At 43.2% G+C, this 134,998-nt stretch overlaps 3 protein-coding genes, 1 long non-coding RNA gene, 1 other non-coding gene and 1 pseudogene across 9 annotated transcripts; 3 read left to right on the forward strand and 3 right to left on the reverse strand.

The window, feature by feature from the left end:
• The first annotated feature begins 37,320 nt into the window (after nucleotides 1-37,320).
• On the forward strand, nucleotides 37,321-39,296 carry CXCR3 (C-X-C motif chemokine receptor 3). The gene is made up of 2 exons (XM_060137332.1): nucleotides 37,321-37,537; nucleotides 37,840-39,296. Exons 1-2 carry the CDS (start codon nucleotides 37,321-37,323, stop codon nucleotides 38,976-38,978), a joined length of 1,356 nt encoding a protein of 451 aa, XP_059993315.1. The 3' UTR covers nucleotides 38,979-39,296.
• Nucleotides 39,297-41,352: 2,056 nt separating this feature from the next.
• On the reverse strand, nucleotides 41,353-63,240 carry GCNA (germ cell nuclear acidic peptidase). 2 transcript variants are annotated; one of them, XM_060138382.1, is made up of 10 exons: nucleotides 62,805-63,240; nucleotides 60,695-60,741; nucleotides 60,257-60,293; nucleotides 53,827-53,909; nucleotides 50,130-50,498; nucleotides 48,904-48,979; nucleotides 44,935-45,079; nucleotides 43,604-43,742; nucleotides 42,396-42,600; nucleotides 41,353-41,619 (listed from the first exon to the last, which is right to left on the reverse strand). In XM_060138382.1, the coding sequence occupies exons 1-10, from the start codon at nucleotides 62,849-62,851 to the stop codon at nucleotides 41,598-41,600; spliced, it is 1,170 nt and encodes a 389-aa protein (XP_059994365.1). In that variant the 5' UTR covers nucleotides 62,852-63,240; the 3' UTR covers nucleotides 41,353-41,597. The 2 variants fall into 2 exon arrangements, with proteins under 2 accessions (XP_059994365.1, XP_059994364.1); XM_060138381.1 differs by having other exon boundaries at nucleotides 41,353-42,087; nucleotides 62,805-63,238.
• A 3,803-nt stretch (nucleotides 63,241-67,043) lies between these two features.
• Nucleotides 67,044-104,590, reverse strand: OGT (O-linked N-acetylglucosamine (GlcNAc) transferase). Of its 4 annotated transcripts, none has more exons than XM_060136776.1 (22): nucleotides 104,378-104,584; nucleotides 101,369-101,519; nucleotides 100,260-100,503; nucleotides 94,450-94,518; nucleotides 91,101-91,217; nucleotides 88,785-88,864; nucleotides 88,049-88,244; nucleotides 87,649-87,789; nucleotides 86,958-87,058; nucleotides 86,643-86,796; nucleotides 86,443-86,544; nucleotides 86,067-86,246; nucleotides 85,241-85,399; nucleotides 85,003-85,092; nucleotides 79,782-79,907; nucleotides 79,194-79,364; nucleotides 78,964-79,080; nucleotides 78,704-78,874; nucleotides 76,444-76,596; nucleotides 74,312-74,564; nucleotides 73,965-74,088; nucleotides 67,044-69,312 (listed from the first exon to the last, which is right to left on the reverse strand). In XM_060136776.1, exons 1-22 carry the CDS (start codon nucleotides 104,412-104,414, stop codon nucleotides 69,138-69,140), a joined length of 3,111 nt encoding a protein of 1,036 aa, XP_059992759.1. In that variant the 5' UTR covers nucleotides 104,415-104,584; the 3' UTR covers nucleotides 67,044-69,137. The 4 variants fall into 4 exon arrangements, with proteins under 4 accessions (XP_059992759.1, XP_059992758.1, XP_059992760.1 ...); XM_060136775.1 differs by having other exon boundaries at nucleotides 101,369-101,549; XM_060136777.1 differs by lacking the exon at nucleotides 73,965-74,088 and having other exon boundaries at nucleotides 69,177-69,312; nucleotides 101,369-101,549; nucleotides 104,378-104,590.
• Nucleotides 75,165-75,237, forward strand: TRNAW-CCA (transfer RNA tryptophan (anticodon CCA)). Its single transcript has one exon. It is a non-coding gene; the product is annotated as a tRNA-Trp (tRNA).
• Nucleotides 104,591-104,609: 19 nt separating the features above from the next.
• LOC132513140 (suppressor of cytokine signaling 6-like) lies at nucleotides 104,610-109,089 on the forward strand (annotated as a pseudogene).
• A 1,138-nt stretch (nucleotides 109,090-110,227) lies between these two features.
• LOC132513423 (uncharacterized) lies at nucleotides 110,228-113,547 on the reverse strand. The gene is made up of 3 exons (XR_009538475.1): nucleotides 113,416-113,547; nucleotides 112,179-112,384; nucleotides 110,228-110,458 (listed from the first exon to the last, which is right to left on the reverse strand). It is a non-coding gene; the product is annotated as an uncharacterized LOC132513423 (long non-coding RNA).
• Nucleotides 113,548-134,998: the final 21,451 nt, after the last annotated feature.

Here is a 134,998-nt window from a genome sequence, read left to right on the forward strand (position 1 = left end):
TCTGCTACAAAATCTTAACGCAATTATCATACTCAGAAAATTTAACTTTGTGACAATACAATTACCTACTATATGATCCTCACTCAAAATGTCCAATTGTCCCAATATTGTTTTTGTACCTGATTTCTTAAATAAATCTTGTTTCCAAATAAAGTTCATGCAGTGCATTTGGTTGTCAAGTGTCTTTAGTGTCCTTTAAAGTATAACAATTTCCTAGACATTTTTTGGTCTTGCATGACATTGACATTTTTAAAGATCCAATCCAGGTGTTTTTCAGAAAGCTTCTCGAGTTGGGTTCGTCTGATTTCTGCTTCCTGATTCCATCAGGTTAAACATTTTGGCAGTAATATTACATAGGTGATGTCTTGTCCTTCTCAGTGTGTGGCATCAGGATATTCTTTTTTTTCGTCCAGTTTTACTCAGATATATTTGACATACAGCACTGTATAAGTTTAAGGTGTACAGCATAATGACTTGGCTTACATACATCATGAAATGATTATCACAATGTTTAGTGAACATCCATCATCTCATATAGATACAAAATTAACAAAAAAGAAAAAATTTTTCGTATGATGAGAACTCTTAGGATTTACTCTCTTAACCAGTTTCATATATAACATATGACAGTGTTAATTATATTTATCATGTTGTACATTACATCCGTAGTACTTATTTATCTTATAACTGGAAGTTTGTCCCTTTTGCCCACCTTCATCCAATTCCCCTCCGCCACCCCTAGCCTTTGGGAAGGGCAAATCTGATCTCTTTTTCTCCGACTTTGTTTGTTTGTTTTTGAAGTATAGTTGACCTACAACACTATGTTAGTTCCTGTTACACAACATAGTGATTTAGTATTTCTATACATTTCAAAATGGTCAGCATGATAATTGTAGTTACAATATGTCACCATACAAAGATAGTACATAGTTATTGACTACATTCCCTACACTGTGCATATCTCTTTGTATCTATCTGATTATTTTAATAATTTAATAATTTATAAATTATTTTATAATTAAATTATATTTTATAATTTATGATTTATAAATAATTAAAATTATTTTAATATTGCTGACCTCTTAAGTTCAAATGCATTTTAACGACCCCGCATTTTTACTCCCCTCCTCATGTTTACTGTTTTTGACATCATATTTTCCATCTTTTTGTTCAGTGTATCCCTTAACTACTTATTGCAGTTATAGATGATTTTACTACTTTTGTCTTTTAACCTTCTGCTTTGTAAGTGATTGATGTACTACCCTTAATGTATATTTGCCTTTATCAGTGAGATTTCATCATTTTCATGTTTCTAGTTGTGTCTTTTCTGTTTTGCTTAGAGAAGTCAGATTTGATGGTAATGAACTCTTTTAGCTTTTGCTTGTCTGTAAAGCTTTTGATCTCTCCTTCAAATCTGAGGGAAAGCCTTGCCAGTAGAGTATTCTTGGTTGCAGGTTTTCCCCTTTCACCACTGTTTTTTTTTTAACGATTTAATTTTTTAAATTTTTGGCTGCATTGGGTCTCGTTGCTGCGCGTGGGCTTTCTCTAGTTGTGGCGAGCAGGGCTACTCTTCATTGCGGCGCATGGGCTTCTCATTGTGGCAGCTTCTCTTGTTGCAGAGCACAGGCTCTAGGGGCCTGGGCTTCAGTAGTTGTGGCACACAGGCTCAGTAGTTGTGGCACATGGGCTTAGTTGCTCCGCGGCATGTGGGAACTTCCAAGACCAGGGCTCGAACCCATGTCCCCTGCATTGGCAGGTGGATTCTTAACCACTGCACCACCAGGGAAGTCTGTCCTTTCATCACTTTAAATGTATTATGCCACTCCCTTCTGGCCTGCAGAGTTTCTGCTGAGAAGTCCCTTGTTTGTAACTTGTTGCTTTTCCCTTGCTGCTTTTAATACTCTCTGTTTTCTTTAATTTTTGCCATTTTATTTACAATGTGTCTTGGTGTGGTCCTCTTTTTGTTTGGGACTCTCTGTGTTCCTGTACCTGGATGTCCATTTCCTTTCCCAGGTTAGGGGAGTGTTCAGCTATTATTTCTTCAAATATGTCTGCCCTTTTCTCTCTTTCTTCTCCTGCTGGGACCCCTAGAATCCCAATGTTTCTATGCTTGATGTTGTCCCAAATGTCTCTTAAACTGTCCTTATTTCTTTTTATTCTTTTTTCTTTTTTCTGTTCAGCTTCAGTGATTTCTGCTACTGTCTTCCAACTTGTTGATCCACTCCTCTGTATCATCCAACCTACCATTGAAGTGTATTTTTCATTTCACTTATTGTACTCTTCATCTCTATTTGGTTGTTCTTTATATGTTCTACGTTTCTCTTAAAAACTTCTAACTTCTCAATTTGTTCATCCAATCTTCTCCTGAGTTCTTTGATCATCTTTATGATCATTACCTTGAGTTCTCTATTGGGTAGATTGCTTATCTCTTCTTCACTTAGTTCTTCTGGGGTTTTATCTTGTTCCTTCATTTGGAACATGTTCCTCTGTCACCTCATTCTGCCTAATTTGCTTTTTTATTCCTATGCATTTGGTAGGTTAACTATGTTTCCCAACCTTGGAGAAGTGCCTTTTTTGTAGGAGACATCCTATGTGTCTCAGCAGCACACTACCCTTTGGTCACCAGAGCTATGTGCTTTAGGGGTGCCCCCTATGTAGGCCACATGGGTGCTTCTGTTGTGACAGGCTAACTGCTATAAGTGGTCTGGTAGTGGTGGCTGACCCCCAGTCTCACTGGTTGCCAGGCTCTGCCTTGTGCAGAGGCTGCCATCCACTGGTGGGCAAGGTTGGGTCACATGGGGCTCTGAGGCTATTGCTGGCCCACTGGTGTGTGGAGCCATGTTTTGGAGTGGGTGAGTGCCAGGTCCAGGGTGTCTCAAAGCTGGTGTTTTCCTGCTGGTGAGTGGGGCTGGATCTTGGGGCAGCTGGCTGAGGCATCCAACTTTCTTGGAGCTGGTCTGGGCCTGCTGGTGCACAAACCCTGGTCACAGGGTCTCTGACTGCAGTGCCCTGGTCGTCCCGGGGCTGAAACCAAGCAGGACCCTTTGGGGCTCCTAGGCATGGAAACTTTTCCATGTCTGCCGTTCCTTTTTTGTAGGGAACAAACTCCAACCTCCATGACCTTCCCTGAGTCCCAAAGGACAGATTCAAACAGTTGCTAATCAGGGAAGGGAGGGGATACAGAGACAAGGGAGGAGCAGCCAAGAGACAATAGTGCAGCCTTGGGGCAAGTCCTGGTTCTGCCTCAGGGATACACATAATATCTTTTGAGCTCTTTATAGAACTAAAACCCCCAACAAATGGAAGATGTCAGCATTCTTCATACCAGAGAAAACCACCTGAGGCCAGACTAAAGGAACCAGAGAAGCCCATCAAGATATTACCTGAGACCAGATTAAAGGAGTGCAGGCGAGGCACACACCCTAATCTTGTCAGCAACCCCACCCTTGAACTATTACTATAAAACTCCTCACCAAATCCTCCTGGGTTGGGACACACAATTTTGAGAAGGATGAGCCCACTGTGTAACCCTTTGCCTGGCAAAGCAATAAAGCTATTCTTTTCTACTTCACCCAAAACTCTATCTCTGAGATTCGATTCAGCACTGGTGCACAGAGGCCAAGTTTTCAGAATCAGGGCTAGGGTTGGCACACTGTAATTGGGGGCCAGATCCTGGGCCCTCTACTGGACAGGACTGAGTCCTGGGGACCTATGGGCTCAGGAAGTCTTTAGTCACCTGGCCTGCTGGTGGATGGGGCTATGTTCCCGCCCAGCTAGCTGCTTGGCCTGAGGCATCCCAGTAGTTGTGCCTAAAAGTTGATGGGCAGGTCTGGGCACTGGTGCTAATAAGCTAGAAGGAGGATTCCAAAGTGGTGCTTGCCAGCACCCAGTGTCCACGTGGCAGAATGAGCTCCCCAAAATGGCTGCCTCCAGTGTCTATGTCCCAGGGTGAGCTACAGTTGTTCCCTGCCTCTCTGGGAGTCTCTCCAAGATCATCAGGTGGGTCTGACCCAGGCTCCTTTCAAATAACTGCTTCAGCCCCGGCTCCTGGAGTGTGTGAGATTTTGTGTGCATCCTTTAAGAGTGGAATCTCTATTTCCCACAGCCCTCTGGCTCTCCCATAAGTAATCCACGCTGGCCTTCAAAGCCAAATGTTCTCGGGGATCATCTTCCCTGTGCGGGACCCCTGGGCTAGGGAGCCTGATGTGGGGCTCAGACCCCTCACTCCTTGGGAAGAACCTCTGCAAGTGTAATTATCCTCCCATTTGTGTGTTGCCTACCTGGGGGGTATGAGTCTTGACTATACTACATCTCTGCTCCTCCTACCCATCTCGTTGTGGTTCCTTCTTTATATTTTGATTGTGTAAGATATTTTCTCCTAGTCTTCCAGTCTTTCTCATCAATAGTTGCTCTGTAAATAGTGTAATTTTTGTGTGCCCATGGGAAGAGGTGAGCTCAGGGTCTTCCTACTCTGCCATCTTGGCCACTCCTCCCTGACATCAGGATATTCTTTTATATATATATATAATTTTTAAAATTTATTTATTTTTGGCTGCACTGGCCTTTGTTGCTGAGTGTGGACTTTCTCTAGTTGAGGTTAGCAGGGGCTACTCTTTGTTGCAGTGCGCGGGCTTCTCATTGCCATGGCTTCTCTTGTTGTGGAGCACGGGCTCCAGGGGAGTGGGCTTCAGTAGTTGTGGCATGTGGACTCAGTAGTTGTGGCTCGTGGGCTCTAGAGCACAGGTTCAGTAGTTGTGGCGCACAGGCTTAGTTGCTCCACGGCATGTGGGATCTTCCCAGACCAGGGCTCGAACCCATGTCCCCTGCATTGGCAGGCAGATTCTTAACAACTGCATCACCAGGGAAGTCCCCATCTGGATATTCTTGATGTCAGTTTGTCCCACAACTGGTGATGTTCACTTTGACTGCTCAGGGCTCTGCTCCAAATGACTCCATTGTTATATTAACATGTCCCTTTTTTGTAGTAAACAATTTATTTCTGTGTCATTACTTTGATACTATGAATATTCAGTTGCCTCATAATATCCTCTTACTATCTTTTAAATTTACTTCAATGCATTTTTTGGATGTACAAAAAAGTGTGTATTATATATGCAAGTTGTTGAGTCTTAAAATAAGTATACATCTGTAAGACCATCACCACAGTCTATGCCATTAACCTATACATCACCTCCAAAATGTTCCTCCTTCCATGTTATTTATTACTGCATTTTTTTGTGATAAGAACTCTAAGATCTACCATTTTACCAAATATGGAAACAACACAAATTTCCACTTTCATGCACTGGATCAATAAATTGTGGCATATTCATATGAAGAAATATTATTTTATCAGCAAAAATGTACAAATTTCCACTACAAAGAATAGGCATGAATCTTACAAATTTAACACTGAGTGAAAGAAGCAAGAAACAACACAGATATATTTAATACTTCCATTCATATAACTGTAAATAACTGGCAACACTTACCCATACCATTTAAAGACACATATATAGGATATAAAACCTTGAAGGAAAAGGGAAGAAAGGGAGGTCACAAAAGTAGGGTGTGGATATTTTCTTCGGAGAAGGAATGGGACTAAGATAAGACAGGGAAACTTCAGGAGCCTTGGGGGAAGCTGACAGTATCCTCTTCTGTGACTTGGGGGTGTACACTCAATAACCATTTATTAAACTACACATATATATTATGACCTTTTCTCTATCTATGTTAACTTTCACTACAAATGGAGAAAAAATAATGCTAAGGGAAATAACATCCCAGTATAAACATATTGTAATTACATTCTAACCAGAAGTAGAACCAAAATTATTTCCTTTATTTATAACATATCTCATTGAGATTAGTAATCTTATTTCATTTATATTAATAGTCTTATTTTCAAGAACTCACAGATTTTACTAAAAATAATAAGAATGATGCTTACATACTTATAATATCAATCTCAATTTTTAATAAATATTCCATATTTGGGTAGTACATTTTCATTCAGAATTTAATTGTGAATTTGTGCTGAAACCCACAGAGGTGTTGCACTTTGGTTACAATTTCTCAGAGATTTCTCCCCTCCCCATCCACTTCCTCTCAGAGGTGGAGCACCAAGAGCCTGAGAAAAAGAAACGAAGGCAAAAAAACCAGGGCAATGTGTCTGCATTGTAATACCCCTATTTGACCAGCAGAGGGAAGTAGTGTTTAAGGCTGTTTGTAGGGAAGGGCCAGATGCCATGCCTTTGGAGTTCTCCTGTTCTTCGTGATTAGCCAATTAACCCCTGGGACTGAGGTAGTTATTTGTACCCATAAAGGTGGTGGTGATGGTGGTGGCGGTTTTGATGGGCTGCATCTCCTTTGCCTGTTTGACGCTTCTATCTTAACACCAACCTTCACCCCTGCTCCCCCAGCAGCAACTCTTTTCTTCCTCTTTCTCCTCAGACAGAAACTGAGACCACTGATGTGCTAGACTAGGTGTGCTACACACACACACACACACACACACACACACACACACACACACACACACACACACACACACACACACACACACACACTGGCAGAGAAGCAGCAGGCAGTTGTGCGCAAGCCCTTCCCCTGTTCTTTGTGGGAAGCAAAGCTAAAAGAATTTTCCTGAAATGTTAGCTTCCACCCCACAGTGAGTGCCCCTGCTTTTGTTTCTAGTCTTGTGTTCCCCCAAGGGAAGGCTCCACACTGGTTTGTGGCATTGACAGGGTCAATAGGAAGAATGTCATTTTTTTTAATCTCGCTGATTGATGAAATGAAACAAAAATGATTCTCTGGGACCAGCCCTCTGCCTAAAGATAAATAGCATTTCCATTACAAATACTGCCCCATCCTCTAACCTCATTGTTTAAAACTTCAGCTATCATAATTCACCTCCCTTACTTAAAGATGGGCCTGCAGCAGAAATTAAGGAAGCATTTATGTTGAAACTTAAATATTTAAAGGATCTTCTCAGATTCTTTTTTTTTTTTTTTTGGCCCGGCCATGCAGCATGCAGGATCTTAGTTCCCCAACCAGGGATTGAACCCGCACCCTCTGCAGTGGAAGTGCGGAGTCTTAACCACTAGACCACCAGAGAAGTCCCCTTCTCAGATTCTTGTTGGGAATTTTTCATCTCTTTAAGCTACATTTGCTTTATTGCTAATTCTATTATACCATTAGAAGACATTTTGAAAAAACAATTATTTTGACCATAATTCTAGAACCCAAATGCCTCAACTGATCTTTCCCCCCATGGTTCCTGCCCCAGAATCATAGAAGTACAGAATGGTAGAGTTAGAAGATCTCACGGAGAAATCTAATAGGTCTACTCCTGAGCAGTGTACAAATGAGGAATCTGAGAGTAGAGGGACAGTGCCACATGCAGGCCACCAGACAGTTCAACTGTACCTCTTCAGTCCCCGCTTTTTCCTTTATCAGAACAGAAGTGCCTCCGTCTCCTCACACTCAGACCTCTTGTGGACATATGTCGAAGTTGGTGCAGTTTCTTCCCAACCTCCCGACTAGTTCGAAGCACTGAAATCTGTCCCATTTGCTGTCAGTTACAGCTAGAGGCTTGTTAACTCACGTGAGCATTCCAGGTGAAGTGACTATCGCCGTCACTGTGTCCACAGGATCTGTGGTGTGCTGGTGCTGGGGTCACCACGGATTGTTGACCTAACAGGCTTAACAGAAGTCAGAGTAAGGTAGGGCAAGCACTAGATGAGGAATCAGGAGACCTGGCTCCCTCCTAACCTGCTGAAAAGCACTTCCCCTTTCTGAACCCTGTTTCTCCATCTGTGAAAAGAGGAAGGTGGCCTAGAACAGTGGTTCTCAACCTGGGATCCAAGAACTTCCTGAACTTGTGTGCAGAATTATGGGAGACAATGTATACAGTCTTCTTGGGAGGGTGTACAGAGGTTTCATCAGATTCTCAAACAAGTCCTGCTATGGACTGAATTGTGTTGCCCCAAAATTCCTATCTTGAAGCCCTAACCCTCAGTGTGACTTATTTTGGAGATGGAGCCTTGAGGGGGGTAATTAAGGTTAAATGATGTTATAAGATTGGGGCCCTAATCCCACAGGACTGATATCCTTATAAGAGGAAGAGATACCAGAGATCTCTCTCTCTCTTTCTCCCTACACACACAGAGGAAATGTCATGTGAGGAAACAGTGAGGTGGCCATCTGCAATATAAGAAGAGAGCTCTCACCAGGAATTGAATTTCCTGGCACCTTGATCTTGGACTTCCAGTATCCAGAACCATGAGAAACTAAATGTCTGTTGTTTAGGCCACCCAGCCTGTGGTATTTTGTTTTGGCAACTCGAACAGACTAACACAGGTCTCATAACCCAAAAAAGATTCAGAGCCACTGGACCCACTGGTCCCCAGAAACCCATCCTGGACATTCATTTTTTAATACAACATGTTTTTAGATATTTTTCAGACTTCTTGAGTTTCTGCTCAGAACTGTGCATCTTTTTTATTGCAACATACTTCATTTTCAATAGTTGCATAACATAGGTTTAGATCTGTATAAACCCAGAGACCAGAGTTTAAATCCTGATTCCACCACCTACTAGCTGTCTGACCTCGGACAAGTTATTACATGTTTGTGCCTCATATATAAAATAGGGATAAGGTTAGTATCTACCTCACATGGCTGTTGTGAGAATCAAATGAGATAATGTATATAGAGGGCCTGGCACATAGTAAACTTTCAACAGGTATTAGTGGCTCTTGTGGTTGTCATTGTTGAACATTTAAGTTGCTATCAGGGTTTTTTGCCCTTATAAATAACACTGCTGTGAACAAACTTCCTTATACATAGAGAATTTTTTTCTTTAAATGATTTCCTCAGGCTAAATTCCTGAGAGTGTTGTAACAGGGTCAATAGTTAGGGGTTTTTTTCCTTATCATTTAGATTTTTTTAATCTTGTTCTTATTGAAAGATCTCATTTACATTTATTTAGGTGTAAATCTCTTGAAAATACACAGAAAAGCAAAATAAATCAGTTATTTATTTGTAACATTTCTGGAAGTTCTTTATATTTAGTATAGAACTTTTATGAGTCCTTTTTCAACTCAGAGTACTCTGTGTTGCTGGTTTTGCACGCCTATGCAATTCTTTGGTGGGACAGCATTTATAAAGAGCTACTGAGATCCCATCTGCACCCTTTCAATGGAGACTCTTTCTAAGGGGGTTTCATGTATGTACAAGCAATGACAACTACATCATAAAACTGCCAGATGGCCAAAAGACATCACTGACTATCAAAAGTATGCTGATTTCAGAGACATGAAAATGTAAAAAAAAATGCCTGTGTTAGAATCAATGAAATATGCTTACTCACCACTACTGTGAATCCCATCTTCTTCAGATAATTTTCTTAAACTACATTTCCCAACATCCCTTGCAAGCCTGTGATCTGGTTCTCACCAATAAGGTACATCCATGGAAGGCTTTGATTTGGAAATGACATGAGAAAACAGCTGGGCAGAGGTCATCGGTTTCCCTGGCATGGATGGCAACAGAGGCAGTGTTTCTGAGGTTAATCAGACAAATTAAGCAGCAATGTTTCTGAGAGCTTTGCCTAGAGCTTCTTCTATAGCCCTTCTAACAATTCTGCAGGGGATAAATTCCTTTCTGCCCCAACTAGTTAGAGTTGCCCATGAGATCTTTTCTTTCCTTCTTCCTCGTTAACAAACCCTGATTTTGTTGGGGGCAGCAATATGTTCCAGCTAAAAAGCTACATTTCCCAGGCTTCCTCAAAGAGGGATAAGCACATGACTAAATTCTGGCTAATGAGACATAAGTGGAAGTTAGTACATAGAGGTTTTGGGAAAATTCCTCAGGAAGCAGGGTGATCTCAGTATGTCCCACAAAGTAATGTCCCGCAGGTGGGGTGGTGTGTGTCAGCTCCTCAAAGCTAGAGGGTTTTTTTTTTTTTTGGCTATGTTGGGTCTTCGTTGCTGCGTGCGGGCTTTCCCTAGTTGCAGCAAGAGGAGGCTACTCCTCATTACGGTGGCTTCTCCTGTTGTGGAGCATAGGCTCTAGGTTTGTGGGCTTCAGTAGTTGTGGCATGTGGGCTCAGTAGCTGCGGCTCGTGGGCTACAGAGTGCAGGCTCAATAGTTGTGGCACACGGGCCTAGCTGCTCTGCAGCATGTGGGATCTCCCCGGACCAGGGCTCGAACCCATGTCCCCTGCATTGTCAGGCGGATCCCCAACCACTGTGCCACCAGGAAAGTCCCCAAAGCTAGAGTTTTATTTTACCATTGTTGTTAAGTGTAAGCCTAGGGCACATATTCATTTTGCAAAATAAAAATCACGCCCAGAAATGCATTTGGATTATGATAAAGAAACAAAGATATGAAACCTAGACCTCCATTGTATACTGATAATTCCCACAGGATGGAGAATGCTCTTTCAGCTCTGTACACAGCATGTACATAGCGTCATTTTACCTGAACCCCATTCAACATGCACAAGGAGTCACTAGGTAAAAATTGGCCAGATCCTTCTGTAGATAATGTTAGTGCAGGAAATATTTGACAAGCCAGAACGAGAATCTATCACTTTGCCTTCATTTCAGGTAAAATTTTTATTACATGACCAAAGATTTGGATTTTATTTTGTATTTACAAGGTTTGCCACTGAATAATAATTAATGTCCATCTTATGATAAGCTCATACTTATAACTCAACAGATGTTAATTTTCTTCTTGTTTGCCCTACATTCTTTTTCTTACCCTCAGAAGTTGATTTTGTTTTTCATCATGGTCTTATTTCTTAGTGTTTTAAATTGGAATGATCCTAGTTCATGAAGCTTTAAATTATTATTATAAATTCCTTTGCAGATTGAGTGTTCTTTGTTTAACATTTGTTTCGATGTACCACTGCCTATTCCACACTGGATATATCATTCTTTGACATTATACTCTGCTGAACCTAGCAGTGAAACCTGAGTATCATCTTTCCTACCTAAAAGTACCTAAAAGATTATACAAATATATTTTATGGCAAAGAAACATGGGTGGGGGAGTTAAATCAACTGACCAATCTCCTTTTGCCCTTACCTTCTCTTCCTCTCTGCTGCCTTGAAGGCAGATGTGAAAGCTGAAGCTCAGGCAGCCATCTCGTGAAGGCTAAATGACCATTCTAAATTTGAGCAGAAATACAAAAGGAGTCTGAATTTCTGAAAACATCATGAAGTACCATTTCAGCACTTGATTGCCCATCTTCAGACTTCAGCTTAAGTGGAAAAAAATTTTTTTAACTTAATTTGCTTAAGCCACTGTTTTTGGAGTCCCAGTTACTGGAGCTAAATTCAGATTCTAATTGATTTAGAATTTGGTACCTCAAAGTGCAAGCTGCAAGTTACAGAATCTAAAGTTTTAGAACTGGCTGACTAGAAAGGGTTGGGCTTGGAGCCATAATGGTAAAGCTATGGCAGGCTGAAAAGTTGTCACTCTTAGGTATGTGGTGGTGAAACATTTGGTCAAATTATTGTCTGTGGTACTTTAGAAAGTGGGTTCTGTGCCAACCAAAACTGTAGGTTAGGGCAGTTAGGTTATTTTTAAACTTGTATGTGCTTTTTAATCTTTCTTCATAGAAAGGTTTATCATCCAAGAGGATACAAGGAAGAGAGGCAGAGACAGAGACAGAGATGAAGGGAAGATACCCTCACCCACACAGCTGCCCACTATTGCCCTTGCACAGCCATCTCAGGTACTGGGCCCCACTTCAACAAGACTGGAAGACTTTCCCAGATAAGCAAAAGCTGAGGGAGTTCTTTACTGCTAGACCTGCTCCATGAGATGGGCTAAAGGAAGTCCTTCAAATTGAAACAAAGGGATGGTAAACAGCAATGTGAAGCCATGTCAAAATATGATTCTCTGGTAAAGGCAAATACATGCACGAAACACTATGGTAATTTGGGTACATAGAATTAAATGAAAAAACATAAAAATAATTATAAACCTATGTTAATGGGTATACAATATATAAAGACGTATGTTATTAATACCATAAAGGGGGGTGGAGCTGTGAAGGAGTACAGTTTTTATATATAATTGAAGTTGTTTTTATCCATCTAAAATAGAATGTTATAACTTTAAGATGTTTTATGTAATTGCAATGGTAACCACAAGGAAAATATCTATAGAATATACACACGAGGAAATGAAAAAGGGATTAAAACATATCACTACAAAAAATAAAGCCAACAAAACAGGAGGGAAAGCAATAAGAGAGGAAAGGAGAGACCAAAAAAATACTACAAGACATATGGAAAACAATTGACAAAATGGCAATAGTAAGTCCTTCCTATAAATAATTACTTTAAATGTAAATTGATTAAACTTCCCAAGATACATAGATTTGCTGAATGGATTAGGAAAAGAAACAGGATCCATAGACACTGTCTACAGGAAATTCATGTTAGATTTAAGAACACACATAGGCTGAAAATGAAAGAATGGAAACAGATTTTCCATGCAAAAAGAGAACAGGAATGGCTATACTAATATCAGATAAAATGGGCTTGAAATCAAAAACAGTAACGAGAGACCAAGGACATTATATAATGTTAAAAGGGTAAATTCATCAACAAGATCTAACAACTATACAAACGTATGCACCAAACCTTGGAACTCCCAAATATAGGAAGGAAATTTTGACATAACTGAAGGGAGAAATAAATTGCAACACAATATTAGTAGGAGACTGCAATATCTCACTTTCAATAATGGATAAAATAACCAGACAGAAGATCAACAAGGAAATAGAGGACCCAACAATGCTATAGACCAGTTGGACTTAGCAACATATGCAGAGCACTCCACCCAACAACAGTGGAATATATTCCCATGTGTAAATGGAACATTCTCCAGGATAGACTACATGTTAACCCACAAAACAAGTCTTAAGAAATCCAAGAAAAGTGAAATCACACAAAGTATCTTTTCTGATCATAGTGGAATGAAACCATAAAGCAATAGTACCAGGAAGACTGGAAAATCCACAAATATGTGGAAATTTAACAACACACTCTTAAACAACCAATGGGTCAAAAAAGAAGTCACAAGGGAAGTTAGAAAATACCTTGAGACAGAAGAAAATGGAAACAAAACATACCAAAAGTTATGGGGTACAATGAAAGCAATGCTGGGAGTTATAACTGTAAATGCGTACATTAAAAAGGAAGAAAGATCTTAAATCAACTACGTAATTTTACACCTCGAGGAGCTAGAAAAAGAAGAACAAACTAAACCCAAATCTAGCAGAGGAAGGAAATAATAAAGATTAAAGCAGAGATAAAAGAAATATAGAATAGAAAAGACAACAGAAAAAATCAACAAAACTAAGATTTGGTTTTTTAAAGATCAAAAAAACTGACAAATACTTAGCTAGATTAACTAAGAAAAAAAAAGAAGACTAAAATAACTAAAATCAGAAATAAAAGAGGGGGTATTACAACCAATGCCACAGAAAACAAACAGGATTTATAAGAGAATATTATGAATAATTGAGTGGCAAGAAATTGGACAACCTAGGAGAAATGAATAAATTCCTAGAAACACACAATCTACCAAACTGAATCAAGAAGAAATAGAAAGCCTGACAGACCAATAAAAAATAATGAGATTGAATCAGTAATCACAAACCTCCCTGCAAAAAGACCAGGAACAGATAGCTTCACTAGAGAATTCTACCAAACATTTAAAGAATTAATACCAATCTTTCTCAAATGCTTCCAAAAAACTGAAGAGGAGGGGGAACACTTCCAAACTCATTTTATGAGGCCAGCATTACCCTGATATCAAAGGCACCAAAAGAAAAGAAAACTACAGACCAGTTTCCCAGATGAATACAGATGCAAAAATCCTCAACAAAATACTAGCAAAATGAATTCAACAGCACATTAAAAGGACTATGTGTCATCGCCAAATGGGATTTATCCCTTGGATGCAAGGATAGTTTAACATACAAAAATCAATCAATGTAATAAAACACATTAACAGAATTAAGGATAAAAATCACATGATCATCTCAATAGATGCGTAAAAAGCACTTGAAAAATTCAACACTCTTTCATGATAAAAACACTCAAGAAACTAGGAGTAGAAGGAAATTACCTCAACATAATAAAGGCCATATATGAAAAGTCCACAGCTAACATCATACTCAATGGTGAAAAACTGAAAGCTCTTCTTCTAAGATAAGGAACAAAGCAAGGATGCCCACTCTCACCACTTATATTCAACACACTGGAAGTCGTAGCCAGAGCAGTTAGGCAAGAAAAAGAAATAAAAGGCATCCAAGTCAGAAAGAAGTAAAATTATCTCTGTTTGCAGATAGCATGATTTTGTACATGGAAAACCCAAAAGATTACACACACACACACACACACACACACACACACACACAAACCTGTTAGAACTAATAAATTCAACAAAGTTATAGGACACAAAATCAACAAACAAAAATCAGTTATATTTCTATACACTGTCAATGAACAATCTGCAAAGGAAATTAAGAAAACAATTCCGTTGACAATAGCATCAAAAAGAATAAAATACTGAGGAATAAACTTAAGCAAGGAGTTGAAAGACTTGTACACTGAGACTTCCCTGGTGGTGCAGTGGTTAAGAATCCACCTGCCAATGCAGGGGACACAGGTTCGAGCTCTGGTCCTGGAAGATCCCGCATGCCACAGAGCAGCTAAGCCCATGCACCACAACTACTGAGCCTGCGCTCTAGAGCCTGCGAGCCACAACTACTGAGCCTGCACACCACAACTACTTAAACCTATCTCCCTAGAGCCCGTGCTCCACAACAAGAGAAGTCACTGCAATGAGAAGCCCATGCACCACAACAAAGAGTAGGCCCCACTTTCAAAATGATTTGAAAGCAGAGTCTCAAAAAGATATTTGCACACCAATGTTCATGGTTGCACTATTCACAATAGCTATGAGTTGGAAGCAACCCAAGTGTCCATTGATGAATGAATGGATTAAAAAACTGTTGTAAATACATACAGTGGAACATTATTCAGCTTTTAAAAAGAAGAAAATCTTGTTATATGCTACAACATGGATGAACTTTGGGGTCATTGTGCTAAGTGAAATAAGCCAGTAACAAAAAGACAATTACTGCATGATTCCACTTATATGAGGTATCTAAAGTAGTCAAATTCATAGAAACAGAAAGTAGAATGGTGGCTACCAGAGGCTGTGGAAAAGGGGAAAAGGGGGGCTGCTGTTTAAAGGGTATAGTGTTTCAGATTTGCAAGGTGAAAATTTCTGGAGATGTTTCACAACACTGTCAATATATTTAACACGAATGAACTGTACACTTAAGAACTCATGGTAAATCTTACGTTTTATGTTACGTGTTTTTTACCATAATACAAAAATGACCTAAAAAAGAAAATCCCAGACTGCATCATGGAGCCTGGCTTGGATGGACACAGAGACTGGAGACAGGGATTCCAGTGAGGGGGCTGTGACAATTGTCCACAGAAAAGATGTTAAGGGTTTGGACCAGGACAAATTAAATGGAATGGAGAAGAGATGAGGTTTTCAAGAGGTGGTTAGGAAGTAACACTGCCAGTAGTTTAGCAAGGGAGGAAAAAGTGAGAGGTGGCTGAGATTTTGAACTGGGTGACTGAGAGAATCATGACGCCATTAACAAAAATAGGGGATTCAGGAAAAAGGAAGTGATTTGAGGGAGATGAATTTTGTTGCGAACACATTGAATTTGAGGTGTGTGTGGCATAGCAAAGTATAGGTGTTCGGTAGGTAATTGGAAGCACAAGTCTGGAACTCTGGAGAGTTCCCTCCAGAGAGGTGGGAGCTGGAGGTATTGACTGGAGAGTTTTCTGCTCAGAGATGGTGATTGAAGCCAAGGGTTAGCTATAGCCCACAGACCAAATCAAACCCACAACCTGTTTTTGTACAGCTTGTGAACTAAAAACAATTTTTACATTTTAAATGTTTATGTAAGTACCCACATAATCGCTTTGATTTTTCCCTTTGGCCCACTAAGCTGAAAATATTTACTCTCTGATCTTTAAGAAAAAGTTTGCCAGGGCTTCCCTGGTGGCGCAGTGGTTAAGAATCCGCCTGCCAATGCAGGGGACACGGGTTCAAGCCCTGGTCCGGGAAGACCCTACATGCCACGGAGCAACTAACACCTTGCGCCACAACTACTGAGCCCGCATGCCACAACTACTGAAGCCCGCATGCCTAGACCCCATGCTCTGCAACAAGAGAAGCCACCACAATGAGAAGCCCGCACACCACAACGAAGAGTAGCCCCCGCTCGCTGCAACTAGAGAAAGCCTGCGCGCAGCAACAAAGACTCAACACAGCCAAAAATAAATAAATAAATTTTAAAAAAAGAAAAGAAAAAGTTTGCCAATGGCCGGTTGAAACCATAAGAGTTCAGGTGCTCACCAAGCGAGTGGTGTCAAGGGAAGAGCATCATGGGTAAGGAAGAGAATAGACAGAGGGAAAACCATAATAAAGCAGCAATGAAGATCAGTGAAGGAGAGTGCTTCAGAAAAAGACAGCTAGGCCAGAGTGTCATGTGCTGTACGGAGAGTGACAACTGCCATCTGAGTTTGGCAGCTAGGAGACTATTAGTGGTCATTAGGTTGGCAACCAAATAGAGCGGCGGAAACAGAAGTCAGATTGTAAGGGGTTAACAAGTGAGTAGGTGATGGGCAGGTAGGGAGCTTGCATAGACTATCCTTTGAAGACGTTTAATGTTGGGAGGGACTGGCGTAGGGTGGTATCTGGCATGGAGGGCGAGAAGATGGTTTTAGAATGGAGGATATCCAAGTGTATTATATGCTGAAGGGGAGATGTAGAAATGCAGAGGTAAATGAATGATACAGGGGATCATTATTGGAGCAAGGTCTGGAGGAGACGATATGGGGTAGGAGCCAGAGTACCCGTCAGAGGAGACTGTTGGCAAGGAAGGAGACGATTCTTCCCCAGCCATGGCAAGAGATCAGGGAGAAGCAGACAGACTTCCCGGTGATGAGTCTTCTAGTCCCATAGCATAGGATTAGAAGACTCTTTCTCCTGCAAATTTGGACATTTGTAAGCTACAACAGTAAGCAGACAGTTACCCAGGGCCCGGAGGTCAACCAGAGGAAGGAGTGTGGAAATGCAAGGTGGAGGTGAAAGCATGGTGATATGGCTAGCCATGGGGGTCTGGCTTGGCAGAGAGGTGACTGAGACCGGACCAAAGTGGCCTGGGAGAATTAGGCTGGCTTGAGGGGCTAGAAGCCGAAATGAAGACAGACTGACTCTGGTACAAGAAAGAGAACTGAAAGAAACAGAGGTTATACTCAGAAAAGTGGATTTTCAAGTTTAAAATCTTGAAAATGAAACTCTGGTAGAAGGCATCCTAGGTGTGATTAAATGTGTGGGAGGCTGAATAAGAGTAGAGATGGAGATTACTGAAAACGAAAGGAACAGTTACATGGTCTTATTTATTCCTCATCACATACTTAGCAAATAGAAGATGAAGAAACTGAGGCACTGAGAGGTTAAGTAGCCAGCCCCCAAAACATGCAACTAGGAAATGGCAGAGTTGAGATTTGAATACAGATCTGTGACTCTAATATCCAGTTGACCATGTCATGGGAGAGACATGATGCTTTTCTGTCACTGGGGATAGAGTAAAAAAGATGGCATGGAGAGAGGAAGACAATGCCCTACGGGTGAAGGCAGAATTAAGCACGTACTTAGTTTGAGCAGTGGCAATGGAATAAGGAGGGTTTCATATGTATGAACCAGGTTCCTAAATTAGGGACGTAATTTTTTATATCTCTTTTTTTCTGTGCCACTTTGAACTAAAGTGGTCCTTTGGGAGTTATTAGCACATGACTTCATCCCTCAGTACCTTCATGACAGTCTCTGAGGGTAGCTATTATTATTATGTCCATTTTACTGAGAAGAAACAGGCTGGAAAGGTACGATTTGCCCATGATCACATAGAAAGTGACAGATACAGGCATGCAGTCCAGATATTGGGTTCTTTTGTTGAGCCATCAAGGTGAAAGTAGGATTTACTGCCCCCCACCATCTCACTGGTATTGAGGAAATCTCTAGCTCCAGCACCTCCAGCCTGAGGTGGCCTTGGAGAATGAGGAACCCCGCGTGCCTGAAACCATATCCTCAGAGAGAACTACTGAGAATCTTACTAAATGTCAGAAATATCGAGATAACAGGCATCCGTGGAGGGGAAAGAATTGTTTCTAAAATAACAATCCAATATACTAATTTATGTTCCATCCTGATGCACACTGTACCATGGGAGCCCAAGGGAGAAGCAACTACTATTGCATAGGGCATTCAAGGCCAGCTTCTGAAAGGAAGAGCTTCCCGATTGGTAAGGAGGCAATTGAGTTAGGGCAGAGCAGATAGGAACAGCATGCACAGAGACACAGAGAAGGGCCCGTTGACCCATTTGGTGAATGAACTTTGCAGCATGATTGGAAAGTGGGGTCGCTGTTAAGGAGCCAGGTCATGGGGCCTTGCGTGGCAAGCTCGGAGCATCGGCCTGTATACAGAGGGCAATGGAGAAGACCATCGTGCAGTTTTCAACAGAGAAGTAATATGATTAGGTTTGACTTCTGAGCAGTCTTTCCATAGAGAGGCAGGACTGGGCACAGGAAAATCAGATAGGAGGCTGTCACAGTGGGCCAGGTGAGAGATGCCAGCTTGAGCCCTGGGAAGAAGGCTAGAGAAAAGGAAACCTATTTGAGAACACCTTCGTGCATAGATTTCTGAGCACTTGTGCTTCTGGGGTTGCTGATTCATAGAAGATGCACCTGTTTTCTGGATACTGCCCAATTGCTCTCCAAAAAGACTAGAAAATTTTATGTAGGCGATGTTCGTTAGAGTACCCCAAACATTTTCCATTTTCTCAGTCTTCCTATAACGCTATTTCATATAAAATGCTCCATACAGGAGATTGTATTCTCTGATTGTGGATAAAACCTTCATTTTAAGCAAAACCTTCATTTTAAGCATGTGATTTCCCAAGCAATTGCGTGGCTCCCTTCTGCCTTCACTCCCACCACGCCCAAGCTGCTCAGCAGATTGAAAGCTGTGTTTCTTTCTTGTTATCAGTCCCAAGCCATAACTGTAGGTATGCAAGAACTAGTGCCTCTCTTTAGTGTTTTTCTAAATCAACTTAATTTCGATTCTTCACCCCATCTCAGCAGAGGGTTGGGAAATTCTACCTGAGTCATTCTTGCAGTTCCTGCCTCCCTGAGATCAAAACAAGATCTTGGAACTTTCCACAGTGTGAGACATCTGACAGAGCCCCATCTGGTCATCGATTATCTGTAGTATGTAAGCTGCCAACAAGCCACCCATTGTCCCTTTCCATTGCTGCTTCTGTAGGAAGCTGAGGAAATCTGCCAGATGGCTGGGAGCCCTGGTGTTTCTGGATGAACCAGGATTGGTGGGGGCACTCCACTTTGGGAAATTACCAGCTCCTCAGAGCACTACTAAGCAGCAGGGTCTAGGGATTCCCTGGTGGCACAGTGGTTGAGAGTCCGCCTGCCGATGCAGGGGACACGGGTTCGTGCCCCGGTCCGGGAAGATCCCACGTGCTGCAGAGCGGCTGGGGCCGTAAGCCATGGCCGCTGAGCCTGCGCGTCCGGAGCCTGTGCTCCGCAACGGGAGAGGCCACAACAGTGAGAGGCCCGCGTACCGCAAAAAAAAAAAAAAAAAAAAAAAAAAAGAAGCAGGGTCTACCGACCCACAGTCCTCTCTCTCCTCCCTCTACCAGGCTATTACCTCCCCCGAGGCAGTAAAGTGCAGAGTTGGCTTCGTTTGGGTCAGATGTGGGGAGAAAGGGGAAAATACAGGAAGGAAAAATACAGCCTTCAGCCTATAGCACCTAAAGGGATGAGCTGCTGAGCTAATGATCTGCTGAGTAGGTTTATTAAAACTGACATAATATCAGAGTAAAGCAATCTTAGAGCTTATGGTTAAAAAATAATTTGGAAATGGCAACATCCAATCTAACTTTAAAACACTTAAATGGGGCCACAGCCCCGCATCGTGCATTCACGGGGCATCTCCCAGGTGATGTTGACACTTTTGTTCCTAGAATGGAGACTCCTTTCCTCCTAGGCCTGTGCGGTGGGCAGAACGATTCCCCCACCACCAAAGATGTCCACATCCTAATCCCGGAAATTGTGAATATGTTATATTATATGTCAAAGGGTAATAAAGGTTTGGAGATGGAATTACAGTCGCTATTCAGCTGGCTTTGAGATAGGGAGATTCTCTTGGACTACCTGGGTGGGCCAGTATAATCACAAGGGCCTTTGTAAGTGGAAGAGGGAGCCAGAGTGAAAGAACCAGAGAGATGGCAACCTGAGAAGGACTCAGCCTGACATTGCCAGCTTTGAAGATGGAGGAAGGGATCATGAACCAAGGAACGCAGGCAGTGTCTAGAAGGTAGAAAAGTCAAGGAAACTGATTCTTCCCTAGAGCTTCCAGAGGAGTGCAATCCTGCCAATACCTTGATTTTAGTCCAGTGAGACCCATTTCAGACTTCTGACCTCCAGAAATGTAAGTTAAGCCACTAAGTTTGTAATAATTTGTTACAGCAGCAATAGGGAATGAATACAGCCTGACAGAGGAAAACAATGCTTTTGAATGTCCTGGCATTGTTTCCAGTGTAACTGTTTCCATCCCAGGGCTCGAAGGTAGCACTGAGCAAGACTAGAATCATGTTTGCTGCTATACTTGGATGGTAGAGGGTGAGTAGAACAGATGACCCACCTCTGGCCCTGGCCACGTGGGTCCTGAGAGATCAATATCTTCCCCTTGCCCTCCAACCCATCTAAAAGCCAAGTCTTGACTAGAGATGAGTGCTGAAAGCTGCTGGGTCTACAAATGGGTCCTCCTTCAGTCACATGGCCAAACTGCACTTCTCATCCCCATTGAAGTTATACGTGGCCATGTTGCTTGCCTTGGCCAGTGAAGCTTTAGGACACAGTGTGCAATTCATCTTGTTCTCATCCCACGGCTGTGGTGACCATGAGAGCGTGTGCTGAGATGGGGCCACCATCAGCCTTGGTCCTCGAGTGACTACAGTGAGCCAAGCCCTTGCCAACCCATGTTGCATGTCTAACATGAGTGGGAAATAAATAAAGTTCTGTTTGGTTAACCCTCTGAAGTTTGGACATTTTTGCTGTCGCCAACACAGAGCTTAGTCTAGCCTGCACTGACAAACCTGGGTCCTGTCCGTAGCTCTCTCTCCTAGTCAATCTCTTACTCAAGTGGCCACAAGAGAGGTGGAGCCTTAGCCTTCTTCACTTCAGGCATGAACTTGTGCAACATGGACTCTGGCCCCAGCCTCATGCCCTTTGTCTCACTTGACACTAACTGATCTCTGCTTTCCCATGGTCTACTCTGGGATACCGCATCAGTGAGGAAGCTTTTGGCTGCAAACAAAACAAGATAGGGATTTTTTTCATCTCACTTCATAAATCCAGAGTGGTCCCGGGGATTATTCAGGAGCACAAAGACTTCATCAAGGACCCCAGACATTTTCTATCCTTCCGGTTTGCTAAGCATGTTGACATTTGTCCTCAGGTTTGTCACATCATAACCAGAAGATGGCTGCTTCACACAGCCATGTCCAAAGACAAGAAGCTACAGGAGGAACACTCCTCACCAATTTCTCTTTTTATGACAGGAACCCTTTCCCTGAAGCCTTCTAGCTGATTTCCCCTTACGTATCGTGGTTCAGAACTCAGCCATCATACACGACTACTCCTACCTGTAAGGGTGGCTGAGAAACTGAGTCCCTGGCATTTCCAACCTCTTTTGTGGGAGAAAGGCTCTTCCCGTAGGAAAGAAGGGGAGGGGCATGGCTGTCAGGCAGACAACCAACAGAGTCTGCCAGAACAACTGTCTGCCCAAGCTTCAGCCTGCCTCTCACCCGCACCAGCTCTGACACTTGGATTCACTGGGTTGTGGGTTTGCCCCTTCCGCTCCTTCCCAACACTCCTGGTGAGATGACTGCCTGGGTTCTGGCATAGCTGAAACACAAAATGGAGTGTGACTTGTGGCTGAAAGACCACTTGAAGGTTTAATACCCGTCCTTAGGGAATTTTGATTCCTCTAACTTTCGTGCTTATTGGAGGGGCTGGCTTTCCTTAGAAGCAGGCAAGAAAGATAGGGTTACCTTCAGGGGGTTTCCCACATGCTTAGATGCAAAGGAGCTTTCAAAAGTGTCATGTAAAGCTTTGATGAGGTATTTGCTTTCTAAATGTCTGACAGCAGCTGGGGGGATGAAAGAAGTGAAGGCCATACAGCTTGTAAGAAACTTGCTTCTCAGACCTAGCCTGGACAGAAAATTGCAGGCAGGAACTTGCCTGTCTCTTTCTCTCTCCAGCTCCTCCTGGGGACTTAGTGGTGATGCTTATTCAAGAATAAACATGCCCTGTTGGAGGCCAGGGTGTCAGGAAGCCCTAGAAGGCAGGACACAGACTAGGAGAGGAGAGAGCCCAACATCTTCCTTTTGGTAAGAAACAGGCACAAATGTCACCCAAGCAGAGGAATCTAGCCATCTGGCCCCTGGGGCTTGTGCAAGGTAAAGAAAGGGCCTTCTCCGTGAGAGTCATTACTACGGGGGCCCGTTCCAAGCTCCCAGGGAGTGTGAATGGCCAGCTCCCAGGGTAGCAAGGGCTCTTGGAAGGGTGGAGAGCAGGGCAACAGTCTCTTTGGAGCCTGCCTAGCCCAGCCAATGAATAGGATTTGGGCCAAGCCAGCATTTGAATCCTGGCCCTGCCACTTATTTGCTGAACAATCCTTTCTGAACCTCACTTTCCTCTCCTGCAAAATAATAATCCCTGTTCATAGCGGCATTATTCACAATAGCCAAAGGGTGGCAACAACACAAACATCCACTGATGGGTGAATGGATAAATAAAACGTGGTATATCTGTGCAACGGAATAGCATCCAGCCTTAAAAAGGAAGGAAGTCCTACAACAGTTATAACATGAATGAACCTTGAAGACATTATGCCAAGTGAAATAAACCAGTCAAGAAAGGACAATACTGTATAACTCCACTTACATGAGGTACCTAGAGTAGTCAAACGCATAGAAACAGAAAGTAGAGTGGTAGTTGCCAGGAGCTAGGGGAAAAGGGAATGGGAGTTAGTGTTTAATGGGTACAGTTTCAGTTGAGAAAGGTGAAAAGAGTTGTAGAGATGGATGGTGGTGATGGTTGCACAAAACTTCAAATATACTGAATGCCACTGAACTGTAGACAAAAATAATTAAGAGGGTAAACCTTAAGTTATGTGTATTTTGCCAGTTTTTAAAAACTGCATGCCAGCTGCCAAACTAAAAGCACTTATGTTAAAATAATGTGTCTCAATTAAATGAGTCAAAACAAAGAGTCTGAGTCCACACTGACATACCGTTCTTACTCCATCCCATTACTGTGGGGGGAGAAGGCTGAGAGTCAGACATAAAATGCAGTAAACAGTGTATTCTTCCTGATACTTAGAATTATTCAGAATAAGTTAGAACTTTAAAGTTTACAAAAGGCAGCTTCAAAGCCACCATCTCATTTTATCCTTTCAGTAGACTGAAAGAATTTGGAATTTTGAGGCTAAATATGATATTCTATATGTGAAGAATCTATCGCCTATCACAAAAATGTACCTGTGATTCCTTGTTCCCAGCAATGGTTAAAATGGTAAGCTTTATGTGATGTATATTTTAGCACAATTTTTAAAATGAGAAAAAATTAGCAGTAATGCCTGCCTGGCTCACCTCCCCAGAGAGCTAGGGGGGGTTAAGGAGATAGTGGACAGAAAAGCTCTGGATAAGACCCCATGGAGTGCTAATCAACTATACTCCAATGTAAAATTTAAAAAAAAATTTTTTTCAGAAAAGACCCCGTGGAGAAAGGAAGTATTCCTTTTTGGAAGCCGCAACCTCAGAAAGGTTTAGTCCATCATCGTGAGGCCTCATACCAGGTAGCTTGAACCTCAAGAGCCATCAGGGCTGCTGAAAGACTGCCCCCCGCCCACCTTGGCCTCCGCAGTCATGGCAAGATTGCCCCCTCCAGCTGGGCCAGAAGGGAGTAGAGGCTGGGTCCAGACCAAGGGCTTTCCCTTTTTTTCATTAAATAAACACCACCTGGGCTTCCCTGGTGGCGCAGTGGTTGAGAGTCCGCCTGCCGATACAGGGAACACGGGTTCGTGCCCCGGTCCGGGAAGATCCCACATGCCACAGAGCGTCTGGGCCCGTGAGCCATGGCCGCTGAGCCTGCGCGTCCGGAGCCTGTGCTCCGCAACGGGAGAGGCCACAACAGTGAGGGGTCCGCGGACTGCAAAAATAAATAAATAAATAAACACCACCTTCTCTTTCTTCCCGGCAACTCTTGGCAGCTCTCTGCTGGGTCCCTATGTCCGGCCAGCCCCGGCACTGTAGACTCTGGCTAGGCGCTGAGGCTCTCAAACATCGGTGGCTCCAGCGACGATTTCTGCTTTCTATCTGCACCTCACACTTGCTGAGCATCTCCCCACCCTCCCCGCACAGAGGCAGCCAGTGTTCCCAGCCGTTATTATCTCCCTGAAAAGTTCAAGAGGATTAATTATGGATATAAACATTATGAACCTTGTAACTACTCTTAAAGATAATGTTCACCAACAGCTGTATTTTGACATTCTCACCGCCTCGACACTATTGTCCAAGTGGTTTTCCACTCTTGCTATGCATTACAGTTACCTGGAGAGCTCTTGAAAACCACCCATATCCAGACACCCTCCCCAGCCTAATTAAATGAGAAGTACAGCAGCACTCATTACTCTCCATCAGGGGTAATTACCTCTCCATGTCTTTGTATGCAGTGGGTCCTAGTCCTTGACACACAAAAAGAATCAGCAGGAGAGCTTAGTCAATAGCCAGCCCCATTCCTCCCACCCTGAGGAGGGCCTGACAATTATAGCATCCTTTCACATTTTCAAGAAGTTTTTTCTTTCTGTACTCTACTCCCATCTCCATCCCCATCCTTTCTAAAAACCCATTTGTCTCAAGTCACCATTTCTCAAAATAGTAGGGGAGTTGTGGGAAATAGGAAAGATAGTGACTGTGGTTGGCTGATAACGGCCCCCAAAGATCTGTCCATTCCTAGACCCCAGAACCTGTAAATGTTATCTTGTTTGGAAACAAGGTCTTTACATATATAATTAGGTTAAAGATCTTGAGATGAAGAGACAATCCTGGATTATGTGGGTGGACCCTAAATGCCATCGCAATTGCCCTTATAAGAGAGAGATAGAGGGAGATTAGACACACAGAAGAGGGGGAGGCCACATAAAGATGGAGGCACAGATTGGAGTGATGGTCACAAGCCAAGGCATGTGAGCCAGCAGCAAAAAGATGCAAAGAATAGATTCTCCCCTAGAGCCTCTGGAGGGAGTGTGGCCCTGCCAACAGCTCGATTTTGGACTGCTGGCCTTCAGAACTATGATGGAATACATTTCTGGTGTTTTAAGCCACCCAGTTTGTGGCAATTTGTTACGGCAGCCTTACGAACGGAATATGGTAACCAAATGAGTTTGGCTACTCTTGTCTTTACAGCAGGACTTCCCAAAAGCTTTATGCTAATAGGCATTGTTTCCCAAACACAGGCCCTAGAAAAGTACTCCCCAGAACACACCTTGTGCTAGGTCACATGCTTGACAGCAGCAATACCCCAGACTTACAGCGTTACAGGTCGTATGCATGAGAGAGAGTTACAGCCATACGTATGTATCCGTTGGGTATCTACCCTTTCAGAACCCACTAGCCATTCATTTATAACTCAGTAAATATTTATGAGCACCTACTATGAGTCAGAAACCATTCAAGGCACTGAGGATATAGTAATTAAGAAAAGAAAATTATATCTCTAGTGAAAAGTATATTCTAATTGAGTGATCAGTCAGTAAACAAATAAGCAAGTAAATAGCAGGTGGTGATGAATATAAAATGAGCTAAAGGGATAGAGAGGGATGGGGGGTGGCTACTTTAGAGTGGGTGTCAAAGAAGGTCAGGTATTTCACCAGGTGATTTTCCTAAATTCGTTTCATGTAATCCTTTCAACAATCATTTCATCCTTGTCATATGAGGTAGGTATTATCTCCACTTTGCAGATGAGGAAACTAAGGCTCAGGGAAGTGAAGTGATTTGCCCAAATCATACAGCTGTTGAGTGGCCAATACGAGATTGAAACCCAGGCCTGTCGGACACCAAACAAAGCCCATTTGCTACCACCATGCTGCACGGTTCCTGTCTTCAGTAGGACTCCCATTGAGATCCTCCAGAGCCTGTCTTGGCCTGTCTATACTTGTTCAATGATCCCCAGTGGAGTGAGTGGTTCTAAGGGGAAGAAGGCTGGAGGCGAGAGATCAGATGGCAAAGGATACTTCTAGTCAGAGACTTGCCCCGCAGAATAACTTCAACCCATTTCTATCTTTGGAAGGTAGTCAGAGGGTACTGAAACTTCCTGCTTCCTCCCCTGGGTCTTCTCACCTCTCCTTTCTGTCTGCCTCATTGGCTAGGGCCCTCAGGGCAGAACCATGGGGTCCAGATAAAGGGACTCTGTAATGCCTTCATTGCTCTGAGCTGTACCTCTGAGTCCTAGACAGTGGGCAGGACTCAGGTAGAGACCAGCCAAGCAGTGAAAACTTGGGGTATGCTTGCAACAGTGTGAGGCTCAGTTTGGCTACCATACAGGATGCACAAAGCAGAGAGGAGAATCAGGCTGGGCAGGAGGCTGGGGCCAGATCACGGAAGGCCTTGAAGGCCAGGCCAGGAGAATAGCCTCCATCTCTGGGCTGGTGTTTGCCAAAGTGTGCCCTGCAGACAGCTCATGTTTGGAGCTAATAATAGCGGGCACAAGAAGGGGTGTTATGGGAGAATGTGAAGTTTCCTTGTCACTAATTTGGAGTTCAGAGGCTAAACAGACCCCTTTTATGCCAAACTTCCCAGACCTGACATGAGGGCAGAGGACAAACTGAGGGGCCGCAGTGGATGCCATCCTCATGGCAAAGATGGATGGAAACCCATGAGAGGCAGACTGGGCTGGGGGAGGCCAGTCAGTGCTGTGGATTCCAGCTCTGAATCAACTTCTCTCTCCCCTCCCTGCCGCCCCTGCTACCCACACTTCAGTGAACACTCTCCCTCCCTTTAACTTGTCTCCTTACGCCTACCTGCCCCAAACTCTCCCCCCTCTTCCAACTCTTTCCCTCACCGCACCACCCCCTTCCTCCTCAACCATCCTATGCCTCTTCACACGCAAGCACTTCTCTAGCTGTACTGTACACTACAGTAATTTATAAATCCTCTGGGTAGTTATGTGAAAGACTGCTACTCACTAGCAAATAGGCTAAAAATTCATCTGAGTTCCACAGAGGGTTTGTCCTAAGCCGTTCTCCAAAAAATATAGAATTTTTAAAAATATCATTTGCTTTTTTTTTTTTTTTTTCTTAAGACCCAGACAGGCTCGGCTTGGAGCTTTACCACACTGTTGGTTCCCATGGTAACCACCGCGCGTTCCTGACTCCCGTCCTTCACTTCCGTCCTGGCACCACCGGCTGTGAAATATGCCTGAGGAGCACCTCAGGCATTGTCGGGCACCTCAGGCGTTGTCGCAGGGCCGGCCTTGCTTTGGTTTCCACCGCAGCCCCCCCACCCCACCCCGCACTGGCCCAGACGCTCTGGAATCTCCGTTGGGGTTGGGGATTTGCATAAAGAGCAGCGCATCCATCCCGGGCCCAGAGGCAGCTCACCTTCAGGCGCCTCTGCTTCTCTTTAAAATCACATAATGGCCTTTTCAGACTCAAGACAGTAGAGCAGGGTGGTTAAGAGTGTGGATTTCGAAGCCAGACCGCTTGGTTTGAAAGCCAGGCTCCATCACTAATCAGCTGTTTCACCAGGCGAGTTACTTGACCTGAGTCTGTTCCCTCATCTTCAAAACAGGAATAAAAATAGAACCTCTCAAAGACTTGTTAGGAGGATATGTATGTGTAAAGGTGCTTCAAATGGCATGGTAAGTGCTACATAAGCGTTACTGACTAAGTGTTATTGTTGTTATTGTTTTCTGTCAGTCCCATCATCATTTTGGCTGAGTCAGCAATTAAAGTGGTATTCTGTGAGTGAGGAACTTGTGGCTATCACAGGGGAAAGCATGTTTTCAATTTGGTGTGTCCTCAAACTCCTTTTAAGTCTTGAGCCCCAGAAGCAAGGCTCAGCTTCTAGACCCAGTCCCCTCTGTAGCCGCAGGACAGAGCAGACAGCCCACCCAGCCGGGCTCTGCGTCTGGAAGGGACCTCTCACCCCATCACCCATGAAGACCTGGGCACAGGGATAAAACTGTCGTACAGGACCCACAGCCAAAGGCATCAGCACTTTGACCAATTCGGCAATTCAGGACCAAGGCTTAGACTTTCCAGTTTGGGGTGTGCAGTACCTCAATGCAAATGAAGCTGCCCCTGGACATAGAAAACAAACTTATGGTTACCAAAGGGGAAAATGGGGTGGGGCGGGGTGGAGGGAGTTTGGTATTAGCAGATACAAACTACTATATATAAAATAAACAACAAGGTCCTACTGTATAGCGCAGGGAAATATGTTCAACATCTTGTAATAAACCATAATGGAAAAGAATAAGAATAGTTATATATGTATAACTGAATCACATTGCTGTACGCTAGAAACTAACAACATTGTAAATCAACTATACTTTTATTTATTTATAAAAAAGAAAATAAATAAAAACTTTTAAAAATGAAGCTCCCCCCGGGGGTGTGCCCAGTCCTGGGAGGATCTCGGCAGCCACAGGGATGAGGGTAGCTAACGATTCAGATATAGCATTGACCACGTACCATGCCTTGTCTGGAGCATCTCGACATATACAGCATACTGACTCTGTTCATCCGGAGAGGGAAACCAAAGCACAGAGAGGTGAAGTAACCAGTGCAAGGTCACACAGCTAGTAAATGGCAGAGCCAGGAATCCAGTTCAGACAGCCTGAACAGCAGGCTGCTCCAGAGTCCGCGTGCTGACCTGCTCTGCCTGACTGCCCAGCATGGCGCCAGTTCGGCTCTGGCCAGACGAGCCCCAATGCCTGTGCCTGTGCACATGACTTAGTGCCTAGTTGGAGAAATATGGGCCCAACAATAATGGAAGGCAAGGCCAGGGCTATGGCAGCACAGGACATGTAGACACAGCCCCCCAGGCCACCACCATACCCTGCTGGGATTTGGGGAAATTCGTTTAGCTGGCTGAGGAATTTTCCAGAAGGCCAGAGAGTCCAGGCAGGAAGAGTTCAGACCAGAGTCAGACCCATCAGCAAGGGGCCTTGTGCAGGGTCCTGGGAGGCCAGTTTAATGCACAACTGGGTTCTCTTCGAGGTAAGCACGCAGGGAGGGACACCATCACTCAGCAGTTCCTGCTCAGTGGAGCACCTTAGCGGCAGGCAACGTGGTTTCCAGCGTGTGCCTTTTCCTCTTCGTGGGATCCCAGAAGCAGCCAAGAACCCCTGCCCAGACTGCCGGCTCTTCAGGGAGAGCGGCCTCCCAGACAGGGACCTCACCCAACTTGGCAGGTCCACTTCCATTTGGAAACAAGAACTCCAGGCCCTCAGCTGGTGACACACTCTGAAGGACGCAAGCCCCAATCCCTTCTCTTCAGCCAGTCTGAGGCAAGAATGGGGTCACCCTGAGAGCCTCAGGCACGGCTTGTATTCTTTGAGGGGCCCTGAGGGGCTTGGAGAAGGAGTGCTTGGGCTGCCTGTGCCTTCCACCTGGGAAGCAGGCAGCGCTTCCCTTCCTGCTTCAAAAGGCAGAGGGGAAAGTTGGGAGGAACTCCAGGCCAAGAGGCTGGAGGTAGCCAGACTGTGGGAAAAGGGAAGAAGCCAAGAGTCCAGAAGTAAAGTGAGGCTGGAGGGGAGAAGGGGAAGGGACTGAGTCATGGGAGGGAGCTTCCTGGGGACGAGGCCAGAGGACACAGCCAGTGAGCATTTGTTTCCAGACCACCTTGGTCCCATCTTCTTCTCACAAGACCTCTAAGCTGGTCCTGGGAATAGCGTCTGACACCAAACCCATCCTGCGTGAGAGAGATCCTTTCAGTAACTTTTGTTTTGATATAGTTTCAAACTTACAGAAAAGTTGCAAGAATAGTACAAAGACCTCCTTTATACCTTTTCCCGGTATCACCCAACTGGAAGGGATAGCATGCTGCCCCATTGCCTTTATCCTTTGTGCATCCTCTCTCACTCTGCGTATCTCTTTTCCAACTCATATGAAAGAAAGCCGCAGATGTGATAGGCTTTTACCCATAAATTCCTGAATCATAATTTCTACAAACAAAGACATTCATTAGAAAAATAGCATGGATATAAGGTTTTTGAAAGAAAGAAAGAAAGCCGCAGATGTGATAGGCTTTTACCCATAAATTCCTGAATCATAATTTCTACAAACAAAGACATTCATTAGAAAAATAGCATGGATATAAGGTTTTTATCTCATCTCCAGGCCATGTTCAAATTTCAGCGATTGTCCCAGGTTTTTAGCTGAATTTTATTTTCCTTCTGGATGTTTTTTTTTTTAATCACAGCAAATAAGTGAATCCAATCTCCTTGTAAAACATTACAAAGAAGGCCAAAGCCATCCTCTTTGAACACCACGCTCAGTCCCAGTCCCTCTCACCTTAAAAGTCATGATAGCATAATAGGTGAGAGCAGGAGGTCTCTGCCACTTGCTGGCTACGTGGCTTTGAGCAAGTTCCTTAAACTTTCTGTGTTTCTGCCATCTGATAATAGTAACGATGTCATAGTTACTACATAGTTGTGAGTATTAAATGAGTTCATCCCAGTAAAGCTCTTAGAATAGTGCCTGGCGCATAGTTAAGTAATCAATAGATGTCAGCTATTCTTACTGTCCCATTTGACCTCACTCTGTGGGGATGACCCAAGGAAGTGCAAGAAGCAAACGCTGGGCCTGCCAATGACTTCCACGGGGCAGCCCAGCCGAGCAGCGCAGGGGGACATCCTCCCCCTGTTAACTGAGGGAGTGATGGGGACTCAAGAATCCATCAAGGTTACATGCACCCCAATGTTCATAGCAGCACTGTTTCCAATAGCCAAGACATGGAAGCAGCCATCAACAGATGAATGGATAAAGAAGATGTGGTACATATATACAATGGAATACTACTCAGCCATAAAAAGGAATGAAATAATGCCATTTGCAGCAACATGGATGGACCTAGAGATGATCATACTAAGTGAAGTAAGTCAGACAGAGAAAGACAAATACCATATGATATCACTTATGTATGGAATCTAAAATATGATACAAATGAACTTATTTACGAAACAGAAACAGACTCAGACATAGAAAACAAACTTAGGTTGCCAAAGGGGAAAGGGGTGGGGGAGGGATAAATTTAGGAGTTTGGGATTAGCAGATACACACTGCTATATATAAAATAGATAACAAGGTCCTACTGGTATAGCACAAGGAACTATATTCAATATCTTGTAATAAGCCATAATGGAAAAGAATATTTTTAAAAGAATATATATGTGTGTGTGTGTGTGTGTGTGTGTGAATCACTTTGCTGTGCACCAGAAACTAACACAACATTATAAATCAACTATACTTCAATTAAAAAAAAAAGAATTCATCAAGGTCAGGCTTCCATGATAGAACTTTTGTGCATTGCCAGTGTTGCCACCTGCACCTCTGGAGAGTCCGGACAGGCCCGAGAGCAGAGGTGGTGTCCCAGGGACCAGGGGGTGGGGGATGAGAACAGATGCACACCAACCGCAGAGGTGGGGAATTTTCCAAGCCAGGTCTTCAGGAGCCTGTGGTGGGAGGGAGACTTCTGGAAGCACCACAGATCCTCCTGGAGGCATCGCAAAAGGGGTCTGGCACTCGGCGGAGTTTTGCTTGGTCCTCCAGGCTCCTCGTCCTGGTGATTCTGACATTTCTTCTCCCTAGTAAGTGAGCAGGAGCACGGCAGAAGAATGGGGATGTGGTGAGGTCTACCAGAGCTCCCTCTAGGGCACAATCCCCGCCAGGTGAGCACCTGCCCTCACACAAGATGCCTGCTTGGGGCGGCATGGTGAGTAAGGTGTGGCCCCTGAAAGATCAAGTCCTTGGGTGGCAGCATGATTGCGGGGGTTGGGAGAGCACATTAGAAAGCAGCCTGGGTAGGAATGTTGTCACAAACCCTGCTGGCTGACTAGCCTAGGACAGGTCACTTCACCTCTCTGAGCCTCTGCTCCATTCTACAAAATGCGTACAGCAACCTCTGGCTCCCCGGGAGGCTTAAAGGTTTAAAGAAGATTGTGTGTACGAAAGCAAAGGCTTGCCAAGTGGAAGCTATTATTATTTACTGGTTCCCAGGCACTGCTGCGGACAGGATGACAGGAAGGTCATTGTGTTTGGTGGCAGGGCTTGGGTCCTGAACTACTCTCCAGCCCACTCCATCCCCCTGCTTTCATACATACCCTCTTTTCCAACCAGACTGCCTGCTCCTGGGCTGACAAGCTCTTCCTCGCTACCTGGCCTTGGCACCTGCTGGTCCCATGGCCTGACTTGCCTTGTCTCCCTTTGCCACCTGACAGATGGCAGCAACATCCTCCTTCCCTGGTCCCCAAAAGAATGAGCACGCCCATAGCTTGGGGGCTCAGTCCCACGGGCCTGGACTTCTGAGGTCCCAGCCCATGGCCCCAGCACTTGGAAAGGACTTGCCTCCCTGTAGGGCTCAGAGCTGCAGGGAAAAGGACAGAGGAAGGGGCACTTCCCAGTCCCTGGGCATCCCTGTGACTTAAGCTCTCCTTCTCTTGTGAAATCCACAGCCGGCAGAAGGAAGCACAGAGTCCCAGCAGTGTCTGGGGCAGACGCACACCCCCTTCGTGGGGTTAGGACTCTTCATTTTGTGTAAGAAAGGCTCTGTCCCAGTCTGGACCACCACCTGAGACCCACGGAAAGCTTGGGCCTCGCTGAGCCTGCCCCCCTGACAGCTGGGGGCTAGCAGCCTAGTCTAAGGGGCTTTGGGAGCAGGGCTCCCGGGGGCATTCGGAGAAGCTGCGAGAGAGGCTGTGAAACACTGAGAGGATGGAAGAAGAGGAAGTGGCCCCCTTCCCTGCTGGCCTGACAGACAGCTGTGGAGGCCCTCCTTCCTGTGAGGGACCGGGCCCAGGGCTCAGACCTTCGAGCCTCCCATCTCCCCAAACCACAGCCCAGAGGTGTGAAAGACAGAAAAAAAAAACAGGGGGAGGGGTGGCAGAGAAGAGACAGGTGCACATTTCACACCTTGACCACAGGTGGGGCTCGGAGCAGCTTCACTCTGACTAACTTCCTTCTGAAGCTTCCCCACTTGGTGTCTCGGGAGGCCAGAAGCAGAAGGGTACAGCTACCAGAACTTAGGGTGCAGGCTCCTGGCTAGGTGGGTCTTCCCCAGGGCTGGGCCTGCTTGGAAGCTGGTCTGGGGGCTGCTTGGGATAGGAGAGGGCCGAGTTAGTGGGCCAAACAAGGTTCTTGTCTCGGCACCTTCTGAGGCATGTGAGCTGTGAAAGACAGCAGTGGCCAACTGCAGACCTGACCTTCTGTGGCCTTGGGAGGGGCTGGTCTGGAAAGTTACTAGAAGGGGAGGAAACTGCTGCTAGCTGGGTTCTTTACCCTGTGCCATATATATCGTTTACAGTTCACAGAGCAGCCCTGACACAGGTGGACTAGCTTTATCCCTACTTTTCAAATGAGAGAACCAAGGCAGAGAGGTAAAATGATTCGCCTAAGGTGACACAGTGGGGCAGCCAGAGGATTCGGCGAGGACTGGCCAAAACCTCCCAGCTAAGGCATGGCAGCCTTCCCGAAGGATCCGTCCTCCAGCCACGTCCACAGGGCAGCACACTCCGTCCCAGGGCTCCCCTGACATGGAAGAGCTCCCAGGGACTCTGGGTTTGTGGCCAGTATCCCTCACACTCAGCATTCTCAGATATGCTTCTACTAAGGGCTGAGCCCTGTGTGGAGACCTCACAGCCCTGGTCATCTCAGATGACCTGTTTTACAAATTTATTTATTTTTGGCTGCGTTGGGTCTTTGTTGCTGCGCGCGGGCTTTCTCTAGTTGCGGCAAGCGGGGTCTACTCTTCGTTGCGGTGCATGGGCTTCTCATTGCAGTGGCTTCTTTTGTTGCGAAGCATGGACTCTAGGCGCACGGGCTTCAGTAGTTGCGGTGCGTGGGCTCAGTACTCGTGGCGCACGGGCTTAGTTGCTCCGCAGCATGTGGGATCTTCCCAGACCAGGGCTCGAACCACTGGTGGCGCAGTGGTTGAGAATCTGCCTGCCAATGCAGGGGATTCTCAACTACCGTGCCACCAGGGAAGCCCTCAGATCATCTTATAACACCCCTGCTGAGACCAGCTCAAAAACGGTTATGTCATAGGTCCAAGGTCACACATCTCGAACAGGGTGGAGTCAGGGCTGGAGCCAGACAAATTCAGCATTTTTCCCATTCTTCCCACTGCATCATGGCCACACCAGGAGCAGCAGGAACAGTCCACCCCACAGCCCAGGCTGGCCTCTCAGGATATGGCCCAATGCAGAAAGGAAAGCTCTCTGCACCTTTCCAACACTCTTAGATGACCTCCTCTCATTTCTCCTTTCCAGCAACCCAGGAAGGTGGGGATCTTGGTCCCCATGTGGCAAATGAGGAGACTTGGACACAGGAAGGAGACCGGAGGTCCCTAAACTTAGAAATTTCACATGTATCTGGAGGACCCACACTGGGTTGTCAACTCCTGCTAACACAAGATGCTATCGTCACCAACATTTCATAAAGAGAAGATCCTTTTAATACCAAAAAGGGGATAAAGGCCATAACTGCAGAATACAAGAACCTCCTTTAAGTTGAACAAATAGAGCTTTTTGTTTTCCTCCTTTCTCTCACATGTAGAAGCCCAGTGAATGGAAACTCTTCACGGACCAGCATCGGAAGCTGTGCTCCTGGCTCCCACCTGTCTTCCTCCACCTGCAGGCAAGTCACCTGCCAAGTCCTACCTATCCTAACTGCTGTGGCTTCTGGAATCCCCCCAGGCCCCTCCACTTGTGCTGCTCCTGACCTCCTCCAAGCCCTTAGTTCCCTCTGGCCTGGATTCTGCAGGTGACAAACTGCTTAGAGCAAGGACAGTCACATCTTCTGGCCACAGGAGGTGGGGAAGGACCTCGCTGCCTCACAAGTGTGTGTTTTGTCCATTAAGTTTGAGCTGAATTCAAGACCCAAGACTGGAGGCTCAGGTGACGCATTCTGGCTGAAAACTGGACCCCAATGCCATAGCCTCAGTCTCCCTCTCTCTCTCTCTCTCTCTCTCTCTCTCTCTCTCTCTCTCTCTCTCTCTCTCTCTCTCTGCTTTTCACTTATGAGGAGAGAGGGAAACTGCTTGGGAGAGGCAAGGGGCTGCCTTTTCCCTCTGATAATAAGAGCAGGGCAATAGGGAGATCCCCATGTAGTCTTCCCCAACCCTATTCCCCTTCTCCTCACTCCAGAAGCAACTGCTCTCATGGATGTGTGGTGTGTCCAGTCCCTACTTTAAACTTCTAGGACAAATAGCTGTATCCAAAACAACATGGTATTGTTTTGTGTGTGTGGTTTTTCTAATTTACCTAAGTGGTGTCAAACTATACACAGTATTCCCTAACTTGCCTCTTCCACCATTGGTCATTGGCTTTTCTAGATGTGTCCATGTTAAAATATATAGCTTTTAGTTCATTTGTTTTTAACTGTGTGAATATATCATTGTTTATCCATTAGAAAGCAACTGAAGGCAGTGTGAGGAGTGGTAAAAGGAGAGTCAGACAGCTGTGGGTTCAATCGTAGCACCTACCCTTGCTTGTTATGTCTGGCGAAGGCCTTTCCCCTTTCTGGATTAGCCATGGGGATGCCGCCCACCCCCCGCCCCTACAAGGGACTTGTGTGGTTGGAATGAGGCAGTGTCAGAGAAAACGCCTAAAGCAACACCCAGCACACAGCAAGTTCATTACTAGCAGTTCCCTTTCCTTGCCCCTGTTGCTTAGCAGGGAGGGGCAATAGTAAAGGACTAGAATTAGTGTGATGGATTGCTTTCAAATATTTTCATTTTTTAAGAAGGTTCATCTCCTTTATAGAGTTAACACGTTTAGCTATCCAGTCCACAATCGTGTGAGAGCAACTCCAGCCCAGGACGGATGAGCAGCAGTTCTTACCCCTGCCCTTGCCAGCTGCCCTGCTTCTCCTTCAGACCTCTCCCCTCAAAGCACCTGCTCCTGCCCTTCCCTCGGCCCCAGGCTTTCTGGTCCCAGGCTTGTGTTCAACTCCCAGAGCAGCTTTGCCGGGCCAGCGGGATGTTGGGGTAGGAACCCCGTGGCCTTGGGTCTAGGGAGTTCTGGTATAGATCACCCCTTGGAAGAGGTTGCTGCCGAGAACCGCGTGAAACCCTGACTTCCTCTGTGTAGCGCAGGTTCCAGACCACAAGCACCAAAGCAGAGGGGCAGGCAGCACACGGCCAGGCAGCCAGAGTACCAGCCCAGCCATGGTCCCCGAGGTAAGTGCCGCTGTCCAGCCAGGCCAGACCACAGCTCCAAGTGGAGAGCCTAGGACACTAGGGGAACGTCAGGACTGGCCCACAAGCCAGGGCCACCAGAGGGTTGGGTGAATAGGTAGAGAATGCAGGGGTTGTGTAGAAGGAGCACTCTGGACCGGGAATTGGGAAACCACCTTGGCCACTGACTTGTGAATGACCACAGGCGAGACCCCTCCCCTTTCTGGCTTTGGTGCCTCATCTGCGAAACGCATGAGGTTGAGGCTCACCCCTCACGGTCCCCAAGGCTCCCTTCAGCTCTGACTTGGAACTTTGATCTTCCATGCCGGACTGAATTGGCCCCTGGGAGGCCCTCAGCTATGGGGTGGTTTGCAGGGGAAGGGGGTAAGGAATGTTTCTAATAGAGCTTGCTGGGCAAGTCCCCGGCGGGTGGCAGGCTTCAGTGTAGGGGAGGGGAAGGACAGGGGCAGAAAGCATGTGTTTGGGGGCTGCAGTGATTTGTAGAGGGGCCCCATGGGGTGGGGGGCAGGAAGTTGGAGTCCCCAGACAAGGGCTGAGGAGGGAAGAGGAGGGCCAGTGACTAGGAGAGGGGACGGCGAATAGGCGCCAGGGGACGAAGGTGGTGGAACTAGGCGTGGCCAGGACACTGAGGACCATAAGCCATGAAGGAAGGGCAAGGAGAGAGGAGAGGGGGCCGGGAGGGCTCTGGGCACAAGATGGAAGCTCTCCCTCCAGTCCACAGTCCCTGGGCCGATGGGATGACCCAGAAGGGAGAGAGAGAAGCAGCCTTCGAGAAGGGAAGTTACCAGCCCAGCACCCAGGCCGGGCACCTGGAGCTCAGAGGGCGTGGTTTAAGAAGAAAGGCAGGACAGTTACAGGGTGCAGCCCAGGCCTCCGGGCCTGCCTTACAGAGGAGTTGCTTCGAGAAAGCCTCCTCAGACTAAATCTTGAAGGAGTGATGTTTTTTAATTGAAGTATAGTTGATTTACAATGTCTCAGGTGTACAGCAAAGTGATTCAGTTATGCTTACATATATATCTATTCTTTTTCAGATTCTTTTCCATTATAGATAACCTACAAGATATTGAATATAGTTCCCTGTGCCCTACAATAGGCCCTTGCTGTTTATCTATTTTACATGTCGTAGTGTGTATCTGTTAATCTCAAATTCCTAATCGAAGGAGTGACTTTTAAGGCCTTCACAGGCTCTGTGCCCTCCCTCCCTCCACAGATGAGTGAACGCCAAGAGTTCCAAGTCTCGGAGCTTGACTTCCTCCTGGAAAACTCTTCCTATGACTACGGAGAAAACGACAGTGACCCCTGCTGTGCCTCCCCACCCTGCCCGCAGGACTTCAGCCTCAACTTCGACCGGGCCTTCCTGCCCGTCCTCTACAGCCTCCTCTTCATGCTGGGGCTGCTGGGCAATGGCGCCGTGGCGGCCGTGCTGCTGAGCCAGCGGGCGGTCCTGAGCAGCACCGACACCTTCCTGCTGCACTTGGCCGTGGCTGACGCACTGCTGGTGCTGACGCTCCCGCTCTGGGCGGTGGACGCAGCCGTCGAGTGGGTCTTCGGCTCTGGCCTCTGCAAAGTGGCGGGTGCCCTCTTCAACATCAACTTCTACGCAGGGGCCCTCCTGCTGGCCTGCATCAGCTTCGATCGGTACCTGAGCATCGTGCACGCCACCCAGCTCTACCGCCGGGGTCCCCCGACCCGCGTGGCCATCACCTGTGTGGCGGTCTGGGGGCTCTGTCTGCTCTTTGCACTCCCGGACTTCATCTTCCTGTCCGCCCACCACGACAAGCGCCTCAACGCCACCCACTGCCAGTACAGCTTCCCGCAGGTGGGCCGCACGGCCCTGCGCATTCTGCAGCTGGTCGCCGGTTTCCTGCTGCCGCTGCTGGTCATGGCCTATTGCTATGCCCGCATCCTGGCTGTGCTGCTGGTCTCCAGGGGCCAGCGGCGGCTCAGAGCCATGAGGCTGGTGGTGGTGGTGGTGGTGGCCTTTGCCCTCTGCTGGACCCCCTACCACCTGGTGGTGCTGGTGGACACCCTCATGGAGCTGGGGGCCGTGGCCCGCAACTGTGGCCGAGAAAGCAGTGTGGACGTGGCCAAGTCGGTCACATCGGGCATGGGCTACATGCACTGCTGCCTCAACCCTCTGCTCTATGCCTTTGTGGGTGTCAAGTTCCGAGAGCGGATGTGGATGCTACTCATGCGCCTGGGCTGCCCCAACCAGAGGGGCCACCAGCGGCAGCCTCCGGCTTCCCGCCGGGATTCATCCTGGTCTGAGACCACAGAGGCCTCCTACTCAGGCTTGTGAGGCTTGGGATGGGGGATCCCCCTTTCCCACACAGCCCAACTCCCCCATTCCAGGCTCCTCCCTCGCTCACTCCCCAGACACACACTCCTTGGAGTGCCCGATGGCCCTGGTACTGCCGGGTCTCCCAGGGAGCCGCCCTCCTGGCTCTGGGGGCTGCCCCATCACTGCTCCTTAGCTGCACAGCCCCCATCCCGCCGCTTCAGAGGTGGCTGCCTTCAGGCCCTTCTTACCTTGGCCGCTCGGAACCCCACCACCCTCCTAATTCAGTAACTAGGCCTCAGCCTTCCCCGTATGCAGGGAGCATGAGGCAAACAGCATAATGGCAGCGGCCTTGGCCGGGCCTCCTGTTCTGCAGTGACTATGGCTGTGGTTCCCGAGACCTCTGTGTTTGCTCACTTTGATTTTTATGTCTAAAACTCTGCTTCAAACTTTTCAATAAACAAGCTAATCAGGACCAGGGTGTGTTAGTGCATCATTGCAGCCAGCCCTGCCCAGGCTCTGAGGATGCACTTCCTGCTTCTCCTTGTCTGGCCCTGGGTCTGTGCCAAACAATGCTGCCTCTGTCTCTGTCTCCCCTCCTCTCTGCCCTCCTGGGCACACCTGTCCCTCACAGGGAAGCACCCAGGGACATGGGTGCAGGGTAGGCAGTTAGCCAACCCGCTGGCTAGACACTGTCTAGGCATAATTTGGGGAAGGGGCCTTCAGACATAAATAAGACATAGTCCCTGCACTACAGAAGCTTAGGCCAGCAAGGAAAATGTATAGGTGACAATACCAAGCAGTCTATGCCACGAGGCAAATGTGCAGCACATGTTCAGAGCACTGCGGCTGGAGCCATTTGGGAAGCCTTCTTGAAGACAGAGAAATGAGTAAGAACTTAAGGGGCAAGTAGTATTTCCAAGGGCAAAGAGAAGGAAAGATGGTATTTCCAGGCAGATGGGAGGGCAGCAGCAAAGGCGGGAAGGCTGGAAACAGCAATGCTTATTGGAGGAATGATAACTGGTCCCAACTGGCTAGAATTAAGGGTTCAGGTAGAGAAAGGGTGTAAAAGACTGAAAGTTAAGTTTGGGATCAGGTGAGGGTATCATAGGTTACAAGGCTGTAGTGGTTATTCATGTTAGAGGTGACGCAGGCTCTTACTAAGGAGATACAAGTAGGACTGGAAAAAAAGGAGATCGGACGACTTGGCAGTCATTAGCACATAGGCCACCTGGAGGCATGTGTGGGCTGCAGGGAGCATCTTCCCATGGCTATAGCTGGGGTGGAAGTGAGTGGGGGAAGTGACCAGGGCTACTGAGGTAAGGCAGAGGGCTGGACCCTCCCTTTGCAGGGGTGGAACCACTGCATTGTCAGTTCTCCCTAATGAAGTCAGCAATGGGCCATGATCCAGTTTCACAGGCCAGCTGGGCTTTGCTAAGATTGCAGATGTGGCTGGAGGTGGGACTGGAGAAGAGGGACCCAAGGATTTAGCTGCGGGAGCGCCTACCACCCTGTGTACATACCCGATCCCATCTATACTTGTGCTTAGGCTTCAGTTTGTGGCCACTGAAAGAACACTCTCAGCATCTGCAAAATGAAGGAAAGATGGAAGGCAGATGACAGAATAACACATCCTGCCTATAAAAAAGTATCAGTGGTGCTAGACTAGTAAAGATGTTTGAGGCAGGCTGAAAAACAAGTCCCCAAATGTCCACACTCTAATCCCTAGAACTTGTGAATATGTTAATGTTACCTCACATGGCAAAAGGGAATTGAGGTTGCTAATTAGCTGACTTTAAAATAAGATTTTCCTGGATTATCTGGGTGAGCCCAGTGTTATCACAAGGGTCCTTAAAAGTAAAAGAGGGAGGCAGAAGGGGAGATAGTCAGAGAAAAGAAATGTCACTGGCTTTGAAGATGGAGGAAGGGGGCCACAAACCAAGGAATGCAAGCAGCCCCTAGAAGGTGGAAAGAGAAGGAAATTGATTCCCCCGCCCAGGGCCTCCGGAGAGGAATGCGGCCCTGCCCACTCCTTGATTTTAAACTTATGAGGTCTGCGCCAGACTTCTGACCTCCCGAGCTGTAAGATAATACATTTGTGTTGTTTTAAGTCACTAAACTTGTGGTAATCTGCTTTGGCAGACTGTTTTGGCAGAAACAGAAAACAAATCCAACGTTGATTCCAGTCTACATCCCAGACAGCTCCCAAAAGTGGGGAGGTTGTTGAAGTGCTTAATGGGCAGTCACAAAAATCCAAGAGAAACCCTAAACGGAGGCTGTTCTTCCAGACACATCCTGGAGAGCCTGAGAGGTCCGGGGTCTTAGACAAAGACCCAAGGGTTTGTTCTGCTCTGGACATGGGTTGTCAATGAACAGACTTTGCTAACAAGTGAGCTGCAGAAAACATTTGTTTATTTTTATTTTATGAACAGTTACATTGTTCAGGTGGCTTCATACAATGTCAAGAGCAACTAAACTCATGAAACATGTCTGTATTTCACTTCCAGGTAGGTGTAACAGGTTACATCTGACAGCAGCTCTGGTTTTGAAGTACTGTCTTTAAAACTTGTTCTCTTCTCAGCATGCCTCATTCTCTCAACGTGCCACTCTCCAGACATCATTTCTCTTTTGCATTTTGCTCTACATGTTAAAACTACAGCATCTAAATAAGACCCAAGGTAGATCAAAAGTGCTTTTGGGTATCAGCACAAAATGGTTAGCAACAGAACTCCTAGTGAAGAACAAACATCATTAACAAAAGGAAACTTTTAAAGAAGGATTTAAATTCTAATATTCGTAACTTCACAGCATCAAAGATATCTTTCTAAAACTCCTTACCAATAGATGATTCACCTCACACAAATACATTCTCAGATAACCTCAACGAACCTGGCTTTGTTTTTTGGCAGTAAAATCCTTGCTGAGCTTTCTCATCACATCCCCATGACCTATCCCTGCCGTCTCCTTCCTGACTATTCTGTAATTCTCCTGCACATACTTGGCAAATGGTCTCACATGGGGCTCAATGGGGGTTCCATCTTTACGAGTTAATGGCAAAAGGACCAGAGAGCCGCGGCACCTGGCACAGATGAAGCGCTCGGTGTCCAGTGATCTGGTGTAGCGGCCGACCCTAAGGAGGAAAGAGACACCACACAGCAAACAAATCAGTCACTGTACGTCCGCATCTTCTCAGAGCTGCTGCCCCTGAGCCCACAGCCAGACTTCTTCTGTGGGATCTCAGCAAGTGGGGCACCAGGCAGTGGCCATGGTCAGGCTGGCTCAAAGCAGAAGAGAATGGAGAAAGAAGACATGGAAAGGAGTAGAGAAGTTTTACTCCTCAAGTCAGATAGCCATGTACTTCCTGATAAAACCACTGAAGACTACGTGGAGGCCATAGTAAAAACGTAATTGGAAAAAGTCTGAGGAGAAGGGTCTTACCTGAATTTGCACCGAGTACACTCATAATGAATCCTGTAGTTAATCTTGTAGTTATGGCAACGGGTGACCTTGGGCAGCTCCGGGTGCACCATATTCAATTTTCGGGCATAATACTTCCATGCATCACCATGAGAATCACGGACGCCATCGAGCAGCCAGGAGGCTGCGTGGCATATCTCATGGACCAAAGTATCCCGGAGTCGGTCTTAGAAGAGGAATGAAATGAAATCATGAGGCTTAAACCGATTCCCTTCTGGTCTGTTACCCAACCACCCCTAGACTCTCCACCCCATCAGACACATAAGCATATGTGGGCAGGCAGGAGTGTTATCGCCCCAGGATTCTGAAGGTGAAATTTCTACTGAATTCAACCCGATTTTATTAATGGCAGAGAGCCTCAGCGGAGCAAGTGTTTTTGGAAAAGCTCCAATGTGCTCTTTTTGTGGGACACTGCTAGAAATACATCCAGCTGAGACCCGGTCGCCGCCCTCCAGGAGCATAAAGTGGGGTTTGGTCAGGAGAAGCTCCGTGGAGAAGCTGGGATCTGAGCTGGGCTCAGATCAATTGACTAGACTGGCAAAATTATCAAGGTCTTTCTAGGTGTGGTAGAGAAGGTGAGCCAAGGTTGGGGTCAGGAAAGCATGTGGTCCATTTTGAAAGCCAGCGTGAAGAAAGCCTGGCTGGAGCACAGGTGGAGTAGTGAGAGACAAGACTGGCCACATGGAGGGGGGCAAAGTACGATGGCCTCGAAAGCCACACTCGAGGCACTGGCAAGCCCAAGGTTTCCTAGCAAGAAACTGCATGGAGCAGGGAGAAAAGTGAGGTGATGAGGGTCCATAGCTAGGCAGAGGCAAAGATAGAGAAGGAATGATGATAATAGGAGAGTCATTATGAACATCCGGTGATTGGCTAGATATAGGGGACCTTGAACCTCAGTTACTGGGAGGATGGAGATGCTGCCGCTGGCAGTGGGGAGCTGCAGAGAGAAAGTTAGGCCCGGTAGAAATATGGACGAACTGGATTCTTGGTGGTGGTGAGACATCCAATAATAATGTCCTCTAAGCAACACACAGTAGGCCTGTCCACCCAGGAGTGACAGGGAAAGCTGTGACACAGGCGGCCAGAGAACACCAGCACCCAAGAGTAACCTCCCAGGCGCCATATCGGACGTAAGTGCAGCAGGGGAGCTGCCCAGCTCCTGCCATCACCTGCAGAATCGCAGACTTTCTGAGAAATCTCAATCTTAGCATAACGCTGCCTCTTCGGGTATCGAGTCTCGCCAGTGGTGCATAAACCAGCAGTTCTCAGCATCTTTTTATTCCAGCCGATGTCAATTTTCTCCGGCATCTGAGAACAAAAAGCAAACAAGAGCGAATCAGAAAGTGGTTCTAAGCAGACCAGAAAATATCAACTCAAGAGTTTTGCAAATCTAACATTCTGGGGAGAATAAAACCTAAGCTGAAGCCCACGTAAAGATGAGACTGTTGCAAGCACGTGAATGCAGGCTCTGTGCTCCCCTGTATGGAGACAAAAGTCAGGGGCAGCCAAGGAGAGGACACTTCTGCTGGGCTAGGAGATGGAGCCCGCGCATGAGAGCCATGAGGCACAACTAAAACTGCAACTCAGAACACTTAAGGTTCCACTCATCAGAGTTATCTGATGTAACACCACTGTCATCAGAAAGGGCACCAAAGGCTGGGGAACCTTTAGAAAGATCTAAGAACATTCCCTGCAGGAAGTTTTGTCACCAGAGTCAATAAACTCTGGAAAACCTCATGACCGCAGGTCTCTCTGCCTCCAAATTCTCTCCGATCCAGTCCACACCACAGGCTACTGACAGAACAACTTCTTTCAGCAGGCACTCCACGTTACATCCCATCCCTGGGCAGTGGTGCCTACTGATTTCAATTTAAGTTCCTCCAACCCGACTCCCAAGGCCCTCCATTAACCAGCCCTACACTAGTTAACATGTACTGCTCACTATGTCATAGGCCCTGTTCTAGGCACTTCAGGGGCATTCACCTATCCAGGCCTAATGGTAATTCTGTGAAGTAGTAGGTGGTAGGGACTAGGGTACTAGGACTGCCCCTATTTTACAGATGAGCGAACAGGGGCTCAGTAACTTGCCTAAGGTCCCACAGCTCTTTCCTAGTATCCTTCAACACGAACCCTCTCTTCCAGATAGTCAAGCTTCAACACTTGCCCTCTCCTCCTCCACTGTTGTTCTCGCCCCTTACCATCCTTCAAGACCCAGAAGAAGTCTCACTCCCTCCAGGCAATCCTATTTCCCAACCGCTCAGGCTCTCAGTGATTTCTCCCTCTGCTGATCACCTGTGGTAGTAACAGTCTGGACCATATACTGTAACCCACAAAACATTCTGTGTCTTTCACGTATGCATGTCTCAACTCCCCTCCCCATCTAAACTGACACTTCTCAAGGGAAGGAAATATACAATTAGTACATCTGCACACCTTCCAGCTCCCAAGAGAGCTGGGCATACAGCAGGTGCTCAGTAAGTGCTTATTTCATCGAGTCTACCTTTTTATCAAAGACAGAGCTGTTACACAGAGCGTAGATTTTCTGAACCAGTTCATCCTTATTTTGCTTGAAATTCTTTCCAGAATACTGCTTTAAGTTCTCAATGCCACGCAAGAAACACCCAGGTATTTTGCACTCAGAATGCCTGCAAAGGTAAATTCAACTGAGTTTTGTAGAGGGAAAGAAATCAGTAGAAGAAATGCATACATACAGGTCATGTCAAGAGAGACTTAGGGAAGACTTGCTGGTCCCTCTTCCTTCCAGCTCCTGCTACAAGGGCATCTCCTATAAGATTCCATTCATAGCCTTTTTCTCGTCACTCCCCGCACACTGTCAGAGACATGAAGCCCATGGTTCCAACCTCAACAGGGGTGATCCCACATCTGGATCTGCAGTCTCCACCTCTTTCCTAAGATCTGCGTTTACAACTGCCCAGTGCAAATTTCCAACTTACTAACCGGAGTATGTCTCCTGCTAAATGTGTTTAATGGTTCAACTTCTGTTATAACAGGCTAAAAACCTCAGAGACTTTTTAAATTCATTTTTCCCTCACCCCACATTCAACTAGGCACAAAGACAGACCACTGTCTCCTTCACATCATCTCTTCCAGCCAGCCCCTCCTTTCCACCCTGCTGTCACCATTCTAGGTCAAGTTCCTGTCCTCCCCTCTATGCCTTGCTACTACAGCATCCCGCTGTGTTCCTCACCTCCAGGTTCTTTTTCTTCTAATCCAACCACACACACACACACACCTCTGCAGATTAATTTTCCTAGGCCATGTTCCAATGATGTCCCTCCCTGGCTTTTCACTGACTGTCTGGCCTAACATTCAAGGCCCAGGTCAACCTGGTTCCAACCTCTGTTTCCAGCTATCATTTCCACTCTGGCCAAACTGGGCAACCTAAATGTTCCCTGGACATGAACCGATTTGTCCATGGCCTAGAATGGCCATACCTCCACCTCTACTGAGACCCACCCTCTGTGGAGCACTTCATCATTTGCTAAGAACTTCCTTTTGCATCATCGTATTTAATCCTCACGACCACCCTCCAAAGAAGCTACTACTATTCTTACCATCTCCACTTTGCACATGACGAAACTTAAGTTCAGAGGTTAAATGACTTACCCAAATTTCACAGACACTGAATCTTTTGACCCAAATCTCACGGTATTTCCATTAGACCACTATTGCTGCCCCATCTTTCAAGGCCTAATTCAGATGCACAAAGAATACTGCCGAGCCCATAAAAAACTCACACATGTAATATCTATTTATTTAAACGGAAACTTTTTTTTTTAAAGAAGATGTTGGGGGTAGGAGTTTATTAATTAATTTATTTTTGGCTGTGTTGGGTCTTCCTTTCTGTGCGAGGGCTTTCTCTAGTTGTGGCGAGTGGGGGCCACTCTTCGTCGCAGTGCACGGGCCTCTCACTGTCGTGGCCTCTCTTGTTGCGGAGCACAGACGCGCAGGCTCAGTAGTTGTGGCTCACGGGCCTGCTGCTCCACGGCATGTGGGATCCTCCCAGACCAGGGCTTGAACCCGTGTCCCCTGCATTAGCAGGCAGATTCTCAACACTGCACCACCAGGGAAGCGCCTAAACTGAAACGTTTTTATCTTGGCTGGAACAATCCACGAGTCCAAAGAGATGAGCCCACAGAGCTGAAAAGATGATAAACCAGTAGCAAACAGAGGGAAGTGTTTCTGACCTGAAACCCTGAGACTGAGATTTTGCCAAGACGCTCATTAACCCTTAAGTCACAAAATAAAACCCTATGAGAGTTGCCCAGGGTGGAGACAGAGGGAAAGTACCAGAGAAGATATAGGCAGCTAAAGTAACGGACTTCTGCCCCACAGTCTGATAAGGGTGGCTAATATTTCTGCCTCCAATTATTTAGTCCTGAAAGCAAATTTGCATCAGAAAAGGTGGCAGATAAAAACCTAAACCATCTGCAGACCTCAGCAGAGAGCGTGATGCCTGCGTGTGTCTATACTCACATCAAGCAGCTTGTGGCTTAGCAAGCCTTCACTTCAGTGGTAATGCTGCTTTACTGCAAACTGAGTATCTCCACATCAGAGGAACCAACAAGACCCCAGACGCATGCATCAGACACCATGACCAGCAAGCAGCCTGCACAGGAACAATGCTGAGCACAACAGGAAGCCTACAGACTGAAACAGGAAGCAGCAAGGCAACAGAGAAGAGCCCAAACAGGCCAGCCTCCTGATATGAGGCAGAGGACAATGACACAAAGGAGCAGCTTCTTCCTTCATTTGTCACACTCTACCCAAGACACATGTCCCTTAGAGGCAAAGCAGCTTAAATATGGATCTAGGAATCCAGAGAACAAGCTTTGCTGCAAAGGGACCCATCTAAGACATGACACGCCGAACCAAAGAGAAATGCAGAAACAGAGAGCCTCTCTGCTCAAGTCCAAGTTTCTCTGTTGCCCCTACGCCTGACACATCATTCTTCTTCTCCCCTTAAGATGCAATTATTGGAGTTCCCTGGTGGTACAGTGGCTAAGAATCCGCCTGCCAATGCAGGGGACACGGGTTCAAGCCCAGGTCCAGGAAGATCCCACAGGCCACGGAGCAACTAAGCCCGTGCGCCACTACTACTGAGCCTGCACTCTAGAGCCCGCGAGCCACAACTACTGAAGCCCGTGTGCCTAGAGCCCGTGGTTCACAGAAAGAGAAGCCACCGCAGTGAGAAGCCCGCGCACGGCAACGAAGAGTAGCCCCCGCCCGCAGCAACTAGAGGAAGGCTGTGCGCAGCAACGAAGACCCAACGCAGCCAAAAATAAATAAATAAATAAATTTCTTAAAAGGAAAACACCATATGTTTAAAAATAGATGCATTTATTGCCCCAAAATACGGGTAAAAAAAGAAACGTACAGTCCTTCAAATATATCCCTTCTTTTGTAAGATAACTCAGATGTAAGTATAAATTACTCCTGAATGCACAGAAAAACAAAGAGAAGTATGCTCACTATATCATATTTTTAAGAGAAAAAGTGAGAAGTTCCTGGAACCTAAGTGAGAAAATCCATTTTTTTTTGCTTCCTTTGAGCATTAACATGTCTGTGGTCTAAATGACCTGTTGTTTTCAGTATCAATATAATATCTAACATATAGCTAAATAAAGATAAAGAGACTATTTATTTCACCTTAACGTTTAAGCTTTAAAAATTTGCAAGAAGGAGCTTCCCTGGTGGCGCAGTGGTTGAGAGTCCACCTGCCGATGCAGGGGACACGGGTTCGTGCCCCGGTCCAGGAAGATCCCACATGCCGCGGAGCGGCTGGGCTTGTGAGCCATGGCCACTGAGTCTGCGCGTCCAGAGCCTGTGCTCCACAACGGGAGAGGCCACAACAGTGAGAGGCCCGTGTACCGCCAAAAAAAAAAAAAAAAGAATAAGGGTCCATCCAGAACACTAGAAAACCCTGGAAGACGATCTTGACTGCCTCCCCCCAATTCCAATGGATGGGAACACATCTGTTCTGCCTTCTCACCATTCCCACTGCCTTTGCTTTTAGTTCAGTGCAAACTGGTGGCCATGAGACTGTATCTGGCCTGAAAAAAAGGATCTTTAGCTACACATCATTGTTTAATCTGAGTGGAAGGACAAAGGAAACCTCAGGGGCCAGAGCTCCTGTGGCGAGGGGAGGGTAAAAAGGCTCCAGTCTGCCCGGAATCGCTGAAATCTGTGCAGAGTACCCACGCCCCGGCTCTGTTGGGGGAGGGGGAGGGAGGGCACCGAGGCTCCTCCCCCCCCCTTCCTCCTCTCCTCCTCCTGCCGCTTCTGCCCTCCCCATTCAGGGAGGTAAAACTTGTGCCGCCCCCCCTCCCCGCCCCAGCAGACTTCTTCATCCCCTTGAAAACCCCCACACGTGACCAGTGGACAGCTTTGCACGTGACAACTATGCAGTCAACTCCTGTGCCGTTGACCGTGAGCAGTACATACATACCCAGGCTCGCATTTTTCAAATTCTGCTGCTCCGGGTTTCTTCTTTAAAGTCCCATGCTTCTTTGCTCTTTTAACAACTGAAAAGAGAGTAGTTTGTTTGTACCCTGAAAACTGGTACCAACCAGCAACTCACAGAAAGGTAATCTCAGGAGGAGCCCTCACAGCCAAGCCCAGAGCAGCACATATACACTCAACGCTTCTCTCGGAAGCGGGCACCCTCCTCCGTTAGTCTGCATGAAAGATTTCACCTACGCGAGTAAGCAGAGTAAGCGGGATAGGATTCTGTCCTAGGCGCTGAGGACTATTATGAGGCTACATGAATATGCCTTTGGAGGTTAGACTGTGGGGGCGACTGAGGCACGTGCAGTACCAGGAATGGTGTGGCATAACTCACGCACTCACTCTGAGGAAAAGGCCCCCATCCTAGGTGGCACCTTCATCCAATGTGCAAGCCAAATCTTTCCCCTTTTGTCTAGCACCCATACTGCCGGTTGCTCTAGCCAGAAATTCACGTATCAGGAGTTAGTGCCCTTCATTCATTTATCTAAAAAACTTATTAAACGTCTAGTACGTGCCAAGTACCAGGCTAGACTCCAGGAGAGACTAAAGGATGAGTGAGAGCCCTCCCATCAAGAGGCTCACCATCAGGACTTCCCTGGCGGTCCAGTGGTTAAGACTCTGTGCTTCCACTGCAGGGGGCACGGGTTCGATCCCTGGTCAGGGAACTAAGATTCGGCATGCCATGTGACGTGGCCAAGAAAAAGAAAAGGCTCACTATCTACTGGGAGGACAGATTCAGAAACGTACTTAACACAGTTGTGTAAGTGCTTTACTAGTGACAGGGCCTAGGAACTTTGGGAACCTGGGAGGGAGGAGCACCTCGGACTTACGGCTTTCTACAGCAAGTGGCAATTGGGCTGGATCCTAAGAAAAATGGGATATCCTCAGGACAAAAAATTGCAGGGAAAAAGCACTGCCAATGGATGGAACGGCAGATACTAAGACACTGGAGCATGAGGACGATACAGGTGTTCCTCGCCCTTCCCCAGAAAGAGCCTTCTCACTGGGATGGCTGCCTCCCTCGGCCACTAGGAAGCTGCTGAAACATAGCGGAGGATTAGTAGACAGGACAAGCAGACTCGACAAGACAGACGTATACGGGGGAAAGGGCACCCACTTGTGGCGCTAGCCTTAGTGGGACAGGCATACTTGGTTTGATTGGCTTACCAGGTGTCACAGGTATGTGTCTGGTTTTATTTTTCCTTTTCCTTGGTTTTGCCACCAAACGTACAGGCTCTTCATCACTTGACAACTTTCCAACTGAAATCTCTAGCTCAGCCTTAGGATCATCACTTGGTGGCTGGCAGACATTTTCCCCAAGATCCTGCTTACCAACATCATAAGATGGTTTGTGTAGGGAGATAGCAAACTCATTCTTCTTTTTCTCATTTGAGGGAGTTTGGTCCTCATCACACGAATCATCTTCTATTAGCACAGGGCCCTCCAAATCATTATGATCATCATCATCATCAGTGATAAGTATTGGAGACTCCTGGGGTGGCTGCTCATCGGTATCAGACACTTCCAGAATCTCATCTGAAATTCAAGAGACACAATGATGTATAAACATACTCCCTCCACCCCCACACCCTCAACTCAAGTTCAGATTATTGAGCACAAATTAAACAAGTCAGGGGCTTCCCTGGTGGCACAGCAGTTGAGAGTCCGCCTGCCAGTGCAGGGGACACGGGTTCGTGCTCCGGTCCAGGAGGATCCCACATGCCGCAGAGCGGCTGGGCCTGTGAGCCACGGCCACTGGGCCTGCGCTCTAGAGCCCGCGAGCCACAACTACTGAGCCCACGTGCCACAACTACTGAAGCCTGAGCGCCTAGAGCCCGTGCTCCACAAGAGAAGCCACCACACTGAGAAGCCCACACGCCACAATGAAGAGTAGCCCCCACTTGCCGCAACTAGAGAAAGCCCACACACAGCAACGAAGACCAAGTGCAGCCAAAAATAAATAAATAAATTTTTAAAAAAATTAAACAAGTCAGGAACTGTGATATAATGAATCCTAGGTAAGAATCAGTTATTTAGACGATTTTACCTCTATTACTTTTTTATTTTACTGAGAACAGTGACAGATAAAATAGCAATCCAAACCCAGAGGCAATTTTCAAATCACATTTCTCTGTAGGTGCTCAGGGGTTCCCACAGGTCCGAAACTTGTATATTTTCACTGGGCCAGAGCAAAATAAGAGAAATCAGAATAATAAAGTGGGTTTGTTTTTCTTTTTCCCCTATCAAGCTAGCTTTCTATAATTTAAAGGACTGTCCTTTATTTTGAGATTATGTCCTGACTAAACTTTTGGTGCTCTTTACCTTATGAAATTATGGTGATAGATGGTAGTTGGAGTTTATTTCCATCATTAGACAAATTAAAAATTGGCAACTCTATGTTAGTCACCAAAATTTCATTTTTTAACTAGTCCATAAGTCTGAAGCTCTCAAAACCACTGATGTGAGAGTAAGGAGTTAAGTTCTGATGCCAGCACTGAAAGGCCTTGGGAACACTGAGACTGTCCCTGCCCTCACTGAGGATCCATCCCTTTATCTGGATACCAGGGGCAACGTGCCTAAGACTCAAGCTCTCTGCAGTCTGCTCAGGGTTCAACTGCTAGGTTTCTATGATTCTGGATGTAAAAAATATAAACCACAGCATGAGCAAGTTGTGAAAATATCTTTATGGTGCAAAACACTCTGTATCCTAAAATTGCAGATTTGGGATAATATATTTTGAGTCTCATCTATGATTTAAATTAATTATCAAAAAATTTCAGATATGCAATAAGGAAAGAGAAAGCAGTGGGTGTTCCTATGGTAAAAAGTCATCCTTCCTAGAAGAGTTAAAGTTTTCCCACCTGCAGCTGAAATTCTAAGCAGTAGGGACACAAATGAACTCATTTACTAAACAGAAACAGACTCATAGACCTGGAAAACAAACTTCTGTTTACCAAAGGGGAAAGGTGCTGGGGGGAGGGATAAATTAGGAGTTTGGGATTAACGTATACACACTACTATATATAAAATAGCTAAACAACAAGAACCTACTGTATAGCACAGGGAACTATATTCAATACCTTGTAATAAACTATAATGGAAAAGAACAGAAGAAAGGAATATATATATATATATATATATGCATGTGTGTATAATTGAATCGCTTTGCTGTGAAACTAACACACCTGAAACTAACACAATATTGTAAATCAACTCTACTTCAATAAAATATAAATAAATAAAAAGTAGGGACACACTGCTTACAATCTGTAAAAAATGACTCTGTACATTGACAAAGGTTTCAAGTGAGGTTGGAAGTATGTGTTTAAGCTCCTTGGGCCTTTTTTCCTGTAAAACTGCCTAAATTCACTACCATAACAAAAGAAATGGCATGTGGAGAACAGTAAAGAAACATACAAAGACAGTCCTGTTGAAGCATTCTTCATCCCACTACTGGGATGGATGCTACCGGTCAGAGCAGCCTTAGTTGAAAGTTCATCCTCAAAAGACGATGGATCTTCTGATTCAAGGAGTTAGCAACTGGTGGCCTATGGTGATAAACTGGCCTCTGGCTTTGTCACTCAGGCCCCTACTCTAAAGCTACCTCCCTCGGGGCTCCCTCTGCATTACAGTAGCTTGTCATGTTATACCCCCTACTCTGCACCTGGACCTCTGTCCTGCTCAGGCAATCCACTCAGAGCTAGAGAGGAGGGAAAAAGGAAATGAGAGGGGACAGGTGGTGAAACAGTAGGAAATGCGGGTTCCAAGCCACCTCTCCTTTCCCTTCTCTGATATCAGTGGTATATCTGAGGTAGTTATCAAATAAGTAGCCAGTATTTTTAAGGGTGCCAGTACTTTAAGTAGGTGCCTGTGTCTCATGCCCTACACCAGGTACTTAGCAAACAGAGATCAATAAAATACTATCCCGGGCTTCCCTGGTGGCGCAGTAGTTGAGAGTCCGCCTGCCGATGCAGGGGACACGGGTTCCTGCCCTGGTCCGGGAAGATCCCACATGCCGCGGAGCGGCTGGGCCCGTGAGCCATGGCCACTGAGCCTGCGCATCCGGAGCCTGTGCTCCGCAACGGGAGAGGCCGCAATAGTGAGAGGCCCGCGTACCGCAAAAAATAATAATAATAAAGAAAGAAAGAAAGAAAAATAAAGAAAAATAAAATACTATCCCAACGGCTTAAGAAGCTCCTAGTCTTCCTATGTCTCACACCCACTGAGCAGGTTCTGAACTGCGAGTAAAACTCCGTGCCTCCCGAAAGGTGATGAGGGCCTCTGACTCCTAAGAGGCAAGGACCTGCTATGGGAAACAGGCTCTAAGAAAAACAGGACTCTCTAGAAAATATAAAGGGGGTAGCAAAAGGCAAAGACAAACAGCTAGACAGAGAAAACAAGCATTCCTCTGAGAAGTCACTGCCAGCTGGCCCATAAGCCTCACACATGAGCCTCCATCAGGCTGGAAAGAATGCGCCCCTGTCTCTTACTCCTCCTTCCTCCTCTCTGTCATCCCCACATACAGGGAAAGAGGAAAAGAGCGGAAGGCAGAGGAGCAGGGCAACCTTCACGCTAATCAGGCTGAGTTCCTGACTTCCCTCTGCTCCCGCGATGTAACGCTGGGTAGCTAAGAACTCTACTGAGGGCGATGCCTGGGGTCTAAGGCAGCAAGAACAGTTGCTGCTATGTTAGGAAATTGACCAGGCGGTGCGGGGAACCCAGCCATATCCACATCCAGCACATAGGAGGAAAAAACAGTGGCACTCACTACGAAATTATTCAGAATAGAACATTTGCTGACTTTCATCCTGAGATGACTGTGCATGGTGAGGCTGCATCTTCTCTAAGTTAGTAGTATACTTGCCTTTGCAATGTATTTCAGCTATCTTAGCTCTCTTTTGCTCACAGAGGTTTTCATCGTCAGAGTCTGAGTTGATCACCACGTAGCTGAGTGATGAGACAGGGAAAAACAAAAGAGAAGCATGAATGCAACATTCTTCTTTTCATGGCATTTTCTACCTTTGTTCCAATGAGCATAATCACTTTGAAATGACTTGTTGGTTTCCCACAGTAACTCTGTTCCCCTTCTCCGGAACTCCTCAATTGTTATTCCTGATTTTCCATCTTTCCTATCTTCATACCAAATCTTCCCATCCGTCTCAATCCTTTCAAAAGGAGGAATGTGTCAAGTACTGAGAGACTGAAGTGGGCTGTCAGACGGTATGTGTTCAAATAGTTTTGGCGCAGGGGAAAATTGATTAAGGAAAGGTTTATTTAATTGCCATTTCTCTTTATCCACGTTGAGATCCCCCTGCCACAGATACAGAGAGGCAGCCTCGGCAGGGAGATTTCTCCTGGGCGCCACTCTTTGCAGCCTGAAGCCAGCACCGCCCTCTCTAATTGATGGATTGCTTTGGCAGGAGTCCAACTCAGCAGTATCCCTATGCCACCCAGGATGCCGGTGGTGAGCACGCCTCTGGGACCGTCGTTCTCAGCTGGCCCAGGTATTTGGGTCAGAGGTTCCAGAAGGCTGAAATTCTCCACCTTTCTGTATTTCCCAGTGTACAATAAGTGTGATATACCTTTATGATGAGACAGAAAACTACTTAAAACACTGCTAGAGGACTTGTCTGTACCAGTTACAGGCACAAATCTATTCATCCATTTCCACCATATTCACCACTTTTTTTTTTTACATCTTTATTGGAGTATAATTGCTCTACAATGGTGTTAGTTTCTGCTTTATAACAAAGTGAATCAGTTATACATATACATATGTTCCCATATCTCTTCCCTCTTGCATCTCCCTCCCTCCCACCCTCCCTATCCCACCCCTCCAGGCGGTCACAAAGCACCAAGCTGATCTCCCTGTGCTATGCGGCTGCTTCCCACTAGCTACCTATTTTACGTGTCCTAGTGTATATATGTCCATGCCTCTCTCTCGCTTTGTCACAGCTTAAGCTGCCAAGTTGATGGGCCTTTGCTCTCCTGTTGACCATTCATTCCATCCTTAAAATTCTCTCTTTTCTTGATCTCTGGGATACTGTTTGGTTTTGGTTCTCTTCTCACCTTTTTTGCCCACTCCTTCTCACTCAATTCTCTTCCTCACTCGTTCCCAGGCTTTATCCACACCCCTTTCATGCCAATCCAATTAATTCCTAAGGATTGGGTAAACATTATCCATCCGCCAGCCCAACTTTGCTTCTAACTTCTCGCTCCACAGTGCCAGCTTCCTACCTGGATATCCTGTGGGGAGGGCCGATTTTTAGTCAGTCTCCACAGGTACAGCCTCACCAACTGTTTTACTGATGGTGTCTATTCGAACCAGTCAGGCAGCCATCCTGACTAATCCCTGTTTGTATCTATTGACTGTAAATGTTTTGAATATCAGCCCTGCCTATAGGCCCCTCAATTTCAGCATACCCAAAACTGAACTCATCACCTCCTCCCCAAATTCACCCTTCCTACAATATCCCATATACAGAAGCCTCCTGGGTCTGGACCAAGATCTGTGGGCACTCCTGGCAGACCCATTGAAATGGATTTTCTTTACATATTTGTTCAACATCCACCTAGTGGAGGAAGGAAGAAACCAATTTTTCTACTTAAAAATTGGATACTTTTAAATTTATTATTAAACAAGGGCTCTATAATGTATAATATTGTAAACCAGAATATTTCTAAGGATCCATGACATACCATTTAAAATGTAAGGGGTGGATCGTAAAGAAGATGGCAGAAGAGTAAGATGTGGAAATCACCTTCCTCCCCACAGATACACCAGAAATACATCTATACGTGGAACAACTCCTACAGAACACCTACTGAACGCTGGCAGAACACCTCAGACCTCCCAAAAGGCAAGAAAGTCCCCACATACCTGGGTAGGGCAAAAGAAAAAATAATAAACAGAGACAAAAGGATAGGGACGGGACTTGCACCAGTGGGAGGGAGCTGTGAAGGAGGAAAGGTTTCCACACACTAGGAAGCCCCTTCGCGGGCGGAGACTGAGGGTGGCGGAGGGGAAAAGCTTCGGAGCCGCGGAGGAGAGCACAGCAACAGGGGTGCGGAGGGCAAAGAGGAGAGATTCCCGCAGAGGATCGGTGCCGAACGGCACTCACCAGCCCAAGAGGCCTGTCTGCTCACCCGCCGTGGTGGGCGGGGCTGGGAGCTGAGGCTTGGGCTTCGGTCGGAGAGCAGGGAGAGGACTGGGGTTGGCAGCGTGAACACAGCCTGCAGGGGGTTAGTGCACCACGGCTAGCCGGGAGGGAGTCCGGGGAAAAGTCTGGACCTGCCGAAGAGGCAAGAGACTTTTTCTTCCCTCTGTTTCCTGGTGCGCGAGGAGAGGGGATTAAGAGCGCTGCTTAAAGGAGCTCCTGAGACGGGGGCGCGAGCCGCGGCTAAAAGCGCGGACCCCAGAGATGGGCATGAGACACTAAGGCTGCTGCCGCCGCCACCAAGAAGCCTGTGTGCGAGCACCGGTCACTATCCACACCCCCGCTGCGGGGAGCTTGTGCAGCCCGCCACTGTCAGGGTCCCGGCATCCAGGGACAACTTCCCCGGGAGAACGCGCGGCGCGCCTCAGGCTGGTACAACTTCACCCCAGCCTGTGCCACCGCAGGCACGCCCCCCACTCCGTACCCCTCCCTTCCCCCGGCCTGAGTGAGCCAGAATCCCCGAAGCAGCTGCTCCTTTAACCCCGAGCGAAGAACAGACGCCCTCCAGCGACCTACACACAGAGGCGGGACCAAATCCAAAGCTGAGCCCCAGGAGCTGTGAGAACAAAGAAGAGAAAGGGAAATCTCTCCCAGCAGCCTCAGAAGCAGCGGATTAAAGTTCCACAATCAACTTGATGTACCCTGCATCTGTGGAATACATGAATAGACAACGAATCATCCCAAATTGAGGAGGTGGACTTTGAGAACAAGATCTATGATTTTTTTCCCCTTTTCCTCTTTTCGTGAGTGTGTATGTGTATGCTTCTGTGTGAAATTTTGTCTGTATAGCTTTGCTTCCACCATTTGTCCTAGGGTTCTATCCATCCGTTTTTTTTGGTTTGTCTTTAAAAAAATTCTTTTTTCTTAATAATTATTTTTTATTTTAATAACTTTATTTTATTTTACCTTACGTTATTTTATTTTACTTTATCTTCTTTCCTTCTTTCTTTCCTTCCTTCCCTCCCTCCCTGCTTTCTTTCTTGCTTTCTTACTTACTTACTTACTACTTTTTCTCACTTTTATTCTGAGCCGAGTGGATGAAACGCTCTTGGTGCTGCAGCCAGGAGTCAGTGCTGTGCCTCTGAGGTGGGAGAGCCACCTTCAGGACACTGGTCCACAAGAGACCTCCCAGCTCCACATTATATCAAATGGTGGAAATCTCCCAGAGATCTCCATCTCAACACCAGCACCCAGCTTCAATCACTGACCAGCAAGCTACAGTGCTGGACACCCTATGCCAAACAACTAGCAAGACAGGAACACAACCCCACCCATTAGCAGAGAGGCTGCCTAAAATCATAAGTCCACAGGCACCCCAAAACACACCACCAGACGTGGACCTGCCCACCAGAAAGACAAGATCCAGCCTCATCCAACAGACACTAGTCCCCTCCACCAGGAAGCCTACACAACCCACTGAACCAACTTTAGCCACTGGGGACAGACACCAAAAACAACGGGAACTACGAACTTGCAGCCTGCAAAAAGGAGACCCCAAACACAGTAAGATAAGCAAAATGAGAAGACAGAAAACCACACAGCAGATGAAGGAGCAAGATAAAAACCCACCAGACCTAACAAATGAAGAGGAAATAGGCAGTCTACCTGAAAAAGAATTCAGAATAATGATAGTAAAGATGATCCAAAATCTTGGAAATAGAATGTACAAAATGTAAGAAACATTTAACAAGGACCTAGAAGAACTAAAGATGAAACAAGCAACCATGAACAACACAATAAATGAAATGAAAAATACTCTAGATGGGATCAATAGCAGAATAACTGAGGCAGAAGAACGGATAAGTGACCTGGAAGATAAAATAGTGGAAATAACTACTGCAGAGCAAAATAAAGAAAAAAGAATGAAAAGAACTGAGGACAGTCTCAGAGACCTCTGGGACAACATTAAACGCACCAACATTCAAATTATAGGGGTTCCAGAAGAAGAAGAGAAAAAGAAAGGGACTGAGAAAATATTTGAGGAGATTATAGTTGAAAACTTCCCTAATATGGGAAAGGAAATAGTTAATCAAGTCCAGGAAGCACAGAGAGTCCCATACAGGATAAATCCAAGGAGAAATACGCCAAGACACATATTAATCAAACTGTCAAAAATTAAACAGAAAGAAAACATACTAAAAGCAGCAAGGGCTAGTGCGAAGCAGCCGCATGGCACAGGGATATCGGCTCAGTGCTTTGTTACCGCCTGGACTTGAGGATATGGGGAGGGGGAAGGGTGAGCTGTGACAAAGCGAGAGAGTAGCACGGACATATGTACACTACCAAACGTAAAATAGCTAGCTAGTGGGAAGAAGCCGCATAGCACGGGGAGATCAACTCGGTGCTTTGTGACCACCTAGAGGGGTGGGTTAGGGAGGGTGGGAGAGAGGGAGACGCAAGAGGGAAGAGATATGGGAACATATATATAACTGATTCACTTTGTTATAAAGCAGAAACTAACACACCATTGTAAAGCAATTATACTCCAATAAAGATGTAAAAAATAAATAAATAAATAAAAATAAAAATAAAATGTAAGGGGCAGTGATGGAAATTCTGCATCTTTGACTGTGGTAATGGTTACACTACCACATACGTTTGTCAAAACTCATCAAACTGTATACCCAAAAAGGGCTAATTTTTCTGTATGTTAAGTCATTCCTCAATAGACCTAACTTTAAAACTATAAATAATAAAACTGATCGTTTCCAATAGATAGCTTTATACAATGCATTATTCAGTTCCGGTATTTCAGCTGACTGCAACTGCTGACTTTAAATCACTTTCACACATTGGTGTCAAGCTTGGTGGCTTGCATGTTGCAAAAATAATCAACAGAGGTAAATCAGAACTAGCTAGAAAAACATTTTCCCACTTGACAGCACTATTTCGCCTTGGGTGGGTGGGTGGGGGACAGGAATGGTCAATTCATATTTCTACAGGAATCCAAGGAGTTGATGTGGAAACCACAGTTATTACAGTTTTATTCCAGGAATTTTTTTTTCTTAGCACTTCCTATAGTTTGGCACCTGGGCAACACCCCTTCATCTAGCAGAGGGCTCCTAAATAGGAAAAGTAGTAGATAATGCTGACAGTTAGGTTAGAGCCGGATCACAGAGGACTTTACCTACTGGGTTTACCAGTTTGATTTCCCTATGATAAGCAACTTGAATAGAGAATTAGTATGATCAAAGCAGTGACTCAGGAGATTAATCTGGAAGTGTGATACAGACTGGATCAGAGAAGGAAGAAATCAGGGTGAGGAGCCCACTTAAAAAGCTCTTGCACGGGAGCTTCCCTGGTGGCACAGTGGTTAAGAATCCGCCTGCCAATGTACGGGACATGGGTTTGAGCCCTGGTCCAGGAAGATCCCACATGCTGTGGAGCAACTAAGCCCGTGCGCCACAACTACTGAGCCTGTGCTCTAGAGCCTGTGAGTCACAACTGTTGAAGCCCGCACACCTAGAGCCCATGCTCCGCAACAAGAGAAGCCACCGCCACGAGAAGCTCGCGCACAGCAACGAAGACCCAAGGCGGCCAAAAATAAATAAATAAAATAAATAAATTTATTAAAAAAAAAAAAAGCTCCGCACAGATACAAGAGTAAAAACTGATAAAGGCCTTATAGTAGAGACTGGAAGTTAAGGGATGGTTCAGAGAGACTTTTTTTTTTTTTTTTTGGCGGTATGCAGGCCTCTCACTGTTGTGGCCTCTCCCGTTGCGGAGCACAGGCTCCGGACGCGCAGGCTCAGTGGCCATGGCTCATGGGCCCAGCCACTGTGCGGCATGTGGGATCCTCCCGGACCGGGGCACAAACCCGCGTCCCCTGCATCGGCAGGCGGACTCTCAACCACTGCGCCACCATGGAAGCCCCCCAGAGAGACATTCTGAAGAAACTGCCCAATTAAATAATGGGCCATGGATAAGAAATATATTTTGAACCCAGTTGTGAGACCAAACACCCATTATGACCCTGAACATAGGATTCACAGAGAAAATGTGATGTTTATTCTTAAGTCATCTTACCAGGAACATTGTTCCTTAAAAAAGTCAAATTTCACTAATTCTCCTACTCACCTGATGTTCCTTTTCTGCAGGTTCATTCCAGATACAACTGACACAGAGAAAGAAACAGGGCATCAGAAAGCATTTGAAGCATAATCAGATCTGGTTACCCATGTCTTTAACTCCCTAAAACCAAAGTCCATAAATTACAGCTGGTCAAAATTTATGGTGGACTCTTACATCTCCCATGAGAGAGAAGAAATAAATGTAAGGAGACCTTGAATGAAAAAAGTAAAGGAAGCAAATTGGAAAAGAAGCACAAAGAACTTCCTCTGCTCCTCATAGTAGGGAAATAAACTTTGCTTTGCCAATCTAGAACCAACCCTAGAGGAGACAAACCTAGGACAGCTTACATCAAATGTCCCAAATCACATTTTAGTCATCTCTACGGAGACATGGCTAAATTATGCTTTAAATTGTAAATTACTGCTTTGAGGGGACTCTACTTACAGTAATCAAGTTCTTCATCACTGCTTGAGTCCACAGTAAGAATGCAACTGCAAAATAAAATACATTCTGTTTTAAAGAAAGGCTACTAACGTCATAAGCAACCAAATGTCAAAAATCTCAAATGGAAAGAACCATCAATCAGAGTTTCTGAAATGCAAAAAGGTTTTAAGGGCTTATGAAATGAAGATCACAATAGGGTAGGAGAAGAAAAATTAGAAGGCACAAGCTGCTCAGTCCGTACTGCACAAAGACCGGACAAGAATGTTAGTTGAGTATCATTAGCTATCAGTGAGAAGCCTGTTTTTTGCCAAGTGGTATATTTCTATTTAAAGATATGAAAGTGAATTCTGAGAAAGGGACCACAGGGGAAAGGACTTGAGGATGCAGAGTTTACAGTTAAAAATCAAAAGGGCAGGGCTTCCCTGGTGGCGCAGTGGTTGAGAATCCGCCTGCCAATGCAGGGGACATGGGTTCGTGCCCCAGTCTGGGAAGATCCCACATGCTGCGGAGTGGCTGGGCCTGTGAGCCATGGCCGCTGAGCCTGCGCGTCCGGAGCCTGTGCTCCACAACGGGAGAGGCCACAACAGTGAGAGGCCCACGTACTGCAAAAAAAAAAAAAAAAAAAAAAAAAAGAACATGTACGATGCAACCACATTTTTGTACTTACGTATATGTATACAGAAATTAAATAAAATTGTCCTAAAAATGAAAGAAAAAGTCCTAGTAGTGAAATTACTGGGCCAAAGGACATGGGCATTTAAAATTTTGACATTGCCAGATTGCCCTCCAAAAAAGGTTGCACCAATTTATAGTCCCACCATGACTGTATGAAATTTCCCTACAAATTTGCCAACACTGGGTATTATCAAAAAATTTTTTTTAATCTTTGCCAATCTGATATATGAAAAATGGTATCTCACTCATTTAAAATTCTTTCATTTAAGTAAAATAAAATTAAAAGTTGAATAAATTTTAATGTCTGTGGGCCATTTGTATTTTTTTCCCTGAGAACTACCTTCTAAAACTTTTGCTCATTTTCTGTTTGTTCACCTTCTTAAATTGTTGCTTTTATTTATTTATCTTTTGGCTACACCACGTGGTTTGTGGGATCTCAGTTCCCCGATCAGGGATTGAACCCCAGCCATGGCAGTGAAAGCCCGGAATCCTAACCACTAGGCCACCTGGGAACTCCATAATTGTTCCTTTTAAAAGTTCTTTGTAGATTAAGGAAGATAGCCTTTTATCATAAGTAATAAAAATATTTTTCCAGTTTGTTGTCATTTTTATGCTTTTGTTAGATATCAAATTTAGAAAGACCTTCCCCACTCCAAAATTACTGGAAACAAAATCCAGCTATATTTTCTAACATTTTTAATGGTTTCATTTTTTATTTTTAAATATTTTATCCAAGTGTAATTTATTTTGGTATAAGGAGTGATGAGGTAAGAATCCAATTCTTATTGTTTTCCAAATGGTCAACCAATTATCTTCGAATTATTTGTCAATGAATCCATCTTTTCCCCAGTGATTTGAAATGTCATTTTTTTCATCATGAACTAAATTTTCATATGTATTTGGGTCTATTTCCAGACTCTCTAGTCTATGGTCTCTACTTTCTCCCATACCAGACACTTATCTGTATGCTTATCTTACCTGTGAAGGAGGAAAACAGAGCAGTGTTCTGGGAGAATGAAGACTTAGAGGAGATGAGGCAACTATCCTAAAATACCTATCCCAGAGAAGAAAAATACTTCACCTGCATACCTCAAGAGGGCAGCACTGCGAACACTGGGAGTAACAAAAGGACAGATTTGAAGTTCACCAGAATGAAGAACTTTCTAGAAATTACACATATTCAACACTGCATTGTGTTGCTTCATGAAGTTGTACACTCCTGGCCACTAAAAGAGCTGTTATACAGAGGATTCATGCATTGGATAGAGCTGGACTCCCATGATTCTAAGCTCTCTTTTCACAATTCTCATTTTATGACTAACCAAATTATACACTCTGTAGACTCTAAGTGACATAAACATATACTTTTTGAGAAAGTCGTTTTGCCAACAGAGTAAGACTAAACTAAGAGAAAAGAGAATTTTTCAAATCTCACCAATCATCATCCTGGTTCTTCCAACGCCCATCCTCTGCTTTGGACATGTCCGCGTCTGTAGTCAGGACAAGGATATACGTTTGAAAGGAAACCAGAACCAGTTAGATGTTTCTACGTTCTGCATTTACCTTTGAGCAGCTTCTTCACCCCAACTTAAAGCCAAAACTTTGCTCTATGAAATGAGAAGTATTTAAATTTGTTTATTGCTGACCTTTCTCCCACCTTGCCCCACCAAGGTTCTTCGTTGATCCATTAGAAAGCCCAAAGCCCATAGCGGCCCCTGATGTTAAGCCGCCTCAACCACCACCTGTTATAGAGATGTGCAGGGAGGACAATCGTTCATTTATCAGCCCCCAGATCAATTTTCTCCCCACTGTAAGGCTTTTAGCATGTACTACTCTGTCCCCGGCCCAATGCTCTTCTGACCCTAAATGTATTCCCACCACCCCCTACATCACCACCGGCGCTCCCCTCTCCCCACATCTTCATTCCCCCTACTTCCGCCTCATGCCCCAAGGAAGTCTTCCATCAGGCTTTCACACGCTCCCACCCCCCACACCCCGCCACCCCCGTACCCTCCACCACCTCCCTACTCCTGCTCATAGCCAGGCTTACACAGACCAGGCCACACCCTGACACACACCTCAATCCAACTCACACTCTCCCCATCCCCCTACTCGCACGGGGAATCAGGTCACCTTCCCCCCACGCCTCCACCAACTTCCAACTTCCGCCCCAACGGGGCCTCAAACTCTCCTCCTCACTCCGCCTCACCACCCCTCCGCTCCACCTCCTCTCTAAGCCCCCTCCACCTCTCCACCTCTTCCCTGCCCCCAACCCCCCGCCCCCCACCAGCTTTGCACCAATCAAGCCTAGACCCCTCCCCCCTCTTGCTCAGACCTCAGACACCTCCACTCACCCCCCCCACACACACACCCCTCCATCCCCTTGCTCCCGTCTCCTCTCCCCAGGAGGTCTTACACCAACAGGCCTAGGCCCTTCCCCCACTCCGGCCTGGAGCCAGTTTTGCACCATTAGGCCTAGGCCCCTCCCCCATCTCAGCACCCCCAGCCAGCCTTGCACCAATCAAGTCTCGACTCCTCTACTCCTCCCCCCACTCTCGCCTTCTCTCCCCAGGAGGTCTTACACCAACAGGCCTGGACCCCTCCCCCCTCCTGGCAGCTTTGCACCATCGGTCCTAGACCCATCCCCCCATCTCACCTCCCAGCGCCCCCAGCCGGCCTTGCACCAATTGGGCCTTGACTCCTCCGCTCCCCGCTCCCACGCCCGTCTTTTGCCCCTAGCTGATCAGGCATCGACCGCCCCCATGCACACCCCTACCCATCCTCCACCTGCCCCTACTTCCACACATGACTCCAACCTCTATCAGCCTGCTGGCCTTCCACCACTCAGGCCTAGAGTCCCCCCTACAACTGTACGCCACCTCCCAGGCCTCTACTCCCTAATGCACCAACTGGTTACCTCTGCCCCCCATCCCCCGGAGTTAATATCACTAACACACACAAAAAAATTCCTTCTTCCAAAAGCTTAAAGTGAAAACGGGCAAAATATTTTGCCAAAATCTCAGTCTCAAGGCTCACGGACAGTGTCCAGGGCTTATAGTGGTCCTGACTTTAAGTCAGCTCAACTAGGACGAGCGTGAAGATTGTTTCTGCTTCGGTACTCTCCCTTCACCTACCTGCTTCTGCTACCTCTGGCCCAATCGAATCGCCGCCGCTCTCCTCTGGGAGTGGAAGGTGTGCAACGCCCGGAGCAACTGTGAAACACGCTGCTTTTATAGCGCCCAGGCTCAGCGGGAGATAGGAACTGACGTATTCCCGCCCTCCCTGTACCCACCTATCACAGTGCGGTAAACCAGGCAATTTTCGCGGTTATGAACTCAAACTTGGCGCCCATTTATAGTGCTTCCGGAATCAAGCTTATCACTTCCACGAGGTATCCCTAATTTTACCGGAATGTACCATTTCACGCACAGGGTACAAGCCCATTTTTGTAGTTTGGCAATCCCTAAATTAATTTTTGGGGCGACAGGGAAAAACCGAGTCGAATCCTCCCGAACAAAGTTTCATCCTTGTGAGAACTTGGATAAGCGAGCCCCATTCCTTGCTTGAACTGCCCAACTAAGTCCATTAGCCCCCCTCCAAACAAAGCGGAGGCGCGGGGAGGCGCGGGGAGGCGCGGGGAGGCGCGGGGAGGCGCGGGGAGGCGCGGGGAGGCGCGGGGAGGCGCGGGGAGGCGCGGGGAGGCGCGGGGAGGCGCGGGGAGGCGCGGGGAGGCGCGGGGAGGCGCGGGGAGGCGCGGGGAGGGAGGGGTGGGGGGGTCAGACCCCCTTAATAAGAGTGAGGCAGCAACTCAGAAGTGCCAGGCAACACTGAACTATGATGTTTGCTTCCAGACCCCTCCGAACTCCGGAGATAAAGAGAAATTAGTTACTTGAAGCTTTCTGGCACTCACTCCCGACACACCAAGAATAACAAACGGGGGCAGCAAAGGCTTTCTAGATTGTGCCCGTTTCTCTGGCAAAAACCCATACATCTCATAATTTAAGCATTTGGCCAACAGAATACATATAAAACGTCCCTGCATTTAAAAACATTAATGACACTGAGCTTATTTCATGCTAGGTTCTGTTCCAAGTGTTTTTATATGAATTTAATCCTTACGACACTTTTAAAAAGTAGGCAGTGTTAGCACTCTCATTTTACAGAGATCACATGGCTAAAAAATGACAGGGAGCTAGAATGCAAATTCCAGCAGCACTAGTTAGTCTTAAGCACCAAACTGCCTACATATAAAAAGGTACTTTCTGGGGCTTCCCTGGTGGCGTAGTGGTTGAGAGTCCGCCTGCCGACGCAGGGAGCATGGGCTCGTGCCCCGGTCCGGGAGGATCCCACATGCCGCAGAGCGGCTGGGCCCGTGAGCCATGGCCGCTGAGCCTGCGCGTCCGGAGCCTGTGCTCTGCAACGGGAGAGGCCACAGCAGTGAGAGGCCCGAGTACCGGAAAAAAAAAAGGTACTTTCTGAGTTGATGGGGAATGGGATAAGGGCTTATCATTATAACCTTATCACTTACAACAAACTTGCAAGTTTACCTCTACAAGCCTATTCCATAAAAATGGGGCTTACATAACTGTGTGCCTCAGAGGTTTGGGCAAAGAATCTGAACATTAGCCGTAGTTAATATTGTTAAGAGGCATGTGCTTCAAGTAAAGAGTGGGTTTAGGACTGGAATCAAATGGTAAGTTACACAAGTTTATTCAAGGTGCACAAGCAACTCCGTTAGACCAAAGGCAGGAGGAGCTGAAGTAGACTGGAAATAACTGATGCACATTCCTAATAGACAGAAGAGGGTGGGGGTAAGAACTTATTTATGGGGACTTCCCTGGTGGTCCAGTGGTTAAGAATCCACCTTCCAATGCAGAGGACGCATGTTCGATCCCTGATAGGGGAACTAAGATCCCACATGCTGTGGGGCAACTAAACCTGCACGCCGCAACTACTGAGCCCACGCACTCTAAAGCCCGTGCACAACTAGAGAAGCCCATGCGCCACAACAAAAAGACCCTGCGCGCCACAAGGAGAAGACCCCACATGCCGCAACTAAGATTCGGTGCAGTCAAATAAACAAACAGATATTAGAAAAAAAAAAAGAACTTATGACTAATCTATTGGACATCTTTCTTGCCCCATCTTCCAAGAAACAAACACTAACCCACATTAGGGCTTTGAGGGTCTCAATCCACAGAACTTGGGAGGTAAATTACCTAACATTTTATTGAAAAAAAATTGGTTATATCTCTGAGAAAACAGGCAGCTAAACAGCCTGTTCTGGTCCCTGATGCATGGATATCCTCCTCCCTCATACTGGTGGTTGAGTTCAATCACCATACAGAGTGGGAAGGAATAGTCCACATAAAGAATGAGACTACAAGGGTAGATGAAGAAGCCAAAATGGTTATAAGCTGAACAGGAACAAACACAAATGCGTGTGCTGGGAGTCTCAGGCTTTGTTAAGTCTTAATGGATCATACACCAACCTGACCCATGCTCCACCACACTTGGCTGAGAAAACAAAATAATTCTTACTATCATAGCTGCACTGTAGGGAAATCTGGTCCTTCTGTTGTTTGGAGCTGTTCAAATATAGATTTCATAACTGGAGGACCCTATTGTTCCATCCAATGCTCAATTTAACAGAACACAAAATACATCAGCCATATTAAGGGCAAATCATTCATTTATTGTTTAAAGATTGCAAGACAACATCTGAATTTCTGTAGCACAATTTAAATGTTTTACTTTTTTGATAAAGCAGAGTATAATAGAAAAAACAATTAGTTTCCAGTAATATCTATATCTCTATTCAGAATTAAGTCTTCCACAGACATGTTACCTGGAAACAAAAGCCTGTTACAATAAGCAAAGCTTCAACCAGAGCGGCTACTTTTCGGGCCAGGGAAAGGTTCACCCCTATAGGAGGATGATGTGCTATGTAAAATGGCTGCAAGGTCACAGCCTTGAGGGCGTTGGAAGTCTATTATCCTATTCCACATTAAGTAGTTTGGTGAACTTCAAACGTCCGTTCATCTGCAACCAAGCTGGCAACCTTTAACTGATATTTCAAGCAGGTAAAAAATAAATTAAAAGAAATCCCTACACTGATGTTCCTTGATTTACACTGTTAAATGTTTCATTAACATGTAATTCTGGCTAAGAATTACATTTGAGACTCCTTGCTCAGATTTTGGTTAACAGTACAAATCTTTCAGAAATTCAAGTTCTTATTAATCAATTTGTCAGCTAGGATACATTCAGGCATCAGCTGCAACTACAGAATAGGTGCACTGCCTCAGCACTTTGGAAAGACATAATCTAGAACACTACTAGCAGACAAAATATGTTACTAGACAGCATATGTGCAGTACAGCAAGACAAAAACATATATTCATATGTTGGCTTAAGCCTCAAGCCCTCGATCCTTTGTTGAAATACAATAATTTTATTCCTATGGTTTTCAATACCAAAAACTCAACCTCCAGGAGGGCTAAAGTCTAATTTGTACTCCAAACCAAGTAGCAGTGCAGTTCGCTACTACTGAGGCTGAATCCATAAAGACTTCAAGACCACGTCCAGAAGACAAGTTATTATATATAATACCCTGGAAGGTCTGAAACATAATTATCATATACATAGCTGGTCCTTCAGAGCTTTTTACCTATAAAATGTTTTTTGATGAAAGTTATTTAATGTACTGGAGATAACTGTGACTTACTGATCAAATATTTGAATACTTATACTTACCTGGGATTTCATTTCTGCTGAAAGAAAAAGGAAGAACAGGACTCACTTAAAAAAAAACAAACTTTAGAAATGAAAGTAAAAATCGTATCACACACTATCACTTTTGGAAGCAGCATAGAGGGGCAGTCAACGGTAAAACACTGGTGAAATAGGTCAAAACTCTAGGCCAAAAATCCATTATTATTATCATCAGTGACAGTACCACAACTGTGCCCTTCAGAATTAATAATCACTCCTAAGAATCTTCATTTGGCACCAGATGATGTGTTTAAGAGAAACACTCTGGGAGGTTTTGAATCAGACTTGGGTTTTTGTTAGCCAAGTTACAGGAGAATTTTTAAAGTGAGGGGAAGGGAAGAAGGAAACGGACCAGAAAAAGAATTTAAGCCATCATCTATAAACCAACAAAGCACTGATAGTTCCAAACATTATGTCAGACACTAAAATGACTGATATAGGCTCAAGTGGTTTATAAAACCTATAAAAAGACTACACCAGCAAAGTCCCCATTTATCTGTAGAGTTCAGAAACTAAAACAAGGAATATTTTAGCTTAAAACCTTATCTCAAGAGAATTATATATACTTCACATGAATAAAAATACCTGAAACCAAACATTTTTAAAAGCTCCAATACCCAAAATATAAAGAAAAAAATTCAGAAGACTCAATCAATCCATGACAATCACAAAACGGCTGGGCAATCTCTATCTCCCTTCCACACTAACCATCCATCCCATGGAAGACCAAGGGAGATCAGACCTTCCAGACTTATGCAACACCTGGCTGCTGCAAAATTCTATGGAGACTCCTTGTGGAACAGCAGTTTCCCATCTCTTGTGTCTCTCCCTATCAGGATCATGCAGGAAGCAAGTCTGGCTGTGCTATTTCTTATCATTGTCTGTCACCCATCTGCAACATGATATTGTACAGATAAGTAAAAAGTAGTTCCCTTTCCCCCAGAAGGTTGAGGCTCAGGTACAGGGGTAATTCTCCTGTGCACACAGTCATTATTTAGGCCGACTCAGTGACTTCAACAGGCTTAATCATGTGATCAGGTTTGTTGCCAGCTGCATAATGCTCCCACATCTGTAGATAGAGCCGCTCTAGTTCCATTGTGTATTGTTTGGTGTTGAACAGAGGGCTAGATATTCTCTGCTTCCAGACTTTGCCACGAATTTTCTTCAGGCTGAATAATAAAAAGAGATCCAAGTTTACAAATCAGAGCAGAAACTCAGAACTAGCCCCCATAAACACCTAGACACCTTTATGGTAAATTACATAACCAAACTTTCTCTTCTGATTGGCCCTCCCTTACCTCAATGCTAAAAAAGTGAAAGGTCACAGCTAACATAATGTTAAACACTTATAATGGAGTTCACCTCCACGTCCCCTGAAAACACTGTTCTTTCCTAAATAAGCATATCCAAGAGACACCATGCTTTCTCCACTTCATCTTATTTCTACCTTTAAAATAAAAATAACACTTGGCAATGACACGTCTATTCCTACGTACTACTGGTTAGAACGTAAACTGTTTACCCTTTTAATACGCAACTTAGCAACGTGTCTATTAGAACCATAAATGTTCATAACCCTATGACCTATCAATAACTTTTAAATCTATTCAACAGAAATAATCTCAGACATACCTGACCATGCAAAGATGTTCACTGAAGCATCATTTACAATAGCTAAGGCACAAACATAAGATGGAAGTATTCATTTTATGAATGTTTTAATGAAATAGGAAAACACTCAAGGGGAAAAAATACAGTACGTCTACTGCTTTAATTTTCCCCTTGTACATGAACTGAGTCGTTTATTTAGATATAAAAAAAAAGTGTTCCTAATATCACCAAGACTATGGTTCTGTTCAGAAACAGGAAAAAAAAAGCAATCAATTCTTCTGGGGAAAGAAGATAGAATTCTCTCTCTCCTCCTGTTGTGAATATATCATTTGTCATGAGACTATTCTTATACAGAGAGAGTTATTACTTTAGAACCAGAAGCTGGAATACTCTTGTGCATTTTAAAAACCAATTAATAGAAAGGTTGTTTTAATGTTTTTTTGTGCCAGAACTAGTAAAACAGCTATGCATATCTGTTGGCCTCAACCCAACCATGATCATATTAATGTTACCTTCCAAATAAAAATACCTTTGTGTTATTTTTAAAGTTCTGTATGTCAGCTTCCCTGGTGGTGCAGTGGTTAAGAATCTGCCTGCCAATGCAGGGGACACAGGTTCGAACCCTGGTCTGGGAAGATCCCACATGCCGCGGAGCAACTAAGCCTGTGCGCCACAACTACTGAGCCTGTGCTCCAAAGCCTACGAGCCACAACTACTGAGCCCGTGTGTCACAACTACTGAAGCCCGTTCATGTAGAGTCCGTGCTCCGCAACAAGAGAAGCCACCACAGTGAGGAGCCCGCGCACCACAACGAAGAGCAGCCCCCGCTCGCCGCAACTAGAGAAAGCCCGCGCGCAGCAATGAAGACCCAAAGCGGCCAAAAATAACTAAAATAAAATAAATTTAAAACTAAATAAATAAAGTTCTGTACGTCAATAGAATGGTTAAACTGTGGTACATCCATACACTGAAATACTACTCAGCAATAAAAGGGAATGAACTACTGATATGAGCCAACAACACGGATGAATCTCAAAACATTATCCTGATTGAAAGAAGCCTTCAGAGTACATGCTGTATGATTCTATTTGTATAAGGTTCTAGAAAGGCAAGACTAAATAAATTATGGTGGAAAAAAAATTCAGAACAGTGGTTGTCTCTGAGGGTTGGTGAGGAGGACCAACTGAGAAGGGGTGTGAAGGAACTTTCTGGAGTGATGGTAATGTTCTACATGCTGTTGGAGGCCTGGGTTATAAAGGTATTTCTCAAAACTCACTTAAGATTTGTATATTCCAATTTGGGATTAGCAGGTACAAACTACCGTAGATAAAGTAAACAACAAGGTCCTACTGTACAGCACAGAGAACTATATTCAATATCCTATAATAAACCATAATGGAAAAGAATATGAAAAAGAATATACATGTGTATATAATATATATATATAACTGAATCAACTTTGCTGTACCCCAGAAACAACACTGTAAACCAACTATACTTCAACTAAAAAAGTAAAATTAAATTAATTTAAAAAAAGATTTGTGTATACACTGTATGTAAATTCTGCCTCAAAAGACAAAAGAAACAAGTATTAAACTCTAGTTAATGATGGCCATTCTGAAGTATTTAGGGAGAATACTGATATCTGCAGTTTACTTCAAATAAGATGGATTTCTAAATGGATATAGGAATAAACAGATGGAATGTGATAAAAGTACAGTAAAATTATCAGTGGCAGAAGCTAGGTGGTAGGTATATAAGTGTTTATTATAAAATTGAACTTTTTCATAATAAAATGTTGGGAAAAAGTAGTGTATGAAGTCAACTAAGTTCCAAAAAGAAAATACACTAAATTATTTACTGTAGTTATCTCTGGGATGATGGACATGTAAATTAATTTTTTAATGCCTGGGCTCAAAGTTTTCACTAGTTTTTCTTAGCTGTATATGATGTTCAGGGGAGAAAATTTTGAAAATGATAAATAAATGCTTAACATACATCTGTTGAATGCTTACTATGTACCAAGAACTGTTGTTAAGTGCTTTACGTGGAACACTTTTTCTCTTTTTTTAAACATCTTTATTGGAGTATAATTGCTTTACAATGTTGTGTTAGTTTCTGCTGTATAACAAAGTGAATCAGCTATGTGTATACATATATCCCCATATCCCCTCCCTCTTGCGTTTCCCTCCCACCCTCCCTATCCCACCCCTCTAGGTGGTCACAAAGCATCGAGCTGATCTCCCCCTGTGCTATGCGGCTGCTTCCCACTAGCTATCTATCTTACATTTGGTAGTGCATCCATGTCAATGCTACTCTCTCACTTCGTCCCAGCTTACCCTTCCTTCCCCCTCCCCGTGTCCTCTAGTTCACTCTCTACGTCTGCATCTTTATTCCTGTCCTGTTCCCTAGGTTCTTCAGAACCTTTTTTTTTTTTTTTAGATTCCATATGTGTGTTAGCATACGGTATTTGTTTTTCTCTTTCTGACTTCACTCTTTATGACAGTCTCTAGGTCCATCCACCTCACTACAAATAACTCAATTTTGTTTCTTTTCATAGCTGAGTAATATTCCATTGTATATATGTGCCACATCTTCTTTACCCATTCATCTGTCAATGGACACTTAGGTTGCTTCCATGTCCTGGCTATTGTACAGAGCTGCAGTGAACAGTGTGGTACATGTCTCTTTTTGAATTATGGTTTTCTCAGGGTATATGCCCAGGAGTGGAATTGCTGGGTCATATGGTAGTTCTATTTTTAGTTTTTTAAGGAACCACCATACTGTTCTCCATAGTGGCTGTATCAATTTACATTCCCACCAACAGTGCAAGAGGGTTCCCTTTTGTCCACACCCTCTCCAGCATTTACTGTTTGTAGATTTTTTGATGATGGCCAATTCTGACCGGTAACACTTTTTTTTAATCCTCACATCTCTGCAAGGTAGGTACTATCATTCATCCCCATTTTGCAGATGGAAAAACCAAGGCACATAGAGACTAACTTGTCCAAAGTCACAAAGCTTGTGAGAGAGCCTGGATTCAAACCCAGGAAGTCTGACTCAAAGAGGGTGCTTCTTTAAACTTCTACATAATATGCTACTTGTCAGAAAACACAAAGAAAAAAAAAATCACATGTAATACCCAAAGAAAAATCTCATTTAAGAGATAAACACTATTTTATTGTATGGATAAAGCATCATTTATTTAAGCATCATCTCTCTAATTCCCACCCATTTGGGGGCATTTAAGTCATGCCCAAATATTATCACAAGGATATTCTTAGGGTCAAAGGTCTAGCTTTTTTTTTTTTTAAGGGCTCTGAAAAGACTACCAATTTACTCACCAATGTATGAAAAGGTCAGCACCTCAGTGCTCCCTCATCATTGGTATCATATTAAAAATCTTTTATTTTATAGGTAAATAATGGGTGTACCTCAATGTTATTTTATTTCTACTAGGGAATTCTCTGGTGGTCCAGTGGTTAGGACTCCACGCTTTCACTGCCAAGGGCGTGGGTTCAATCCCTGATCAGGGAACTAAAATCCCACAAGGCAGGTGGCAAGGCCAATAAATTAAAAAATAAATATTTATTTCTACTACAGAGGTTGAAACTTTCTTGTTAACCATTTGTATTTCTACTTTAGTCAGTTGTCATTTCTTTGCTTACTTTCCTATTAAGGGATTTAAAATGTAAATATTCTTCAGTCTTTATATAGCCAGGCTATTAATATTTGACATTAAGGAACAGATTTTTTTCCCTCGTTTGCCTTTTAATTTTCTTTTTTTTATTGAAATATAGCTAGTTTACATCTTTTAATTCTCTTGACTTACTTTTATTCAGCATTTACTCTACATAGTGAAACCTAATGATCACTTTATTTATCGAAGTTTAAAAAGTTCTTCTCAGGACTCCCCTGGCGGTCCAGTGGTTAAGACTCCATGCTTCCACTGCAGGGAGCACAGGTTCGATCCCTGGCCGGGGAAGTAAGATCCCGCACGCCGCATGGTGCGGCCACAAAAATAAATAACAAGTTAAATTAAATTAAAATAATAAAAAGTCCTTCTCCCATCCAGAGAGCATACAACTAATTCATTTATTTTATATTACCCTTATTTTATGATTTCACTTCATAACACCTATATTCTCTCTAAATTTTTCTTGTTTCCTTCACCTCACCATATAATTTGTTCATGGAAAAGTTTACTTACTATTCTAGATCAGTTCCCAGTTTCACAGCTATGTCTTCATATTCTTGTCTATTTTTAGCAATAAGCTCAAGACAGCCTAAACAAGTGAGCTGGGAAGCTGCAACTCGGGAAGCAAGAGTCTCTCCTGCAATAAGAAAGATAACAACTGCACATCTGAGAATGCAAATAGCACACAGTTATTAATGTTATTTATGTTAAATATCCACACGATGCAGATGAAGAGTGTTCAGACTTGAACAAGTCTCATTTTCTATCATCTTGCCCTAAATGTTGCTTCTAGTACATATGATTTCACCTGGAAGTGTCTCTCCCAAGGAGATTTTAAAAAGAACAAGGAAGCAACTCACCTGGCATAGTCACCATGGGTGTCCCTGCCCAAAGGACATCCATCCCTGTGGTGTGTCCATTACAGAGTGGAGTGTCCAAGCAGACATCAGCCAGCTGGCCTCTCCGAACATGTTCCTCTTTAGGAGCAACAGGTGAAAAAATGATACGGTTCTGGGGAAGGCCCATATTTTGTGCGTACTGTTGAATGTTAGGTTCTCCTACTGCTGGAAAACGCAACAGCCACAGTACACTATTGGGAACACGCTTCAGAATCTAAAATAGGGAAAACAAGAGCAAGTATTAATAGCAGCTCTGCCCTTCTCAAGAAAGGCTCCCATAAATTTCTAGTAATTCTACCATACTCTATTCTTTTCACCCAGATAGCAGCCTACCGTGAACTTAAGTCTTTCTTTCACATAGATGAATTAGATCAACTGAGCTATAGGTTCCTGTTCTGCTTAGCTGTCCCCAAAGACAGTTCAAAGAAAGAGGAGACTGATGCAAGAAGACAAAACAAGTTACTAATTGGCAAAATCTGAGGCAGCTATGTCCTGTGGGAATTGATACTAGGAGTGATTTTTGTCCATGAGATAGGAATTTTCCATTTCAAATTTTAAATCCCCCACCATGGTACAACAAATAAAGTTAGTTCACACCTGCCAAACTTTATTTGCCTAATCTAGATCAGGGGTCAGCAGACATTTTCTGTAAAGGACCAGAGAGCAAATACTGTTGCTTTTGATGGCCAACATGGACTGTGTCATAACTATTCAATTCTGCCCTTGTCACTGGAAAGCCATAGACAATATGTAAGTAAGTAGGCATGGCTGTGTGTCAATAAAATTTTATTTACAAAAACAAGCAGCTGGGACTTCCCTGGTGGTCCAGTGGTTAGGACTCCATGCTTCCACTGCAGGGGGCTCAGGTTCGATCCCTGGTCAGGGAACTAAGATTCCGCATGCCACACTGCCAAAATAAAAAAACAAACAAAAAAACAAGCAGTGGACTGGATTTGGCTCATCGGCCATAGTTTGCCAACCCGATTTAGACCTACATCTACTCAATGTATCATACAAGTTCACCATCCCATCTCTGAAAGCCATGAGAACAGATGGATTTCAGAATTTAGAATATTTCAGATTTTTAAGAAGTAGTACAGTATATATAAATTACATAACACTCTCAGCGGCAACTCCCTGCAAACCAACATATTAGTATCTCTGCATCAAGATGTAGGAATATTCATACTAAATGGAATAAATAAAGAATCATAAATAGCCTAACATCAGTTCAGGCAGTGTGGCTGCCAACCAAATAAATTTACCACAAACTTATGAAGATGCTTTTGGTTTTCAGGTTTTTTGAAATGGGGAAGTGAAGATTCAGGGATAGTAAACCTGTACTCATCTGCTTCCTCTTCTCCACCCTCCCTCGTCCTTTAAAAAAAGAAAACAGACCAAAAAACCCAGATATTAATCAGAAAAAAAGTCAACCAAGCACTATCTCCATTTTAGGCTCTATGGAAAAAGAGGCAGATATGGATAGCAAAGTTTAGAAGCTTCAGAGGTCCTGCTTATGCAAACTGGTATGATGAAATGACTGAGAAGTAACGGCATAAGCCAATTCCTTCCTGGTTCTAACTCTACAATATTGCAAGAATGATGTAAAATGTGGATGAGTATACGCAACAGCTTTGCTATCAGCTTAGACCATGGGTTGGCAAACTATAGCCTATGAGCCAAATCTGGCATATTGCCTGTTTTTGTAAATAAAAACTTATTGGAACATACCTATACTCATTCATTTATATAATGAGTATGGTGTTTCCTTGCTACAACGGCAGAATTGAGTAGGTGTGACAGAGAGTATAGACTGCAAAACCAAAAATATTTACCACCTGGCCTTTTAAGAAAAAGTTTGCTGATCCCTGCGTTTGAACACATAAATTTTAAAAGTTCATTATATGATATTTAGACACTTGAAGGACAAATCAAAAATTGCTGAAATCTACAGCTCTTTTGAAGATTATCACAATAATCTAGCACAACAGCTCCTGAATGGGAGGATGGGGTGGCAGCCTCAGCAAGACGACCTATATACAGAATCTTTACGAGAATCTCTGGACATTAATAATGAATCTACACACACTCACATTTGCCCACATCTGCAAAGTAGATGGGTCAATTTTATATAACTGATTAAAGTTACAGTACACAATGGCATCTTCTGGTAACCCGTACTGAGAACGTGTGGTTACAATAATGGTACGGGGAACCTCCTCTCCAGTGGCAGCCTTATTGTTGATCTAGAACAAGAAAAAATATATGATTATATTTAAAGTAAACATGGTCCGATATTTTTCTTTTCTTTTCAATATTTGTTTATTTATTTATTTGGCTGCTTCAGGTCTTAGTTGTGGCACGCAGGATCTTCGTTGCACCATTGCAGCATGTGGGGTCTTTAGTTGCGGCATGCGGGATCTAGTTCCCTGACCAGGGATCGAACCCAGGTCCCCTGCATTGGGAGCACGGAGTCTTAACCACTGGACCACCAGGGAAGTCCCCAATCTGATTATTTTTCAATCAATAAACAATCCTTACGATGCAAACTGGTATAACCATTAAAAGTAATGTCGTTGAACTATAATGAGAATATATTCATGACACATTAAGTTAAAGGAAAAAAGTTAGAGCATTATCTTAATTTGGGGGGGACTGCACTATGAAACATCTCACTCTAGCCAAAAAGTTCTCTTCAAAACCCTATTAGTCCAACAGCAAGCTTTTGCTCACTCTTTTCTCCATGTACGAAATATCCTTTTCTAAATCACACCCACCTTTCAAGACTAAACTTAAATTACTGAAAAATCTCTACTAAAACTGCCTCTCCTCATTGTTCAGCTCTATTTCTGAGCATCTACATACACAATTACAGTCTTATCTTGCAATTCCCACACATCTGGGTAGTGCCTTACCTTGTTATGTAACTATTCCAGGTGTGATAGACATCTCATACATTACGGGCATTGTGTTGTTCTACACTCAAAATTCTTTGTACCTGTGCACTTCAAGAAGTATACTTTTTTTTCCTTGAGTCAAGCATGTCTGCCCTATTGTTTCAAAGGACAGTTCAGGCCTAATACACATTACGGGTGATTAATTCCTTTACCTTAATTCATTTCAAGCATTCTTTGTATAAACTGCTATACCACTAAAACTGTTAACTCCTAAAGAGGTCAGAGATCCTTGCCTTATGATCTCTTGACAGAGTTACATATTCACTTATTCAAGTATGCAATATATAATATTGGGTTGGCCAAAAAGTTCATTCGGATTTTTCATACAAGCTTACAAAAAAAACCTGAACGAACTTTTTGGCCAACCCAATATTTACTCAGCACGTATTTCATTATTGTGGCTAAGACACGGACCCTAAAATAATTCAATTCAGTGGAGAATACATACAAACCCAGGGAATTATAATGTGTTGTGCTGGATGTAAAGATATATCCCAAATACTACAAGAACAGAGAATACAGGTACCAATGGAGCAGGGAAGGAGAGGTCAGGGATATGGACAGAAACAGATTCCTGGCGGAGTTGTCTGAACTGAAAGTCTTTTTTTTTTTTTTTGCCTATTTTTCTTTTTTTTTTTTTTTAACATCTTTATTGGAGTATAATTGCTTTACAATGGTATGTTAGTTTCAGCTTCACAACAAAATGAATCAGTTATATATATACATATATTCCCATATCTCTTCCCGCTTGCGTCTCCCTCCCTCCCACCCTGCCTATCCCACCCCTCCAGGCGGTCACAAAGCACCGAGCTAATCTCTCTGTGCTATGCGGCTGCTTCCCACTAGCTAACTACCTTACTTTTGGTAGTGTATATATGTCCATGCCTCTTTATCGCTTTGTCACCGTTTACCCTTCCCCCTCCCCATAGCCTCAAGTCCATTCTCTAGTAAGTCTGTGTCTTTATTCCTGTTTCACCCCTAGGTTTTTCATGACATTTTTTTTTTTAAATTCCATATATATGTGTTAGCATACGGTATTTGTCTCTCTCTTTGAACTGAAAGTCTTAAAGATGAGTAAGATTTAACTGGGGAAAGGATGAGTTACAGAAGCAAGACACTGTATGATGCCTACAGACAGTTCACCGTTGGTAAGAGTAAAGCCACAGGCAGAGAATAACAAGGTATTAACACAGAAGACTCTCATTAAGTAACCTGCTGGCTGAATCCAAGAGACTTTTAAAATCAAACAAACCTATATAAGATGCCAGTTTCCACTGAATTCATTTCCTCATCTATAAAACGGAAGTAATGATGCTTACCTCCTAGAGTTATGAGATGTAAAGAAGATAAATGTATACTTGGTGGTAGATAGTATGTTCTATTATTCTCTTCTCACCTGGGTAGTTGCCAGTCCATTGCTAATACTGAATCCATTAATTGTTATCTGAATTTGTCCTCTGTTAATCATTTCAATAACTGCTTCTGCAATAGTATTCATAGGAATGACAGGCATATTAAGAGCTGTATTACTGCTGTCTGCGTTGTCTCCTCCATCAGGACATTTCATCTTAAAATAATTACACAAAATACATCATTAGGGAAAGATCCCAAATGCAGATAACTTAATTTCAATGACAGTATTGACCAGGTTCTGACCTTGACAATTTTCACATCTGGTAGACTATCAAGAAATGCTTTGAGGTCGATGCCATTCAGCACAATCCGATTGTCATAAATGTGCCCATTGGACTTAAAATCGATGACTGCTTTTTTCTAATTGAAAAAAAAGTTTCAGACATATCTTTTAGGATGCACAGGAACAGCAGCAAGGAAATAAATGACTACAGTTCTTTGCAATTCCCCTATAGCACTGTTTTTCTACCTACCTTCAGGTGAGGGAACATATTAGCATGATCACCAATAAAGAAAGTATGGGGCATATAAGCCAGTTTCTCAGAATACTGCTCAGCAACTTCAGCAGGTGAAGTTTCCTGATCAGTGATGATATAATCCATGAAAAGCGCGCCACTAGTCCCAGGGTACCCCAGCCACATTGCCTAAAAGAAAAAAAAAAAAATCAGACCAAAAACTGACTAAGAACCTTCAGCAAAATAGCTTAAAATTAAATAAGTAAACAAACAACCAAGGAGGGTGGACTTCCTTTGCCAAGAGCAATCAAGTAATATTTTAGACTAAACTTCTAAGTGTTAAACCGTTTTTCCAATTTACAAGACAGAACAACGGTTTACATCCAACTACAAATTGCATGTCTCCATATACATGTTCCTGTGGGCACTGTGTTCTCACTCAAAATTCTTTGTCCCTGTTCATTTTCAAGAACTACACTTTTTTTTCATAAGTCAAGCATGTCTGTCCTATTGTTTCAAAGGACAGTTAACCAAAGAGGGGAAAAAACCTATCACTGTCTTCTTAGCCCAATAAACACTGTGAGTAATTATCATTATTTCCTTTACCTGAATAGGAGCTGGCCTGAGAGCAAAGAGTTCATTTCGAGCACCCTTGGTATAACCATTCATATTTACAAGGATGTGTATACCATCTTGATGAATGCGATCAGCTGCTTTTCCATTGCATGGAATCTATGGAATAAAAAAATAAGAACTTATACTATGTATAATCTAAAACTGATTCAATTAGTCTTAATGGCATTGAACAGAATTCAAATTCCCAGATGCAAAAGTGGTAACAACACAAATTACATTAATGCAGGGTAAAAACATGGTTAAGTACCATTAAAATGGGCCCACAGCATTACACAAACAGGATACAGAGGAAGGAGAGTTTACCTCTAGACTGAACGTATGAACAACTAGGCTTGGGACTTGCCTGGTGGGTCAGTGGTTAAGAAACCGCCTGCCAATGCAGGGGACACGGGTTCGAGCCCTGGTCCGGGAAGATCCCACACACTGCGGGGCAACTAAGCCCGTGTGCCACAACTACTGGAGCCTACATGCCTACAGCCTGCGCTTTGCAACAAGAGAAGCCACTGCAATGAGAAGCCCGTGCACTGCAACAAAGAGTAGCCCTCGCTCGCCAAAACTAGAGAAAGCCCGCACACACCAACAAAGACCCAACGCAACCAAAAAAAAAAAACAAAAAAACTAGGCTTCATAGAGGAGTTGATATTTGAAATGGGCCTTCAAAGATGGATAGGAGGACTTCCCTGGTGGCGCAAGTCATTAAGAATCCACCTGCCAATGCAAGGGACACGGGTTCGAGCCCTGGTCCGGGAAGATCCCACACACTATGGGGCAACTAAGCCCATGTGCCACAACTACTGAAGCCCGCGTGCCTAGAGCCCATGCTCGACAACAAGAGAAGCCACCGCAATGAGAAGCCCACGCACCCCAACAAAGAGTAGCCCCCGCTCGCCACAACTAGAGAAAGCACACACACACCAACAAAGACCCAATGCAGCCAAAAATAAATAAATAAATAAAAATTTTAAAAAGATGGACAGGAGTTTGAGGAAGCTGGACAGAATACAATCTCAACAGAGAACTGTATGAATAAAGAACCAGAGTAAAGTGCATGGTAGGTTTAAAAAATGGGTAGATCACTTCTATTTGATATAGGGTATAACTGAGGGCTAATGATGGGTGAAAAGCTCTGGCAAACAAGGTTGTTTGTTTAGAAAGGTTGCGAAGGCCACACTGAAGAGCTTGGACTTCATATAGGCACACCAATGTTCACTGCAGCACTATTTACAATTGTCAAGATATGGAAGTAACCTAAGTGTCCATCAATGGATGAATGGAAAAAGAAGATGTGGTATATATACACAGTGGAATATTCCTCAGCCATTTAAAAGTTGCCAGAGGGAAGGGAGGGAGGGGGCAAAATAGGTGAACAGGATTAAGTAGTACAAACCTCCAGATATAAAACAAGCAAGCCACAGGGATACAACATACAACATGAGAAATATGGTCAATAATACTGCAATAACTTTGTATGGGGACAGGTGGTTACTAGACTTATCATGGTGATTTCATAATGTATGCAAATAACTATGTAGTACACCTGAAACTAACATAACACTATACGTCAACTACATTTCAATTTATATATATATATATATAAAATTAATAAATATATATTTTTAAAGAGTTTAGACTTCAGTCAATAAGCAGTGAATCCTAAAAGGTGTCAGAGGTGGAGGGCCATATTCTTCTTGGTCAGAGTCCAACCCTACATCAAAAATGGTCAGGTATATTTCCAAAGCAACAGCCATAACACAAAAGACGTTGGTAGAAATTATTTATGAAATGACAAGAGGCTCACAATCCTTCTGCTAGGACTTCAATGATTCATATATATGAATTACTGGGTATACCATACATACCTCTGTTAGTCACCAAAGTGGCCAACAGCGTCTATAAGAAAAAACTCTAGTCCATACCTGCAGCAAATTCATTCCCTCACAGGTTTCAATATTAATTTATCATAAAACTTTTGCTCCTAGAGGAAACAGCAATGGAGCAAGTATAAGAAATAAAGAAAACCAAAGGCAAAGGCCCTTTTTTTTTCCCTCTCTCCCGTCGCGGAGCACAGGCTCCGGACGCGCAGGCCCAGTGGCCATGGCTCATGGGCCCAGCCGCTACGCAGCATGTGGGATCTTCCCGGACCGGGGCGCGAACCCATGTCCCCTGCATCGGCAGGCGGACTCTCAACCACTGCGCCATCAGGGAAGCCCGGCAAAGGCCCTTTAAATGACTTTTTTGTTCTTCTTCCAAGCCACCATTTTGTTCAATTTATTCAGGTAATATTAGGTATCTACTGTCACAAGTGCTAGCTCAATCCGCAGAGAAGTTTTACGACCACACACAAATACACCATATTTCTATTTCATTTGCAAACTCAGCAAAAATCCATGCTGATTATAAATGCAATGTAATAAATGTAAACAATCAAGGAAATAAGATCGAAGCAATTGCCCACAGGTATGTAGTAGCTGATGTTAAATATCTGTCATGGAAAATACTGAGGATATGGGCTTCTCTGGTGGCACAGTGGTTAAGAATCTGCCTGTCAATGCAGGGGACACAGGTTTGAGCCCTGGTCCGGGAAGATCCCACATGCCATGGAGCAACTAAGCCCGTGTGCCACAACTACTGAGCCTGCGCTCTAGAGCTCACGAGCCGCAACTACTGCGCCCACGTGCCACAACTACTGAAGCCCACGCGCCTAGAGCCTGTGCTCCACAACAAGAGAAGCCACCGCAATGAGAAGCCTGTGCACCGCAATGAACAGCAGACCCCACTCACCACAACTAGAGAAAGCCCATGGGCAGCAATGAAGACCCAAAGCGGCCAAAAATAAATAAATTAATTAAATTTAAAAAAGAAAATTGAGGATACAAGCTACACACCAACAGTTTTATTCACTATTTGCTCAAAATAAAAAGTTGGAAGTACAAGCCTCTAAGATAGCCTCATCCACCAGAGGGCAGACAGCAGAAGCAAGAATCCTGCAGCCTGTGGAACAAAAACCACATTCACAGAAAGATACACAAGATGAAAAGGCAGAGGGCTATGTACCAGATGAAGGAACAAGATAAAATGCCAGAAAAACAACTAAATGAAGTGGAAATAGGCAACCTTCCAGAAAAAGAATTCAGAATAATGACAGTGAAGATGATCCAGGACCTCGGAAAAAGAATGGAGGCAAAGATCGAGAAGATGCAAGAAATGTTTAACAAAGGCCTAGAAGAATTAAAGAACAAACAAACAGAGATGAACGATACAATAATTGAAATGAAAACTACACTAGAAGGAATCAATAGCAGAATAACTGAGGCAGAAGAACGGATAAGTGACCTGGAAGACAGATTGGTGGAATTCACTGCTGTGGAACAGACTAAAGAAAAAAGAATGAAAACAAATGACAGCCTAAGAGACGTCTGGGACAACATTAAACGCAACAACATTCGTATTATAGGGGTCCCAGAAGGAGAAGAGAGAGAGAAAGGACCAGAGAAAATATTTGAAGAGATTATAGTCAAACACTTCCCTAACATGGGAAAGGAAATAACCACCCAAGTCCAGGAAGCACAGAGAGTCCCATACAGGATAAACCCAAGGAGAAACATGCTGAGACACACAGTAATCAAACTGGCAAAAATTAAAGACAAAGAAAAATTATTGAAAGCAATAAGGGAAAAACGACAAATAACATACAAGGGAACTCCCATAAGGTTAACAGCTGCTTTCTCAGCAGAAACTCTACAAGCCAGAAGGGAATGGCATGACATACTTAAAGTGATGAAAGGGAAGAACTGACAACCAAGATTACTCTACCTGGCAAGAATCTCATTCAGATTTGATGGAGAAATCAAAGGCTTTACAGACAAGCAAAAGCTAAGAGAATTCAGCACCACCAAACCAGCTCTACAACAACTGCTAAAGGACCTTCTCCGAGTGGGAAACACAAAAGAAAAGGACCTACAGAAACAAACCCAAAATAATTAAGAAGATGGTCACAGGAACATACATATCGATAATTACCTTAAACGTGAATGGATTAAATGCTCCAACCAAAAGACACAGGCTCGCTGAGTGGATACAAAAACAAGACCCATATATATGCTGTCTAGAAGAGACCCACTTCAGACCTAGGGACACATAGAGACTGCAAGTGAGGGGATGGAAAAAGATATTCCATGCAAATGGAAATCAAAAGAAAGCTGGAGTAGCAATACTCATATCAGATAAAATAGACTTTAAAATGAAGAATGTTACAAGAGACAAGGAAGGACACTACAAAATGATCAAGGGACCAATCTAAGAAGAAGATATAACGATTATAAATATATATGCACCCAACATAGGAGCACCTCAATACATAAGGCAACTGCTAACAGCTATAAAAGAGGAAATCGACAGTAACACAATAAGAGTGGGGGACTTTAACACCTCACTTACACCAATGGACAGATCATCCAAACAGAAAATTAATAAGGAAACACAAGCTTTAAATGACACAATAGACCAGATAGATTTAATTGATATTTATAGGACATTCCATCCCAGAACAGCAGATAACACTTTCTTCTCAAGTGCACATGGAACATTCTCCAGGATAGATCACATCTTGGGTCACAAATCAAGCCTCAGTAAATTTAAGAAAATTGAAATCACATCAAGCATCTTTTCCGACCGCAACGCTATGAGATTAGAAATCAATTACAGGGGAAAAAATGTAAAAAACACAAACACATGGAGGCTAAACAATACGTTACTAAATAACCAAGAGATCACTGAACAAATCAAAGAGGAAATCAAAAAATACCTAGAGACAAATGATAATGAAAACACGATGATCCAAAACCTATGGGATGCAGCAAAAGCAGTTCTAAGAGGTAAGTTTATAGCTACAATCCTACCTCAAGAAACAAGAAAAACCTCAAATAAATAATCAAACCTTACACCTAAAGGAACTAGAGAAAGAAGAACAAACAAAACCCGAAGTTAGCAGAAGGAAAGAAATCATAAAGAGCAGAGCAGAAATAAATGAAACAGAAACAAAGAAAACAATAGCAAAGATCAATAAAACTAAAAGCTGGTTCCTGGAGAAGATAAACAAAATTGATAAACATTAGCCAGACTCATCAAGAAAAAGAGGGAAAGGACTCAAAAAAAAAAAAAAGAAAGTTGTAAGTATAAGAGTTTCACATACCTGAGAAAGATCAATGAAATGATTGGCTTCTGCCATCACCTTCACTCTGAAGTTTGTGCCATCATCTGGGCTCAGGGCATAACAGAATACCTGAAAGGCAGCACATAGTATATTTAATAACCTTGGCTCAAATCTTTCCAAAAGACACTGGGCTTAACACCTAAAGGTGACTATAAAGCTACCACTGTGGGTTTGTTTGGTTTTATAAATAGCGACTCTAGAGCAACACTAGTCTTACCTCAAATTTATCAGGATTGTGCATGCCTGGAATAGACTGCATAAGATGAGAAGTAGGATGATTCCCAAAGTCAGAACTCACGTATCCTACACGCAGTCGACCATCACTGAGCTTCAAGTCTTTCGGATGTTCATATGGTGGTTTATGAAGGACATTTATCTACCAATGGAATTCAGTGCTTGTTAGTAAAGTTGAGTCTATATGTAAATTTTCATCTAGGAAAACTGACTAAAAGCATACCTGTTAGGAATGGTATGCCCAGAATACTTCTTTAATTCATATAACCAGTCTAATACAACCTTAGCAATTTGTATAATATGCTTCATACTTTGACCTGTTCCTGAGGCCTAAGTAGCCCAAGCAAGTTAAAGTTGTAGGAAGGAAGCAGAGTGGGAAGAGCATGACAAACCCTGCATTTTAGAAAATTCTGTAGGGAAGCATTTTTTAAAAACACAATTACACCTAGCACTCTGCTCTATTCTGCTGAGAAAATTCCCACCTTTGATCAAGTACTGCTCTAATTCTCAAAGGTGAGTAGAAAATACCAAACACTTTATAAAAACTATGGTTTCAAAATTAAAGGAAAACACCATCAGCCTACTGTTAAGTATTTCAGTTAAGGATTCCACCTTATAGAATGGAAGGGGTTATGATCAAGACAGGACACAATGGGAGGGGGGCTTCTGGACTGGCTCACGAAGCTTCATTTCTCAACTTGGGTGGTAAACACCTTATGATAACTCATTAAGCCATAAATTTGATTCATGTAGTTTTCTGTATCTGTGTTTTACTTTACGACGAAAAGATTAAAATGAAAGACTCGCACCTTATCCAAGCAGAGGTTCCCATGCCTCTCAGCAATAGCCTTCCTGAAGCCATGAGAAAGAGGATATAGCATACTATGATGAGGATGCACAGAAGGCAACCTATTCTTCTCTAACTGGTCAGCCACAATGCTGACCAATTTCTTCATTCGCTCATCATAGTCTGTCCAATCACAGACAATCTAGAGGAGGCAAAAAGAAGTTATTATCCAGAAAACCTTACTCCAAGACTTAACATCCTATGTGTCTTTGGCCTAAAGTAATGTCAGATAACCCATTAAAAAACAGTGTTTCCAGCCAAGCTTAGATTAATATGGCACATACAATTAAAAAGTGATTACAACCCTGAAAGCCAATTACTAGCCCATTATTCTTTACCTGCAGGCAATGAGCCAAATTACAATAGGCGTCAGGAAAATCAGGTTTAAGCTTCAGAGCAGTGCGATAAGAAGCAATTGCTTCTGGAATATTCCCTGAATCCTGGAAATAAAGTGGGATGGTTAAATTTTTTCCTAAAATTAAAAACATTAGGTGCTAAGATGCATATATTGTAATAAAATATATATAAAAAATAGTACCTTGTGAATGGAAGCCAGATTGCTGTGGGCATCCGCAAATGCAGGGTTAATCTGAATAGCACGAGTATAACACTGCAAGGCTCCCTGAACATCCTGCATCTCCTTTAGAGTGTTTCCCATATTAGAGTAGGCATCAGCAAAGGTAGGACTGATTCTAAAGGAGAGGACAAAGATTTTATTTCTCTAGTACAAAAACCTTTAACCCCCTGTAATATTAATTTAGTCTGCTATTATTAGAAGTCCCACATACCAAATGTGCCAAATGCCAAACATTTTAAAACTTAGAAGAAAAAAATAAGGCTGTGAGTCTCTTACCGAATAGCCTCCTTATAATGCATCAGAGCTTCCTGCAGTTTTCCCTGCTGCTGCAATACACTTGCTAAATTTGAATGGGCAGCAGCAAACTCTGGGAAGACCTATAAAGATTCAAGATGATAACTGAGGTTTAAAAAAAAATAACTGCTAAAACAGCAGTAATAACTTACCACAACAAGAACTTCGCTCAAGCACCTTTATATCCCTACACTTCTCTCCACCTTCTCCAAGTCTACTCATTCTTCAAAGCCAAGTAGTTCAAATTCTACCTCTTCCTTTCTTTTATACCTCTCCGTGTTTCAAAACATAATGAGGTAGACCTCTCCTCATCTTAGTTTATGCTGGTAACTCTAGCATCTCTCTTCAAAACTCCTACCAACCTACCAACCAACATTACAGCCATCAGGTACTGAAATTATATATTTACTGGTAACTCTTCTTGAACTCTAGCTTACTGTTTAAATTTTTTTGTGCCAATCTTATCTACCCATAAAATAACAAACTCAATGTTAAGGATTTTCTTGAATGTCACACAGGACCTCACTCATACCTTAGGTACTCAATTACTGGTTCAACGAATGATTTGCCCACTATCTACTTTTACAAAAGAGGTGGATGACATGGCAAACTTAACTGCCTTCCCTCTACTATCACACAGACAAAATACCCAGCCACACCACCCTCAACATACTTCTAATGCTTTACGATACAAGCGAACTGCCTCTTCAATGTTTCCCTGTTCTCGTTTGATATTGGCTAGGTTATTCAGAGAGTCTGCATGGGTGGGACACAGCCGGAGAGCTGTATTGTAACAATCTTCTGCTTCGGCAACCTAAAAAACAAAACAAACTATTCAAAAACCTATACAGAGGAATCACAGAGTCGCCACTGATATTATTCTAACAATTGCTTAGTTAAGCCTAATGGCTGGTAATATTCCAGAAAACAGGTATTTTTGCTATTCTTCCTCTCATCTATAATTCCAAAATTAAACAATTTACCACCTCAATATTTAATGACAATATGTACAAAAATGACTTTTTTTTAATGCCATCAGGTAACAAAGAAAGAGACTGAATAAAAATCCTTACACTGCCCTTCTCTTTGAGAGCGTTGGCTAGGTTGCAGTAAGCATCAGGGAAATGTGGTTGCAATTCAATAGCTCGCCTGTAGGTGTCTATTGCCAGATCTATCAGGCCTTGCTCATAGTATACACAAGCCAGGTTGCCATGTACCACTGCATGATTTGGGCTCAAGCTTAGGGCACGAAGGTAAGCTGCCACAGCTCTATAAACAGAAACACACACACACACAATGCAACTAACTTTTAATGGATGCTCTGTTACAATTATTTCATTCTATCAAAGTATATCAATTATAACTAGTTACAATTAATTCATGCCATACTATACTTAACCTCAAAAATCAAAGTTGCACCTTTATAAAATGTATTTTTACACTGAAAAATTTTCTATACCCCCATAAGAAACAGACTTTCCTTTGACAACAGCAACAAAAAGTTAAAAGTCAGGATTTACTTAGCTTTCTGAATCAGACAGAAGGAATAATTTAGTCTAAAAGATAACCATTTCAATAGTTTTACAATAAAGGAAATTTCAACTAAACTCCTAGTGAGAAGGATAATGGCTTCATGAAAAGCCAACAATGAAGTCAGGCAACAATAAAACTATAATAAAAGGTAATACAGCAGACCTGAGCCGGGAAAGTAACAAAAGGAAAGTGTATTTCAATGACCCACTGTGATAATTTCAGTCCAAACTCTCAAGTGTTGATACAACAAAAACTCCAAATAGAACATTCCCTCACCTGTCAAAAATCCGTGCCTCTTTCAAGACATTTCCTAAATTGATATAAGCATCCAGAAAATTGGGGTCAAGGGTGACAGCCTAAAAATTGCAAGACAGTTACTTAGAGCAAGTTAGGATTTCAGATTAACTTCCCAATTACAAGTTTTTAGTCTGAGATAATTTTAGACCTCCAATTACATTTTCTAGTATAATTAAATCTTATTTCTTTCATTTTTAAAACCCAATTATTTTAGTACCCACTCATTATTCACAAATCTCAATGTTACCAAAATAACTTCCCATGTAATGTAAGAGCAAAATGTGTCCTGAAGGGAAAAATTTTAAATTGGGTCTGCTCCAATTTTATTGAGCTGAACACTTCTCATGGTTGGCCCCATTTTATTCTCAATTAATCAGCCTAGCTCTTCTAAAAAAATAATGGCAGGAAGAAGCAGCAAGCTCTAACTGAATAAGGAAATACATACCTCAGTAACTACAACTGTATACTCAGACCTTAGTAAGATATGTAATTAGAGCTGTATACTCAGTAAGATACATTACTTCAAGGGGATACTAAACATTAAATGGTTCATTCAGATAGTTCTGAAGCTGTCTTAAAATATGACCAGATATATCTACAGCAGTAATTCTCAACACTGGCAGTATATTAGAATTCACCTCCTAAATGGAGCCTGGGTTCCATCACAGGCCAGTTAAATCAGACCCTCTGAAAACGGGGCCAGGATATCCATATCTTTTACAAGCTCCTCATGTGCAACCAAGGAGAACCACAGAGCAAGAGAGTAGGTACTCCTATAGTGTAATGAATGGAAACCTGAACTGAAATACTGAAAGGTAAAGGTAATGAGTAACTGTGAATATATTTAAGACTCATTAAGAACATTCCTCTTCACTTAGATGGCAACTCTGTTGCACTTAACTTACTTAGATTGTCTATAGTAATAGATGTCCACCCCCAAATTTTTTTATTATGGAAAATTTCAAATATATACCAAAGCAGAGGAGTATAACCTCCAAGTCTCCATTACCCAGTTTCAACAATTAAAAAATCATATTCAATTTTATTTAATCTATATTCCAACCTAACTCGCCCTCTTCCCAGATCATTCTGAAGCTAATCCCAGACATATCAGTTCATTTGAAAATTTTTAGGGACAATACAGGAATACTTTTTCCTCCTAACTTAACTACAATACCAATATCACACCTAAAAAAGTGACAGCAATTCCTTAGTATCATATATCCATTCAGTGGTCCAATTTCTGATTAACTTTGATTGAGGATCCAAATAAGACCCATACAATTAACATGTCTTTGTGAGTTTCTTTAAATCTTTTAAATTAAAAGTTTAATTTAAATCTTCATTTTTATTCCTGTAATTTGTTGAAGAAATCAGATCACTGTCCTATACAGCTTCCCATAGTTTGAATTTGCTGACTGCACCCCTATGGTGTCCTTTAATGTGCTTATTATGTTTCCCTGTCCCATGTATTTCCTGTAAATTGGTAGAACTACAAGCATAATCAGATTTGGGTTCTTTGCTCTTTTTGCAAGGCTACTTCACTGGTGGAAGTACTTACTTCTATCACAAGGTACAAAATGTCTGGTTGTGTCTCTTTTTTTTTGCCACTGATAAATGCCTATTTATTATTGGTTATACTCTGATTCTATCATTCCTACTTCATTTATTAGCTGGAACACTTGTATAAAGAGAAACTTCCCCCATCAACTACTGGGTTACCCTGATGTCCAGTTCATACAGGAGAGAGAGGACAACTGTTTAACCAGTTCTCAAAATGAGTTGCTCCTTATCTTCCAAAGATGACCCATGAATTTCTTCTTAGTATAATTATACTCATGAACTTAAATGTATTTGATAAGTTTCAATATATTTCAGTTATTATTCCCATTGATGCTCAACTCCCATCTTTAGCCAGTAGGAGCCTCTTCCAGTTGCCTCCTGAGTCCTTTTGACATAAATATATCAAAACTTCCTTGCTTTCTGGCACAACAAGGCACTCCAGATTATTTTTGTACATTTCCTGCCCCAGATCTGGAATCAGTCTTTTCACCAAGAAACTCTGCTTCTTTACAGTAAAGCTGCCCGTTTAAAAAAAGAATTTTTAATTACTAAAGTACATTTTCAATGCTAAACTGGAAACTGCCATATACCATCCAGCAAATGCTGCAATACTGTCAGAGAAACAAAGATATTATGTGACTGATTAAGTAAAGGCCTATTATTTAGTTCTAGTAGAAACACCCTGCATACATAAGCACTTCAAAAATACCAATTATTAATTTAACGACTAACCTTTTCAAAGTGATGAATTGCAAGCCAAATCTCCCCTTGTGCATTGAAAACACAGCCAAGATTACTCCAAGCTACTGCAAAGTTCGGTTGCGTCTCAATTGCTTTCAAATAACATGCCTTAGGAGGGGTTAATGAAAGAAGATGGGAGGGGAAGGAGGTAAAGGGAAAGGGGAAAATTTATAAAGGGGAAAAAAAAAGATTGGGGGAGGGGGGAAGAAGGTGATATCATTATTCCTTCTCTGACCAGCCAAAAGTGACCCTGCAGCATAGGCTCGCTTGCGCCAAAACTAATGCGCTGCCACAGCTGGCTGCTCCTGCGCCTGCGCCACCAGAACCCAGGTGCAAACCACCATGTTCAGTTCTGCCAACCAATGACCAACCCTTACACTGGGACTTAACCGGGAAGTCAGTTGCCTTAAGACTCTATGCTGGACTTCTCTTATCTGAACACCTAAGGGCTCTTGCTCTTGTTTTCAAGTGTTATCTGGAAGGTGCCACTTAAGGCTAAGTTCCTCCCCCACCCGAGTTTCCCAAAGTCACGATCAAATAAATTAGGAAAACAGAAAACAGGTTTCTTGACTACAGGACTTCCCTAAGCCTTTAATAGTATATACACGGTTCCCTGAACTTAGTTGACCATGGACCTCTTCTTTCATTGGACATTTTATGAGAATACCTATAAAACACATTTGGGAAATGCTGCTCTAAATAAACAATAATGTTCCTCACTAACATCAAAACTATGCTACCGAGGAGGAAAATGTTTTTCTGACAAGCCAGATATCATAAGGCCAGGCTATAAGTCACATCCTCACAATGCCCGTCTCCCAAGGAGGACTGAAGCTGAAACCTCATATGACAGGACTGCACCTAGGTTGAGGTCCCTGTAATGCGAGCGCAAACATCGCTTGCGCAACCTAACAGCATCGCACTGCGCAATCGCTGCGAACTGCTGCGCTACATAGAACACCCCTAGACGCAGCAAACGGCCAACCAGATCCATTAATCTACTAGACAGGCCCATAGAGAATATTTGTTTAATGAGATTAGTTGGACTCGAGGTATGTTAAAACCCAATTTTATCCAAAAAGGCTACAAAATAGGACTGAGGGAGCCAGTCAATCAGATTACTCATCTAGTCAACCGTTCACAGGGGCTCATTCGCACGCATTGCGCATTAACGCTGCGCAGCCTTTGCGCTACTGCAGGGTCACAGCGCATCATCAGAAGAGCAGAATGCTGCAATCCAAACAAAGAAGAAAAAAGGAAAAAATGAACAACAAGAAGAGTTAGAAGCTTTTACTAGTAAATTATCTCTAATAATTTTTAATATCAATTAACTTTTACTTATCTTTGACAGAATTGTGGCTATAGTATAAAACATTCTCTTACATAACTTGCTTGTAAATAAAATTATTTTAAGCTGTTTCTGAAGCCACAAGACAGAAGATTCAGGCATGGAGGCAAATTGTTTTGCTGTGGCAGTTACAAACCCGTTACCATATTTCTCATCATGTGACTTTTCGGTGCGTTCCTTGCTGGAAGAGGAGGAGGTGTGTGTCTGCCCTAGATCCAGGCCTCGAGCTCCCTTCAGCGAGGCACCTTACGCATGGAATAGGAGGTTTCACCCACCTGAAACCTTCTAAATACAATATCAATGGTGAAAAACCAAAAACAAGAGAGAAAATAAAAACAAGATCATTAGTAAAAGTTCAACAAAGCAATTGAAATTCTTTGGATGTCTATTACATATGGGAATGAGGACAGTCTCAAGTCTGTAATATGGGAAACATGCAGAAGGGAGAGGGTTAATCAGGGCTATTGCATACAGCAGGGATTTTTGCTGGAAGAAAGGCTCTTCATTTTCTACAAAGACAACTTAATTTTGCTTCCATCTACTAGGAATATGCTGGCTTGAATTTTCAAATGCACTGATTACAAAAGAAATACATTGCATTTCACTCAAGAGTATTTTCTTGTTCACTAAGTTCTCACAAAAACAGAATAACATTTTTCAAACTAGGTGTCTCCAGAGCTCTGAAATAAAGAAGTCAGCAACCTAAGGCAGGCGCAATGTCTCAGCCTAAACCGATCTCTAAAGCTGCAGTGAAGTGCAATTCATGTTAGCTGTCCGCTTGGTGGGGTGACAATTAATAGAAGCTTATCAAATATTTGTTCTATAAATTACCAATTAGATTTATCAGCTAAGAATGAAATCAATTACAATCCATTAGCTGGAAACCTACATAAGGTTAATCCAAAGTGTCAGTAGAATTTATGAGCTATGCACTTAAAACTAGTGCCTTTTAACATCAGATGGTGCTGAAAAGCCTTCTCCCTCCCTGGATGAAGCAGTCAAACAGACAGCTACGCTGCGCATACACTCCACGTATTAGCATGCGCGTGGGGCTCAGAGCAACAGGTGGGAGTTTCAGAAGCATTCTGGTTTCTCCCCACTCCTCACCCCTGCAGCGCGGTTGCGTAAGGTGGCTTGTAACAAGACAATTTCATTTATAAATTTAATTTAAAATTATACCAAAAGCTTTAATAACCCAACCTGGTGTTCAAATTCTTTATTTGGAAACACAGAATGCTAAAAGCCACCTTTCCACTTGGGCAAGTTTTCTTTCGATCAGTCCATTTCCCAAACAAACCAGCTTTGTCCTTCTGACTTTTTTTTTTTAAAGGAGGTGGGATGGGGAGGAATAAAAGAAGGAAGTAAGAAGAAAAGAAGGTAGACAACTAGGATTGGAAAAGAGGAAAAGGAACTTGGGGAAGGGAGTGAGGACAAGAAGGGGCAGGATGTTCCAATTATTAATTTGCAATCATTTAACAGCCTTTCTTCCACTGTAAAAAGGGTGAGGAAGATGAAGGGAGGAAGGTTAAATAAGAATTTTAAATGCCAGTATTACAGGGTAACATTTGGATGAAATTCTTCTCCACTTACAAGCCACAAAGGACTTAGAAGAGCAGCATTTTCAATGGCACCTGCATCATATAGGAGTCTTGAGCCAAATCACAGGCGCTCTGCTTGTCACCAGCAGGCAAGCCTCAGATTTGAAGGAATGTTATTTATTCCCACATAAGATCATGACGGAGCCCACTGTTATAAAGATGATCTAGCTCAGCAGAAAGGCTCCAAAATGTTCAGGTTCTTGCTTTACCCCCAGATTTAGAACAGATATGCCAAATCCTGGCCCTGCTCTAGTCTGAGGCGATTCATGCCGTCAGTTTTCCTCAGTTTCATAGGACTGTTTTGTGAAGATAGCTCAATGAAGAGTTGAAGACTTGGCAAAAAGTACAAGTATCCATAACACTGATGTTTAAATGTGTTCTATCAAACACCTACCTTGGCTTCTTCCAAGCGACCCAGGGCTTTGAGCAGGTTCCCCAGGTCACTGCGAACACAGTACAAATCCTAGAAACCCAGAGATACTCTGTCATTAATTATACTCTGCTTTGTCAACCAAAGATATCTTGAAATTACTTTTACGCATCTAGCTCCATCATTTTATTGTCAACTAGAGAGACTGCTTGACAATTTAAGAACAGGAACACAATCCCCTCCATCCTCAATTCCAAATTCCAAAAAATTTTAAAAACTCATTTGATGATTAAATCTGACTTGAACTGGCATGAAGTTATTTACAGAATTTATTGATCCCACTTAATGTGAATATGCATACCTTCTGCTGCAGAAATATAAATGTGTTTTACTAGAAGGTGCGGCTCCAGACACACCTGGGAGTCATATATGGTATTATCATCTTTCTAAAATCCTAAAAACTCTGAATTTTATGATGCATTTGATCCCACCAGTTTCAGATAAAAGACTATGGGCCTTGCTATAGCTTCTCCTCTCCCCAAATGTTAGTCACGTTAAAAAAAAAAAAAAGCATCAAATGTTTGTTCAACTATTTTGTTCAAGGTTATGAACCACTACTATATCGAGGGTCAAAAATTTTCCATAGTGGAAAAAAGGATTTAGCTGTGATTAGTTATTGGCAAACCTACCCTTAGGCTGTCAGACGTATAGTAGAAAACTTGACTTCATTTCACTATTAGACAAAAGGATTACCATCCAACCAAAGCTTTAATCCTGGCACCTGGCACTAGATTACTCATTAGTATTAACTGCCATTAGAGTTGAGTGGGCGAATAATGAAAAGCAGTCGACTCGGCTTTTTATTAGCAGCACAATTGTGTTGCTAGTCATCTGACTCACCAGTCCGTTCATCAGTATGAAAGACACATCAGAACAGTGAGCTTAAATTTTTATTTGTCCTTGGTTTGCCTTGTCAGTCAACAAGCAAAGACAATGGCAATAAGGAGTAAGCTTATCATTCCAAACTGTTCCACGTGTGGAAGAGCCTTACACTAAGTCCTAGAAAGTGAAATTTTGTCAACTGTGCCAAAGTATCATCATATATACTATTCTATGTGCAACTGTATTATGGTTTCCACAATCAGGTGATTACTGATAAACAGCTTTTGTGATTGTATATTATCATCCATCCAAGTGAACAAAAAGTCAGCCAGCAAAGAATAGGCTGCCACAGAACACCCTTACGGTTGGCCATACTGAGTCAGTTCCATGAGCTACCTGATCTGTCTGTCCATGGAGCAATGACTAGTGTTTTGGGAGAAAGTGGTGGTCTCCTGTGACCTCAAGCACAAAAGGCTAATACTAATCCTCATAGGTATCATTAATCTTATTACAGACTTAGCATCCTCTAATGAGTCTAAGTATTTTTCAACCCTATTTATACTCTCAGAAGTAATGAATTCTATAATCTTGCTATCTACTTTGTATGATTTTTTTCCCCTAAACTTTAAGGGCTACCGTTATGTTTTGGCAGACCATGACTGAACAATCCAATCTGTTCAAACAAACTCCTTCTACTATATCTCATTATCGTGGTTATACATCTTTGGACTTTTACCAGTTCCTATGCCTTTTCTGAGGCATAATAATCAGAAGTCTTGCAATAATTCTCCAACAATGACCCTAATGGGTTATACATCTTAGCCAACTGTTGCATAATTTTACCCTCTAGTTTCTATAAACTCTTGGATGCATGCCATCCAAGTACTGACAGTGTATATATCTATATTTAGTTATATCATCTAGACCCATTACAGCATACTAAATCAAGTTAACACAATGCCCACAGTTAAAAATAGATTATCTTCAAGATCACTATAAAATAATCAATAAGGCAGTTTTAGAAAAAGGTAAAACATATCATATTAAATATAATAGTGAAATCCAATTCTCCCACTGGAAATCCAAACCTTCATGCATGAATAACTAATTTCCAGAAAATTCAAGGATACCACTATTCTCCCCAAAGTTCAAAACCTGAGACATCAGTTCTGCTTCAGTAGTCACATCTAAACAATATCTGCTAAGAGAATCACAATTCTCAAACCCGGCCCATGTACCCATTCCTAGGTTAATATCTTCTATGCAAACCTTTATTCAATTCAACAATATGCCTGGAACTGTAGGGAAATAAATTAATAGAATCCTCATCTTCAAAGGGCTTACAACCTATGTGGAAAGACAAAACACATACATACTAAATAGCCACATAGTGGTAAAGAAATGAACTCAAGGAAGAAATTTTAAGCCGGGCCTTAAAGGATGAGTATGGTTTTAACAGACAAAGGAGGCGGACATTGCAGACAAGGGAAAATAGTATGAATAAAGGTAAGGAGATGCAAATGAGTAAGAATCTGCTGTATAACAACCCTTCCTGAAATAGCATTTATTCCCGCCTTTCCTCCTAGAGTCCCCCCACCCCCACCCACAACATCTACATACACACACGAAATAAAATCAGGTTGATTAAAGCCTACAGTAGTTCTCAATTGCCTCTCAAATTAAATTCAAACTCCTCAGCCTCTATTCTTTCTCAATCTTCCAATTGACTCTCCTCTACTACGCTCACTTCTTGTTACTACTTGACTCACCACTTCAGCCAAGGAAGTCTACTTGCTATTTACCTTCCTACAGAATGCTTAGGTTATAAGCATCCACTCGAGAAAATCTTCTGATTAATACTCCCTAAGAATAATCATCTGAGGAGCTTACACCTTTTTTCCTTTATGGGTCAGGTCCTGTCTCATATTATAATCCACAGCTGCCCCCACAACACATCTCCCCAATTCCTAACAAAGCACTGTACACACAATAAGCACTCAAGTATTTAAATGTGACATTTGCACAGCAAACTTACAAAAAGCAGAGCAGAGAGGGACAGAAATACAGTTGACCCTCTGCATCTGCAGATGCAGAAACTGTGGACTCTGAGGGCCAACTGTACTACACCACTGTTTATAAGGGGCTTGAGCACCCACAGATTTTGGTATCCGTGGGGGGGTCCTAGAACCAATTCCCCACAGATACCTAGGGATGACTGTATAAGGTTTTCTACAGTTTAGCTGTATGACTGAGACTCATTAACAGTAACAAATAACATGACAGTAACACGTGATGGTCAGGATGCCAGTAGCTCTCAGTGCTATGCATCCACAATCAAAACAGAAGCAATGGTTCAAAAACCTATAGACTCAGAAACAGAGTTCCTTAGAGCAACTCAGTATTATAGCCATCTTACAAAGAACATTTTATACATAATTCATAAAAGGGATTGCCAAGCATGGGCAACTCTAGTGAGTTATCATGTGAAAGATTACCAGCTGCAACAGCACCTTCAAATACAATGGACTAATATTTTAGTGAAATTATTAAATCACCCAATATTACAGAAGCCAATTCAGAATTAAAAATATGAAACAGCTCTACTTTTTAAAAGTAATTTCTATAATCAAGTGACAGAATAACTTCTAAACTGACATACCATTAACTTAAAAAGACAAACACTATTGAAAACAGGTTGCCAAGACTACCACCTTAACATTTTACTTTTTCACTACTGCAAAACCAAACTAACCTGAGTTTCTTTAACTATTTTTCATAGAATGCCAACTACATCTGTGATTCAGGCCAGCAATGCACTGCCAACAAGAGCACAATCTAGGAACAGACTCAAGATTCTGTCAGTACTGAATTGACACAGGCATTTGACAGTAAGCTTAAATCTAGTTAAGACTAGATACCCTGAAATGAATTAAAACATGATCACTATGGTATATTTAGGTGAAATCAAGGCAGTAGGCACAGTCCCTTTTTCATTCTTACTGATAAAGACAGAGAAATACAGCAGCACCTTCCACTAGAAGAAACAGAACCAGATGGGAATGCACAGATGTTCAATGCCCTCAAGGGGTAGTCCCATGATTTATTTTAGTATTATCTTACTTCTTTGGTAGGGCACAATGATAAGCTTCCTCTTAACAGGTTAGATATTGAAAAGCATGGTTCTGTCTCCCACTTTAGCTTTCCCTTCTCATCATACTCCTACAGTTTGGTATACTGTCAGCAGCAATGACTGCTCTGCGATACATGTAGGCAACTGGAAACCTGAGCAAAGGGGATCAGAGTTCCAAGATGTTTGGGCCCACGGCTGTGTAAGAGGGCACAAGTGAATGTATACGTAATCAACAAGTGAAGGATGGAACCAACCTTAATTAATAAAGGGAAAGAATTTACTGTGACAATTAGGTACACAAGTGAGCCCTGAGCCTTGGCAAGAACAAGGTCCAAGCCCCAGTGGCAGCACATACAGGGTTCCCTAAAACTTTCTGTAACTAGCTAGATGGTACTGCAATAAAAATTACAAAAAGTCACTCAAATTTACATATATATGCATTGAGTATCTCCAAAAGGATACATAAGAAATTAGTTTCATCAGCTACCTCCAAGAAGGGTAGCTGGGAGACTTTTCACTGTATCCATACAAAAAGCAATAAATAAAATTTAACAATCAAAATTAATGGAAAAAATAACTGTTAATAGATATGATAAAAAGTGATTTCAGATCTTTGCATAAACTACTATATTAAGCTTCAGTTTCCCATCTGTAAAATAACGATAAGGGACAGCAGAATGGTTTTCAAACTGTGCTCAAGGGCTGCGTTGAGGGGTGGATGCCCTCTGGGTACCCAGATAAAAAGGGCTTCCTTTATTTCTTCTCTCTACAATGTTTGCTTTCAAGATATTCAGACTCAGGTTTTAACATCCACTTCACCATTACTAGCTGTTTGATCCCAAGAAAGTTAACATAACCCCCCTGAATCTGTTTTTAAGTGGTAAAATTGGAACAGATACCATCTACTTTGAAGGATCACTGTGAGCATTAAGAAAGACCAACGTCTGATTGGCACAATGTCTGAGCACATAGTAGACTTTCAATAAATGGTAGCTATAATAGTTAATTATTAACCACTTCAAGGGTTGGTGCAAAGCTAAATGTTGACGACGTAGCTCAAAAACATATTCTTAAATTTTTTCTGGATTCCTATAATCTCCCTTTTATCACTTTCCTGTTATGTCTATCTTATTTCCCTAACTACATCAAAAGTTCTAAGGGCAAGTCTTACTTTTTCTGTGTACCTTTCAGAAACCCTAACACATGGTGAACTTAATGTCTGCCAACTGGGCCTCACTTGTTCCCAGGAAAACATCTGCAATTTAGACAAAAAAATTTTTAGAACTAATCAAAAGCCTGGTGTGCATACTATCACCTCTATTCTACCACTTCTAATTATGTAGAAAGAAAAGAGAACAGAATATTGAGGAAAAAAATTTGCAGCCTAGTTTTCATGTCACGGATCCATATATTGACATCTTAACTATTCTATATTACAGATTAACGCCCTTCTTCCACTATTCCTTGAAAATCAATTAACCGTTGCAAACATGTTATAGCAGAAATTATCCAAATTTAATCAAAAGAGCCCAAAGAAACAATGTCATGTGTTCTGTACTTTTACAGGCATTATAAAGATAGATGTAGAGTTTCTTGCAATAAGGATAATTTTTATACTCTCAAATAACTTGCTAGATAAAATAAATTTTTTTAAAATATAACACAGACCTGAGTCAAAGCAATTTCACCATTTTAAGTAGACAAAACATTGCCAAACTCTTGACTTTTTTCCATGCAAAAACCTATTTGTGTCTAAAGTATCAAACTGTTTCTTTCTAGGCTTTTGTGAAGGGAAAATAATAACAATTAAAATTATACTCACAGGATTGTACTGAAGAGCAGAGACGTAAGCTTGTACTGCCCCTTCCATGTCTCCTGCTGCTACCAAAGCGGCTGCCAGGTTAATATAACCATCGATGAAATCTGGTTTCAGACGCAATGCATGCCGATAATGCTCAATTGCTTCCTGCAACTGCCCTCTTTCCTTGTACACATTCCCCAAATTCGAATAGGCTTCTGCCAGAAGAGGGTTCTGTTTAATTGCCAGAGTACTAAAGTGGGCAGATCTGGAAAAGGGGGAAAGTATTCATGCATGGGTATGCATGTTACAGAAAGAAGGTATGGCCCATATGCAACTCAGTTTCTGAAGATCCTGTGTATTGCTCATTATATAATAATACATTATCTTTTAACTAGCGCATAGTAGGAAAAATTTTGGAAATCAAAGTTTTTCAGAAGTGGAGGCATTCCAGATTTCAAATTGGAACACTCTTTTTTCTTATGAGATAAAATTCTTAACTAGAGTCTCATTACCAAACTGCCTCATTGTAAACCATGATCGTTAAGATCAAGAATAAAAATGCTATGTGCGTGAGTCTCATTTTCCATTTCTTGAAAAGATTCAATTACGCACACCTTTAAATGTCTAAATAAGCCAAAATGACAATTTATTAAAAGGATAAGAACACAGATTCTTCCCTTTTGATTAATTCAATTGATTAGCTAAAAGTAGCACATCATAATGACTTGATGGCATCTGCAACTTGAACCACATATGCACCTCCTACCACAGCATATACACCATCACCTCTGAGCATTTCTGTCCCTCAAGCTGACAAATCTTACAAAGGTGAGAGTGGATGCTCAGATGTATACTAAGAATAATTACCTGAACAGAGTTTTAAAAAAGCAGCAGACGTAGGTGGAAAGAACTAGAAAAGGTCCCTAATCATACTGATAATATAACCACAAAAGGAGGGAAGAAAAACTGGCAGCTGGGCATGTCACAAGTGGGCAAGAGAGCAGATGTGCGTTGGTGGCTCCAGGTGAAACCCAGTACTGGAAAAATTTCAAGTTCAAATATTTAAGTATCATTTTTCAAGCTTAGCACCCAGAGGCAGCAATCACCAGCATCACCCCCACATCTCCTACCTGTCCAGCCTTCGACACTGGAAGTGTATAGATGAAAGTAATAAAAGTACACCAGTATTGTCTGGCTCTTGTCTCCAGAGCTGCATGCAGTGTCTCTCAGCTGCCTCAAAATCTCCTGCCTGATATTCTCGATGTGCCAACTCAGCTAACCCTTGGAAGGAAAGCATACGTTTCGTTGGTTCTGGAGAATCATCAAAACATTTGAGGGAAGGGGGGGGGGGAAACAAAAAGTTAGAAATGCAAACAAAAAAATGTAAAAATATGGTATATTAAACTTAAAGATGAAAATGCTTGAAACTATGTAAAGCACTAGAGTGTTCTGCACGTTACTGATACCCCCAAGTTAATATCAAGTGCAGAACTGGCATCTTTAGAATTCGCCCATTAACTTTCTTTCCCAGACCAGACAGAAATATTTACTTAAAAAGGAGATTACATGATGACAAAAAATACTTTGTATCTTTAAATTACAAATCATAAGTAGCATCTAAAGATTTACGAAACATTATTCCTCATACCTTAGGTAACACAGAAAAACAAAATATAAAACATGTGATTTGCAAGGTCACATAGATTTAATAATGTCAGAATAACCTGGGAAACTTAATACTTTGTCCCATGTTTTAGGTTGGATCTGTGGGGGGTGGGGTACTGGTAACTATCTCTTAACCTGGGTTGGGGGCACCATATGCGTAGTGAACTCAATTATATTGTTTTGTATATTTCACAACTTAATTTTTTAATTACTTTAAGGGCAACACTAGAAACAAGCATACGGGAAACAAAACTAAAAGTCAAGGTGCTATTTTTAAAACAGCTGGTAAACAAGATGAATTCATCTGTCAAGAGCCAAAATATTTAAAGGGATCATCAAACATTTTAAATAAAGACCCAAGATTACATTGCTCCTCTACCATCCCAAACTCACATTGAGACCAAATTAGCTAAACCCCACCTACGCTGGTTTAACACTAGCATTTTCCAAAGACCTCGGATACTGACTAAAGGATTAAGACACTGCAAACAACCCTGTGTAAACCAAGCAGTTACCTACAACTGCAATGATTTTTTAAAATGGGAAAACACTAAAATATAAAACCATTCGATAAAGCGCAACAGAATAACAAATGAAAGCACTTTGCTGTGTGTAAGTGACTTCGTTCAGATACATAAAGATAAAGGGTATACATCTAAAGCCCAGAGAGGGAAAACAACAACAAGCTACCTAAGTATCAATTGTAAATACTTACTTAATAATACATTACTGGGAATTTGACCACACCACTTTAACTAGATAGCGTGGGAAACCTTGTACAAATTACTTAAATTCTACCAAGGTCAGAGTGACAAGCTCAAATTTGAGCCTTAGACCCTCAATCATTAGAGCTGGCAAGCGAACTGTATTCACAGGAACGCAAAGTAAATTTCCTAACAGAATGCACAGCTAGCTGACCACTAACATAAGAGCAGAGAGACCTGCATCCAACTCTGGGGGCGGTTATATCTATGAGAGAAACTAGAAAATCACATTTTAGACAAGTCTCTAGAACTTCCTAGCTCCTTATTTTAAGACATTATTAACTTTTCAAGGCCGCCTGCTATTTTAACGCTCGAAATGACAACTTCCTCAAATAAAATAACACGTAGAAAAGGGCAAGCTAGTACAGGAGAATCTAGGACAGAATCTTAAATCTTTAAAAATCCCTGAGAGGGAGGGAAACACAGACTAATAACTAATCCCACTACCTACAATCATGGCTAAGACAATTGAAGATTCACTTCTTAGTGCACAAATGTTCAAAAACAATAAAACCCTTGACACATCTCAACTGAGAAATCAACAAAAAAATAACCTCGTGGGAAACCTTAGAACCGCAGCCCAATCCCCCCTCCCTCCCGCCCCAAATAGCCTCAATATGGAAAGGCAGCTGAAGGACACTCCTATAATTTGGTTGTTTCCTTATTTTTAGTACCAAATACTCTCGACTAATTGTCTAAAAGGGCAACCGCCTTGCATTTGTGCAGCTACACTCCAGTTGCTTTACAAACTCTTCAAGCAGGGATGAAAACTTAAAAAAAATACACCCCCTATGAATAAAGAGATACCGGGCTAAAGAATGGGGATGGAAGACCCAGAGGCGGCGGCGGCGGAGGAATACAGGGAGAAAGTAACACAAAGCGAGAAACTGGCGGGCAGGATGGTCAACGCCAAAACCCCAGCACCAGGGTGGTTTCTCCCCAAGGGTAGGAAGTGGACCGCAGGGCTGGCAACCTCGCGAAGGAAAGGGTGTGGCTGCCTGCGGGAGGGGAGGGAGGAGGACAGGGTGGGAAATCCAGGCTGGGGGCAGCGGGTAGAATTGAGCGATGGCAAAAGGAACCCCTGGAAATTTCCAATCGAAACCGGGGCCACTCAACCGAAGACACAGCAGAAAGGCGCTGCCCGGGGGGTGCTGCTTCAAAATCCTCTCGTCGAGGTTACTCGAAGCACACCCAGGAGCTTGTGCCCGTCCTTGGGGTGATACAAAGTGAGGATACGATTACCTCGGAACGGCACCCGCGCCCTCGATTGACAGAGGACCACCAAATCGGGCTAAGGGGAGCAGGGTGGAGGAGGACGTGGAGGGGGAAGAGGAGGGGGCGGTGAGCTGAATTAGGAGAGAATACGGCGGGGAAGGCAAGTGAAAGGCAGCGAGAAGGGCAGGGATTCCAATGCAGTCCATTCCAAGACATCCTAAGCGCGCACGTGTGGAAGAAGCGTCCCGAGAGAGTAGAAGGCTAGAAAATGCACAGGATTACAAAGCAAGAAAGGAAGCAAAAAACAAGCAAGCGAGAGGAAATGTTTAAGGAACGGACGACAGCAGAAACCGCGATCGGATGCCGGTAGACGACGAAAAGCTCAGCGATGCCACTGATGTAATGGGGATGGCTAGAGGGAAGGGAGTGATGAGAGGCAAAGGACGGCGCGAGACCCCAAGGGGGCGTCTGCCAAGGTAGAACAGACACCGGTACCTGTGCTGTCGGCCACGTTGCCCACGGAAGACGCCATCTGGAGCTTCTGGAGGGAGTGCGAAAAGGGGGTAACTGAGTCCCGCTGCCGCCACTACTGGCAAGAATGTTTCTAGAGGTAGCAAATACGAGGGCAGCAGCCGTACCACTGCTTTGGCAGGCTTAAGCGGCGGCAACAGTACAGGCACCGAACCTTACGAACTCTGGTTGGCCATCTACCTCTCACGGTCTTGAAATGGCGGCGACGGCTCCTCGGCCGAGACAACACGGACCGGAACTACTTTCTGTTACAATCAAGTACCAGCGCGGAAGTAGCGCGGTAACCACTTATGTGATCAAAATGACTATAATCAAAGTCACTCTTTCCTATGTAGCCTTCCGCACAGGGCCCATTGCGACAAACACGATTTGTGTCGAGAGCGCATGCGAGCAACCCTGTCAACCCGACTCGCGGCTAGGGCACTGTCTGGGGCAGGACCGTCCAAGTTTTCTACTAGCGAAGCGGAAGATGAAAAAGAAACATACACATGATGGCTACATTTTTGGCAGAGTGGTAAAGTATAGTCCACTACCCAGCCAAGAACGTAGATTTTAATAGAAATACCAAAGGCATCTACAAAAGTTTCATCAACTTTATTTGTACAAAAAGGGATAGTTACAAGGTTGATGAATCAATTCTGAGCAAGTAAATTTAAATGGTTATATTTCAAAGGCTGGAATTCAAAACGATGGCAGAGAGGGTTCCAATTAGAACACGTCTTAATTCTGATTCCAGCCATTGATTTAAGCACTTTGATGAAAAAGATTGAGAGTTTCACAGGGCCAAGTGAACCCAAGCATCTCAGATTTGGGCCATATAGCCCGAAATTTCCAAATCCTTTTGGTGTTCAGGATAGTTTTGCCCACAGTATTATGGCAAATGCTTCATAACTCGGGGACATGCTGAGAGTTTGCACTCCAAAGGCAGCAGCCATAAAAATGTTAAAGACGATTCATATTCCTCAAAATCCATGACTCTTCTGAGTTGTGACTTCATTTCCACCACGTAGCTCTGTACCACCACGTAGTACAATCAGTGATATGTAACTCAAGGCAGCTCAAAAATGATAAATGGATTCATTTGCCATCTACCTAAACCACACGTCGAGATTGAAACTAAATTGCCTCCACTTATTGAACAAATCAGTTCTTTATGATCTCCTGCAGTTTCAAGTCCACTGTTCGGACATTTTGTCACATTGGTATTAATTTGTATCTCATCTCTTGTTCCAGGAAGGATTTAAGGTAGCTTGCCACATCAGCAAGAAATTATAAACCAATGGAGGCAACAAGTTGTGTCTCTCGGAGCCTTCTTTTTTCCAAGAAAAAAAAAAAAAGTCCTTGATCTAAGAAAGCAAGTCGGTGAATTTCTTCAAAATGTTTCTACTACCTAGCCAACTGCCTACACACACACACACCCTTAAGTCCTCAAATTTTGCTTCAATTTCTTTGAGACAGCTCACATACTGTTAATTATGGATATGGGCACAGAGGAAATTTGTAATATTGATCATTTCTTCTATCACATCCATAATTACGAGTCAGATGCAGTGAAAAAGACGAAGTTCACTACACAAACTCTCCTGGAAGTTGGGCACCAACCTCTTCTCTTAATTTGATTTAACTGGTAAAACCTTTTTCTCCCCGCTCCCCCCCTTCCCCGGCAGAAGTGCTCCATCTGTGGTGAATAAAATCAGCTTTTCAACTTTTAGAACGGACTTCTCAGATTCCACTGGCAGATGTTTAGGCCTTACTGATTAGTGGGTGCTAGCTAATTAAGTAAAACTCTTCTTCTTGTTAAATGCCAGATTATGTTCCCAGCCAGGCAGGCTATTTGGCCCATCCATACTTGTGGTCTAAGTTTCCTTATCCTGAGAGGAGTCAAAGGACGCTGCTGTGGAAAGCTGGGTGGTGGGGCTCACAGTGATTCAATAAGGAAAAACTCCTGTTGGAGTCTCAAGAACCCCCTCCAGGTACCTTACAGCAGTAGCACCTGGAGGGTTTAGTTGGAAGGACTTATCAGATAAATGCATCTTCTTTGGCCAATCAAGTAACATTTACTAGAGTGCAAGGCACTGTGGGAGACACAAAAATCAGCAAGACAAGATCTTTGCCCTCAAGGAAATTGAAGCCCAGTTAGGTAGACACAAAAAGCCGCTAGAGCATAAAACAGAAGAGTATTATTAAGGTGATAAAATACATCACTGTCTATAAATATCTGAGGAGGGAACAGTCACTTCAGGCTGGAGGAGGGTGACCAAGAAGGCCTGACCTGGGCATTGATGGAGGTGCTTTTGTGTGTTCTCTTTCACACTGATTTCTGTTTGTTTGTTTTTCTCCCTTTTGTGGGCAATTGTAAATTCAGAATCACCTAAAATAAACCAGCCGCTTCTTCCACCGCAATCCCAAACTTTGCCACCGTAATCATACCGCTAATGGTGTATTCGTTTTCTGTTACTGTCTCGCAAATTGCCCACCAATTTAGCGGCTTGAAACAACGCACACTTCAGAGCAGTCGCGCCAGCGCTCGGCGAGAGAGCCGGAGACACGCTCTGGCCGCCGCCGCCGCCGCCGCCGCCGCCGCCGCGCAGTTGCCGCTGGAAAATGGCTCCAAAGGTTCAGTGAAGCTGGAAAAATACCTAGATGTAGCGCCACAGGCTCTCCAGATGTTTGGGGATAATATTCCAGAGAGAGATCGACCCCCACCCCCCGGAGTAGCTAACCACTCATAACGAAGAAAATTCGTTTTAAAACCTTCCGGAAATCTTTGAGCCCGAATAAAAGTAAAGAAACTGATTTCATGGTAGCACAGCAACCATCACTAGCCAGTGAGTTTGGAAAAAATGATTCCTTATTTGGTAGCTGCTATGGTAAAGACATGGCCAGCTGTGATATCAACAGGGAAGATGAAAAAGGTAGAACAAAATAGATCAAAGACTGAAAGCCTAATGGGTACATTAAAAAGGCGGCTTTCTGCAGAACAAAAGCAGAAAAGCAAGGGGAGCACACCCTCTGGGAGCTCTGCCAGATGAGGATACGTTTTCCTCTCCTCAGCACCAATAGTCTTTAAAGATGCGAGAGCTCAAAAGACCAATAAGGTCCACTTTCCTCGTCAATCATCACTATAGTCCTACCCCTTAGTCTCTTGACCTACAAACTCTGAGGAGCAGTGTATCAAAATGGAGGAAGTGAGATTCAAAGCCCTGGTTCATTCTTCCAATCCAAATCCAACACGTAAGGATGTCTGAAAAGATTTTCAGTCTTCAGCCTGAAACTGTGTGCCGAGAACAAAATAATTCATTAAAGAGTTCAGAATCTCAGAATGGAGATTTGCGTCTTAACCACAATGAACACGTGCCTGTAGTTATTGGACTTACCCGTCAAGACTGCGTTTGGTATTCTGTGCCTAGAAATGAGGGGGATGTATGCTTTGGAAGCATTGCCTATTGTCTGGACAGTTTTTCCATGGAAGTTTCTGCAGTTGCTTCTCAAGCGGGAGAGAACTCTTTCTCCAAAAATGAAAACCAGGACCTAGTCGTTGCCCCAGAGATCTTTGTGGACAAGTCTGTATATGGCTTGTTCATTGGCACCTCAGGTGTCACACTGCAAAGCCCAAGAGTGAGTCATGATGATGTCCCTCCACACTCACCACTGCCACCTCCAATGCAGAAAAATCAAATCCAAAGGAACGTCGGTGGACTTACCAGCACAGATGTCCATGTGTCTGAAAGTATACGTGCTATCATTTGAATTTTGATCCTGACTCTGCTCCTGTGGTTGCAAGAGTTTCTTTCTTTTTTTTAGTTTATTCATTTTTTAAATTTATTTATTTTTGGCTCCATTGGGTCTTCGTTGCTGCGTGCAGGCTTTCTCTAGTTGCAGCGAGCAGGGGCTACTCTTTGTTGTGGTGCACGGCCTTCTCATTGCAGTGGCTTCTTTTGCTGCGGAGCACCAGCTCTAGGCGCATGGGCCTCAGCAGTTGTGGCTCACGGGTCAGTAGTTGTGGCTCGTGGGCTCTAGCTCTAGAGTGCAGGCTCAGTAGTTGTGGCACACGGGCCTAGTTGTTCCATGGCATGTGGGATCTTCCTGGACCAGGGCTCAAACCCATGTCCCCTGCATTGGCAGGTGGATTCTCAGCCACTGCGCCACCAGGGAAGCCCAAGAGTTTGTGACTCAGTGGAAAGTAGTGGTCTTATGGTTGTGACAAGCTTTGCAGAGAAGCTGAGAAAACTTGTGAAATAAGGATAGTGCTGGGGACAAGTCACATGCTGGGAGACAGAAGGAAATCTAGCAAATGTGCCAGATGGTTCTTTTCTTGCTCCGGCTAGTTCTGATGACTGTTATCTTTTAAGCTCCAGCTTTTGCTTCCATGGTAAACACTTCACACTAGAATTGAGCACTCAAATGTTAGGTTTTGCTTTTATGAACAACCAGATGTGGATGGACAATTTGCTGATCTAATTAAACATTCAACCAGGGACTCTGGAAATGGAGCTTTTTGTTATTCAAGGTCTCGGTTGCCTGGATATGCAATTTACCCTGTCAGACTCACCAACCAAGTATCATGATTCCTGCAGGTGCTATTTGTTATATGTCAGTATATCAGAATAGACTTATTTCAAAAACTGCCTTTGTCAAACAAAATGAAGAATTATTGACAGGAGAAGCATTACTGAAAGATTAGGAGAACCCTGCATCCTGCACTTTGGGTTCCAGAAAAAGAGATTGAAATATAATTGACAAACTTTCATTACTATCAAAATCTTTGGCTGCCATAACTGTTAAAGATTTAGGTGAAAAGAGTAATCAATTTGTTTAGGGGTGGGGCAGTATTGCCAACGTGTCTTGAGTTTATTTTTGGTTCTTTAAAAAGGAAAGTCTTGGGCTTCCCTGGTGGCGCAGTGGTTGAGAGTCCGCCTGCCGATGCAGGGGACACGGGTTCGTGCCCCGGTCAGGGAAGATCCCACATGCTGCGGAGCGGCTAGGCCCGCGTGAGCCATGGCCGCTGAGCCTGCGCGTCCGGAGCCTGTGCTCCGCAACGGGAGAGGCCACAACAGTGAGAGGCCCGCGTACCTCAAAAAAACATGCAGAATTTATATATACACTAAAAGTGATTTTTAATCTCATACTTTAGAAAGATTTAGAATTATGAATTGACATAGCTTGGGTAATAGAATGCAGATCTGCAGTATATCTTTTTTGTTGTTGTTATTTCAAGAGAGTGATATTTTAATAATCAAATAGTACATACAAAGAAGTTAAGATTTGTGATATCACACTAATTAGATATTATTATTAAAAATTTATATCATATGTAAAGCATTCTTAAAATAGCTAAGTTGACTTTTGCTATGATATTAGAAATGGAAATATATATAAATAAAACATGTATATGTAAAACATATTAGGAATTCTGTAAAATTAGTACCTGGTGGTATATAATAGGGCATCATGGAATGAGAAGAAAACAAACTTTTTTTTTATTTAGCATGATTAAACAAAGTGGAAATGTAACTGAAGTATACAAGCTCATTGACCTATTTTAAGAGTAATTTTATTTCTTGGGCTTTTTTTTTGTATTTGCCTCAGTTATTTGGAGACATAGAGGTAAGCCAAATCACTATCTGGGTATATACCTAGATCCAGGTGAGTATAGGAGTGAAATAATGGTGTGAATTGTGTCACATTTCTATTGTAATTATGTATGCCTAAAAAGAGATGGGGACTTTTATTAGAAATTTTTTTTATCTCCTAACAAGAAAAGTGTAATTTAAAAAATTTTTAATACAAATGTATTTGCGTTCATTTCTGAAAGTAAAGGAAGGTTATACAAAAACAAACCACATGCATACAAACATTTTTTTTTTGACGGTAATTAAGTTAAAAAACACAATAAGGGCTCCCCTGGTGGCGCAGTGGTTGAGAGTCCTCCTGCCGATGCAGGGGACACAGGTTCGTGCCCCGGTCCGGGAAGATCCCACATGCCGCGGAGCGGCTGGGCCCGTGAGCCATGGCCGCTGAGCCTGTGCGTCCGGAGCCTGTGCTCTGCAACGGGAGAGGCCACAACAGTGAGAGGCCCGCGTACCGCAAAAAACGAACAAACAAAAAAACACAATAAAATAGCACAAAATGAACTGAGCTCCTATATATTTTTAAGAGGCATGTAAATCACACAGGATCTTGTGGTGGTTATCAATAAGCTACACTCTATGAAATATTTGTCCTATATTACCACATACACTCCATTTTACCCTGCATCCTAATGCTGCTAAAATATAGTAGAAAGCAGCAGCATAGCACAGGGAGATCAGCTCGGTGCTCTGCGACGACCTAGAGGGGTGTATCTTTTACAACATTCTTTTCTAAATTATTTTTAAGGTTGTGCTAATTTTTTGGTTATGAAAAGTTGAATTTTTCTGTTGCCTTCATTTTCATCTAGTGGTTTGTATATTTTGTAAAAATGGCCTTAGAGGCCAGACACTATAAAACTCTTAGAGGAAAACATCGGCAGAACACTCTATGACATAAATCACAAGCAAGATCCTTTTTGACCCACCTCCTAGAGAAATGGAAATAAAAACAAAAATCAACAAATGGGACCTAATGAAACTTTAAAACTTTTGCACACCAAAGGAAGCCATAAACAAGACGAAAAGACAACCCTCGGAATGGGAGATAATATTTGCAAATGAAGCAACTGACAAAGGATTAATCTCCAAAATTTACAAGCAGCTCATGCAGCTCAATATCAAAAAAACAAACACCCCAATCCAAAAATGGGCAGAAGACCTAAATAGACATTTCTCCAAAGAAGATATACAGATTGCCAACAAACACATAAAAGAACGCTCAACATCACTAACTATTAGAGAAATGCAAATCAAAACTACAGTGAGGTATCACCTCCCACCAGTCAGAATGGCCATCATCAAAAAATCTACAAACAATAAATGCTGGAGAGGGTGTGCAGAAAAGGGAACCCTCTTGCACTGTTGGTGGGAATGTAAATTGATACAGCCACTATGGAGAACAGTATGGAGGTTCCTTAAAAAACTAAAAATAGAACTACCATATGACCCAGCAATCCCACTCCTGGGCATATACCTTGAGAAAACCATAATTCAAAAAGGGTCATGTGCCTCAATGTTCACTGCAGCTCTATGTACAATAGCCAGGACATGGAAGCAACCTAAGTGTCCATCGACAGATGAATGGATAAAGAAGATGTGGCACATATATACAATGGAATATTACCCAGCCATAAAAAGAAACGAAACTGAGTTATTTGTAGTGAGGTGGATGGACCTACAGTCTGTCATACAGAGTGAAGTAAGTCAGAAAGAGAAAAACAAATACCGTATGCTAACACATATATATGGGATCTAAAAAAAAAAAAAGTGGTTCTGAAAAACCTAGGGGCAGGACAGGAATAAAGACGCAGACGTAGAGAATGGACTTGAGGACACAGAGAGGGGGAAGGGTAAGCTGGGACGAAGTGAGAGAGTGGCATGGACATATATACACTACCAAATGTAAAACAGATAGCTAGTGGGAAGCAGCCCCATAGCACAGGGGGAGATCAGCTCAGTGCTTTGTGACCACCTAGCGGGATGGGATAGGGAGGATGGGAGGGAGACGCAAGAGGGAGGGAATATGGGGATATATGTATATGTATAGCTGATTCACTTTGTTATACAGCAGAAACTAAAACACCATTGTAAAGCAATTATACTCCAATAAAGATGTTAAAAGAAAATGGCCTTACATTAAAAAATCTTGAAGAGGGCTTCCCTGGTGGCGCAGTGGTTGAGGGTCTGCCTGCCGATGCAGGGGACACGGGTTCGTGCCCCGGTCCGGGAGGATCCCACATGCCGCGGAGCAGCTGGGCCCGTGAGCCATGGCCGCTGAGCCTGTGCGTCCGGAGCCTGTGCTCCGCGGCGGGAGAGGCCACAACAGTCAGAGGCCCGCGTACTGCAAAAAAAAAAAAAATCTTGAAGAAATGTAGCCCACCAATTTAGAAATTGTTGCCTTTTCTGCCTTTAAACTCTGATACAAATTGGCATAATATATAAAGAACTATGGAACTAGAACTATTATTAAAGAAATATTACATGAACTTAGATTCCTATGATAGCAATTTTCTGCATCTATACTTTCCTCTGGCAAACGCTTTACCTCAATTTCTTCAGTTTAGTCATATTTTCTTGGGTAGAACTTGACTGTACCACTAATTTGCATAAGTGGATTGGCGGATTCTCTTGCAACATTCAAATTTACATTAGGTTTTGAGTTGACTTAGATAAAAAGAAAACATTGTTTTGCAGTTGGATTTATATTTTTCTTTAATGTAGTCGCTAGTAAAATATGCTAGATTTGACCCCTGCCCCCACCAAAGACTCTAGCTGGAAAAAAATGTGGAAAGTGTGAAGCATTATGTGAGAAAAATATTAAACCATATCAGATATATGGAAGTCTTACTGCCTATCATATGTACTGCCATTCTTTAAAGTTTTTTATTTGTTTATTTTAAATTTAGCTAAGTCTTGAGTAATTTGGAATCATTAGTTAAGCATTTTATGTCTAACTCAGTAGTCATGGGGGTGGTTATCCCTAATATTTTTAGTTATTTTGAAATGCAGAGTGTTTATTCATTGCACAATGCTGTAATGTAGTGTTTTGAGATTGCCCTGACCAGAAGGTGTTTCCAGTTACACAAGAAAACTCTTTCTATCTAAGATGAAACCTGTAATTCGAGATGTTTCTTCCTTTGTCACTTAGTTTTCCCTACCCTCATTTAATCACAAGGGTAAAAGTCCTAAGTAAGTCAAACTTAATGGCTTTGTCATTCAAACGTAACTGTATCCCCACTTTTTTCTCTATTTGTTTTTTAGGGTCAGAATTGAGATATTACCAAGAAAAGGCACAAAGCCATAATACCATGGCACTATTTCTTTTGACTTAAAGGGGAAAAAGTACTGAATTCTAGCCGGTGTCGATCGTACCTTGTGGAGACTCCTCTCATTTTCTGATATGTTTTCACCTAATAAGAAGATGGAGAATATGGAGAATATTATATTAATATCATTTGTGTTCACTATAAGCTATTTGGATTTAGAATTATTACAGAGTTGTAAGCTTGTTATCAAATTAATGTAATACATTTAAACTACTCTTTTTTGCAAAGTTATTTATTTTTAAACAATTTAACATATATCTAGGGTGAGTTAAAAGTCTTGTGCATCTATATTAGATGGCAGGTATTGTCAGAGAGCCACTGTATATTAATAATAACTGTTGAAATGACTTTTCCATGTTTCTAGAAGCATTTACAAGTGCTTTGTGTGAAACCATAGTGCACAGAGGCCTTTGGACTGCCCTGAAACCCATTTTATCACGTGTGCGTAGCTTGTTCCCCACGTTTTCCTCATGTGATACTATGTGTATAAGATCTAACTATTCAGTGTCAAGTTCAGATTATTCTGATTTTCATCTAAATGTTTTAAAACTTTAAAAAATTTTCACCCGGTGAGCTTTTATTTTATTTCACTATTTTTATTGAGGTATAGTTGATGTACAATATTATATAGGGTTTCAGGTGTACAATATAGTGATTCACAATTTTTAAAAGTTACATTCCATTTATAGTTATTATAAAATATTGGCTATATTCTCTTGCTGTACGATATATCCTTGTAGCTTATTTATTTTATACATAGTACTTTGTACCTCTTAATCCCCTACCTGTATCTTGCCTCTCCCCCATCCCTCTCCCCAGTAGTAACCACTAGTTTGTTCTCTATATCTGTGAGTCTGTTTCTGTTTTGTTATGTTCATTTATTTGTTTTATTTTTAAGATCCCACATATAAATGATAACACGCAGTATTTGTCTTTCTATCTCTGACTTATTTCACTAAGCATAATAGCCTCCAGGTCCATCCATGTTGTCGGAAACGGCAAAATTTCATTCTTTTTTATGGCTGAGTAGTATTCCATTGTATATCTGTATACCACATCTTCTTTATCCATTCCTCTGTAGATGGACCCTTAGGTTGCTTCCATATCTCGGCAATTGTAAATAGTGCTGCTATGAACATTGGGTGCATGTATCTTTTTAAATTAGTGTTTTCATTGTCCTCAGATATCTACCCAGGATTGGAATTGCTGGATCATATAGTAGTTCTACTTTTAGTTTTTTGAGAAACCTCCACACTGTTTTCCACAGTGGCTTCGCCAATTTACATTCCCACCAACAGTGTAACATTCCCTTTTCTCCACATCCTTGCCAATGTTTATTTGTGTTCTTTTTGATGACAGCCATCCTGACAGGTGTGAGGTGATATCTCATTGTGGTTTTAATTTGCATTTCCCTGATGATTAAGGATGTTGAGCGTCTTTTCATGTGCCTGTTAGCCATCCGTTTGTCTTCTTTGGAAAAATGTCTATTCAGGTCTTCTGCCCATTTTTTAAATGGTCTGTTTGCTTAAATGTTTAAAAATTTTATTTTGTGTCATTTTAGAGGGCAAACGTTAATACTGTTCTATTCAGAAAGACAATTTTAATGTGCCTTTGTGTAGCCATATTATAAAATACCTTGAAATATGCCCTGTTATAATGCAGTCTGAAATTAAGTTCTGATTGTATATCAATAAAAATAAAAGTATTTGCCTTAATTAAATGTATAAACATTTAATTGTATAAACATTTAGAAAGAAGGAGGTATTGCAATATTTTCTACTTTTGTATATAAAGAGAGCCATTAGACATAGGTAGCACAACCTAATGTGAAAGGTTAATTTTATATGATACTCAAAGACTCTAGTTAAAAATGGAAGGTAGGGAATTCCCTGGAGGTCCAGTGGTTGGGACACTGTGCTCTCACTGCCGAGGGCCCAGATTCAATCCCTGGTTGGGTAACTAAGATCCCACAAGCTGTGCAGGGTGCAGCCAAGAAAAAAAATGGAAGGGAAAAAAGAGAGATAAAACTTTAACCCATAGTTTGGCCTAAATAATTTTGATAATATTTTTGGATTCTATTAAATGGCACTTGGAAAAACCTGTACTTGATTTTTAAAATATGTGCTTCTAAAAATCTGAGCTCAAGACAAAAAAAGGAAAACAGGAAAGCTGTGTCCATTTGCCATACTAAATGGATCAAAGTGGTTTTTGTCAAATGTTTCATCACAAAACGTGATGAAGGCCAGAGCTATTGTCAGGCTTATTAGGACTCTACTATGAATTTTTACAAATAATAAGCTATGGAAGGAATTTGGAAATTTTCTGTGTGTCCCTGATTCTGTCTCTCAATCTGTCTAAGAGAAACTGTTCTCTTTCTACTTGGAGCCATAATCTGAAAATGCAGAAGGTCAAAATATTTATTGCAGGAAATGATCATAGAACTAAAAAATAGGTTTTAAGGAAACCAGCTACACAGGGCAACCATCTTGCTCTTAAAGAAAATCATGTGCCAAAAGCCGCACGGCCAAACAAATAAAAAACAGTATACATTATAATTTTTTTTGTTTTTGTTTTTTGTTTTTGCGGTACGCGGGCCTCTCACTGTTGTGGCCTCTCCCGTTGTGGAGCACAGGCTCCGGACGCGCAGGCTCAGCGGCCATGGCTCACGGGCCCAGCCGCTCCGCGACATGTGGGATCTTCCCTGACCGGGGCACGAACCTGTGTCCCCTGCATCGGCAGGCGGACTCTCAACCACTGCGCCACCAGGGAAGCCCTACATTATAATTTGAGCCAGCATTCAAAACTGGATAAAAAGATAAAAGTTACTAAAATCTTAAATAGGTTATGTGCAATGTCTCTGCTAAAGCTGTAAGTCTAAACATTTTGTTTAAAATGCCTTCAGAAATTGCGATTTTAATTATTATACATTTCACGTGAGAAATAATGCTTTATGAATGATTTAAAATACCTATTATATATATATTTAAATCACAATGGCTTTTCATCAAATGTGAATTTTTTTTTCTTTATTGGCCTCACCACGCGGCTTGTGGGATCTCAGTTTCCCGACCAGGGATTGAACCCAGGCCCTCGTCAGTGAAAGCCCAGAATCCTAACCATTAGGCCACCAGGGGACTCCGTGAATTCTTTTTTTTAAATTGAAGTATAGTTGATTTACAATGTTGTGTTAGTTTCAGCTGTACAGCAAAGTGATTCAGTTATACATATATATACATATATATATTCTTTTTCAGATTCTTTCCCATTATAGGTTATTACAAGGTATTGAATATAGTTCCCCGTGCTATACAGTAGGCCCTTGTTTTTCAAGTGTGAATTCTTAATTTGAAAATGAAATCATACTATCAGCAATAGACAGTTTTGTTGAATAGTCTAATAAGGAACAATTGCCGGTTCCATAAATAACTTCATATTTCTAAAATAAAGTGTTGGTACACTAGTAATCACAAATTTAGTTTCTTTTAATACTTTTTTTAATCCTGTAAAGAAAGTATTTTTATAATCATCCTTTTTATTAATCAATCATGACATGGCAAAATGTTTCGTTACTGTTTCTGGAAAGTGTTACAAATTCTACATCCAGAGATGATGAAAAATTCTTATAGAATTTGTGATAAGTATATATGTTGTGTTAGAAATTTTATAGTCGTGTTGGAGTGTCATGAGATTAATACTTGCAGTCCAGACTGCTGTAGTTTATACTTTTTCTGTATGTTTCAATCAGGTATGTAAAACCATTTGTACTTAGAAGCTCAATTGAATCATCCCAAGTCCACTGATTGTAATATGTGGTTTGGTTTGTAAACAAATAATAGCAATGTCTTGCATATTTCTGGAAATAAATTGTACAAGAATTTATGTATCTACTTATATATACAGAGTATAAATAAAATTTTCATTTAAAAACACATACCAAACACACACACACACACACACACACACACACACACGTTTATTTTCTCACCGTTTCTATGGACCAGAAATCCAGGCACAGGTTACCTGGGTCCTCTGCTCAGGGTCTCACCAGCTGAAATGAAGATGTCAGGCTGCAGACTCACCTGAGGCTTAGGATACTCGTCCAAACTCATGTGGTTGTGGCAGAATTTAGTTCCTCATGGTCATAGGACCGAGGTTCCCACATCTTTGATGTCAGTCAGCTGGAGGCCACTCTCAGCTCGTAGAGGCAACCCACATTACTTGCCACATGGCCCCCTCCATCTACAAAGTCAGCGACGGAGAATCCCCCTCGTGTCAAATTCCTCTCACAGTTTGAATCTCACCAGAAAGAGCCCAGTCCCTCCCACTTTTTAAAAATTGTGATAAAAAATAACATAAAATGTACCATCTTAACCATTTAAAGTGTACAGTTTGGTACTGTTAAGTATATTCACACTGTTGTGCAACAGATTTCCAGAACTTTTTCATCTTGCAAAACGGAAACTCTAGGGACTTCCCTGGTGGCGCAGTGGTTAAGAATCCGCCTGGCAATGCAGGGGACACGGGTTCGAGCCCTGGTCTGGGAAGACCCCACATGCCGCGGAGCAACTAAGCCCCTGGGCCACAACTACTGAGCCTGTGTCCTAGAGCCTGTGAGCCACAACAACTGAGCCCACATGCCACAACTACTGAAGCCCGCGTGCCTAGAACCCTTGCTCCGCAATAAGAGAAGTCACTGCAATGCGCCGCAACAAAGAGTAGCCCCACTCGCCGCCAACTAGAGAAAGCCCATGTGCAGCAATGAAGACCCAACACAGCCAAAATTATAAATAAATTAATGAATTAATTAATTAATGTTAAAAAAAATTGCAACTCTAGATTCATTAAACAACTCCCCATTTCCCCCTCCCACAGCCCCTGGTAACCGCCATTTTACTTTCTGTCTCTATGAATTTGACTACTTTATTTTTTTAAATAAATTTATTTATTTAGTTATTTATTTTATTTTTGGCTGCGTTGTGTGTTCGTTGCTGCGCACGTGATTTCTCTAGTTGTGGTGAGCAAGGGCTACCTTCGTTGCGGTGCACGGGCTTCTCATTGTGGTGGCTTCTCCTGTTGCGGAGCATGGGCTCTAGGCACATGGGCTTCAGTAGTTGTGGCTCGTGGGCTCCAGGGCACAGGCTGGGCTACAGTGCACGGGCCCAGCCGCCCCGCGGCATGTGGGATCTTCCCAGACCAGGGTTCGAACCCGTGTCCCCTGAATTGGCAGGTGGATTCTTAACCACTGCGTCACCAGGGAAGCCCTTGACTACTTTAGATATGAGTGAAATCATACAGCATTTGTCTTTTTCTGACTGAAGAGCCCAATCCCTTTTAAGAGCCCAGCTGTTTAGGTCAGCTCCCTTAGGATAATATCTATTTTTTAAAGTTAGCTGATTTGGGATCTGAATTACATCTGCACAATCCCTTCACAGCAGCACCTAGATTAGTTTTTGAGTAAAGAACTGGGAGAAGGTGTGTATTCACCAGGTGGGCAGGAATCCTGGGGGCCATGTTAGAATTCTGCCTACCACAAATGACAGAGTAACCCTGAAAAGGAGGCAGAGTACTAACTAGGGCCTGTCAGCCAGCTTCACATACTGAGTTCAACTCTCATATACCGTACTAGCCCTTCCAATTTGCCACATGTGTGCTCCAGGCAACAGAGCACTGAAAAAGAGTGAAACAGCCTGATCCCATAACGTTCAAGGTATCAAATTCTTGCCTCAGGCTAACTGAAGGATTTGGTAAAGGGGGAAAAAAGCAAGTAAAGACAAGTAAATTAGCTGAGACCAAAAGCCTTTGATAAGTGCATCCCCTGCCCTATCCAGTGGGCAAAGTGCAGATATAACTGATAAGGATCCCATTCTCAAAGGTCCTGACAGCTGCTTCTGGGGTGAAGAGCTGGGCCATAAAAGCATAAACTGAAAGGATAAAGCTACCAGGCTTCATACTGCATATGCTGAAAATAGGTGAAACGGTATAGAGCTGCAAAAACACGTGTGATATCAAAATAGCTCTGGAATTCATCTTCCACCTCCTCTGCCAGTGCCACTCCCCTGGTATTGGCCCAGGCAACTGCGAGAGCCCTCTAACTGGTTTCTAACCCTACCTGACTCTAGTTTTCCACAGTTAACCTTAGAAAATCTAAAATACAAATCAGAATGATGTCTATGCTCTGCTTAAGACCTCTCAGTGGCTGTGCCTCCGATGTCAGTTCCATCTGCTAATCCAGCCTCATCTGCTGGCACATCCCTGTGCTCACACTCATACTGGTTTCAGTTCCCTGAAAAGATCAGGCTGTTTCACACATCCAACCATGCCTTTCTCCAATCTGTTCTATCTTGAATGGTCATCCTTCCACCCCAGTCTGCCTAGAAAATTCTTATATATCCTTCACTCCTCCCTCCTTAAGTAAGGATACTGGCACCCAGCCCATGATTTCCCACTCCACCCTAATTCCTGGTGCTCATACTAGCGGATCTCATTGTCCATGGAGATGACAGAACCAGCAACTTCTGGGTCCCATGATTCTCTCAATTACCTTCTCCATTCCGTTTCAGCCACCTGCACTCAAAGCACCACATCTTGAACTTTACTGAGGCCCAGAATTGCTTACCTCTAACATCGAACCCTTCAGTATTCCATTTTGAGACAAGCTCCTCTCCTACCTGCTTCCTCAGGAGTAAGGGTCTCACAGGACACCGGTTCTTTTACCTCATATGGACCCCTTCAGTCCTTTGAGCCCTCCATTTTCTCCCAGTCTCCCAGCCCCTCCTGGCCTCTTTTCCTTCCTTTCCCAACATTTCTTAATGTCATGCTTGATCACCAGAACTACTCTCTCGCCAGCAGCCTCAATTCCCTTTGTGTTCCTGTCTGCCAAACCACCCCACAAACCTCTCACCCTGTGTTAGTACTACCAACCACCCTTCTCCCCTCCTTCACCTGGTTGTTTCCACCAGGTGTCTAATCTCTTCTACAAACAAAGCTACATTCACACTCATCCTTGTCTCCATTCCATCTTCCTGTTCAAGATCACCCATCCACTTGGGCCCTATGTGCCATCTTTTTCAATCATCTCCTTTAGAAACTTGCTCCATCAATTAACGCTTCTCTCTTTGATTTCAATCTGTGGTGCCTCTTCTCCTTAAACATGCTTAGGTCTCTCCTGTTTAAAAAAACAGAAAACAAAAATAAAACTCTCTCTTGACCCTGAATCTTCATCAGGTGCCAGTTTCTCTCCTTACTTTCTCAGCTTAAGCTTCTCCAAATAGTAGTAGTCTATGTTTGCTGCCTCTACTTCCTCAAATCCATTCATGCCTCAAACTACTGAAAAATATTTCCATTGAAATTTATTTTGGCAAAAGTCACCAGCGGGCTTCCCTGGTGGCGCAGTGGTTGAGAGTCCGCCCGCCGATGCAGGGGACACAGGTTCGTGCCCTGGTCCGGGAAGATCCCACATGCCGCGGAGCGGCTGGGCCCGTGAGCCATGGCCGCTGAGCCTGCGCGTCCGGAGCCTGTGCTCCACAACGGGAAAGGCCACAACAGTGAGAGGCCCGCGTGCCGCAAAAAAAAAAAAAAAAAAGTCACCAGTGACTTCCAAACTGCCAAAGCTTTTCGGTCTTGATGTTATTGGACTTCCCTATGCATTTTTAAAAATACTTATTTGGTTGCACCGGGTCTTAGTTGCGGCAGGGGGGCTCCTTAGTTGCAGCTCGCCAGCTCCTTAGTTTGGCATGTGAACTCTTAGTTGCAGCATGCATGTGGGATCTAGTTCCCTGACCAGGGATTGAACCCGGTCCCCCTGAATTGGGAGTGCAGAGTCTTATCCACTGTGCCACCAGGGAACTCCTGGACTTCCCTCTGCATTTGACACTGCAGATAATTGCCACCCCCTTGAAACGTTCCTGTTCCTAGGTTTCCAAAGAACATATATATATGTTCTTTTTTAGATTCTTTTCCATTACAGATTATTACAAGATATTGAATACATTGCCGTGTGCTATACAGTAGGTCCTCGTTGTTTATTTTATATATAGTAGTGTGTATCTGTCAATCTCAAACTCCTAATTTATTCCCCCCTCCTTTCCCTTTTGGTGACCATAAATTTGTTTTCTATGTCTGTGAGTCTATTTCTGTTTTGTAAATAAGTTGTTCATTTGTATCATTTTTTAAGGTTCTACCTATAAGTGATATCATATGATATTTGTCTTTCTCTAACTTCACTTAGTATAATCATCTCTAGGTCCATCCATGTTTCTGCAAATGGCATTATTTCATTTGTTCTTTTTAATTTTTTTTATTTTTGGCCGCACTGCGTGGCATGCGGGATCTTAGTTCCCCAACCAGGGATCAAACCCGTGCCCCCTGCAGTGGAAGCGTGCAGTCTGAACCACTGGAACGCCAGGGAAGTCCCCTGTTCTCTCTTTTTAAAATCTCTTCCTCCTTCCACCATTTAAATGTTCATGTTTCCCAATGTTTTGTCAAGAGCTGAAAGGGGTCTGAGATGTTACCCCACTTGCACAGTTATGTACATTATATGTATGGATACTAAAGAAACACGAGACACCTGGCTCAGGGAAAAGAGGGTTATTTTTGATTAATACTCACAACCAGATCAACAGCCAGAGTAATATTGCCATGTTGGTCCCCCACACCCAGACCCACAGGTGACAGGGTGAGAACTGATGGAAACTTTCTATGTGAGTGGCGGGTTTCACCCCAAAGATGAGAGAGAACAGTGGATTTTCTCCATTTATATCTGGGAGACAGCCATCCTGCTCCCCTCCGAAAGGAGAGATAAAAAGCTTTGCTCCTCTAAGAGGGGCTGGAAAGGATCCCGGTTCTTACACCAACCTTTTGTAATGTTAACATGTCCTTCCAAGAGCCAGATAAATCCTGTGTCTCCAGCTTTTACAGCCTAGAGATGTCTCCAAAGTCTGGGCTTTATCCGTTTTGAAGTGTTAATACTTAGGGAAATAGAGCTCAGTCTTCCTGGAATCTTGGACGCTTCACCTGGGGACCTGGTCTCGGCTGTAACCATTTGGAGCTCTTGGAAAGATAAGAAAAGTTTTATTATCCCTTTGGATCAGAGCAGTGAGCTAGACAAATGACTGGAGATATCCTCATGGTATGTGAAAAGTGAAATGCAGGGGAAGTGAAAGCAAACATTCTCCATCTTTATATTGTGTACATCCCCGTGTCCCAGGTGGCTGGGTCTTTTTACAGGAGCACTGAGAAATTCAGGGAAGTTTTATTTTCCACACCAGGATTCTACCTTCTGTCTTCTTCTGATCTCACTCTACATGCTCTCCCTGGACCATCCCACCTCCTCTTGTTGTTTTAACTGCTACCTCTATGCTAGGACCTTCAAATATCCCACCACCGTCCAGACATCTATATGTGAGTGTTCTAACCCCACATGTTCAAAATGGAACTCATCACCCTGCCCCCAAACTCTTGTATCCTCTACGTCAGTTGGCAGCAGCACCATCTGTGTCATACTTGCGGCTGCCCTCATTATTGGAATAACCTTTCCATACACGGAAGATTTTCCACGTTATGAGCTCCGCCCCCCCTCGTGTAAGAGTCAGAACTATCTGCCGGCCTCCTTCGTAGCTAGAACACGGTCCCAGGACTTAGGCTCCTCCACTCAGACACACCTGCATGAGACTGATTCGGAACTGAGCACCATGAGGAAACCAGCTCTACGCAGAGCTTCCATTTTTTGCTATCAGGGAATTCCCAGTGTTTTCAAGGTTGACTTCTTGCAGCAGCAGCGGTAGCAGTTTCCTATTGGGCTCTGGCTGGGGGCACCTGTAGCATCCGGCCGCTCCTGCAATGGTTTGGGGCTTTGACAAATGTATATGACACATCCACCATTACAGTATCATACAGTATTGTTTCACTGCCCTAAACCCCCCTCTCCCTTCTTCCCCAGAACCTCTGGCGACCACTGATATTTGTATTGTCTCCAGAGATACACTTTATTTTTTAGAGCAGTTTTACATTTGTAGAAAAACTAAGATGATAGTACAGAGAGTTCTCATATACCCACATCCATCCCTATTATTAACATCCTACATTAGTGTGATACATTTGTTACAATTAATGGACCAATATTGATATGCCATCATTAACCAAAGTCCACACTTTATTCAGACCTCCTTAGGTTTTTTTTGGTTTATTTACTTATTTATTTATTTATTTTTGGTTGCATTTTGTCTTCATTGCTGTGCGCGGGCTTTCTCTAGTTGCAGCTGCGAGCGGGGGCTACTCTTCATTGCGGCAGGCGGGCTTTTCATTGCAGTGGCTTCTCTTGTTGCGGAGCATGGGCTCTAGGCGCGCGGGCTTCAGTAGTTGTGGCACGTGGGCTCAGTAGTTGTGGCACATGGGCTTAGGTGCTCCATGGCATGTGGGATCTTCCCAGACCAGGGCTCAAACCTGTGTCCCCTGCATTGGCAGGCGGATTCTTAGCCACTGCGCCACCAGGGAAGTCCCCAGACATCCTTAGTTTTTACCTAATATCCTTTTTCTGTTCCAGAATCCTATCCAGGATGCCACATCACATTTAGTCATCATGTCTTATCTTAGGCTCTTCTTGGTCCTGATAGTTTCTCAGACTTTTCTTGTTTTTGATGACCTTGATGATTCTGAGAAGTGCTGGTCAACTATTTTGCAGAATGTCCCTCAATTGGTATTTTTCTGATGTTTTTCTCGTGGTTAGACTAGGATTATAGGTTTGGGGGAGAAGACTACAGAGGTAAAGTGCCATTTTCATTGCATCATAGCTGTGATACATAATATCAACACGATTTTCACTGTTGATGTTGAACTTGATCGCCTGACTGAGGTAGCATTTGTCAGATTTCTCCACTATAAAGTTACTCCTTTCCCCCTTTTGCACATTGTACTCTTTGAAAGGAAGTCACTGTGCATACCCAATCTTAAGAAATAGAGAATAATGCTCTACTTCCTTGAGGGCAGAGTACGTACATAAATTATTTGAAATTCTTCTGCATGGGAGATTTGCCTCTTCTCTTCTACTTATTTATCTATTTATTCAGTCAATCGTTTATTTATGTCAGTATGGACATATAGATATTTATTTTATACTCTGCCCGCTCTCATTTTTATGTTCAATCATTTTTACTTTCTTTTTATGCAATTAACAGCAGTCTGGCATCAACCAACCAACCAACCAACCAATAATAGTTCACTTGACAATGCTGGCACACTGTTCCTCACACTGGGAACCTTTCCTGGCACCTGAAGAATGGTTTCCTTCCAATCAGAGGCAACGATGGCCCTCTGTAAGTATTTACTGAAGTCGATCTTCCCCCTTGAGGAACAGATAAATGAGTTTGGGGAGTGCCTCCCTACACTTGTCAATGAAATGAGGACTTCCCAGACTGGATGGAGAAAATACTTTGAAGGATGTATCAGTCAGAGTTCAACCAGAGAACCAGTAGAAGATATATATTAAGAGATTTATTGCAAGAAATAGGCTTACACAGTTGTGGGGGCTGGTTAGGCAAGTCCAAAACCTGTAGGGCAGTCCATCAAGAAGGGCAGGCCAGAACCCCTGAACAGGCTGGAGCTGCTGTTCACAGGAGGAATTTCTTCTTCATCAGGGAAGCCTCAGCTTAAGGCCTTTGAACTGACTGAATCAGGCCCACCCAGATTATCCAGGATAATCTCCCTTACTTAAAGCTAACTGCTTATGGACTTCAATCACATCTACAAAATACTTTCACAGAGATACAAAGATTAGTTTGATTCAATAACTGGGGACTGTAGCCTAGCCAACCTGACAAATCAAAAACCATCACAGGGACTTCCCTGGTGGCGCAGTGGTTAAGAATCCACCTGCCAATGCAGGGGACGCGGGTTCAAGCCCTGGTCCGGGAAGATCCCACATGCCAGAGAGCAACTAAGCCCGTGTGCCACAACTACTGAGCTTGCGTGCCACAACTACTGAAGCCTGTGTGCCTACAGCCCATGCTCTGCAACAAGAGAAGCCACAAAAATGAGAAGCCCACGCACCACAACAAAGAGTAGCCCCCACTCAACGCAACTAGAGAAAGTCTGTGCGCAGCAACAACAACAACAACAAAAAGTCACAAAGGAGAAAGAGGAAGAGGGGAGAAGTGGAAGAGAAAAAGAAGAAGGGAAAGGAGAACAAGGAGGAGGGAGAGAAAGGGGGAGGGGAGAAAGAAGTGTAGGAAAAAGAGGAAAAGGAGAAGGAACATGCCAGGAGGTCAGCAGAGGGTTTCCATAACCAAGGTTATGATGATAAGTAGAAAAATGTGAAAAGAAAAGCAAGTAGAACCAGCCACATTACACCACATATATGAAGCATTCTCCATGAAGGCTTTGCACAGACCCACTAAACAAGATGTTTTATCACATACTCCACATAAGAAGAGGGAGGATTCTGTAAGTGGAAACAAAAGGAAGTGGAAACAGTTGCCCTTGGCAGCAGTAGCAGAGATTGTGGAAGTGGATGGCTTGCTGCCACAGTGTTCAAGATATCACTGGAAAAAGCCTCCTCACGGCCAATCAAAAGTGATAGTGCCATAGTCTGATCTAGAAATTCCACTTCAAGAGATGCATTCTATATCTACTTATTCTATATATAGTCTATATATTTATTCTACGTATATTCTATAAATATATGTTTGAAATGACACATGTAGAAAAATATTCACTGAAACGTTGTTTACAAGAGCAAAAAGTTGGAAGTAGCCGAAAAGTCTGCCAGTGGGAAACTGGTTAAATAAACTATGGTATAGCTAGCAGTGTAATACTACACATTTGCAAAAACAATGAGCAGCTCTCTATGGACTGACTTAGAAAGATCTTCAGGATATAGTGTGAAGTGAAAAAGGCAAGGTGCAAAACTGTGGGCATATTACGCCACAATTTGTGGGTTTTAAAAAGGAATATATGGATATACGTGGATAAATGTATAGAATCTTTCTGGAAGAATAAACAAGAAACTGATAACTGTAGTTGTCTCTAGGGAGAGCAAGTGAATTGGGGATAGAGGAAGAAGGGAAACTTACTCTTTATCACGTACATTTTTGGAGATTTTAATTCTTGTACTATACATTATATATACAAAAATTAAATATTGTATGCCAAGTAATGTTGAAAGGGGATGAGGTGCTGTCTTCCCACTGTGGATCTGGAGTATGTCATAGAATCTATCAAACTTTCTGACCTCTATCTGCTCAGAGGAGGCAAGTCACTTGCAAAGCAATTCTCTGCAATGATGCTTGGGCAAAAGCTGAAGACCTTGGGAGCAAAAGGGGGCATTTCCATTTCTTCATCCAACTGAAAGAAGGGCTCTGGGAAGAGTGGGGAGGAGTTGACAGTGTCAGAGAAAGCAATTTGGGCTTTTGGACCAAGCCTTAAGATATTAGAATAACACGGTGTTCGCTACAGAGAGAGCACATTTCATGAGGGTTTGAGAGAGTATTTCCTTGGAGACATGCCAATCTGATCACATGAATTTTAAACAGAAAGCAAAGTAAGCGTTAGAAATATGTTCAAGTGAAACTAAAATCGGTTGTAATGGGGCACATTAAGAATGGTATTAAAAGAGAATGACAAAAAAAAGGAGAATGACAGGACTTCTCTGGTGGCTCAGTGGTTAAGAATCTGTCTGCCAGTGCAGGGGACAGGGGTTCGAACTCTGGTCCAGGAAGATCCCACATGCCGCGGAGCCTGTGCGCCACAACTACTGAGCCTGCACTCTAGAGCCCATACTCCGCAGCAAGAGAAGCCACCACAACGAAGAGCAGCCCCCGCTCACCCCAACTAGAGGAAGCTCGCGCGGAGCAATGAAGACCCAACGCAGCCAAAGCAAAACAAAAAAAAAAGAATGACAGCAGAGGAGGTGTCACCACCTTTCTAAGACTGGAAAAGAGGTGAAAACTGATATTAGAGCCCAGATGCTCTGTTTCCTCCACATACACCTGCAACCTGTTTTTGCCACCACTTGCTTTTCTCAGAGCCCTTTGCACTGTGCCTTCTGGAGCTCCTGTTCCAGGAGAAAGTAACTGCCCTACGCACTGGCTTTCTTTGCTGAGCTTTTCCTTCCAGCCCTTGTCTTAACTGATTGTGGCTTTCTCCTGAGGCTCCTGCTTTCCCGCTCCTCTCCAGAAGGAGACTGCTTCTTCTCTCACAGTCTGACCACCACAAAGTTGAGGAGGAGTTGGGGGAATGAGGGAAGCTTTCTCCTTGCTCCCTGTTGCCAAGTCCACCACTCGTGGGTAAACCATTTTTGTTCCTTTGAGACTTGTGGCATCTGGTTTTGTAACTGTCTACACAACCTTAAAACTATGATCCCAGCCTCCTTTATTCAGTAAGAATGTTTGAATCTAGTTATCAGTTTTCTTTCCTACCCCATGTCATCAGCTAGACGACTCCAGAATTAATCTGGATGACCATCTGACTCCCTGGCTTCCCAATTTCTTGACTTTCTCAATTGCCTTCAAGAAAATATCCAAATTCCTTAGTATGGGGACTTCCCTGATGCTCCAGTGGTCAAGAATCCATGCTCCCAATGCAGGGGGCCCAGATTGGATCCCTTGTCGGGGAACTAAGATCCCACATACCGCAACTACTAAGCCCGTGCGTTCTAGTGCCGCAACTAGAGAAGCCCACATACTGCAACAAAAAGCCTTGTGTGCCGCAATGAAGACCCAGAACAGCCAAAAAAAAATTCTTCAGTATGGCAGACAGCACCTTTCAAATATAGTCACCGGTCTACTTTATTTCCTGGCATGGCTTCTTGGGTACTTTATATTCCAGCTAGAAGAAATATTTTACGGTTCTCCAAAACCACTGTTAATTTATTCCTTCAGGCCCTTTGCCATCCTCCTCCTTCTTTCTGTAACGCCAGTTCCACCCCCACCTAGTTTGCCAGTTGAGCATCCATATGAATGACTCATTTAACAATCCAGCCTTCCAGTTCCTATTCTGCCTTTACTCCAGGAACTTTGATATCCATCCCATTTCAGCCTCCACTCACAGAGCCACATCCTGGACTTCTTCATTGCCCAGAAAAATAGGACTTCTGAAATCTCACACCCCAGTCTCACAAAAAGCCAGAGGGGACTTCCACTTGTGGCCAAGATGGAATAATTTACCCTCCTGGCCCAAAGAACAACAAATGGACAGACTCTATTAAACAATAGTTTTCAGACACTGGACATCAGGTAGCACATGATAATGATCACAGAAAGAGGAGAAACAAACAAGCTGAGTGCCCTAGCATACTGTCAGAAGAGAGTTTCTAGGCCACAGTGCAGAGGGGTGGAATCCAAGCAGAGCCTAGCAGCCTTTGTGAGCTGAGAAGACAGAGTTGGGAGTCCAGGAAGGCCAAGGTAGCTAAAACTCACAGGACAGAATACTAGAGAGAAGAGGGCTGCACAGAGAGAAAGCTCTGGAGATATGCAGAGGATGCGCCTTGAGTCTTCCATCTGAGTACTGGTTAGTGAATACATGTAAAGAAACTACCTAAAGCTGGAGAAAGAACCACCTGAAAGGACTGGAGGGGAAAAATATTCAAAGCTCGGGATTTCCCTGGTGGTCCAGTGGGTAGGACTCCACACTCCCAATGCAGGGGGCCCGGGTTCAATTCCTGGTCGGGGAACTAGATCCTGCATGCATGCTACAACTAAGAGTCCACATGCTGCAACAGAGTAGTCCACATGCTGCAACTAAGAAGTCTGCATGCCACAACTAGGAGCCCGCATGCTGCAACTAAGACCTGGCACAGCCTAAATAAATAAATAAATATTTTTAAAAATATATTAAAAAAAAAAGATTCAGGGCTTCCCTGGTGGTGCAGTGGTTGAGAGTCCGCCTGCTGATGCAGGGGACACGGGTTCGTGCCCCGGTCCGGGAAGATCCCACATGCCGCGGAGCGGCTGGGCCCGTGAGCCATGGCCGCTGAGCCTGCGCATCCGGAGCCTGTGCTCCGCAACAGGAGAGGCCACAACAGTGAGAGGCCCGCGTACCGCAAAAAGGAAAAAAAAAAAAAAAAGATTCAAAGCTCACACAGGGACCAGATAGTTTGCGTTCCCACAGCCTGAGTGGGATATCTTCATAATTCATAAGACAGTGGGTAAAATACTGAGGAGGGTTTTGCCTCAGTAGTAGAGTGAAATTAGCCTAAGACTAAAAGGCTGCTTTGATTCTGGCTTCTAAAAGCTAGTCTCAAAAAGATCAAACTGTTTCCAAGTAACAACTTCCCAGAAAAAAGCTTTAAGCACATCTATAGTAGTACAAAAATATCGAGCATCCAATAAGGTAAAATTCACAATGTCTGGCATCCAATATTGTTAAGATGACAATACTACCCAAGGCAATCTACAGATCAATTTAATCTGTATATTTTGCAGAAATAGAAAAACCCATCTTAAAATTCATGTGGAATCTCAAGGGGCCCCCAAAGAGCCAAAACAATCTTGAAAAAGAAGAACAAAGCTGGAGGTCTCACACTTCCTGGTTTCAAAATTTACTACAAAGCTACAGCAGTCAAAACAGTGCGGTACTGGTATAAGGACAGACATGGACCAATGGAACAGAATAGAGAGCCCCAAAATAAACCCTCATATATATGGTCAGTTGATTTTTGACAAGGATGCCAAGACCATTCATTGGGAAAGGACAATCTCATTAATAAATGGTGTTGGCTCCCTCCCAGAGCTCGTTCTTCCCTGGGAGGGTGACTTCAGGGCTGGCCACCCCCCTCCCCCCCATTCCCGATCCTCAGCTGAAGTTTGATGAATTGAAATTGGGCCTCTATGCTAACTGGTTTCCTTTATTCTCAATAAATGTTGGGTTTGGTTTTTAAAAAAATGGTGCTGGGACAACTGGACATCCACATGCAAAAGAATGAAGTTAGACCATTACCTTACACCATATACAAAAATTAACTCAAAATGGATCAAAGACCTAAACTTTAAAACCATTAGAAGACAACAACAACAGCAACAACAAATTCAAAAATGGGTAAAGGACTTGAGTAGGCTTTTCTCCAAAGAAGATATATAAATGGCCAACAAGCACATGAGATGATACTCAATAGCACTACCCATGAGAGAAATGCAAATCTAAATGACAATGAGATACCACTTCACATCCATTAGGAAGGCTATTATCATAAAAGAAAAAAAAGGAAACTAACAAGTGTGGTCAAGAATGTGGAGAAATTAGAACCCTCGTGCATTGCTGGTGGGAATGCAAAATTGTGCAACTGCTGTGGAAAACAGTTTGGCAGTTCCTCAAAAAGTTAAACATAGAATTACCATATAATCCAGCAATTCCACACCTAAGTACACACCCAAATGAATTGAAAACAGGGACTCAAATAGATACTTGTACACAAAATCATATCAGCATTATTCACGATAGCCAAAAGGTGGAAACAAATCAAGTGTCCATCAACAGATGAATGGGTAAATAATATGTGATATATACATACAATGGAATACTTTTCAGTCATAAAAAAGAATGAAAGGCTTCCCTGGTGGCGCAGTTGTTAAGAACCTGCCTGCCAACGCAGGGGACAAGGGTTCAAGCCCTGGTCCGGGAAGATACCACATGCCGTGGAGCAACTAAGCCTGTGCACCACAACTACTGAGCCCGTGCTCTAGAGCCCACGAGCCACAACTACTGAAGCCCACGTGCCACAACTACTGAAGCCCGTGCACCTAGAGCCCGTGCTCTGCAACAAGAGAAGCCACCGCAATGAGAAGCCCGCACACTGCAACCAAGAGGCGTCACTGCTCGCCGCAACTAGAGAAAGCCCGCGCACAGCAACGAAGACCCAATGCAGCCAAAATAAAAATAAATAAATTTATTTAAAAAAAAGAATGAAGTTCTCATACATGCTACAACATGGATAAACCTTGAAGACATTATGCCAAGTGAAAGAAGCCAATCACAAATGGACAAATACTGTATGATTCCAGTCATATGAGATACTCAGAGTACTCAAATTCATAGAGACAGAAAGTAGAATAGAGGTTACCAGGGAAGGGGGAAGGAGGGAATAGGGGGTTATTGCTGAATGGGTACAAAGTTTCTGTTCAGGGTGATAAAGGGTACTGGAAATAGTGGTGATGGATGCACAACATTGTGAATGTAGTTAATGCCAGTAAATTGTACACGTAAAAATGGTTAAAATGGCAAATTTTATGTATGCATGTTAACCACAATTAAAAAAAAACACATGCCACAGCACATCATAATCACATTGTTTACAACCGGTGATAAAGAGAGAAATCTTAAAAGCAGCCAGAGAAAAAAGATATGTTATGTATAGAGGAATAAAGATAAAAATGGCAACAGGTTTCTCGTGAGAAACGATGTAAACCAGAAGTCAGCTGAGCAACATCTTTAAAGTACTTAAAGAAAAAAAACCCTGCTAACCTAAAATTCTATGCTCAGGGGCTATAAAAGGGTAGCATGAGCCATCCTGAGATGGAACTGCTCTGTGTTTTGACAGTGGTGGTGGTTGCACAAATCTACACATGTGATGAAACTGCACAGAACTAAAGACACACATACAAACACACAGGTTAGCATATGGAAAGCTGGTGCTATGATAAGGTCTATGAATTGTATCCATGTCAGTTTCCTGGTTGTGCAGTGCACTATGGTTATGCAAGATGTTTCCACTGGGAGGAACTGGGTGAAGGGTGTTGGGATCTCTGTATTACATTTTTTTTAACAACTGTGTAAATCTACAGTTAAATTAAGAAGTTAAAACAAAACCATACATTTATTAAAAAATAAAACAAAGAAAGGAAAAAAAATTTTAGAATAGAAAAAAACCCAAACCATCCATTTATCATCTCACTGTCTCCTATGGGTCAGAAAACTTGGCACTGCTTACCTAAGTTCTACAGGTCAGGGTCTCTCACAGGGCTTCAATCAAAGTGTCGGCCAGGACTGCATCCATCTCAAGATCTACTTTCACATTCACTCGGTGGTTGTTAGCAGGATTCAGTTCCTTGTGGGCTGTTGCACTGAGGGTCTCAGTTACTTGCCGTTTTGGCCCCTCCACAAGGCAGCTCACAACATGGCAGCTGGTTTCCTTAGAGCAAGCAAGCAAGAGAGAGCGAGAGAGTGCCAGCCAGATGGAAGTCATGGTCCTTCGTAACTTAGTCTTGGAAGCAACGACCCATTACCTTTGCCATCACCTTTGCTGTATTCTATTTGTTAAGTCACAAGGTCCAGCCACACTCAGGAGGGGACTACACAAAGGCATGAATACCAGGAGGTAGGGATGACTGGAGGCCATCTATCTTCCACAGCAGCCAAAGAAAATACTTTAAAGGATGAATAATAGGCCATTTGACCCACCAGATATAATTAAATGCATAGTAATTAAAAGTTTTATAGTGGCCTAGAAATAAACAGAAAGATTAAACAGAACGGAACAGAGTCCAGGAGACTCAAGCATTGCTAAGAGCAAAAAATTGGAAAACTAGATGTCTACCAGGGACTTCCCTGGCAGTCCAGTGGTTAAGACTCCACACTCTCAATGCAGGAGCCTGGGTTTGATCCCTGGTCAGGGAACTAGATCTCACATGCATGGCGCAACTAAGAGTTCACATGCCACAACTAAGACCCAGTGTAGCCAAATAAATAAATAAATAAATAAATATTTTTTTAAAAGTATCTATCAATAGGTTGTTAAAAAATAATGATGCAGGGCTTCCCTGGTGGTGCAGTGGCTAAGAATCTGCCTGCAGGGGACACGGGTTCAAGCCCTGGTCTGGGAAGATCCCACATGCCACAGAGCAACCAAGCCTGTGTGCTACAACTACTGAGCCTGTGCTCTGGAGCCTGCGAGCCACAACTACTGAGCCCGCGTGCCTAGAGCCTGTGCTCTGCAACAAGAGAAGCCACTGCAATGAGAAGCCCGTGCACCGCAACGAAGAGTAGCCCCCAATCACCACAATTAGAGAAAGCCCATGGGTAGCAACGAAGACCCAACGCAGCCAAAGATAAATAAATAAATAAATAAATTTATAAAAAAAAATAATGAGGCAAACTGGAAAAATCTGAAAAAGATTACTGGGTTGCATCAATGTCAATATTCTGGTTGTGATGTACTATACTATAGGCTTGCAAAATGTTACCATTGGGAGATACTGGGCAAAATGTGCAAGAGATCACTGTTATTTGTTACATTTACCTCAATGAAAATGTCAATTAAAAAAGAATGAGGTGTGTGTGTGTAGAGAGACATTCACAATAATTAAGTGTAAAAAGAAATATAACTCCCATCTAACACACACACATGTACACACACACTTCTAGATCCTCACATCCCCCTTGAGATACTGTCTCCTTTCTCTGCTCCCCTTAATAGCAAAACTCCTCAAGTATCTACACTCACTGTCTCCACTTCTCACCGCCGATTTTCTCTTTATTTTTTTTACATCTTTATTGGAGTATAATTGCTTTACAATGGTGTGTTGGTTTCTGCTTTATAACAAAGTAAATCAGTTATACATATACATATGTTCCCATATCTCTTCCCTCTTGCGTCTCCCTCCCTCCAGCCCTCCCTATCCCACCCCTCCAGGCTGTCACAAAGCACCGAGCTGATCTCCCTGTGCTATGCAGCTGCTTCCCACTAGTTATCTACTTTATGTTTGGTAGTGTATATATGTCCATGCCTCTCTCTCACTTTGTCACAGCTTACCCTTCCCCCTCCCCATATCCTCAAGTCCATTCTCTAGTAGGTCTGTGTCTTTATTCCTGTCTTACCCCAAGGTTCTTCATGACATTTTTTTTCTTAAATTCCATATATATGTGTTAGCATACAGTATTTGTCTTTCTCTTTCTGACTTATTTCACTCTGTATGACAGACTCTAGGTCTATCCACCTCATTACAAATAGCTCAATTTCATTTCTTTTTATGGCTGAGTAATATTCCATTGTATATGTGCCACATCTTCTTTATCCATTCATCCGATGATGGACACTTAGTTTGCTTCCATCTCCGGGCTATTGTAAATAGAGCTGCAATGAACATTTTGGTACATGACTCTTTTTGAATTATGGTTTTCTCAGGATATATGCCCAGTAGTGGGATTCGATTTTCTCTTAAACCAACTTTAACTAGGCTTTCACTACCACCACTCCACAGAAACTGTTCTTGTCAATAACACAATTACCTTCATTTTGTCAAATCCATTCTGCCTCAGTTCTCAGGCAACATCCTGCTGGAACTCTCAGCAGCATTTTATATAGCTGATCATGACTTACTTTTTCTTACTGAAGTATAGTTGATTTACGACATTGTGTTAGTTTCTGGCATACAGCAATGTGATTCAGATATATATGTGTGTGTGTGTGTGTGTGTGTGTGTGTGTGTGTGTGTGTGTGTGTGTGTGTGTTCTTTTTCTTATTCTTTTCCATTATGGCTTATTACAAGATATTGAATATAGTTCCCTCTACTATACAGTAGGTCCTTGGTGTTTATCTATTTTATATATAGTAGTTTGTATCTGCTAATCCCAAACTCCTAATTTATCCCTCCCCCCCTTTCCCCTTTGGTAACCATAATGTTATTTTCTATGTCTGTGAGTCTATT

Source organism: Lagenorhynchus albirostris, chromosome X (assembly GCF_949774975.1).
Source record: "Lagenorhynchus albirostris chromosome X, mLagAlb1.1, whole genome shotgun sequence".
NCBI classification, from domain to species: domain Eukaryota; kingdom Metazoa; phylum Chordata; class Mammalia; order Artiodactyla; family Delphinidae; genus Lagenorhynchus; species Lagenorhynchus albirostris.

Excerpts from the sequence above, each read along its gene's own strand:
- OGT (XM_060136775.1), bottom strand. The coding sequence starts at position 104,414 with ATGGCGTCTTCCGTGGGCAACGTGGCCGACAGCACAG. Across the intron at positions 85,400-86,066 it reads GGAACCTCTGCTTGGATAAG|ATAAATGTCCTTCATAAACC; the intron begins GTGCGAGTCTTT and ends TTCCATTGGTAG. Across the intron at positions 79,081-79,193 it reads ATATGTTCCCTCACCTGAAG|AAAAAAGCAGTCATCGATTT; the intron begins GTAGGTAGAAAA and ends TTTTTCAATTAG.
- GCNA (XM_060138381.1), bottom strand. The coding sequence starts at position 62,851 with ATGTCCAAAGCAGAGGATGGGCGTTGGAAGAACCAGGATGATGATTG. Across the intron at positions 60,294-60,694 it reads TGATGAAGAACTTGATTACT|TTGTATCTGGAATGAACCTG; the intron begins GTAAGTAGAGTC and ends TCTCTGTGTCAG. Across the intron at positions 53,910-60,256 it reads CTGCAGAAAAGGAACATCAG|CTACGTGGTGATCAACTCAG; the intron begins GTGAGTAGGAGA and ends CTCATCACTCAG.
- CXCR3 (XM_060137332.1), top strand. The coding sequence starts at position 37,321 with ATGAAGGAAGGGCAAGGAGAGAGGAGAGGGGGCCGGGAGGGCTCTGGG. Across the intron at positions 37,538-37,839 it reads AAAGGCAGGACAGTTACAGG|GAGTGACTTTTAAGGCCTTC; the intron begins GTGCAGCCCAGG and ends TCCTAATCGAAG.